General features: G+C 42.7%; 1 pseudogene; it reads left to right on the top strand.

Annotated features, from left to right (window-relative positions):
• The first annotated feature begins 58576 nt into the window (after positions 1-58576).
• Positions 58577-133800, top strand: LOC147707379 (uncharacterized; annotated as a pseudogene).
• Positions 133801-144179: the final 10379 nt, after the last annotated feature.

Below are 144179 nucleotides of genomic sequence, written 5' to 3'. Positions count from 1 at the left end.
CTGGTCAGCCCCTAGTAATGTGCATTACGTGTGCCAGGGCCTGCAAATCAAATGCTACTAGTTGGCCTACTGCACTAATTGCCCTACCCACATGAATAGCCCTGAAAAGGTATCTCAGGCCTGCCACTGCAGTGCCTGCACACAGTTTTCAACTGCCATGTCGACCTGGGAAGAGCACCAACATGCCAGGCCTTAGCCTTCCCTTTTCTGACATGTTTGTCACCCCTTAAGGTAGAGCCAAGGTACCCCTGTAGGCCAGTGTATGTGTACAGTAGGAAATGCCCAGTGTGTGTGGCATATCCTGATCGTGAAATACTGCAATTTCGATTTTTCACTATTGCAAAGCTATCTGTTCACATATGATAGAATGTAGAGTTTGTTATAACATCTTCTAAGCATAACTACCCCAGGGAACAAGGTAGGAAAATAAAGTTTAGTATGAATGCATGTTAATATGCATCTTTTAGTAATGGTGATTTTTACATGCTGTGTTTGAAAATGAAAGTAGGTGTTTTCTTGCTTAGGCATCCAGTGTGACTCTGCTAGGATTAGTATTGACTGCCTGGCTTTGGAATAACAGGTTCTGGGAATGTGCAGTGGCTTCAGAGAGTCTGGCTGAGTCAGGGCTGGGCTTTATCGACCAGGGCCACATTTAAAGTAGTGGGAGGAGATTTCCTTTCACCTGAATGAACCTGGTCTGCCTTCTACGATGCAGTAGCGGTGGGTTTAAAATACATGTTTTGTAAATAATGAAAAACTGTCTTATGTGCCCACTTTTTCTTACTTTGGAATTCTCTTTGACTAAAATAGTTCTTGGTCCCATTTAGTAGAGGCAATGACCAGGGATTCAATCAAATATGAAGGCTATCTTCAGATTTACTAAAAAATAAGTTTCTCGGCCCATAAAAGTCATCATAGATATCTACATTGCCCGCACGTGTGCTGTTACTTTGTATGGTGCTGGAGTCTGGGGCTCGTGAACATCATGGGCTTACAGAGAGCTGAGAACACGTTTATGAAAGGATTGCTAACAGTCCCGAAAAGCATTGCTGCTACCATAATAGTGAACTTTGTGTTATCCCGCTGTCTTTTTGTATACAATTGGCACCTTTATCACTATGGAACAACATTTGGATAAAAGGAGAAGCAGTTCTGAATGGTGCTGTAGTTTTAGATTGTTTGAAATTGGACTGTTGAATAAAAATCTCCTGGATTACCTATATAAATGATCAGCTGGAGAAACTGGGATTGTCGGATTGTCTCCACAGCCCTGGAAACATAGCTAACATATCAAGAGTAAAGTTGAAAACAGAATTTTTAACACATTCCTATTTGATTAGAGACAATCAAGAGTTGGTAAAAAAAAAGGGTTGTTGACCATTCCTTGATAGTTTGCTCTCTAGGCACTGAGTCTTATCTTGCTTCTTTTTACCCATGTCAAAGTGTTCTAACTTATAAGGTTCAGGATGGGCATCTCCCACCTACTGGTTTCATATACTCGAGATGTGCACTGTAATGCCAAATTGAATTTGTGCCCATGTTATTCAGAGGCAGTCCAGAGCACCTTGCATTTTATGTTTTTTTGTTATCTTTATATTAACCCAAGATGTGCTTTTTTAAATATTTGTATTATATATATATATATATATATATATATATATATATATATATATATATATATATATATATATATATATATATATATATATATATATATATATATATATATATTCACGCTCCTGTTCGCACCAAATCGACGGGGCTCTGGCGGTGGGTGCCACAAACACGGTTGGTGCACCGTGAATTATTCCTGCTCCAAGTATCCTCTCCCAGCCGGGAAAGAAGTAGCAGCACTTGCGGGGTAATGTACAGTATTTCCTTTATTGTTCCTTTACAGACGCGTTTTGGGTCAAGCCCTTTTTCAATGTGACAACCAGCGTGTTGCACAGGAACCATTTTTAAATGCAGTACGTGATTTCAAGAGGAAACTGAAGAAGGACTACCCGTTCACAATCTACGGGCGCCGTATTGGAATGTGCAAAAACAAGCAAAACATTTCAAACTTATTCAGCAAGCAAGATTACATTGCATTTGTAGTTTTAAACTTAATAAAGTTTGTACATTTAGCCGTGAATCGGCTGGCTAAGAGCATGGTATTGCTTAAAGAGCAAAGCGTATGTAACTTTAATGACATTCATATTATCCTGTCAAAATTCCAATTGCCGTCTATCACATACTGAGTATACATGCTTAAACTCCTTGCTGTACCATTACCGTAATAATGTAATGTTGCCTGAAACATGTAACATTCCTTTAGGATCTTGCCGTGGATCGGCTTGGGCGGCTCCTATCACTAGAAACCGCCAGGTTATAACAGATTCCTCAAGAGTTCATCAGGTTGGCCTTGGCATGTATGTAGTCAGTTTATTTGCCCAGGTGGATAGCCAATTCTTCACCACCGGGATCGGTACTCCAAGTTAAAAGAAGTTATGTTTCATAATGCAGCACGTTAAGAGGCGGCCGCTGGCATGTTTAACAAAAAAACGGGTGGACAGACACGCATCGCTGCAGCAAGCAGCGCTAAAAATGCGGACCCACTAAGCCAGAAATATACAAAGACTGTTCGAAAGAGAAACGCGAAAGTGGTGGGAAGCGACCTCTCTCGAAAACTACATCAAGGTAGAGAGGGTCCCACGTGGCTTGCGTGTGTACACTATCCCAGCATATGAGAATCCAGATCCCCAGCTTCTTGAAGAATGGCATGTACACACGGCACAATTCTGTAAAGGCAGTCTACAGCTGCTGGTGAAATTTGCTTGGAGTGATAGGGCGAAGGCCCTGGAGGAAATAAAATCACTCAAGGAAGAACTCGAGAATTCTCCGGATAATAAACAACACCAAGAAATGATGGCCAAAAGGAAGAAAAGACTGGCCAGATACGAAACCAAGATTAGACTGAGGAAAGAAGAAAAATTTGACAGGGATGAAAGGGACTACTCAATGGGGAGAGTCCTCACCTTTGCAAAGAAATTCGATGGCCCCAGGAAAGATCTAATCCGACAAAAACAAAACCCTAGCCATCCTCCTGAAAGATTTGAAACCTCTGAATCTGAAATTACTGGATCTGAGGAAGAGGAACTAGCAGGTCCTTCGAGATCATCTAAGAAAACTCCTTTTCACGAGGAATTCGACGTAATGGCTCAGGGGGGGAAAGTAAAGCCCCCGGAACAGGACATAGAAAAACCAGGAGAGGTGGCCGGAAGAGGATGAGGAAGAGGCAGAGGCAACAATCAAACACGCGGGAAAGCCAAGAGGGGGGGCACCCGTTGAACACAGCCGAAACCTTAACCATTGTGAATTTGAGCCCTAAACAGCTAACTAAAGATGAGGAAACTGTACTAAAACTAGGCCTCTCTTACTGTCCGCAAAGTAATCTGGAATACCCTCAAACCAGAATTGACCTCTTTAAATTCACCAGGAAACTAAAACTGCACAAGTACTACAAAACTAAGCCAATGATACATGAAACTAGACGTCTACATAATAAAATCTCAGAGACTGACATTATCCAGCTGGGTGATTTGGAAACACTTGAAATCTTGGAAGAGATCAGATCTGAAACCACAGGAAGTGATTCTGATGGAAACAGTCTGACACAGAGAAGTAGAAAGGTCGGCATAGATCAAGAAGCCCCCTACAGTCCTTTAAGCCTATTTCCCACTTTTTTCCACAAATGGCGCAAGATGCCATTGACACTTTCTCTGAGACCGTGCTCAAGGATTTGGTACAATTTCGTACATCAAAGAAAAACTACAAACGAACAGCAACAAATCCATTAACAAAAGGCCACAGAAAAGCCTTGAAAAATCTTCAAGACGACGCATCGGTAATCTATAAACCATCTGATAAAGGTGGAAATGTGGTGATAATGACAAAGGACATGTATGTTGGGGAAGCCAAAAGACAGCTTTTGAATCGTGAACATTATGAACTTACCACTATGAATAAATAAGACAGCGTACAAGAGTACGATAGATTGATTCAAAAATGGCACAAGAAAGATATACTGAATACTGAAGAGAATCTTTTTTTTACAATCAAACTATCCAGTGATCCCCACGTTCTACCATCTGCCTAAGATCCATAAAGATCTTAGGGCATCACCAGGCCACCCAATAATATCATCAATGGGCAGTCTAACGGAGAATCTGTCAGTCTTCATCGATCACTTCCTCTTCCAATCTGTGCTTAATTTGTCCTCATATATCAGGGACACTAAGGATTTTATTGTACAACTGCAAGACTTGTTTTGGGACTCTACTTATGTTTTGATTGTGATGGATATCACAAGTTTATATACGTGCATTGAGCATGTGCAAGGCTTGAAAGCAATTGAATATTTCATGTTGAAAAGACCTTTGAAATATGCAGGTCATAGCACAATGTTATTGGAACTAACGGAATTCTGTCTGCTGAATAACTTTTTTCTTTTCCAGGGAGACCTCTTTAGACAGATCTCGGGGACCGCGATGGGCACCTGCTTCGCTCCCAGCTATGCGAATTTATTTGTAGGCTGGTGGGAGGAGCAGGTGGCCTGGTCCGAGGGGAACAGGGCCTGGACTGACAATGTGGTCAAATGGCACAGATATATAGACGACCTCTTCCTGGTGTGGAGGGGGTCAGAACAGAGTGCCAAAGATTACATTTCACTCATACAAAACCATTGAAATTGCTCATATATAGTATTTCGCGCACCCGCAATCCACTGCCGATGATGTCACATATTACATCATTCATGACATGGTCAGTGACATCACTGATGACATCTCAAATGACATCACTGATGACATCACTGATGACATCATCCACGTGACATTCACATACACCTTTTCACACACTAGTAAAATCTTTCATCACTCTTTGTAAAATACAGAGTATCATATTTGAATCCATTGTTACAGCAAAACAAGTATCTAATAACCCAGTCAGTGATTCATAGATGTATACACACATCTAATCACTTACCTGTAGATTTACTCATACATGCTATTAATGAACAATAGAACACTATCAAAAATACTTATACACCTAAATCGACATTACACATCAGCACACATCCAATTCACATATGAAGTCATCCTACTCACTTATGCAAACAATGGATCATACTTACATATTTACTTAGCTACACACTTATAAAAACACAACTTCATCTTTTCATTTAGATAGTAAGTCATACTTAGTGAATTATAAAATCATTATTACAAGCATAAAGATATCCATACAGTCACTCACACAATCATTGAGTCTTATGTATACTTATTTATATACAACAACTGACACATACACTGCCTTTTATTTTTCTAGTTTGTTGGACATGTACCATTGAGAAATATATTTGCTCATCACCACACCCATAAAGATATTAACTCACCCAAACAACTGTAGTTTTAACTTTATATATCTAGTGAATCAACTATTCACACATCTTTGGGCAGTCACACCCCCCCACCGAACCACACACACATTCACTCTCCCATACAAATACTCAGTTAACTAATCAATAACTAATATAGACTTTCACATAGCTAGTAACCAACTGGAGAACCAGTTTACACAACAACTGACAAAGTGATACAGATATTCAAACAGTTTAGTCACTATCTACTATATTTAGTGAGACACTATAAATTGGTCAAGTAAACAGTCCATTACACTGCTACTAAATCCTCCATCCAAATATTCATTTTTATATATCCACTCATTCTTCAATGCAAATTGCTATATATATATAATGCATATTTGTAAATAAATGTTAGCACTCTAGTTGCTCATTAGATCACTGTAGTAAACTACTGCTCACCAGGGAAGTCTGCTGCTGGTGTTCAAAGTGCATGTTTCAGTCTGCATGTCATCAGTGATGTCACTGACCATGTTATGAATGATGTAATATGTGACATCATTAGCAGTGGATTGCAGGTGCGCGATATATAGTTAGTGCAACTAACTATATATGCGAATTTCAATGGTTTTGTGCGAGTAAAATAAGGTTTTGTAAATGCTAATCCCTAACTATATATGGTCTATAACCTATGGTTTTTTCAGTGAATTTTTAAGGTTTTGTAAATGCTAATTACTAACTATATATGGTCTATAACCTATGGTTTTTTCAGTGAATTTCAATGGTTTTTTAATAGAAAATATCAAAAGCTGTAAAATGTATTCTTATTCTAATTCAAAAATATATTTTATATTTTTGTAATATCATTTTTTTATTTATATATATATTTTTTTTTCGCTGCCGGTCTGCGAAGCGGGCAGCTTCCCGTTAGCTTAATTTTGTTCCGCGACACGGTCCGCGAACCGGTAAACGTTCCGTTAGCGCAACTACCGCGTTAGAAAGCAACATCGTGACGCGTCGCGTAAGCGCGACGTATCGCATTACCGCGTAATGCGTCTTATGACGCGCCGCGCTAGCGCACCCGGAAGCGCTCCAGAACGCGAACCGAGGCGCGAAGTGCAGCGCCCCGGAAGCGATCCGGGGCGCGGCGCCGAGCGCGTAACGTAAGCATAACAGGTCATGTGACTTGTTTATAAAACCTTTCATTGGTTCATTTTACTTTTGGTTTCCTAATGATGGAATTCTTGGTCATATGACCTAAAAATAACACTTTTCATTGGTTTAGAACATTTTTTTTCCCAAATGATGAAATCCCCACCTTTTTTCCTCACTCTGACTTTCATTTTAATGAGAGAAAGACCTTTTTTGAATACCATAGAAATGGCTTCATTGATTGCTGCAGCTGGTGGACCCCCACCACCACCACAACCTCCTAGGAAGAGAGGACCACCTCCTCAGGTCATCCTACAACAAAAGGAGGAAGAAGAGGAAGAAGAGGAAGAGGAGCAAGGGACAGGGAGGTTTTTACGTGAAACAGCCAAGGAGGTCCCATGTTAAAGAAAGTTATATTTGGCAATTTTTTTCAATACCCCGGAAAAAAAAGGTAAATGCCCGGTATGTTACCTGCCTGATATGTAAAAATGAACTGTCCAGAGGAACAGAAAAGAAATACAGTTATGGTAATTATATCATGCGTCGCCATATGGAAAGGTGGCACCCTATAAATTACAGTGCTGCACAAGTACGTGATCTGGTGGATAACCCCCGACCTGTGGCCAGTACATCCACCAATGAAGAGGCAGTGACGGGACCAGAGGCGAGGGAGATGGTCCCAAATATCTAAATGAAATTTGGCAATGTGAAGCACGTATGCATTTTTTGTGGCCAACTGATTTGCTTCAGAGAGAGCAGCATAAATTTAATTAATAAAGCAATTGACAATCACAAATGTGCAAAACGCCCCAGAAAATAAATTATCTTTTTTTTGTTGCTCCTGTTGAGCCCTTCATAATGAATCATTTTTGTTTCTCCCCCATCAAAAAAAAATAAATATATAAAACCGTACAAAAAAAGTTCAGAAAAAAAATAAAAAAAATATAAAACAACAAAAATAATTAAAAAAAAGTTCTTTTCAGAACTACCTCCCCTTTATAAGAATTTGCTAGAATGTTTAGCACTCTGAAAACCTCTATTTCTTTTGGTTCGCGCGCCGGTTCGCGCGCCGGTATGCGAACCGGAAGCAAACTCAATTTAAAAAAAAAAAAAAAAAGAAGAGTAAGTAAACTGAGAGTAATGTTAAAAGAAAGACAGTTAGAGGGAGTAACACAGAGATACTGTTTAAAGAGGGACTGAGAACAGGAGTGGAAAGAGTAGAGTAAAAAAAGTAATAGAAAAAGGAATGAGAGAAGTAGCAAAGGCAGGAAACTGAGGGTTAAAGAAATGAAGCAGTGGAACTAATAAAAGTTAAATGTAAAAGAGATGTAACAGAATGAGTACTAAACACTTACCTTATAATTATCGTTAACTTAGTCACGTGTTATTTTTATACTTTCAATCTGTGAATGAGAGAATAAAAATTTTAAATTGATAGAAAGTAGTAAAAGATGAGTGAGCATGAGACAAGATGAGTACATATTAAAAATCACAATTCAAAGTACAGAATTAATTATACATATTAAATGGTCTATTTTTGCTGTTCTCAGAATATATCAAAGTTCACTGAAAACAGTGAGTTGAAGGTATTCATCATATAACAGCGGGGAAAAAAGAAACACAATCAAAATGATTGTATTTAAAAAACCCATATAATATAATCAATCAGAAATCAGAACTCCTCAAAAGTAACTTACTTTCCATGACGTCAAAGGATGTCCTATGAACAGCTTATACTCTGTTGTGCTGTTATTATTTTCTGCCCGCTTCTTTCTGAAAGATAAGCTCTATCGTTTTAAGAAAAATGAGACATACAAAGCAATTTAAAACAGCACACTAAATTACAACAACACCTAGAATCATTATAATCCAGTTACCTACCCTAAATTCTCACTTCTGAAAACAAGTCAAAAGGCAACATTGCTTCATAGTCAAATTCTAATCATTGCCGAAAAACCAGCCTTTTTTAAATTTCGAATAAGCTGTGTAATATCTTGAAGTTGTTAAAGGACCATCATGTCATATAATAGCTGCAGTTACAAATGTTCTTCCTGAAATCGACGACTGTGCAGCCAAAACATTTTTAATTAGACTTGACAACTTATTTACATCAGGTTTATATAGTTGGAATTGTAAAATGACATTTCACCGATAAGTTTCTATAAATAATGTAGACAGCATTACAGACTTACATCACCTCTACTCCTTCTTTTGATCTGCTGCTTGAATTAGCTTATAAACACAAACTTCATCTTTTCATTTAGATAGTAAGTCATACTTAGTGAATTATAAAATCATTATTACAAGCATAAAGATATCCATACAGTCACTCACACAATCATTGAGTCTTATGTATACTTATTTATATACAACAACTGACACATACACTGCCTTTTATTTTTCTAGTTTGTTGGACATGTACCATTGAGAAATATATTTGCTCATCACCACACCCATAAAGATATTAACTCACCCAAACAACTGTAGTTTTAACTTTATATATCTAGTGAATCAACTATTCACACATCTTTGGGCAGTCACACCCCCCCACCGAACCACACATACATTCACTCTCCCATACAAATACTCAGTTAACTAATCAATAACTAATATAGACTTTCACATAGCTAGTAACCAACTGGAGAACCAGTTTACACAACAACTGACAAAGTGATACAGATATTCAAACAGTTTAGTCACTATCTACTATATTTAGTGAGACACTATAAATTGGTCAAGTAAACAGTCCATTACACTGCTACTAAATACTCCATCCAAATATTCATTTTTATATATCCACTCATTCTTCAATGCAAATTGCTATATATATAATGCATATTTGTAAATAAATGTTAGCACTCTAGTTGCTCATTAGATCACTGTAGTAAACTACTGCTCACCAGGGAAGTCTGCTGCTGGTGTTCAAAGTGCATGTTTCAGTCTGCATGTCATCAGTGATGTCACTGACCATGTTATGAATGATGTAATATGTGACATCATTAGCAGTGGATTGCAGGTGCGCGATATATAGTTAGTGCAACTAACTATATATGCGAATTTCAATGGTTTTGTGCGAGTAAAATAAGGTTTTGTAAATGCTAATCCCTAACTATATATGGTCTATAACCTATGGTTTTTTCAGTGAATTTTTAAGGTTTTGTAAATGCTAATTACTAACTATATATGGTCTATAACCTATGGTTTTTTTCAGTGAATTTCAATGGTTTTTTAATAGAAAATATCAAAAGCTGTAAAATGTATTCTTATTCTAATTCAAAAATATATTTTATATTTTTGTAATATCATTTTTTTATTTATATATATATATTTTTTTTTCGCTGCCGGTCTGCGAACCGGGCAGCTTCCTGTTAGCTTAATTTTGTTCCGCGACCCGGTCCGCGAACCGGTAAACGTTCCGTTAGCGCAACTACAGCGTTAGAAAGCAACATCGTGACGCGTCACGTAAGCGCCACGTATCGCATTACTGCGTAATGCGTCTTATGACGCGCCGCGTTATCGCACCCGGAAGCGCTCCAGAACGTGAACCGAGGCGCGAAGTGCAGCGCCCCGGAAGCGATCCGGGGCGCGGCGCCGAGCGCGTAACGTAAGCATAACAGGTCATGTGACTTGTTTATAAAACCTTTCATTGGTTCATTTTACTTTTGGTTTCCTAATGATGGAAGGCTTGGTCATATGACCTAAAAATAACACTTTTCATTGGTTTAGAACATTTTTTTTTCCCAAATGATGAAATCCCCACCTTTTTTCCTCACTCTGACTTTCATTTTTATGAGAGAAAGACCTTTTTTGAATACCATAGAAATGGCTTCATTGATTGCTGCAGCTGGTGGACCCCCACCACCACCACAACCTCCTAGGAAGAGAGGACCACCTCCTCAGGTCATCCTACAACAAAAGGAGGAAGAAGAGGAAGAAGAGGAAGAGGAGCAAGGGACAGGGAGGTTTTTACGTGAAACAGCCAAGGAGGTCCCATGTTAAAGAAAGTTATATTTGGCAATTTTTTTCAATACCCCGGAAAAAAAAGGTAAATGCCCGGTATGTTACCTGCCTGATATGTAAAAATGAACTGTCCAGAGGAACAGAAAAGAAATACAGTTATGGTAATTATATCATGCGTCGCCATATGGAAAGGTGGCACCCTATAAATTACAGTGCTGCACAAGTACGTGATCTGGTGGATAACCCCCGACCTGTGGCCAGTACATCCACCAATGAAGAGGCAGTGACGGGACCAGAGGCGAGGGAGATGGTCCCAAATATCCAAATGAAATTTGGCAATGTGAAGCACGTATGCATTTTTTGTGGCCAACTGATTTGCTTCAGAGAGAGCAGCATAAATTTAATTAATAAAGCAATTGACAATCACAAATGTGCAAAACGCCCCAGAAAATAAATTATCTTTTTTTTGTTGCTCCTGTTGAGCCCTTCATAATGAATCATTTTTGTTTCTCCCCCATCAAAAAAAATAAATATATAAAACCGTTCAAACAATACAAAAAAAAAGTTCAGAAAAATAATAAAATAAATATAAAACAACAAAAATAATTTTAAAAAAGTTCTTTTCAGAACTACCTCCCCTTTATAAGAATTTGCTAGAATGTTTAGCACTCTGAAAACCTCTATTTCTTTTGGTTCGCTTCCCGGTTCGCGCGCCGGTACGCGAACCGGAAGCAAACTCAATTTTTTTAAAAAAAAGAAGAGTAAGTAAACTGAGAGTAATGTTAAAAGAAAGACAGTTAGAGGGAGTAACACAGAGATACTGTTTAAAGAGGGACTGAGAACAGGAGTGGAAAGAGTAGAGTAAAAAAGTAATAGAAAAAGGAATGAGAGAAGTAGCAAAGGCAGGAAACTGAGGGTTAAAGAAATGAAGTAGTGGAACTAATAAAAGTTAAATGTAAAAGAGATGTAACAGAATGAGTACTAAACACTTACCTTATAATTATCATTAACTTAGTCACGTGTTATTTTTATACTTTCAATCTGTGAATGAGAGAATAAAAATTTAAAATTGATAGAAAGTAGTAAAAGATGAGTGAGCATGAGACAAGATGAGTACATATTAAAAATCACAATTCAAAGTACAGAATTAATTATACATATTAAATGGTTTATTTTTGCTGTTCTCAGAATATATCAAAGTTCACTGAAAACAGTGAGTTGAAGGTATTCATCATATAACAGCGGGGAAAAAAAAACACAATCAAAATGATTGTATTTAAAAAACCCATATAATATAATCAATCAGAAATCAGAACTCCTCAAAAGTAACTTACTTTCCATGACGTCAAAGCATGTCCTATGAACAGCTTATACTCTGTTGTGCTGTTATTATTTTCTGCCCGCTTCTTTCTGAAAGATAAGCTCTATCGTTTTAAGAAAAATGAGACATACAAAGCAATTTAAAACAGCACACTAAATTACAACAACACCTAGAATCATTATAATCCAGTTACCTACCCTAAATTCTCACTTCTGAAAACAAGTCAAAAGGCAACATTGCTTCATAGTCAAATTCTAAGCATTGCCGAAAGACCAGCCTTTTTTAAATTTCGAATAAGCTGTGTAATATTTTGAAGTTGTTAATGGACCATCATGTCATATAATAGCTGCAGTTACAAATGTTCTTCCTGAAATCGACGACTGTGCAGCCAAAACATTTTTAATTAGACTTGACAACTTATTTACATCAGGTTTATATTGTTGTAATTGTAAAATGACATTTCACCGATAAGTTTCTATAAATAATGTAGACAGCATTACAGACTTACATCACCTCTACTCCTTCTTTTGATCTGCTGCTTGAATTAGCTTATAAACACAAACTTCATCTTTTCATTTAGATAGTAAGTCATACTTAGTGAATTATAAAATCATTATTACAAGCATAAAGATATCCATACAGTCACTCACACAATCATTGAGTCTTATGTATACTTATTTATATACAACAACTGACACATACACTGCCTTTTATTTTTCTAGTTTGTTGGACATGTACCATTGAGAAATATATTTGCTCATCACCATACCCATAAAGATATTAACTCACCCAAACAACTGTAGTTTTAACTTTATATATCTAGTGAATCAACTATTCACACATCTTTGGGCAGTCACACCCCCCCCACCGAACCACACACACATTCACTCTCCCATACAAATACTCAGTTAACTAATCAATAACTAATATAGACTTTCACATAGCTAGTAACCAACTGGAGAACCAGTTTACACAACAACTGACAAAGTGATACAGATATTCAAACAGTTTAGTCACTATCTACTATATTTAGTGAGACACTATAAATTGGTCAAGTAAACAGTCCATTACACTGCTACTAAATCCTCCATCCAAATATTCATTTTTATATATCCACTCATTCTTCAATGCAAATTGCTATATATATAATGCATATTTGTAAATAAATGTTAGCACTCTAGTTGCTCATTAGATCACTGTAGTAAACTACTGCTCACCAGGGAAGTCTGCTGCTGGTGTTCAAAGTGCATGTTTCAGTCTGCATGTCATCAGTGATGTCACTGACCATGTTATGAATGATGTAATATGTGACATCATTAGCAGTGGATTGCAGGTGCGCGATATATAGTTAGTGCAACTAACTATATATGCGAATTTCAATGGTTTTGTGCGAGTAAAATAAGGTTTTGTAAATGCTAATCCCTAACTATATGTGGTCTATAACCTATGGTTTTTTCAGTGAATTTTTAAGGTTTTGTAAATGCTAATTACTAACTATATATGGTCTATAACCTATGGTTTTTTCAGTGAATTTCAATGGTTTTTAATAGAAAATATCAAAAGCTGTAAAATGTATTCTTATTCTAAATCAAAAATATATTTTATATTTTTGTAATATAATTTTTTTATTTATATATATATATTTTTTTTTCGCTGCCGGTCTGCGAACCGGGCAACTTCCCGTTAACTTAATTTTGTTCCGCGACCCGGTCCGCGAACCGGTAAACGTTCCGTTAGCGCAACTACCGCGTTAGAAAGCAACATCGTGACGCGTCGCGTAAGCGCGACGTATCGCATTACCGCGTAATGCGTCTTATGACGCGCCGCGTTAGCGCACCCGGAAGCGCTCCAGAACGCGAACCGAGGCGCGAAGTGCAGCGCCCCGGAAGCGATCCGGGGCGCGGCGCCGAGCATGTAACGTAAGCATAACAGGTCATGTGACTTGTTTATAAAACCTTTCATTGGTTCATTTTACTTTTGGTTTCCTAATGATGGAAGGCTTGGTCATATGACCTAAAAATAACACTTTTCATTGGTTTAGAACATTTTTTTTTCCCAAATGATGAAATCCCCACCTTTTTTCCTCACTCTGACTTTCATTTTTATGAGAGAAAGACCTTTTTTGAATACCATAGAAATGGCTTCATTGATTGCTGCAGCTGGTGGACCCCCACCACCACCACAACCTCCTAGGAAGAGAGGACCACCTCCTCAGGTCATCCTACAACAAAAGGAGGAAGAAGAGGAAGAAGAGGAGCAAGGGACAGGGAGGTTTTTACGTGAAACAGCCAAGGAGGTCCCATGTTAAAGAAAGTTATATTTGGCAATTTTTTTCAATACCCCGGAAAAAAAGGTAAATGCCCGGTATGTTACCTGCCTGATATGTAAAAATGAACTGTCCAGAGGAACAGAAAAGAAATACAGTTATGGTAATTATATCATGCATCGCCATATGGAAAGGTGGCACCCTATAAATTACAGTGCTGCACAAGTACGTGATCTGGTGGATAACCCCCGACCTGTGGCCAGTACATCCACCAATGAAGAGGCAGTGACGGGACCAGAGGCGAGGGAGATGGTCCCAAATATCCAAATGAAATTTGGCAATGTGAAGCACGTATGCATTTTTTGTGGCCAACTGATTTGCTTCAGAGAGAGCAGCATAAATTTAATTAATAAAGCAATTGACAATCACAAATGTGCAAAACGCCCCAGAAAATAAATTATCTTTTTTTTGTTGCTCCTGTTGAGCCCTTCATAATGAATAATTTTTGTTTCTCCCCCATCAAAAAAAAAAATATATATAAAACCGTTCAAAAAAAAAAAAAAAAAGTTCAGAAAAATAATTAAAAAAATGTAAAACAACAAAAATAATTAAAAAAAAGTTCTTTTCAGAACTACCTCCCCTTTATAAGAATTTGCTAGAATGTTTAGCACTCTGAAAACCTCTATTTCTTTTGGTTCGCTTCCCGGTTCGCGCGCCGGTACGCGAACCGGAAGCAAACTCAATTTAAAAAAAAAAAAAAAAAAAGAAGAGTAAGTAAACTGAGAGTAATGTTAAAAGAAAGACAGTTAGAGGGAGTAACACAGAGATACTGTTTAAAGAGGGACTGAGAACAGGAGTGGAAAGAGTAGAGTAAAAAAAGTAATAGAAAAAGGAATGAGAGAAGTAGCAAAGGCAGGAAACTGAGGGTTAAAGAAATGAAGCAGTGGAACTAATAAAAGTTAAATGTAAAAGAGATGTAACAGAATGAGTACTAAACACTTACCTTATAATTATCGTTAACTTAGTCACGTGTTATTTTTATACTTTCAATCTGTGAATGAGAGAATAAAAATTTTAAATTGATAGAAAGTAGTAAAAGATGAGTGAGCATGAGACAAGATGAGTACATATTAAAAATCACAATTCAAAGTACAGAATTAATTATACATATTAAATGGTTTATTTTTGCTGTTCTCAGAATATATCAAAGTTCACTGAAAACAGTGAGTTGAAGGTATTCATCATATAACAGCGGGGAAAAAAGAAACACAATCAAAATGATTGTATTTAAAAAACCCATATAATATAATCAATCAGAAATCAGAACTCCTCAAAAGTAACTTACTTTCCATGACGTCAAAGGATGTCCTATGAACAGCTTATACTCTGTTGTGCTGTTATTATTTTCTGCCCGCTTCTTTCTGAAAGATAAGCTCTATCGTTTTAAGAAAAATGAGACATACAAAGCAATTTAAAACAGCACACTAAATTACAACAACACCTAGAATCATTATAATCCAGTTACCTACCCTAAATTCTCACTTCTGAAAACAAGTCAAAAGACAACATTGCTTCATCGTCAAATTCTAATCATTGCCGAAAAACCAGCCTTTTTTAAATTTCGAATAAGCTGTGTAATATCTTGAAGTTGTTAAAGGACCATCATGTCATATAATAGCTGCAGTTACAAATGTTCTTCCTGAAATCGATGACTGTGCAGCCAAAACATTTGTAATTAGACTTGACAACTTATTTACATCAGGTTTATATAGTTGGAATTGTAAAATGACATTTCACCGATAAGTTTCTATAAATAATGTAGACAGCATTACAGACTTACATAACCTCTACTCCTTCTTTTGATCTGCTGCTTGAATTAGCTTATAAACACAAACTTCATCTTTTCATTTAGATAGTAAGTCATACTTAGTGAATTATAAAATCATTATTACAAGCATAAAGATATCCATACAGTCACTCACACAATCATTGAGTCTTATGTATACTTATTTATATACAACAACTGACACATACACTGCCTTTTATTTTTCTAGTTTGTTGGACATGTACCATTGAGAAATATATTTGCTCATCACCACACCCATAAAGATATTAACTCACCCAAACAACTGTAGTTTTAACTTTATATATCTAGTGAATCAACTATTCACACATCTTTGGGCAGTCACACCCCCCCACCGAACCACACACACATTCACTCTCCCATACAAATACTCAGTTAACTAATCAATAACTAATATAGACTTTCACATAGCTAGTAACCAACTGGAGAACCAGTTTACACAACAACTGACAAAGTGATACAGATATTCAAACAGTTTAGTCACTATCTACTATATTTAGTGAGACACTATAAATTGGTCAAGTAAACAGTCCATTACACTGCTACTAAATCCTCCATCCAAATATTCATTTTTATATATCCACTCATTCTTCAATGCAAATTGCTATATATATAATGCATATTTGTAAATAAATGTTAGCACTCTAGTTGCTCATTAGATCACTGTAGTAAACTACTGCTCACCAGGGAAGTCTGCTGCTGGTGTTCAAAGTGCATGTTTCAGTCTGCATGTCATCAGTGATGTCACTGACCATGTTATGAATGATGTAATATGTGACATCATTAGCAGTGGATTGCAGGTGCGCGATATATAGTTAGTGCAACTAACTATATATGCGAATTTCAATGGTTTTGTGCGAGTAAAATAAGGTTTTGTAAATGCTAATCCCTAACTATATATGGTCTATAACCTATGGTTTTTTCAGTGAATTTTTAAGGTTTTGTAAATGCTAATTACTAACTATATATGGTCTATAACCTATGGTTTTTTCAGTGAATTTCAATGGTTTTTTAATAGAAAATATCAAAAGCTGTAAAATGTATTCTTATTCTAATTCAAAAATATATTTTATATTTTTGTAATATCATTTTTTTATTTATATATATATATTTTTTTTCGCTGCCGGTCTGCGAACCGGGCAGCTTCCTGTTAGCTTAATTTTGTTCCGCGACCCGGTCCGCGAACCGGTAAACGTTCCGTTAGCGCAACTACCGCGTTAGAAAGCAACATCGTGACGCGTCACGTAAGCGCGACGTATCGCATTACCGCGTAATGCGTCTTATGACGCGCCGCGTTATCGCACCCGGAAGCGCTCCAGAACGCGAACCGAGGCGCGAAGTGCAGCGCCCCGGTAGCGATCCGGGGCGCGGCGCCGAGCGCGTAACGTAAGCATAACAGGTCATGTGACTTGTTTATAAAACCTTTCATTGGTTCATTTTACTTTTGGTTTCCTAATGATGGAAGGCTTGGTCATATGACCTAAAAATAACACTTTTCATTGGTTTAGAAATTTTTTTTTTCCCAAATGATGAAATCCCCACCTTTTTTCCTCACTCTGACTTTCATTTTTATGAGAGAAAGACCTTTTTTGAATACCATAGAAATGGCTTCATTGATTGCTGCAGCTGGTGGACCCCCACTACCACCACAACCTCCTAGGAAGAGAGGACCACCTCCTCAGGTCATCCTACAACAAAAGGAGGAAGAAGAGGAAGAAGAGGAAGAGGAGCAAGGGACAGGGAGGTTTTTACGTGAAACAGCCAAGGAGGTCCCATGTTAAAGAAAGTTATATTTGGCAATTTTTTTCAATACCCCAGAAAAAAAAGGTAAATGCCCGGTATGTTACCTGCCTGATATGTAAAAATGAACTGTCCAGAGGAACAGAAAAGAAATACAGTTATGGTAATTATATCATGCGTTGCCATATGGAAAGGTGGCACCCTTTAAATTACAGTGCTGCACAAGTACGTGATCTGGTGGATAACCCCCGACCTGTGGCCAGTACATCCACCAATGAAGAGGCAGTGACGGGACCAGAGGCGAGGGAGATGGTCCCAAATATCCAAATGAAATTTGGCAATGTGAAGCACGTATGCATTTTTTGTGGCCAACTGATTTGCTTCAGAGAGAGCAGCATAAATTTAATTAATAAAGCAATTGACAATCACAAATGTGCAAAACGCCCCAGAAAATAAATTATCTTTTTTTTGTTGCTCCTGTTGAGCCCTTCATAATGAATCATTTTTGTTTCTCCCCCATCAAAAAAAAAAATATATAAAACCGTTCAAAAAATACAAAAAAAAGTTCAGAAAAATAATAAAAAAAATATAAAACAACAAAAATAATTTTAAAAAAGTTCTTTTCAGAACTACCTCCCCTTTATAAGAATTTGCTAGAATGTTTAGCACTCTGAAAACCTCTATTTCTTTTGGTTCGCTTCCCGGTTCGCGCGCCGGTACGCGAACCGGAAGCAAACTCAATTTTTAAAAAAAAAAGAAGAGTAAGTAAACTGAGAGTAATGTTAAAAGAAAGACAGTTAGAGGGAGTAACACTAAGATACTGTTTAAAGAGGGACTGAGAACAGGAGTGGAAAGAGTAGAGTAAAAAAGTAATAGAAAAAGGAATGAGAGAAGTAGCAAAGGCAGGAAACTGAGGGTTAAAGAAATGAAGTAGTGGAACTAATAAAAGTTAAATGTAAAAGAGATGTAACAGAATGAGTACTAAACACTTACCTTATAATTATCGTTAACTTAGTCACGTGTTATTTTTATACTTTCAATCTGTGAATGAGAGAATAAAAATTTAAAATTGATAGAAAGTAGTAAAAGATGAGTGAGCATGAGACAAGATGAGTACATATTAAAAATCACAATTCAAAGTACAGAATTAATTATACATATTAAATGGTTTATTTTTGCTGTTCTCAGAATATATCAAAGTTCACTGAAAACAGTGAGTTGAAGGTATTCATCATATAACAGCGGGGAAAAAAAAACACAATCAAAATGATTGTATTTAATAAACCCATATAATATAATCAATCAGAAATCAGAACTCCTCAAAAGTAACTTACTTTCCATGACGTCAAAGGATGTCCTATGAACAGCTTATACTCTGTTGTGCTGTTATTATTTTCTGCCCGCTTCTTTCTGAAAGATAAGCTCTATCGTTTTAAGAAAAATGAGACATACAAAGCAATTTAAAACAGCACACTAAATTACAACAACACCTAGAATCATTATAATCCAGTTACCTACCCTAAATTCTCACTTCTGAAAACAAGTCAAAAGGCAACATTGCTTCATAGTCAAATTCTAATCATTGCCGAAAGACCAGCCTTTTTTAAATTTCGAATAAGCTGTGTAATATCTTGAAGTTGTTAATGGACCATCATGTCATATAATAGCTGCAGTTACAAATGTTCTTCCTGAAATCGACGACTGTGCAGCCAAAACCTTTTTAATTAGACTTGACAACTTATTTACATCCGGTTTATATAGTTGGAATTGTAAAATGACATTTCACCGATAAGTTTCTATAAAAAATGTAGACAGCATTACAGACTTACATCACCTCTACTCCTTCTTTTGATCTGCTGCTTGAATTAGCTTATAAACACAAAGAGTTTTCGCTCTGTACTACACTTATCCACAAGGCCATATAGAGTAGGAGCTATTAGAACCTCTTGAAATTCCTCTGAACAAATCCCGAGATTCCTTCCCTAAAACTTTGGTTGTAAGAAGACCAGGTAAGAATTTTGAAGGTGAAAAGGCAATCTTTTTTTGAAAGTTAAAACAGAATTGCAGAATGACCAGCCGTTTCCAGATTTTAAATAAGCTGTGTAATGTCCTGAAGTTGTTGAAGGACCGTCATGATATATAATTGCTGTAGTTACAAAAGTCCTTCCTGATATTGACAACTGCGAAGCCACAAAATTTTTAATTAAAGTTGTCAATTTAGTTCCATCAGACCTACATCATTGGAACATTAAAATGACATGCAGGCCATAACTTCGTATAATTAACGTGGACAGCATTGCAGACTTACATTGGCTACACTCCATGTTTTGATCGGCTGCTTTTACTAGCTTATTGAAGGATACTGATTTACTGTCAGGCAAAGTTAAATATAGAAATCTTTCTGAGTCTACACTAGTAGTACTTGATAGCCTACAGTTCTCGCAATCATTCTGCCATTGATGTGAAAGGCCAAACTGATAATCTACATCTACACTTTCATCTTGCAATACATCAAGCATATACATTAAAAACTCCTGACAATCCTGCTGAATATTTTGAGAGAATTGTGTTTGACCTGAACATTTGTCTAACAGATTACGAATTTCAGACACACTTTCTACTCTTGTTCTATCAGCGCTACATTTCTCTAACACAGAATTCAACAAACAGCATAAACTTTTTTCCGAATTGATCACAATCTGTTCTTTTAAAGTGTCTAGTGAAAAGACAACATTAACCACTACATTAGCATAGCAGTTGACACCAGAACTATTTTCAAATTGAAAACCAACAACATCTTCAACATCATTCATTTTCTTTCTGCTTACAATTTTTGGTTCATCGACTTTTGGTCTTTTTGCTACAACCTCCCTACTATTACTGATATTTCTTCGTTTCCAGCTTACCACACATTTCTCAAACAAAGGATATTGAGGCAAATGTGGCGCATACTCTCTTCTTAACCTATTGTATTCCTTAACACAATTTAGATCCGTACAAATGTTTGTGACATCACAGTCAATCAAGTACAATCCCGATAAAGTTCTGACTCGTGACAATGCTACATAAGCCATACCCTCTTTGAACACAGAACTGCCAATATTCACTAAAGCAGTGTCTACACTTAAACCTTGCGATTTATGGATTGTCACCACATATGTCAAGCAAACAGGAAACTGCTTACGGCGAGCATATAAGTCTTTTACAAGCAAAAACCTAGCTGTGCAATGACCAATTAGCTGTACTTCCTCAATGCCATAAAATTTAATTTAATTTTTAAAAATTCAATTCCATCTCTATTTCTGTATTTCTCAAAATCAACAACATTACCCATTGATCCATTTACCAGACCTCTTTCAACATGTAAATTCCTTCTCAAAATGATACAGCAATTTAAGCACACATTCAGAGTCTTTTCAAAACCAGCAGTTTTAGATATAGTCTTCTCTAATGAATCCAATTTAGATTTCAAATTCTCAGACAAAATAATTGTTGCTCCCATATGCTCTATTCTGTCAATAGCTTCCAGTTTCACAATCTCTTGGTTTTCTAAATTCATCATTTTGTTGTTGAAGATGGAACATTCTGCAAGAGTTGGCATCAAACATATTCCAGATTTCTTCTCAGTAATTTTCTGAAAAATATCCTCTGGCAGAACGTCTTCTTATGGATACAAATTTGACAGTAATCGTGCATTTAAAGCTTCTTTCCCACGCTCGGTCACTTTCCCAATTCTAACATCTTGTAGAATATTCTTGTAATCTTCATCCTTCGCCTGACGCATATTTTCACGCAGCTCAGCATAATTGAACTTTAACCATATGTTAACATTGCCAATGCTCCCTAGGCACTTCCTGGTATCTTCATGCGTAAGCAGTTTAAACACTGGTTGTCCTTTCACTGGTGTCAGCTGCAGAAGATCACCGAAAACAATGATGTGTTTGCCACCAAATAAGAACTTCCTGCATTCTCAAATGCACAAAGGCAAGCATGACATTGGAAACCATGCTTACTTCGTCAATGATAAGAAGTTTCATCTTCTTCAGGACTCTAGATACTTCACAACAAGCATCTCCAGATAACTTGTGGTATTGTAATTTGTTATCATGCTCCACTGGCAGCATCGGTAGCCGATGCAAAGTAATACCTTTAATATTATGTGCTGCCAGTCCAGTTGGAGCGGTGACAACACAAGACAGCGATGACTCAGTCCTTTTCTGCAGATAACATGAAATTGTTTTAATGAGGAAACTTTTTCCAGTTCCTGCTTCTCCACTCACGTACAGTCTGACAGGCTTCAATGACGTACATGAGCACTCTTTCTTCTCATGACTTAATCCATGCTCAATTTGTTTGGTAACTTCATCATATGTTTTCCTCTGCTCAACGTTGAGTTGTCTTTCCAAATCTTCTAAGTTAACCGCATCCTCCTGAGCATGTGCCATAGCTCTTTCCACTTCAATCATGGCAGTGGCAGCTTCATTTTCGATAACTGGTTCTCCTAGTGGATCCTGACTCAATGAAACAGAACTCTGACTGTCCTGAGAACTGTCTCTAGCAATCTCAGCTGCAATTGTTGCTTCCTGCTCGATTTCTGCATTCAACATTTCTAGATATCTTGGAAAAACAGGACATTCAATAGACTCCTTGGCTGCATTGAAAGAGTCTTTGTAACAGAGGAAATCTCCAAGCAGTTCCTCTTCTGCACGCCAAGGCTTGAAAAGTTGCAAAAGAGCTAAATAGAAAAAACTCTTTTCTTTCTGGAGATTCGCAATTCAATTTTCGATGATTTACCAATTGATATTTTCTTTGCTTGACCAGACATCCCTCACTTCCAATTACAGCATACACTCCTTTATCAATATCTTCTTTGATGTTCCTCTTGAAAATGTAATTTTGTGGAACCTCATGCAGACAAACATTCTCCAGGTGACTGCTTCTATTTGGATAATATGTATCCAACATGTTGGTCATCAAAATATCTGTACTGCTTGGCTCCTTCTCCGCCAAATACTCAATTTCCCGTACGGGTTTCAGAACTCGATTACGCGTTGCAGCAAGACCAAGACTCGCCCAAATGATACTCCTAGATTTGGCATAGAGACTTGCTGAAGATAACCAGTCAGAACATTCGTAAGCTCCGATTTCTCGATGCGACAACATCTTCAGACTGAAACTGTACAACTTCTTACTGAGGCTCTTTTCATGGGAAATATCCTCCCACATATCCTTCAGTTCTGTCTTTTCTTTTTTTGTGATGTAAGACATCACATACCGAGCCACAGCCATACAGTCTTCAGCCACAAACTGTATATCCATGTTAGCATTCCACATGGACAAAATCACTGAGTTGTAGTCGTTAATGTACTTAGACTCTTCGTTTCTTTTCAAATTGTATGTGTTTTGGGGTGATTTCCTCGTCACATTATGTCGCAGCGAAGACATCAAATTGTTAACTCTTCCTTTAGATATCACCAATCGTGGAAATGCAAAACGACATTTGGTGTAGTACTTGTCCTTGTTTCTGAATTTACGACGACAATACTTTCCACAACGATGGCTTTGAAACCGTAAAACTTGTTCTCTTAGACTTTTATCTTCCTTTGTCTTTCGAACAGCACATGTAGTATACTGTTCTATGAAACTCATCACTAAGTCATCCGGATCTGTTCCAAATTTGGGTGCATCTTTGATCCATAGCAGCATATGTATATGAGGAGCACCTCTTGCTTGATAATCCTTTCTCCAGAAGAAATCCAACACCTCTCCAAGAGGTGGATTTTTCTTGTTCGTGATGAAAGACATCATAGCTTCAAATCTATGATTGAAGTACCTGCATACATTCACTGAATCCAAAGAGCACAGTTCTCCGGGTGTCTTGAATTCAATATTTTCAATGTTTCCATTTGCCTCTCGTAGAAATTCAAGTAAGTCTTCCCAGCCATACTAAGCACAGCTGTGAGTAAGAAACCAAGTAGGAGTTCCTAAGTTCCTCAGCATACATTTTAAGTCACCATGACGACGATACCAATACTCATTAGTACCACGCTGACATGCCATGAGATTAATCAGGTGAGAATCCAAAATACTGTCTTGCACATTGACTTTATCCATAAAGTCCCTTGCCGAGATATTTCGCAGTTGTACACCACTTTTCAAGATGTGGTTCACTGCATAAGACAGTCCAGACAGATCACTTTCAAACAGTAGATGAAATAAATAGGGAATGCATTGACGAAACCTAGGATCTTCTGCATACAATCGTAAAGTCCGGTATTCTGAAGCAGGAATTTGATCAGGTCGCTCATCATATCGTCCTCCTCGACCTGTGGGAAATAACTGTGGAAAACACCGAGCTTCCAAACTTTCCTCCCAAACACTAATGGAACTCCCTTTGGCTTGTTTCATTTGAAACAACTCAATAGCACTCCCCATGACTTCCTTGGAATGCAAAGGATGAACACTATAATGTTCATATATTTCTTCATTTTTAGAGGCTTCTACTTTCTCAATTTGCCCAGCACACAATTCGCTGTCCTCTTCTTCACTTACTTCCTCTTCTGCAGCACATACATTCTTGTAGTACTCATTATTTTTTATCAAATACAATGTTGCCTTTTTTGACTTTCCTAACATCCACTAAATCTTGCCAGATTTTTTTACTCTTTGTCGGAACCCCATTAACTAGGCTAACTAGAGGTTCCTCTTCCACTTTCTCTACTCCAATTGTATTAATGTTTTTCTTTAAATCTAAAGGCAAATAAACAACGCTTCCCTTTAATCCTCTCTGTAAATCTGATGGAGGCAATTTCCCTGTCTTTGGCTCCATTCGTACAATAGCCTGAAAGGGATGGACACTTTGAATCAAAATAGATTCATAATTATTTAAATCCTTCAATTCAGAAGGAATGTCAACCAATTCCAGATTATTATGAATCGCTCTAGCAGGCATCCGGTTTTGGTTTAATTTCTTAAAACAATAAGTACACATACGTTGGTCCGATCCCAAATCAAAACGATTTTCTACCATCAAGTATGTGGCAAAATCCTTCCATTCACTATTGTTTTCCATTTCACTTTTTGCATATAAATCCACTAACTTAGTCAGATTCTTATAATAAGTCCGTCGACAACACACACAAGTAAAATTAGGCCTCTCACTTGATTTCACCTGAAAGTTGAAAATTTCCTTGTGAAACTTATCTATATTAGAAATCAGTACACTCTCTTCCACATTACCTTCTTCTACTGGGTAACTTTCAACATTGTTCTCTTCACCAGCAAAGTAACAGAACTCAATTTCTTCACAAATATTCTTCACATCTACTTCAGAACCATGCAAAAGAGCAGTGCTTAATTGTTTAAGCATAATTGCCAGACTCTTAGCATAATACAACATTCTAACTAATTTCCTCACTTTATTATGATGCACTGCTAGCATCCTGAAATGATGAAAAACACTCTGGCATACTCTCCTGGAAAGACAAGCCAGTAAATGACCACGCAAACCTGTCACTTGTCTCACTCTGCAAGGATCTAATTCTTGCAACAACTTTATTTTTTGTTTTAAACTTTTCTTATGAAATGTCCGTACAAAATCACAAAGCAAATTGATGGAATCCTGTCGCACACTGCAAATAGAACTACACTTCCAGGTGTACACTGGTCCCTTAGGACGTCTCCCTAAAACCTCATCACCTAACACCTCTTCTGCATCTGCAGACACAAGTTTTTCTTTTTCAACCGGACAACCATCTTTTACCTCATATGCTCGACCACTGGTGTCAACTGCATGCACCAAATCATTGTCCTGGAAGTAACTCTCCTCATTGAAAAATGCCTCACAACTTGAACTATGCATCCATTCTCCTGAGAAAACATCACAAAAATTACTACGATTAACTACTCTCTTCCATCTACTATTTGATTTGAAATCATAAATTACCTTGTTTAGTTTCCTAATTCTATTGATTACCAAAATAAATAACTTTCGCTTAATTTCGAAAGCCTGATCAATAATTTTCTCTACATTTTTCTTTCTCTTATAAAAAGCCACTTTCTGTTGACCTTTCTTAAAATTTTTTAACAAATTGCCAATTATCCTGTTGCGGAACATTCGTCTATGAATGTCTCTAAACAGATTTTTCCTTCTACTACCATGCACAGAGTTATCTCCTGCTCTAGCAGTTACATTTTTGAGGGACCTTTCCTTCCCGTTTAAATTGGCTCTCTTCTTCTGAACTAAAACATGTTCTCTAGTGATACTTTTTCGTCGGCAAATGTTTCTTAAAAAAGATTTTGTTGTCTTACCCGGAATTTTTTTGGTGACTTCACAGCTTTTAATTCTAGAGGACTGCTGCAAAGGTCCATTATCTCCATTTTTACCAAGGTGCGGTGTAAGTCGCTTTGCTTCTTTTTTTTTTCTTTGCCTTGAGGGCATGTTTGAATTTTTAAGAATATCTTGAGTTGAATCTGTGGAAAATTTATTTAAAAAATGTTATTAAATACTATTACCAAACAGTAAATCAATAACAGTAAGCAAACAATTGAATGGAAGGATTTTGCAACATACTTGATGGTAGAAAATAGCAATGGAATGGAATGCTTCTACATATGACCTGTGCTCTGTTATATGTTAATCTCAACTAATTTCGAGACTCTATTTCTATTTAGAGATTGTTCCAGAACAGACATTGTTGATGTTATTGTTATTGACTTAAAATTGCCAAGCACACATGAAGGCATATTTACTAGACCCTTGCACCAGGGGGGAGTGACTTAAAATTACCAAGCACACATGAGGGCGTATTTACAAGGCCCTTGCACCAGGGGGAAGTGACTTGAAATAGCCAAGCACACATGGGGGCGTATTTACAAGGCCCTTGCACCAGGGGGAAGTGCCTTAAAATTGCCAAGCACACATGAGGGCGTATTTACAAGGCCCTTGCACCAGGGGGAAGTGACTTGAAATGGCCAAGCACACATGGGGGCGTATTTACAAGGCCCTTGCACCAGGGGGAAGTCACTTAAAATGGCCAAGCACACATGGGGGCATATTTACAAGGCCCTTGCACCAGGGGGAAGTGACTTGAAATGGCCAAGCACACATGGGGGGGTATTTACAAGGAACTTGCACCAGGGGGAAATTACTTAAAATTGCAAGCACACATGGAGGCGTATTTAGAAGGCCCTTGCATCACTTATGCATCGCTTTTGACATTGACACTGTGGAGCACCATGGGGCATAAACAGCACAGATGCATCATGCATCTATTCCACAAAAGCAACGCATTGCAGGAGTCACATCGCAAGTAAATAAATTCTTATAAATTTAGAAAGCATTCCTTTTCCTTAAAAACGATTTTCTGATCATAATTTGAAAACACAGCAAAGCTCCTATGTACAACCACACCTTGTCAGTACTAATCACATTATCTACAATTGCAATTTGTAAAAGAATGCAAAATCTTCTTGGAAAACATAATGCAAACACTTGACACAAAACAACATTTTAAATGCTCAGCTCAGCATACTAGTCTCTTTCTAAAATAAAGGAACCATATCTCAACTTAGCAAATGCTTTTTGAATTTCAAAACAGTCTCAGAAACACACCAATTTTTCTTTAGCAGATCAAAAGGTATGCACTCCAGAGGCTGCAACCAAGAAAGGCACAGAAATGCTGATATTCATCACACATATCTCTCATGTCACCCAATCAAAACTCTTCCCTCACTTTTTTCAAATCAACACCCTTCCCCCCTCTGCCCTTTCTGCCCTTTTTCCATAGCAACTACCTCCTGACAGACCTCTCATGTTTACAAGTTCACACAACAATGTTTCAAATGAACTCTGAACTCTCAGTACACCTGCTAATCCACTGCAATCTTTCATAAAATAATTTTTTCTTAACCATTCAAATTACATCTTTCAAATAACACATCCATGCACCCTAACCTTCTGTTTTCAGCAATGGAAATCCACCAATCACTGCTAATGAACCATTAGCACTGAAACTCCACAGTTTTTTTTCTTTACAAACTCCTACTGTTTCAACTGCCATTTCATTCCCACACTTCATCTGACTGCAACAGAACCTCCTCTCACCATGTTTTCTGTCTGGATTCTTGGACAAAGCTACATCCACTGGGCTCACAGGTATGCTGATAACAGAAATTTACACAACCTCAATTTACAAAATGTGGATATCAAATGGATTGGAAAAAGAGGATTGAGATGTCACCAATTGATACCATTGGTGAAAACCTTTTTGCATTTGCCAAACCCTGACCTCATAATAGTGCACTGTGGAGGAAATGATGTGGGCACTTTGACTGGGGTAGATCTGGAAATGCTCTTAAAGGACACCTTTGAGCAATTAATGGCACTTTTTCCTCAAACTGCCTTGGTATATTCCAATATATGCCAAAGACAAAAATGGAGGTGGTCCAATCAATTTTGTCCACAAATTGAGAAAGCGAGGAAGCATGTAAATAAGTCTGTTTCAGCTTATATGAGAGACCATGGAATGGGCGCCATCTACAACAATAACTTGCGTTACTACATGCAAGATATCTACAGAGGAGATGGTGTGCACTTCTCAGATGAGGGAAACAGAGTTTTCATACAAAATTTAAGACTGTGTATTGGTACCTACTTATAAGTACCTAGAACTTACACAGAACACAAAAGCTCTTTTCAGAGCTACCTTAACTTTAATTAGTCTTTCCAAATTTCGAATGTACCTTTTTTCACTAATTTTCACTTATGTTTTTCACTTATGTTCGCTTCCCGGTTCGCTACCCGGTTCGCGTACCGGCAGCTAACGGCGCAAAAAATTAAATTTTTTTTTTATTCCAACATTCCGTTACGCATCAGGTACGCGAATCGGAGCGCTAACCGGAGCGCTGTCACCGATATATCTGTTTTTTAAAACGTTAATTTCTCAAAATCCACTGGAGCACATATATTGAGACATAGCAAAGGCACGTCGGGCAAACCATATCTACAATTTTGCCAAGTTTCATGTAAATCCATTCAGCCGTTCGAGCTAAAAGTGAGTCCAACCGCCCTATGGAAAACTCAATGTTAAAAATGCGTTTTGGGAACCCCCTTTTTTCTTGGCCCCCCCTTGACGAAACCCCCCCAAATTTTCAGGGGCTGCTCGGAAACAAAATGTGCCATTTTCCTGTGCCAAAGTTATTCGACATAGAATTTTCAGAAATCCCATAGGAAAAAAATCCTAACTATATATACCTACTGGCGACCGCCAGTAGGTAATATATCTATATATATACATATATATATATATATATATATATATATATATATATATATATATAGATATATTACCTACTGGCGGTCGCCAGTAGGTAGTTATAGTTAGGATTTTTTTTGATACAAAATCTCAAAATTCTATTGCCGATTGACGAATCTGCCTGAAAATTTCCTCAAATTTGCCTCGCGGAGCTCTGGTCCTTCCTTGAAAGTATGGGGGGGATTCATCAAGCCTGGGCCGAGATAAAAGGGGGGTCCCGAAACGTGTTTTCTCCATGTTAATTTCAATATGGCCGCAGGGCTCTGTGCTGAGCCCGACTCTATTTAACATCTTCATGACCCCTCTGGCGGCATTGGCTGAGTCTTATGGGGCCCGGATCATATCCTATGCCGACGATACCCAGCTCCTCTTTACCTGTGGGAAAGGAGAGGATTTTGATGGAGAGAGTATCCGTGAGTGCCTTGGGGATGTCTTTAAATGGCTCCAGCTGAACAGCCTCAGGTGCAACTCAGATAAATCTGAGGTACTCTTCTTCGGCTGCCAATCTGACCCAGATTGGCAGGACTGGTGGCCCGCTGATATGTCCCCTCCAGTGCGATCGTCACAGGTGGCTAAGAACCTGGGATTAAGATTGACAACGGTCTGACCTTAAGATCTCAGATCCTTGCCCTGACTGGCACCTGTTTTGGCCTCCTCAGGATGCTTCGGAAGTTTCTTCCTCTGCTATCTGAGGATCATAGGAGGACTACGGTACAAGCCTTAATTGGCTCAAGATTGGACTACTCAAACTTCCTATACCTTGGCCTGCCAGAGTATCTCTTACAACGGATGCAGGTGGTCCAGAACACGGCCGCACGAGCCATTTTCGGCCGTCACAGACGAGCCAGAGTCTCCGGCCTTTTGCAGGCTCTCCATTGGCTGCCTATCCGGACGCTGATAGTTTTTAAGGCCCTGACTCTGGCACACAAGGCTCTTTACGCCTCGGGGGCTAAATATCTTCTTAGGAGGCTTGCCTTTTACCAGCCGGCGCGATTTCTGAGATCAGAATCGATGTTCCAGGCCACGGTCCCTCGTGTGAAGAAGGCCCGCATCGGAGGCCGTTCTTTTAGGTTGCGGGCTCCACATCTTTGGAACACTCTGCCTCTGGCATTGCGCAGTACCTCGAACTTGCTGGCCTTCAGGAAGGGCCTTAAAACCTGGCTTTTTGCCCTTTAGATTCCCTCTTCTATTCTGCTGACTTTGTTTTCTTTATCTTTGTGTTGTGTGTTTGCTCAGGATGTCAATAGTACCGGGACACTCTTGCCGAGTAGCCGTGCGCTATATAAGACAAAATTAACATAACATAACATAACATAGGGCGGTCGAACTCACTTTTAGCCCGAACGGCTGAATGGATTTCCACCAAACTTGGCAAAATTGTAGGGACTGGTAGCCCGATGTGCCTTTGCTATGTCTCAAGATATGTGCTCCAGTGGATTTTGAGTAATTTAGGTTCAAAAAAATCTAAATATCTATGGCCGCGCCCCAGTACACGCACCGGGGAGCGCAGCGGGCGCGACACGCGAGGTGCGCACAGAAAGCTGATTGGCTCTCGGGTGTCTGTAAACATTCGAAACAGTCCGGACCAGCCGCCATCTTGTGTCTCGGTAGGATAGAGACACAAGAGGTGAGAAAAAAGGGGGAAATGACCATAAGGGGGCAGGGTAGACCCCCCCTGACCCCCTAGGTTTGATGTGGGGGCTATAAAAGGGCCCCGCGGTGCAAAATATATATTTTTTTATTTGAACGCCCAGTACGCGCACCAGGGAGCGGACCGGGGAGCGACCCATGGGGAAAGAAGAATGACAGTTTTTAAAAAATGTAGCCTTTTTTTATAAATTGGAGGTAGTTCTAAAAAGAACTGGTTTTTTTCTTCTTTTTGGTGTTTTATATTTTTTTAGTGTTTTTGGAACATTTTGGCTTTTATGAACTATTTCATATTTTTTTGATATTTTTATGGGAACGAAAAAACAGGGAATTGAAAATGGCTCAACTGGAGCAAAAAAAAAAATAAGAAAAAATTAGGGTTTTTTGGGGCATTTGTGGTTGTCCCCAGCAAGGACGATGAGCTTTATGCTCAGTTCACCATAGGAGATGGTCTTACCACCATGAATACATGTTATTCGGAAATCCGCAAACCGTGGCTGAATGCAAGGGATCGTCTCCCTTGCCTCTGGTCCTGATGGAGTGGGTTGCTTCCTTTTGGAGGTGGTGCTTGAAGATTGGGGATGGTTACTGGCCAGTTCCCTCATCTCTGCAGCAGAATAGTTGACCGGATGCCTGCGCTGCATGTGGCAAATCATGTTGTTGTTTCCAAAAGAGTATTTTTTATTAGGGTTCCCCCTTGAAAGTTCCATGCCACAGATTAGGCAAGTCACCTTGGCAGCATTGACTTTTTTCTTGCCCTCTGGGATCGAAAAAAACTCACATACAATGTGTGGTCTTGGCTGGTATGGGGTATTGTGTTCTTGCAGCCACCTTCTCTTCCCCTCCTCCTCCTCCTCCTCCTCCTCTTCCTCCTCCTCTTGTTGACCACCAATGTAATCTTGTGGTGGTCCTCTTGGTGGTTGTGGTGGTGGTGGTGGTGCAGATGGTCCAGCTGCTGCTGCTACTGAAGCCATTTCAAAGTACAAAATATACCTCAAAGATTGCAAAACAGGTCTCCCTAAGTCAAAGGACAAAGTCAGAATAAGGAAAAAAGGTGGGGTCTTTCATCATTTCGAAAAAAAAAGGCCTGAACCAATGAGAAGTGTTATTTTCAGGTCACAAGACCAGAGATTTCATCATTATGAAACCAAAACTGTTCTCCACCAACAAAAAGTGTCACATGACCGACGCGCTTATGCGGTGCCCCCCCGGGCGGGTCGCGTAAGCGCGTCGGATGTTTACCTTGCGCGATCGTATTCGCTCGAGTGCTTCCGGGTGCGCTTACACCGTGCGTATCACGTGGACGCGGCTACGCGATACGTCACAATTATGTTTTCGTTCGCGGCAATAGTGCTAACGGGACGCTCTCCGGAGCGCGCCCTGGGGCACTTCAAAAGACTACGCTTTCCGGGGTGCTCACCAGGGCGCGCCCCGGGAGCGCCCCAGGGTAAAAAAAAATGTAAAAAAAAATATACATAAAAAAATTGTTTTAAATAGAAATAAAAAATAGGATTCATTCATTTTCAAAAATATTACATTTCATAGCTATGGACATTTGCTATTAACAAAATTTTGAAATTCAAAGAAAAAAACATAGGTTTGGGGCCTTATATATAGTTAGGAATTAGCATTTAAAAAACCTTGCAAATTCACTGAAAAAACCATAGGTTTCAGGCCTTATAAAGTTAGGAATTAGCATTTAAAAAAACATGCAAATTCACTTAAAAAACCATAGGTTTCAGGCCTTACATAGTTAGGAATTAGCATTTAAAAAACCTTGCAAATTCACTGAAAAAATCATAGGTTTCAGGCCTTATATAGTTAGGAATTAGTAATTAAAAAAACCTTTGAAATTTACTCAAAAACTATAAGTTTTAGGGGTGTTATAGTTAGCTGGACATTTCACTCATACAAAACCATTGAAATTGCTCCTTTATAGTTAGTTGTACTAACTATATTTCGCGCACTGCAATCCACTGCTGATGATGTCACATATTAAATTATTCATGACATGGCCAGTGACATCACTGATGACATCTCAAATGACATCAATGATGACATCACTGATGACATCATCCATGTGACAATCACATACACCTTTTCATACACTAGTAAAATCTTTCAACACTCTTTGTAAAATACAGAGTATCATATTTGAATCTATTGACACAGCAATACAAGTATCTAAAAACCCACTCATTGATTCCTAGATGTATACACACATCTGATCACTTACCTGTAGATTCACTCATACATGCTGTCAATGAACTATATATATATATTGCATATTTAAATAATGAAGCAAACCACATTCACTGGATGACCGAAGATCCAGAGAAAATGTTGGAAATATTATATCAATTTTATACTGAATTATATACTTGTCAATCTAATCCCTCTCCTGAAGCATTTTTGCATGAGGCTATATTTAGTAAATTAAGAGATCTTGAGAAAGAAATATTAGATCAGCCCTTTTCAATGGAAGAACTGGAAAGAGTAGTAAAAAACATTCCGAATGGAAAAGCAGCCGGCCCTGACTTTTTGAGCCAGCATGGGTTTATCCCAAATAGAGGGATTATATCACATATTAATAAAGTGATCACCTTGATAGACATAGCAGAAATTGAGAGAAGAGACTTGGCGTTGATTTTACTCGACACTGAGAAAGCGTTTGATCACATAGAGTGGGCATATTTGTGGGCAGTAATGAATAGAATGGGATTTGGCAAACATTTTTTGAGCGCTATTAAAATACTGTATCGCTCACCTAATGCGAGAGTTGTAGCTATGGGCAGAAAATCGGAAAAGATAATTATTACAAGAGGTACACGTCAGGGGTGTCCCTGCTCTCCACTTCTCTCTGCGCTATTTATTAACCAATTTTTATTAAAATTATTAGAGTCACCACATATTAAACCATTCATTGTCTCATCTATACCCCATTCAGTATTCGCATATGCGGATGATATCGCTATCATCAACACGGACCCAAGACAGGCAATGATAGAGATTGAACGTTTGGCTATAGACTTTAGAAACAGCTCTGGCTATAAATTAAAAGCTGCGAAAATGCAGGTGCTTTGTTCAGATACTGTTCAGTTTAACAATTACAGGGTTACTCACAAAGTGATATATTTAGGAATTATAATTAAATCCCATACACAAGAGATAGTGGATGCTACTTGGGGTAAAATAATGCTACAAATTAAGCAATCCTTAAATAGATGGGGGAGACTTCAGCTGTCTATAATAGGGAGAGGCAATATGATCAAGATGAATGTATTAGCTAAGATCTTATATCAATATCGCAGTATTCCCTTAGAGATACCCTTAAACCATATTTATAAATTGCAAACTTTATGTACAAAATTTTTTGGGGCACCTGGAAAAACTAGACGAGCAATGAAATGGCTGACCCTGCCTATAGAGAGAGGAGGGCGTGGGATCCCGGATTTTGTGTTTTATTATTATGTTTGTTTTTTACAAAGAATGAGAATATTGTTGAGGGGAGAACAAATTGAGGATCCGGCAGAATCCCCGTAGATATTCTATCTATTATTAGGGGAACATGCGAAGGGATGTTTGTTAAAAGAGTTGGAGGGGAATTACTACAAACACACCCGGTTTAAGGTGGTCGAGTCTGCATATAAAGTCTGGAGAAGGGTTGCAAGGATAATGAAGCTAGAGAGAATTGTGTATTATACCCCCCTTTTGGCAGAAAAAAATACTTCCATCAATATTCTGGGATAATGTAGCGCAGGAATGGAGCAAGAAAGCGGTGGGCAGAATCGGAGATCTATATGATACAGATGGAATATTTAAATCTTTTTCTAATATGAGTAGCAAATTCCATTTACCTCAGTCTTCTTTTTTTAAATATCTCCAAATTAGAGACTTTTGTTCAAAGAAATTAAATAGACCCTGCCCCAATAAAATAATAGAGGCAGATCAAACAAAAAAAAGGATAGGTATGATATATCGATTGCTGATGGATTATAAACCAGATGATCTGAACAAATATAATGTATATTGGCAGAATCAATTGGAGGAAACTGATCTAAATATTGTGGATTATATTTTGATGGCTAAGGATATATGTTTATCGGACAATTTGAAAGCTCAGTTATATAAGACAATATTCAGATTATACTATACTCCCAAACGTATGGCAACATGGGGGCCTATTTACGATGGAAAATGTTTTTGGTGCAGAGGGGAAGATGCAGATATTGTCCATGTTTTTTACAACTGCTCGAAATTATCGTCTTTCATATCCAGTATAGAAAGGTTTATATCCTTAGTCATTCATCATCCGCTTAAAATATCCCCTGCACTTATGTTAGTAGGTGGAGGGCAAAGTGTTAATGAAAATGAGAATATATGTAAATGTAAGAATTTTTTATTTGTGGATATGACTATAGCTCGGCTATGTATTGCTACAGAATGTCTACAACCTGAAGCACCGATGATTGAATTTTGGAGAAGGAAATTGCTTAATATATACGAATTAGAATGGAATTTGTATGCTCTAAAGGGTGTTAGGAAAAAACGATTAGGTATACTGACTTGGGGAGTACCTAAAGAGTATTTAGAGGAATAATTTGTTATTTCTTTTTATTCTTATTCTTTTTATTATTGGGAACCTGCCCTACCCACCTACCGTTACCATCAAATATTATTGTAAAAGAAGATATTGAATGTCTATTTTTTTTATGTTGTGAATGTATTATTTGTATTATCAAATGACCCAATGATGGTAATAAAATAAATAAATTTTAAAAAAGGAGTAATAATGTTTTATTATTTTGTGATTGTTGGACATGTGCTAATTTTTACATTATTAATGAAAATGTTGAATGTTTTCTTTGAACACAATCTTATTGATTGTGGTTTTTTTTACCCCCTCTCATATGATGAGTAGTATTAAACTCACTGTTTTTAGTGAAATTCAATATATTCTGAGAACAGCAAAATAAAACTTATAACATATTGTGCAAATTATTTTGTATTTTGGATTATGAAATATATATTATAACTCAATTGTTTCTTCTCTTCCACAGATATTATATTCATAAGGTAAGTACGACAAACAAAAAATACTTTTTATCACTTTCTTAATTCTCTTTCATTCTATCCTTTCTTCACTCTCTCTCTTACTCCTTTACCTTTCCTCATGTTACTCCTCTTCCCTCATTCTACTTACCTTCTTTCCCCTCCCTGCCCCTCACTTCTCTTTCATATCTTACTCCATCACCACCCTTATCTTGCTGTATCGCGCAGTGTCTTCTCACTCTCCCCTTACTGTTTCTCTTTCACATCATCCCTCACTCTCTTTCACTCCCATTCCTTTAGTCCCACACTCACCTTCACTCCATTTCTCTTTCCCTCTCTCCCTCTGTCTCACTCATTCTAACCACCTCACTCCCTGTCAGTCACTTGCTCTCCATCTCTTCCTCTCTCACTCTTTCTCTCTGTCTCTGCCTTACCATTCCTGTCTTTCTGTTTCCTTCACTCCTACTTTATCCCTCAGTCCCCTTTCCTCTCTCCTAATCTCCTTCCTTCTCTCTCATTCCTCTTTTGTCACTCTTATACCCATTCTCTCACTGTTAGTGCCTTTCACTCACCCTCAGTACTTTTCCCTCACTCCCCTTACCTCACTCTCTTTCCTTCACTCCTGTTTCCTCACTCCCTCACTCAATCTCATTTACTCCCCTTCGTTTATTCCTTCCCTCACTTTTTTCTTCTATGTTTCTCTCCCTGTCTCCCTTTCTCTCACTCATTCTAACTGCCTCACTCCTTTTCAGTTGCTTGCTCTCCGTTTCTCTCATTGTGTCTAACTGTTACTGCCCTTCATTCACCGTCACTCCCCTTCTCCCACTCCACTTCATTGCGGGCGTGCGAGTTATAGGTAGCTGAACTAACTATAATGGGGGAATTTCAATGGTTTTGTATGAGTGAAATGTCCAGCTAAATATAACTAGTGTGAAACCTATGTTTTTTTTATTGAATATATATATATATGTATATATATCTTGCTTCGCCTCTCACACTCCTTTCATCCAAGAATAGACAATAGCGGACCCAAGTTGTGGTGCAATATTTTTTATTTATTTCATGCCCTGCACCACCGCCATAATGAGTTTCGGCCTTCAGGGATATATATATGGATTTTTTACATATATGTTTCTAGCTGTTCATGGAATGTTTTAGGGGCCAGGGCGGGGGGAAGGGGCTAAAAATTCTATGCATCAAATGTTATTTCCTCCAGAGATTTTAGGCCCTGACTGCTGAACAGCTTTACACCAAATTTTACAGAAAGCTAGATCTTGGTTTAAAACAGGTGTTTTTTCTCATTTGGGGGAAATCTATTCAGTAAGAATAAAGAAAAAACAAATGTGGTTCTCTAAGGATGCATAGACCATCGCTGATTCTTCTTTGTGCTCCAAAATCCTGGCAGGAAACAGAGAAAAAAAATATGGCCGCCATTTTAGATATTGGTGAATGGTCCTGGACTGTGAAAATGTAGATCTAATGTAATAGAAGGGGTCCAGGTAGAGGTATCCAGAACCCATGTGTGTAATATAGGGGTATGTGTGAAGATTCAGGCACCTCTCGTGATGCTCATTGCACCTCCGTGTAACGTCATGGTGGATCTACGAAATCAGCCATAAAATTAAAAGTATATATATGCACTCATTGTTAATAAACTACAAAAGAAGGCTCTCGCGTACAATATCTCACCTCAAGTCCTCCTCAGTCCAAGAAGATCACAGGAGGAGAGAACATCTCTAAAAGACACAGTCAATTAATCAGGCACCAATTATCACCTTTTTAAGCTCAAGAAAAGTAGAAATACCTAGTTTAATGAAAACATTGCAAAGATTCATTAAGGTAAAAAACACAGCAGTGTCTGACAAACATTGGATAGATGTTCATATTGCTGCCACTAAGAGGAACTCCAAGCAATTCTGGCACATGATTTCTAAAGGAATGGGTAATTTTCATTCTTTAAAGCAATGCCAATATCTGACACTGACTGGGAAAACTACCTTCTGGACCTTTATAAGTCAAACTCAGAGCATACAGGCGGCAGGTATGCATCACCCACCCGAGACCTTCGGGTGGGATTAAACAACTTTTATGCCCCCCTCAGAAAAACAAATCAAGTTCCATATTAGGAAGGCGAGAACCTCCGTAGCCATGGGTCCATATATGATACCAGTAAAAGTATTACAATGTGACCCTGCAAAGTGGAGTGTGTTCTTGGGGCTCCTTTTTCATAATTGCTGTGTTACTGCTCCAATTCCGTATTCATGGACTGCGAGTATCATTATTCCAATATTAAAAAAGGGCACTCGACTTAACCCTTTTAACTATAGACAAATTGCATCTTGGATACTTCAGGGAAAATATGTCCAGCAAGCATCCTCATGCATTTAAGGGAATGGGCTTTTTCTAAAGGTGTAATCCCAAAGTTTCAAGTGGGTTTTCGTCCCAATCACTTTGTGATTGACAACATAGGTATTTTAAACTCTATCATTGATTAGAATGTACTATGTAAATCATACATTTTATATAGCCTTTTTGTTGATTTCTTGACAGCTTTTGGTAGAGTGGATAGACCAACTCTTTGGGGGAAACTAAAGTAAATAGGGATCCGGATTCACTATTGAGGTTGATAGTAGCTCTTCACACCGCAACTTGGTGTAAAGTTCAGATGGGAGGAGAGAAAGGCCTGACCCACAAGATATCCATGCATAATGGCTTAAAGCAGGGCTGCCTTCTAGCCCCCTCCTGTTTTTGCTTTATACAAGAGATGTTCCAGAGATCTTTTTAAATGTAAGTAATTTATCTCCGTTAGATCTGGGGGTCTATAGTTGGCACGGGTTGGCACTTTTGACAAATAGGGACCCTTGCTTCTAGTCAGGGTAAGGGGGATACACTCCTTAGATAACCCCTGCTCACCCCCTTCGTTGCTTGGCACGAGCAGACAGGGTTATCAAAGGCAATGTGTAAAGTATTTGTACCAACACTCACAGTAACTCAGTGAAAACACCACAAATGGACTCCACCACAGTTTAGAAAAAGTAAACGATTTTAATCTAAACTAGACAAGACCAAAACAACAAAAATCTAACATACACAGTTCAAGAATATGGTTTCAAAAGTGTTCTTAAGGTTGCGGTAAAATAATCCACAGTTGCGTCACGTTTTAGCCAACAGTAACTTTAGATGCGACAAAAGTTCTGAGTGAAAGCTGCGATGGTGGAAAGCAAGCGAAGCGTCACTCCTGAGAACGTGTGGAGGTGATGGCAACAACCCCACTGGACGCAGAAGGCATGTTGTGATGACTCCGATCTGTATGGGGAGGGATGCGATACCTTGCGAGGATTCCGGTGTGCAGGTTTCGATGGAAGCGAGTGGCAAAAGGTACGATGCAATGATCTCTGGGGCTGCGACGATCTCCGGTGTGGCGATGATGTGCGGCTCAGCAGCGATTTTCTCCTCTTGCGGCCCCTTGATGCGATAGCTCTGCAACGACTCTCACAGTGAACGTGATGCGGTCCGCAAGCAGGCTGTGCGACAATTTCACCCAATGCTGACAGGCTCTGTGACGATACTCGCAGCAATGATACTCTTCCTGCACGGGACCAGTGCATCCAGCAAGGGAAGGATTAGATGACTCTGGCAGCGGCAACAGGCGCTGCTACGATCTCGGCCTTCGCGGCAGCGGGAATTTCCTTACACTGACCGGGATGCGTTCCGCAGCAAGCTATGCATGACACTTTGAAGGAAGTCTTTAATATCTTGGTTTCCAGCTTCCCAACACAGGTATAACTTCCAGAGGCACCACAGCTGGCACAAGCACTCTAGGAAGAACAGAACTCTCTCAATAGAGCTCAGGGAAGCTGGGGGTAATGTCCTTTTGTTCCTGCAACTTCTTAACAGGGAGCCAGCTCTTCTTCAGGCCCCTGGAGATCCCTTCAAGCAAGGGGACACAGCACAAAGCAAAGTCCTTCCCCTCTCCTTGGCAGCAAAGGAACAGCAGGTCAGTCACAGCCACCAACAGGACAGTCTTCCTTCTTCAGTCTTCCAGCTTTCTCCTTGGCAGAGGTTCCTTCTTGATTCCAGAATGATCTAATTTTCTGTTGTCAGGGGTCCTGTACTTACACCCCTAAAAGTCTTTGTTCTCTTTGTGCAAGTGGGCCCTGAGCCCGGTCTGAACCAGTTCTGGGTGTTCCTTTAGCAGTTTTTTCCTGGCTTCTCCTTGCCGAGTGAGGGGCACGGTCATCAGCTGCCCAGCAGGAGGTGGAGCTAGCAATGTGGAAGGAAGACACAGCCCTATTCAGGCCCAGGTGCTATCTCCTCCCACCACTCAAGTTGCAAATGCAGTCTTTCAGCCTAGGGCCGACTCAGCCAGCCTCCTGGGGAATCCCCAGCCTCTGTCACTCTCAAACCAGACAGTCACTTCACAAACAGGCCAAGGCACACACATAAAGGTTAGACAAGAGAACAGCAACTTTCTAAAAGTGCTGTTCTCAAACAAAGGATTTAAAAACAACCTTTCCTAAAAGATGTTTGATTACATTCTAAGTTCAGGGATACCAGACTTTTATGTCCTATCTTGTTCCTATGGGAAGATATGCTGGTATCCACTGTAGCCAGCATCCCCCATGATAGCCTATGGAGCAAGATAGCCTTGTAGCAAGTAAAAACAAAAATGGCTTTAATTCACTACCTGAGCATGTCACCTGCACAAGTACATGGTCTACCTTTCACATACACTGCACCCTGCCCAAAGGGGTACCTTGGGCCTTCCATAGAGGTGACTAATTTGCACAGAAAGGGAAGGGCTAGGCCTGGTCAGTGGGGACACTGACCAGGAGGACATGGCAGTTCACAGACTGCACACAGGCACTGTAGTGGCAGGTCTGAGACACCACTTTAGGGCTACTGATGTGGGTGGCACAATCAGTGCTGCAGGCCCAGTAGTAGCATTTGTCATCACCAGCCCTGGCACACCCAGTGCACTTCACTAGGGACTTCTTGGTGATGCAAATATGCCAATCATGAATATCTAAACATAATAATAATTTACACAGGGAGCATTTACACTCTGAACCAGCAAAAACAAAATCCTGCACAGCATCAAATATAAAGGAGGTAGAGGCAAAAAGATAGGGGGGAACCACACCATGGATGCCAGGTTTAACAATCTCCAAAAGTAACCTAAGAAAAAATATATGCATTAATGTAGGTTGATGATGTAGTCATTTTCGATCTTACCCCGCTGGGCTTAGAGAGAAATATAGACGGACTTACTAGATATACAGAAACACATTTCCTAAAGGTGAATATCTCTAAAACAAATGTAGTTCCCTTTAGGGGTTGAGAATGCCACCCCCACTATAATTGGCAACTAGATGGTAAAAAAATCAAGGTGGTAAAGTCCTACACCTATCTAAGGTGATTCTTTTCTCAAACCTTAGAAGTTCATTCTCATCTTCACCAGATGAACCAAAAAGCAGAAACACATTTACGCCATGAGGAAATTCTGCAACTATTCAGGCAAGAGGCATTTTCAAGCACCTTTTTCTAAACCTATAGGGCCAAATTGCACCAACAATAACCTACATCACAGAGTATATTCCTTTATCCAGATGGAACGTTTTGCTTATCAATGAAGGTACAATTTTATGCAAATTATTGTTATTAAGTCAAGCTGTCCCAGTATAGATCCTTAATTTGGAATTTGCCATCATAAGTACATTTTTCAATAGCCTTAGCAAATATAATTTGCATGCAGAAGAAGGCTCTATAAAGGGCCTTTTTCAGATACAAAAGCTTTAATTCTGGGAAAGAACAAGATACATTTCTAACAAATCTTAAGACTGCTCTATAATACTTCCAGTGCAAAGAAATCAATTCTTCAGTCCTGGTCTCCAGCATACCTGAAGGACTTTCTGAAAAATGGGACTCTAGATTTAAGTTTGAACAGGAAAATGCATATTCCCTGCAATTATCTTGTCACAACTCTATAACTTTGACAATTGAGTTTAAGTCCCCTCAACAATACACAAGTTTTACCTTGGATCATAATATTAGGAGCTGTATTACCATGTTGCATTTAGGACTACTTCCTTCAAAAAGGTTTTCCCAAGACACTGGAATAACCTTGATAACAATAGTGGGGTATGTGATCAATGCAATCACGGAAACCAGGACCTTGCACATATCTAATGGTTATGTTCAAAGAAGGAGGCAGTAGGGGGTCAAAACCTGTTTATAAAAACTATAGCTTTTGAACATAACCTTTCCTCCTCTACCGATTTAATCGCTTTTTTAAAAGTCCACCAAATGAATATCTTTACTATAAATTGTACACATTTATGAAATGTGTTTTATTTTTGTTTGAAATGTGTGTGATATTCATATTAAGCTTTAACATATTTTTGCAAGAATTTTATGTATACAAACAGAATTACGTACAATTGTTGATCTTGTAAGACATCTATATCAATAAAATTAAATTGAAAAATGTATTAATATATGCACTCAGACACTTATATACCCAATAACAAACCTGCTCAGACACTCTTGTATCTACTTACAGACCCACTCAGATATTCTCACACCCACTGAGACAATCATACATGCACTCACAGACCTGCTCAGATACTCTCATACCCACTCATAGACCCACTCAAATATATGTACTCATAGATGCACTCAGACACTCATACACCCACTCACAGACCTACTCAGACACTCTCACATGAACTCACAGACTCACTCAGACACTCATATAACCACTCAAAGACCCACTCAGAAAACTCTCCTACCCACTCACAGACCCACTCATTCGCCCATGTACCCACTAACAGTCCCACTCAGATACTCTCACACCAACTGACAGACCCACTCACACACTGACTTACAGACCCACTTGGACACACCAACAAACAGACTCATTCAGACACTCTCATACCTACTCTGCGACCCATTCAGATATGCATACACCTACTCACAGACCCACTGAGACACTCACACACCCACTCATAGACCCAATCAGGTGTGTGGCTTTCCTGAGCTAACTATAACATATGCCTCCACAATGCACTGCCTATAACCTCACATATTTTATCACTCATGACATGGTTAGTAACATAACTGATGAAAGCACTGATGACATCTCAAATGATATCACATAATCAAGTGAGTATAAGCATTTCATGAAGGTTTCAGAGAGTTAAAGATATATATTAAGCTATTGCATAAGTTAAACAAAACATTATAATATATTTGATGTAAGTACAATATATAAAATGAATATGATGAATCATTTTGTGGCATATATCCCATTGAAACTAATCTTCATATAAATAAAGTTATTATGTAATCGTTTACATATGTGAAATTAGTGAGATAAATAGAAATTGTTGCACAGCATATTGTCGTGTTCAGACCAGACCTATTAAACCTCAGTAGGTAACCATATCAATTCATGTGAAAATCTACATTGGACCAGAACCTTCCAACATTTTTTGTCTTGGTTCAATGAGATATCTAGTTATTTATCTACTGCCTCTTTAGTTATTTATTTTTTCTTTCATTGGCAAGATGTTTTCCATCACATCAACCATACATCACAAAGTTGCATTGTAGATTAAAAATCATATACAAAAACTACAACACAAAAGGGTTAAAAAAAATTAGAACATTTATAGCTGATACTCTTATTTCATCAACATTTAAACATGTTAATGTACTGTTAACTCCTCGCTGCTGTTTAGACAATCAAGTTTGCAAATTTCTAATGTTATAATATATCAAGATATTACTTTTCTAAGTATGTTTACATGGCCCTCCACACTCGAATTTTTGAGTCAAGACCAAAAACTGGTAATTTGATCCTGTCTCTGTCATGAACTAGTTTCAAATGTCTAGCTGCAGGGTAGTTCTTGTCTTTATTCTTATTGCTGGGGTATACCCAAGTAATCTTTTCTGTACTGTAAATGTTGTACTTTCAATATATGCTCAATTATGCTGTCAGGCAAACCATCACTGACAGGCTATCAGTGCCAGTGTGCTCAGCATCCAGTGTATTGGTCAACCACCAGATTACAAAACCAGCAGTCAGAGTGATTTGGGCAGGGGTAAAGATGCTGCCTCTTACCGGCTCAAATAGCCAGTCAGGGCAGCAGTCATAGCCTAATCCTTATAATAGAGAGACCCACCGTAGGTATTAGGATATCCCTTCCCCTCAGACTTTAAATTGCGGTCCCACTGCTATGTAAAGACAGATATAAATGGACTTTGAGGGCCCCTTAGCAGGCACTACTACTGAGCCAGAAGAGCACATGGAATGCCCCTCAAACAGCCATGCACCATGTGCCAGGTCGCACATGGTGCCTGGCAAATAGTGCATGGATCTTTAAGAACGTTCCATTTTTAATTGCAGCTTGTCCTGCAGCCGTTTTCCAGGTCGCAACACAATCGCGATTGAAAAAAAAGGGATGTTTCTGCCTGCCTACATGAAAGCTGCATCATAAACTGAAGGGTGGGACCGTGGACTACTTGTCAGGCAGTCCCAATCCCGATACAGTGGGGGTCGGACACTCATCCGACCAACATGATAGTGACCCTCATAGTCTTTTCTATAGGCATTCTATAGAGTGCACAGAATAGTTAGTGGTGCAATTAATGGATTTTGAGATTTACCTTGATTAAGTGATAAGTGTTGGTGTATTACAATCTGACCTGGCTGTATTTGAGGGTTTTCCAGTTTACACAAGTGTAGAAACCCGCCAGATGTCTAACCACAAAAAATCTTGCTGATTATCGAGAAAGTGGCTTTGTACTACCAAGTTTCTTATATTCCTTTTTCTTCTGAATATTATGATGGGTATCTACTAAGTATGACATCAGAGATGCAATCAATGACTTAATGGAACCAGTCAAGAGTGATGTAACTTGTGAGGTCATAAGGAGTGCATAGGGGCAAAACTTTAGTAAGCTAAATAAAATTACAACTTTTTTCAGTTAATTGATATTTTTTTTATAGAAAGTAAAATATTTGACCATACATGAATATAACGCCACTTTAAACTTTGTTTTTTTTAAATAAACTTCATTGATTTCTGTTTTTTTATGTACAGTAATAATTTGTTACCCTACCTATCTATAACATCACTGTAACCTTAACAAAGACATACAGAGTGCTATCTCACTAATATCACTATCTTGGCAGCAGGAGGACTGAGAAATCAGAAAAGGCTTCTTAAATAATCAAGCAAAAGCGAGTAACAACAAACATGTTTAGGTAGCGCTGAGCACCTGGCTTGCTCAAACTTGGTCACATAATATTCTTAACGTAACTTAACTTACCTCGGAGTGTGAGCAGCATGCTATTTGGGAAACATTTGTTAGCATAACACAAACACAACTAATAATTACTCACTGAGCCCTGAAATAGAAGGTTGAACACGTTCTGCTTGTGGTTTGATAACATCAGCCCAGATGACACTGAAACACCACTCTAATTGTCTGACCAAAAATGTGGTCTACTGTATACAGTGTCCTCGTGGCCTTAATTACCTAGGAAAAACAACACAAGAAATAAGGAAACGGATAACACAACACCAGTCCCGTATCAGATGCAAAATCCAAACTGCGCCACTGGTCGAGCACTACAGTAACATGTCTTATGCTCCCACCGATATGAAATGGTTTGTAATTGAGTCTGTAAAGGGTACAAGGAGAAGACCTGATGTGGAGAAACTACTTGACCAAAGAGAGAATAAACTGATTTGGTCGTGTGACACAGTAGGGAATGGGCTGAACACTCTGATTGAATGGCATTCATTGGCTACCCTGGTGTGAGTGTCTTCTGAGTCTGTACTGTCACATACGGCTGTATGTGATAATGATAAGTTTGAATTTTGGATGTAGTCAAATAAGTTGAAGGCTTCTGTGTTTTGTTTGTTTTGTTTTGTTTGAGTCTGTTTTTTAATGTTCTAATTTTTACACATTGGTCTGATATTGCTGTGGAATAGAAGGTAATCACGTTTCCGAAACCACTCTAAGATGGCCGCCGAGCTAGCATGCGTAATGACGTCATGGCGCCAAGCGATATTTACGGTGTATGCGGAAGTAGTTGGTTACCGCGATTACCCCTGGAGAAGATACACGGACTCGTTTGAGCCGGCGTTTAATGGCCATCTAAGTAAGTTGAAGGCGCGTTAATCTGGGCTGGTAGGAGTTCCAGCGCTTGGATAGACCTCTAATTATGATATTAAATCACTTTTTGTATGTGTGCCCATTATATACTGCCCCTAGAGCCAAATGGCTTAGGCCGGTATGTAGAAACCTAGGCAATAGATCGGCTGGTGAAGCAAGCAGAATTTTAAAAACCAACCTGGCCCCTGTAATTGTTGTGGGGGTTGCTAAATTTTTGTGGTGGGCCTGGCTGCTTAGAATTAGGTTTATTAAAAGCAATCAAACGGGGACTTAAGAGTAGTGATTGTTTATCAATTAGGCCCTGTTCTCTGATGAAACATGCATGGATTCGAGCGCTATTGTAAATTATGTAAATATGCAACAAGAAGCTGATTAGCCCGCTAATGATTTAATACTTGTTTTAGATGTTTTAAATGTATAAACTGTATTTTATGTCTTTTATGATGAACTAATCGAATAAAGACTTCTTGAATTGAATTGATTATTATGTCTTTTAGAGTTTTTGGCGGCTTGCCGGATTGTAAGTTAGTCTTACGTTTTTTCTCACGATTGGGTGTATAATGGAGGGAGTAATGATTGCGAGCTAACTTAGATTTATTGAATCTATTTAATTATAGAATGACCTGTGGGGCGTCTTGGTCCAATGTAAGTACATACTTGTACGCTACTATTGCATCTCGGGTGTAATGGGTGATTTGCACTCTCACAGATGCATGAGCTATGCCCCCACATTACAGAATATTGAACTTACCTCGAATTTTGGTAACTCAGTCGTGTTGGCACTTGCCACGTGGTCTTCTTGTTTCTGTTTGTGGCACAGATGTACAGTAGAGTCGTTTTCACGTACCTGGTGGTTTGGGTGTATGGTATGAGACACTTGGATTGGTTATGTTGGAGTATAATGTATTGTCACTTTATTCTCTATATTGAGCTGCGCACAATCTCCATGTACCCTAGGGTTTCACTTATGTTTTGTTATTATATTTGTATTAGATACCTCTGTGCAACTTTTTCTGTCCTGAAGATGGTCGTACGGATCTGTCTGACCACCATGGACCGAAACGTCGACGCCTAAACACCTTTTATACAAACACATTGTACAATTCACTTGAATTACTATTTGTGAATTAGGCTGCATATGTAACAATGTGCATGTGGTTCCTTTATTGTATCCACAGTATATGTTAAAGGTGTTTGTTTACCACCATATGATTTGTGATATATGGGTTGGTGGTTTTATGTTGCCAGATTTCTGATCTCTGGATAAACTAGATTAAAACAAATGACTCAAGTATTGAGAATCAAAAAATAAATATATATTTTTGATACTACTCATTACTGTTGTTTTTGAAACCCTTCGGTTGCTATTCCTAATTGAGTGATCATAGCTATGACACTGACAAATGTGAAAGAAATATTTTGAATGATTCCTACCTGGATATTTAGCTTATATGATCAGCCCAGAGGTGCATCAGGTGCTGTTGGGTGCGCTGGACATGAGTGATGTCGATCACACACCGACATGCCTTCTCCCAATGCAGCCTGCTGCCAGCATTGATAGGAGGTGGTGCTACACATAAAAAACGAGTGCTGCCACCTCTGCCTCACAAAAAATGGTGCAAAGCTGTACCCCTTGGTTGTGGGGATGACCGAAGGAGTTTGTCTAGCGCAGCCACTGGCGCACCATCTCCCTCTCTCACCCTGCTATGTCGTGGCACTGGGTAGGGAGAAAAACAGGAAGGAAAAAATAAAGAACTAAGGAAGTAATGTGAACATTAAATACAAAGTTCCTGAAAAACACAAAGAAATGACAAAAACATAAAATACCCAAACACAAAAAACTGGATACAATAAAAAAAAATGAGGGGTGTATACATTAGATTGGGGAGGATTGGCAAGTTAAGGGGATTAAAAAAATTGTCTGAGCACCATGCACAGCACTGAAAACAAAATGACCAATCCCATACCAACTGCAATGTGCCTTTATGGGGTCAGTTTCTGTTGTGGGAATGTGCTTTGCATTGTCCAGAATGCAAAAATGTCATAAAGATGGAAGTGCCTAGCAGCTCCACCCACTCGCAGAACTCTGGGAAGTAAAGTGGAGCTTTTGCGGCACTTTGCGGAGTTCTTCATGAGATCTGCCCAGGCCTAGTCTTAAACTGGTATCACAATATTTCTGTTGATGTGCTGCCAGCCATTCATAATCCTTGGTACCACAGGTCCAGGACAAGTACCACAGTAAGGATGGAGCAAATGGAGAAAAAAAACTCTCGGTCAATCTGAATGAATATTTAATTCTTTTCATTTGCCGTACCACAGAAGTACCAAGGTACTCCGGAGGGCCAAACACCCATCTATCACTATATTTTGAAGCTTAGTTTTTCTAAAACAGCTCAACAGATTTAAACTAAATATAAATTACACCATTTTTGAGTCTAGCTTTCTGCCAAATTTGGTGTAATTCTGCATTTCAAAATTGTGTTTTGAGACTCCACATTTTCTCAGCCCCTGCTTGAAGAATAACTGAAATTTTCCAGGAAGGTACTGAATTGCTTCAATTTATTTTTTAAGTTTAAGTTGGTTTGCTTCAACCTTGGGCACCGATTGACAAATCTTCATGAAACTTTCCAAAAAAAGCCACATCCACCTCAGGCCCTGCCTGAAAATTTCTGGGTGATCTGCCAAGCAGGAACCATAATAAGGTGCAGGAAGTATGCTATTTGTGATTTGGTGGAAATCTGTTTAGTAGGTTTTGAGAATTTTAGGCTCAAACAATTTGTATATTTCATACTGTGGAGGATCCCAAGAAGGGCTAGATCTAAGCAGTATCCTGGTGACCCCATTACTTAGGACACAGCTGTTTTGTGCATGAAAGAGTACAGGTATACACTGCCCACACTCTCCTGGGCAGAAAACACATATTTGTTCCCGCAAGGGCAGGATCAGTGAAATCATTTGCTCTCACCCGAACAGGAGCAAAGGGGAATTATGCTGGCTCTAGCCAGCAGCCCAATAGGTACTGGCAAGGGAGCCGGCTTCAACCATGGGGGCCTTGGGGATTCTCTTTTAGCCCCAATGATGCCTGTGTTGTGGGTGCCCTGGTTGGGCACCAGGTGGAACTCACAATAAAGTGAGTGGTCGGAGCAAACTAGTACACCTCTTTGGACAGGGTTTCCAAACGAGCAATTACGATGACCAATTCGGACAGTCGTTCCAATTCGGTCTACCCAACATGAAACTGCTATCAGAATTAGACTTTGTGAGCCTGTTGTAGGACCCCCTTCACCCTAAGGTCTACAGTTGAAATTGCTGGGTGTACCCAAGGGAACCCCCCAGAGAAACCATACACAATGTTACAGGCACCATGGGTACACATCTCAAGGTGCATGGTTTTCCCCAACCACCGCTTTTTTTGTTTGGAGCCTGTGCTCTTCTTTGGAACATAGGCTCCCATTGAAGTCAATGCAAGTCTGAATGAACGATGTTCAGAGGTATCATAATTGGTTGGTCAGACTCGCAGAACCCGAGTCGGTCAGATATGATTCCGAAACCGATTTGGTTGGAAGAGATTCCAAAAAACATCAGAATCAGCCCCTAAATGTGCTCTTGGGGTAGGATTTCTCCCAACTTACTCCTGGTATTAAACAGTGTTATGGAACATGTCCTGAGTGATGTAATATGTGGGGTAATTAGTGCTGCATGGTGAAGGGCAGAGTTATTGATACTCTGGAGCACAAGTTATATTTATTAGAGATAGTTATAAATGGCCTCGGCCGCGGAGCAGTGAAATCAGGGCTCCAGCCCAGGACTGGGCCACATTTGAATGATGCTCCCTCTTGCCAGCAGTACAATGGGTGTTGGCTGGTAAGCCAGCTAGTGCAGTGAGGGCTTGGGGTTTCTCCCATAGCCCCCAATGATGCTTGCATTGTGGGTACATCGGGAGGTCACAGGGTGGACCCCACCAATAAAGTGAGTGGCAGGCTCCTGGATTGGGATCCAGCCGTGGCTGCAGGTGCTGGGATGCTCCTCTTGCTACTCCAAACCTTGAAGGCATTTTGGTTGACCCAGATGGGCACGCTAAAATGTTTACAAACCAAGGGGCATATTATCAAGGGGGTTTATCTCCACTTTTTTGGCTTTAAAAGCCAAGAAAGCGGAGATAAAATTATCTCCCTATTACCAAGCTGTCGCTAACACCAGTTAGTGACAGCTAAAAGGAGATAGCGACCATCTTGGCCCCGCTTTGCATGTCAGTGATATTTATCACTAATGACATGCAAAGTGGGCGTGCCAAGATGTTAGCGACTGGAAACAGTCCCTAACATCGCTATCTCCTATTACAAAAGCTAACACCTGCCCTGAGCAGTTCTTAGCCATGTTATCCAATGGGAGGTGGATAACATGGCTAAGAGCATTTGCTCGATAATGCATGAATATCGCTGACTTTTCAGCGATATTCATGCATTGCGGCCGTTTTTTATCGCATTTGCGATAAACCTTGCTAATAGCAAGGTTTATCTGCGATAAAAATCGCCGATGTGCGGCGATAATTTTTGTCTCTAAACAAGTTAGAGACAAAAATTATCGCTAGTTGTTGGTAATATGCCCCCAAATTTTTAACAAAAAATGAATGATTAATGAGAAGCAGAAGCAGCTCATTTATTATTTAACTGCTGGGAGTGCCACATAATGTCCTAAAAGGGTTTTTTGATTAATATTTATTGGAGCTTGGTGGTGTTACTAGAATAGGCAGGGGAACCACCAAGCATTTTTAAATTTTGTGTGGGGCCTGCAATATTATAAAAAATATAGTAATTCAACTGGATCATTACATCGAAGACCCCAGAAAGACTACTATATTTTTTAAAGGTCCGTCATCAATGACGTCTTTGAGATGTCATCAGTGATGACATAAATGATATCATAGAACATGTGATGTATAATGTCATATGTGAGATCATAAGCAGTGGATGGCAGGGACCCAAATTATATTTACTTCTGCTAATATTACATAGTAAATAGCCTCGAGACAAGCTTTTGGAATTCTTGACTTCGTATCCCCTTAGGCTGGGAGTCGGATCGTGTTGTCGCCAAGCAACCTGCAGAAGAAGCTTTCCTGCACTACAAGACCCGGCTCCAAAAAAGGATTAAGGACGTTCATGAAGATAAGTCTGTTTATTGCTCGTGGCATTCTGGCTTTATTTGACTTTGCTGAACTTGCAGAGAAAGGCTCTTAGAACATATCTCTGTTAATTTTGGCATTCTTGAAAGTATTATTGCCGATTTACGTTGCGCTTTTCTGAAGACATTGAAAAGTGTTTGAATCTTTGTTGTGAACATTTATTGTGCAACACTCCTTTTAAAAGGTACATGTTTTATTCAAAGTGTATTTTGAAGGTTACAATTATAGTTTTGGATAAGGCATGTTTATAAGTATTGTGAAGAATTAAGCAGGCTTATCGTAGGAAACTGCTATGGACATTTAAATAGAAAGCAAATGCAATGAGAAAAGAAGTACTTAGAGGAATATAGAGAAGACAAGACACAAGTAAAACTAAGGTGAGGTACATTAGCCAATTTAGACGATTTGGTTTAACAAATCAAAAGGAAATAAGCAGATAGTAATCATATGTAACATTTGTTTCTTCTTACTAAGTTTGTTCCAAAGGAGCTGATTAAATATTACACCTATTTAAAACATCAGAACTCAAAGAAACTTAGTACCACACACGTGTGATTCTCGTGTCTTCAGAAACAGACACCTAACATTGTTAGAACAATAATTTAGTTGGTTTATTATTTTAGGTATAGTTTGAGCACATTGATGGTTGTTCTTCTTTTCTGACAGACAGAAGGTTACAATTCTCCATTTAAGACCCCGGCAGGTCTTGGTAGTAGAGTTGCGGCATCTCTTCTTTTTTCTATGTGTGTTTCTCTTCCCAAACCACTTCCCCATAACAATGAGTGTCTATATGGGATAATGATCGGAGTTGTCTGAGTACCTGTATGGGTGCCTGAGTGACTGTGTGGGTGGGTAGAGGAGTATGTTAGTCCCTGCATTGATGTGTGAGTGAGTGATACACTGGGTGTATGGTTTCCTGAGTGCATGTGCAAGGGGCTGTATGGGTGAGTGAGTGTGCATATGGCTGTGTTGATGAGTGAATAGTTGTATATGTGTGAATAACTACATATGTGAAAGGCAGGACATATGAGTGTTGGAGTATATAAGTGACTATATGAGATGAGTGTGTGATTGTGCCATTGATTTTAGAAGAGAGCAAGTATATGTTAGTATCTGTTTGAGGTGGTTTGTGTATAACTGTATAGGTGAGTAAATGGCAGTGTGATTGGTTCTTTGAGTGACTGGGTGCGTGAGTAACTCTAAGGGTGAGTGACAGTGTGTGAGTGTCTGTGTGAGTATTCAGTTCAATTCAAAGAATCTTTATTCGATGATTAAAAATCATCATAAAAGCACAAACATATTTACATAGATAAAAAGTCATTAAACATTTTCAAGATCCTGATGCTAAAATATTAATATTAACATGGGGCACATAACAAAGGAAAAAGTGCAATCACATTACCGGAAAGGAAATCAAGAACACATCATTCATCCCCCCTAGTTACCCTTAAACGGACCGCCACTTTGATAACGTTCATTATACAACACAGTGTAAAAGGGTCCGACGCTTTTTGTAGGAAAACTAGTGCCTCACTTGCATGTTCCAATTTGGCTTGTTTTAAAATATTTACTAGAAATCTGTGCCTGGGCATTATAAAAAAAGGGCAAAGTAAAACAAAATGAAGGGAATCCTGCGGAGACCTATTGTCGCAGCCGCAGGATCCCTTCTGTTCAATTGATGTTGAAAACCCTGCTGGTGATGCCAATATGAATGGAAGTAGGTTAAGTCTGAAACGGCACATCAAAAATCTGTCCTATGCGTTGTGCATAAGGTACAAATATGGCTCCATTCCATCAGTGCTCTTGACCAGGTTGTGGGCCCTCACTGTCTTTTTGAGCCCTTCAGCCTCAGCTCTTCGTTGACATTTCAATTCTATAAAAGCTTTTTTTACTTGCATCTTGTGCTGGGCTACAATTGTTGCAGGGTTAGTGAAGAGATTTCCATAGCCTAGTTCCTCTAGGGTATTCTTTACATAATTGAGCCATGGTATACGCATGCATTTGTCCCTCTCTAAACAATCCTTTAAGATTTCTCTGCTTAGGGACGCATCAGGATTAACCCAGATTTTTAACCAGGCCACAATTGGCCTGCGTTTTACCAAATAATCTAGGTGCGGCCTCCCTAGTTCCCTGTGTGCTATGAAGCCAGCAGTGCTTGGGGGTACCCTCAGGATGGTTTTTAGGTATTTGTTTTCCTCCCGTTGCATTCTTGTGGTATTTACAAAGCCCCAAACTTCTGCCCCATAAATTACTTTAGAGCAGGATATGGAGCTGTACAGGTTCATCACCTGTTCCGGACTCCATCTGCCTAACCTCCTGCCATAACTTGCTATGGCCCCATTAGAAGCGATCATTTTACAGCAACGCTCCTCAACCAGGGAATTAAACTGTAAGGCACCATCAAAAGTTACACCTAGGTAAGGAAGCGTTTTGACCTCTTCTACTATGTGACTTCCAATTGTATAAGTAAATTTAGTGGAGGGTTTTTTACCGGCCAGGAGCACATAGGATTTGCCCAGGTTGACAGAGAGATCTAGGGCACCCATGAACTTAACAAATCCGTCGATCAGAATTTGTAAGCTCCTCGGCGTGCGTGCAAGCAGGACCGCGTCGTCTGCGTAGAGCAGAATGGGAATGTGACCCGACCCCACCCTTGGGCAATCTGCCTTTAAATCTAACAGGGACTGCTCCAAATTATTTATATAAAGGGAGAACAAAAAAGGGGCAAGAATGCAGCCTTGCCGGACTCCGCTCCTACAGGGAAAGGAATTGGTCAGCCCCCCTCCCTGTTAAATCGAACCCTGGCCGAGGTATCACTATGAAGTTCTCTTAGTATATTAATTAAGCCACCCTCTATCCCCATACAAGACATCATGTCCCAAAGTGTCTCCCTGTTGACGTGATCAAATGCTGCTGCCAAATCCATAAATCCAATGTAGATGGATTCATCGCTGGCTATGGTGTATTTGGCAGTCAGCATGTAAAGGTTCAGGCAATGATCACTAGTGGACCTCCCCGTCCTAAATCCGTATTGAGTGTCCGAGAAGATGTTATTTTCTTCGGTCCACTCGGACAGTCTATTAAAGATCGCCCTACCCAGGAGTTTAGCCGATACATCAATCAGGGAGATAGGACGATAACACTCGGGGTCGTCCCTATTGCCCTTCTTAAAAATTGGCACAATTATGGCTTTAGACCAGGACGGTGGCAGGCCACAGGTGATGGCAGTGTTTAAGACCCTGGTCATTAAGGGGGCCCAGAGTTCTATGCAGCTCAGGAACAGATCAGGGGGGATTCCGTCAGGGCCAGGGGCTTTATTTTTAGTCAGGCCCTCTATCCCAGCAGTGATCTCATTAATAGTGAATACAACCGTGGAAACCTGAATTGGGGTTTCAGGTGGCTCTACGGAGGTACTGGACTCGTAATTATTAAGCATGGGCGGAAAATCCGTTTCGCTCGCGGATTTTGCGGATTTTTGGGAAATTCGCAATCCGCGAGATTTGCGAATTTCCCGCAAAATCCGCAAATTCGCACGCAGCGGATTTTTTTTGCGGCGCGTGGCGTTGGTGATACAATTTTTGCGGCGCGCTGCGTTTATCATCGTTTGCCGGGTTGTTTTTCTCGATAGTTTGCGAGTGCTGCGCCATTTTGGATCTTGATGTGTGATCCCGCGGGAATTGGCGAGCGCGCAACGTCATCGCGGATTGCCAGCGAGAGTTTGTCAACGCGAGTACGGCGAGATCACGTCTCGCGGTACTTCGCAATTGCGAGATTTGAGATGCGGCGAGCGAAAATATAAAATTTGCAATTCTGCACAAGAAATCCACCAGCAAGCAGCATAAACCTTCTAGAAATGATGATTTTTATCTGAATAACTCCTTAGGTTGACATTTGCCTGCACTTTTTTAGCGAGGAGTCCATTTTGGGGAGGGGGGGAGGGGGGTGGGAGGAAGGAAGTGCCCCACAGTCTTCAACTTCCTGTTCCTGTTCAGCAGGCTCCTCCCAGTGCTTTGTCCATCTCCTGGTCACTTTTCATTTGGATCTGGAGCTGGAAGGATTACTTTTTGTGGATGCTGCTGGATATTTGGATTTGAGGCCTTTTTGACTTTCTTTGGATCACTGTTGGATTAGAAATTTTACAAGTAAGTTTGTTTGGGGCATTACAGTTGCTGCAACTAAAATTTTTGAATTTTCGATTTTGGGCTGTTTTGGGGCCTTTTGCCCAGGGGTACTCAGTGGTGGGTGGACTGAGTCTTTCTGTGGGTTGTCTTGAACTTAAACATCATGGAGGCCATGGATGGATTGGGATTGTGCTGATTTTTCAGTGATTTTCGTTTTTTGGGGCTGTACTTGTGGCCTTTTCACCAGGGGTATTTGAGTCTAGCATGGGCCTAGTCTTTCTGTGGGTTGTCTTGAATTTAAACATCATGGAGGCCATGGATGGAATGGGATTGTGCTGATTTTTCAGTGATTTTCGTTTTTTGGGCCTGTACTTGTGGCCTTTTCACCAGGGGTATTGAGTCTTGCATGGGCCTAGTCTTTCTGTGGGGTGTCTTGAACTTAAACATCATGGAGGGCATGGATGGAATGGGATTGTGCTGATTTTGCCGTGTTTTTCGATTTTTGGGGGTGTTCATGGGGAGGGACAGGCCATGTGGCTGGTGGCCATTTTGAGTGCAGCTACAGGCACTGGCCATGTGCTGGCAGGCAAGTGGCCATTTTGAATGCAGGCTTTGTTGTTAGGCCTGCAACCATTTTGCCTACTTTTCAACCTTTATTTATGCCCAGGGGTAGTGAGTCTTGCATGGGCCTAGTCTTTCTGTGGGTTGTCTTGAATTTAAACATCATGGAGGCCATGGATGGAATGGGATTGTGCTGATTTTTCAGTGATTTTCGTTTTTTGGGCCTGTACTTGTGGCCTTTTCACCAGGGGTATTTGAGTCTAGCATGGGCCTAGTCTTTCTGTGGGCTGTCTTGAACTTAAACATCATGGAGGCCATGGATGGAATGGGATTGTGCTGATTTTGCAGTGTTTTTCGATTTTTGGGGGTGTTCATAGGGAGGGACAGGCCATGTGGCAGGTGGCCATTTTGAGTGCAGCTACAGGCACTGGCCATGTGCTGGCAGGCAAGTGGCCATTTTGAATGCAGGCTTTGTTGTTAGGCCTGCAACCATTTTGCCTACTTTTCAACCTTTATTTATGCCCAGGGGTAGTGAGTCTTGCATGGGCCTAGTCTTTCTGTGGGTTGTCTTGAATTTAAACATCATGGAGGCCATGGATGGAATGGGATTGTGCTGATTTTTCAGTGATTTTCGTTTTTTGGGCCTGTACTTGTGGCCTTTTCACCAGGGGTATTTGAGTCTAGCATGGGCCTAGTCTTTCTGTGGGCTGTCTTGAACTTAAACATCATGGAGGCCATGGATGGAATGGGATTCTGCTGATTTTGCAGTGTTTTTCGATTTTTGGGGGTGTTCATGGGGAGGGACAGGCCATGTGGCTGGTGGCCATTTTGAGTGCAGCTACAGGCACTGGCCATGTGCTGGCAGGCAAGTGGCCATTTTGAATGCAGGCTTTGTTGTTAGGCCTGCAACCATTTTGCCTACTTTTCAACCTTTATTTATGCCCAGGGGTAGTGAGTCTTGCATGGGCCTAGTCTTTCTGTGGGTTGTCTTGAATTTAAACATCATGGAGGCCATGGATGGAATGGGATTGTGCTGATTTTTCAGTGATTTTCGTTTTTTGGGCCTGTACTTGTGGCCTTTTCACCAGGGGTATTTGAGTCTAGCATGGGCCTAGTCTTTCTGTGGGCTGTCTTGAACTTAAACATCATGGAGGCCATGGATGGAATGGGATTGTGCTGATTTTGCAGTGTTTTTCGATTTTTGGGGGTGTTCATGGGGAGGGACAGGCCATGTGGCTGGTGGCCATTTTGAGTGCAGCTACAGGCACTGGCCATGTGCTGGCAGGCAAGTGGCCATTTTGAATGCAGGCTTTGTTGTTAGGCCTGCAACCATTTTGCCTACTTTTCAACCTTTATTTATGCCCAGGGGTAGTGAGTCTTGCATGGGCCTAGTCTTTCTGTGGGTTGTCTTGAATTTAAACATCATGGAGGCCATGGATGGAATGGGATTGTGCTGATTTTTCAGTGATTTTCGTTTTTTGGGCCTGTACTTGTGGCCTTTTCACCAGGGGTATTTGAGTCTAGCATGGGCCTAGTCTTTCTGTGGGCTGTCTTGAACTTAAACATCATGGAGGCCATGGATGGAATGGGATTGTGCTGATTTTGCAGTGTTTTTCGATTTTTGGGGGTGTTCATGGGGAGGGACAGGCCATGTGGCTGGTGGCCATTTTGAGTGCAGCTACAGGCACTGGCCATGTGCTGGCAGGCAAGTGGCCATTTTGAATGCAGGCTTTGTTGTTAGGCCTGCAACCATTTTGCCTACTTTTCAACCTTTATTTATGCCCAGGGGTAGTGAGTCTTGCATGGGCCTAGTCTTTCTGTGGGTTGTCTTGAATTTAAACATCATGGAGGCCATGGATGGAATGGGATTGTGCTGATTTTTCAGTGATTTTCGTTTTTTGGGCCTGTACTTGTGGCCTTTTCACCAGGGGTATTTGAGTCTAGCATGAGCCTAGTCTTTCTGTGGGCTGTCTTGAACTTAAACATCATGGAGGCCATGGATGGAATTGGATTGTGCTGATTTTGCAGTGTTTTTCGATTTTTGGGGGTGTTCATGGGGAGGGACAGGCCATGTGGCTGGTGGCCATTTTGAGTGCAGCTACAGGCACTGGCCATGTGCTGGCAGGCAAGTGGCCATTTTGAATGCAGGCTTTGTTGTTAGGCCTGCAACCATTTTGCCTACTTTTCAACCTTTATTTATGCCCAGGGGTAGTGAGTCTTGCATGGGCCTAGTCTTTCTGTGGGTTGTCTTGAATTTAAACATCATGGAGGGCATGGATGGATTGGGATTGTGCTGATTTTGCAGTGTTTTTCGATTTTTGGGGGTGTTCATGGGGAGGGACAGGCCATGTGGCTGGTGGCCATTTTGAGTGCAGCTACAGGCACTGGCCATGTGCTGGCAGGCAAGTGGCCATTTTGAATGCAGGCTTTGTTGTTAGGCCTGCAAGGCTGCAACCATTTTGCCTACTTTTCAACCTTTATTAATGCCCAGGCGTAGTGAGTCTTGCATGGGCCTAGTCTTTCTGTGGGTTGTCTTGAATTTAAACATCATGGAGGGCATGGATGGAATGGGATTGTGCTGATTTTGCAGTGTTTTTCGATTTTTTTTGTGGTGTATAACTGAACTGATGTTCCTCTCTCTTCCATTGTTTTTAGGTGCACAAGACTCAAGAGAACCACCAGTGCCAGGAAGAAGTCCTGCAGCGGTGTGTGTGTGCAGCATAACGTCACGTGACGTCACGTCTGGCCTCAGACAACTCTACAATTCGTGCAACTGCGGCCTGCTGTCTGACCTGCTCTGAAGAAGATGGCCCCCAAAAAATTTCTCCGTAGCTCCTCTAGCAAGAAAGTTGCTAGTAAGGAGCAGAAGAAGCAAGTTACCAAGGAGGCTGGTGTGCCACCCGCCACGTTTTTTGGGAGCAAAAAAAAAAGTACGCCTGCAGCAGCAGGATCTGCTGGGGACCAAGCTGGGAGCAGCACCCCTGCTCCATTGGGTTCAGTGCCTCCACCACCACGCCAACTTAAGTCAAAGCCCTTGAGTGCTTCAGAGGCAGTCAGTGTACTTCTCCAATCACCATCGACCAGTGATGTTGGCTCATCGCAAGAAAGTAGCAGCAATGTCCCTGAATCAACACAGGTTGTTGTAACTCATCTGACAAGTGTTGAACAACCACAGCCGCAACAACAACACCATGTGCAAGTACACGCCCAAGTACATGTGGAAGGAGAGGCAGCAAAAGGAGATGCGCAAGCAGAGGTGCGTGGAGGGTCACAAGTGCCCACAATAGTTGTTCCTCCCGAAGTAGGGGCACATCAGGAAATCGACAATGAAGCCGAGGTATCATTGGAAGCCACTCCTCCTGATGATCATTCATTGTCTTCCACATCCCTAGCAAGGAAAAGATCAAGGGGGGTGTCTACATCTTCTTCAAGCCCACCTCCTTCTGATGATACGGATCCAGCTTGGAAACCACCACTGCGGTCTGAGAGTGAGGCACACCATGATCTGACAAAGGTACCTAAGCGTAAAAGGAAGGTCGTCCAAAAACTCATACCTATGGAGCGTGATAAGGCTCAACAAGAAGTGACAGATACTGCTGGTGATGAAGCCTCTCACGATGACGACGAGCCAGTCATCACAAAGGTCACTGCAGCCCCACTGGGCATGCAGCAAAGAGACATTTTGACCCTATCCCGAGAAGCTGCTGAGCGTGATGATGATGTCGACGAGGAGGCAATGGAAATGGAAACACAACAATCATTAGATTTAGAGTTAAGTAGTACTCCAACACCTACCGCTCCCATATTTCTAACTCGCAAGAAGGGACCTACATCCACCTCGACCTCAATTCGTGGTGGTGAAAGTGCAAAACGTACTGAAGTTCGGCAATCCACATCCTCCACTTCATCTGGCATTAGCAGCAGGACCACCACCACCAGTATCGCCGCCTCCTCCGGCCCCCAAAGACATTTCAAGTCTGCAGTTTGGGACTTCTTTAGTGTTTGCCCAAAAAATGAAACCGTAGCCATTTGTAGCATGTGTAAGCTTCGAGTTAGTTGTGGTAAGTTGGGTTCCAACTATGGTACCGGAGGCCAGAGAGGTCATCTTGAAAGAAAGCACGCTGTCAAATGGTTTGCGCACCTACAGGCGATCGAGGAAGCCGGAATTGCACGTAATGCTGTTTCATCTGATGATGACGAGGAGGAAGAAGACGATTCAAACACTTCACTTACACCCAGTACCCCTGTCAGCAGCACACCCCATGTGAGCCACACTAAGAGTGTGGGAGAGAGTGAGACATCAATGCGGAAAAGTTCATCAGCGAGCGTAACTGGGTCGAAGATATCATCATCATCCCGTAAATCCTTGGTCCAGGGCAACATTAAAAAGATGTTGTTTACAGAAGCGCAATATGAACGCAACCACCCAATGACGCGTCTGTATAACACTAAGCTGGCTAAAATGCTAGCTCTGGACCTTCTCCCTTTTTCTTTTGTAGAAGGGGTTGGTTTTCTAGAATTAGTGGCAGCGCTCTGCCCTAAATGGAAGGTTCCTAGCCGGTTCTATTTTGCCTGAGTTGCGGTTCCAGCACTACATGAAGATGTTCTGAAGGTGATTGGGGCAGCTTTGCAGAAGAGTGCTGTTCACACTATACATCTGACAACAGACATGTGGACCAGTGGCGCAGGCGCTGATTACATGTGCATCACTGCACACTGGGTCTCTTTTTCAGGGGCTAAAGCAAAGCTAAACACAGGTGTTGACACGAACATTGTTTTTAAAGCTGCTCTGAAACATGCAACACTAGCCATGTTTGGTTTGGAGAAACGTCACACAGCAGAAAACATTTTGGATGTCTTTAACACAAAGGTCCTTAACTGGCTGTCCCCACTAAAACGCCGGGTTGGTTATGTTTCCACGGACAATGGCGCCAATATAGTTAAGGCCATGAGGGACGGTTACTATTTCAGAGTGCCGTGTTTGGCGCACTGTATAAACCTGGTTGTCCAAAAATTCTTGGCTAATAAAGCCAGTGCAGCGTACAGTGTATTGGACACCTGCCGAAAAATGTGCAAGCATTTCAGCCATTCTTTTAAGGCCCGGAAGCAGCTGAGGAGCCTGCTACATCAACGTAAAATGCCAGTGAAAGCACTCATCCAGGAGGTGGTAACACGTTGGAACTCAACCTTCTACATGCTTGAGCGTCTGTATGAGCAGTATACGGAACTCGATCAATATTTCCTTACAGAGGGTACAGAGGAGCTGAGGATGGGTGGGCCGCAATGGAACATAGTTCAAAGCCTGACACGCATGCTTCGTCCTTTTGAGTTCTTCACGCGTGCAGTCACCAAGGAGGACTCTAATTTGGGAAAAGCTATCCCATTGTTGTACATGCTGGAGGACCAACTGAAGGAGGTGTGTTCTGTGTTTGAAAAAGATGACAAAAACCAAGACTCTTTGCTTCTGGCTGAGCAATTATTAGAGCTCCTACAAGGTGATGAACGTCTTAAAAAGATCCACTCAGAACAGCATTACATTTGTGCTACTATTCTGGATCCACGCTACAAATAGGCGCTGGCAGGCCAAGCATTCTTTCCTTTTAATGATGAACATGTTCCAAAGTACAAACGTTGGCTAGCCTTGTCAGCCAAGAGGTTTGAAACAGAACGGCTGGAAATTGAAGGAAATGGCAGTACATCAGCAGGCCATCCCCAGTCAAAACAATCCACTTCTGCACCTGTGGCTGTGGCACAAGTGACCTCTCAGCCGTTAAAGACACCGGCAACCGGATCATCTGCACGAAACACAACAGAAACATTGGAGGCTGAAGAGGATTGGCTAGCTCTGCGTGGGTTTGGTTCTCAAAAGGTCAGAGGAACAGCAAGAGCTAAGCAAAGTGGAGGAACCTTGGAAGAGGACCTTGAGTCGATGGTGAAGGACTATCTGAATGACTCAACAGAGGTCTATGTTAATTCTAACCCATTGGCGTATTGGCATGGGAAAAAAAATTGTGGCCACAGCTCACCAACCTGGCTTTAAACTACTTGTCTTGCCCACTCGCAAGTGTGTCTTCTGAACGGGTTTTCAGTGCTGCTGGTGGCATTGTAACTCCCAAACGGAGCCGCCTCTCGCCCAAAAATGTGGAGAGGTTAACAATGATCAAGATGAATCAGCACCTCATACCACCAGATTTCAGAGTACGAGAAAGCATGCCGGATGAAGAGGAGGTGGCCAGCAACATAGATGAGGGAATTTCTACTCTGTCAGGTGACACTGAGCTCACCCTGCCTGAATTCGCAGAGTATGATGACGAAGCCTTATTCTTATTCCTGGACCGTGATACCGAGCCCTGAAAATGAGACAACGAATCAATAACTTTCTTTTTCGTCCCTATTCACTTTTATTCCTGTCTGTCTGTCTTTCTTTGTTGTGCACAGTTAATATATTTCAAACTTAATCAGATAATCACAAAATCAAGCCCATCAGCAGAACTGTCTTCACTGGTTTGCTAATTGATTTGAAGTTGCCGCAGTCTGCATTCCTCAGGTTCACAATTTCAGAAGAACATGCTCCTCTATCCTCCTCCTCCAGACTCCTATTTCCATCAAACCAGAGGGCTGGTTTACGCCCAATGAAGAAAGACTCAGCACTTGTGGGGGTGTTGTTGTACCTCTTTGCAGGTGAGTTGACGGCTCTGGGGCCATTGCTGGGAAGCTCTAATACCGGATAAAAGTGTTTTGGACCAAATCCCAGGCGGAAAATTATTTGTGTTTTTGATGACTTGCTTGCCTTTGAGGTGCTCTTAGGGGGGCTTCCTGGTGTTTGCGGGTGAGTTTCGTGGTCTGGGAGCACTGCTGGGACACTCTAATCTTGATTGCATTTGCTTTTCAGGAAATCCGTCGTGGCAACCCCGACTTATGGCCTAGCTACGCAGCGCGTTTGGACCGAAGGCCGAGAAATATTGCAAGTATGAGATTTTGCTTTTGGCCTGTTTGGGGGTGTTATGCTTCTTGGCGGGTGGGTTGGCGGGTCTTGGGGCATTCCTGGGAAGGTCTAATACCGGGTAGAAGTGGTTGGGACAAAATCCAGGCCGATTTTTTTTTTGGCTATTTCTGACATTTTGCTCAATGTAGCGTTTTCGTTGGCCTGTTCTGGGGCTTCCTGGTGTTTGTGGGTGGGTTTCGGGGTCTGGGCGCAATGCTGGCTATATATACTTTACTTTGCAAGAGGTTTGAAGCAAATCCATGGTGGCAGAGGGGAGTTAGGGCCTAGCTGCAGAGCGCGCGCGGAGTGATTTGGGAAATTTGTGAAAAATTGACTAAGTCCCCATTTTTGTACTTTTGCTCTTTGGCTGTTTGGGGGTCTTCTACTCGTTTTCTCCTGGGTTGACGGCTCTGGGGCCATTGCTGGGAAGCTCTAATACCGGATAAAAGTGGTTTGGACCAAATCTCAGGCGGAATTTTTTGTGTGTTTTTGATGACTTGCTTGCCTTTGAGGTGCTCTTAGGGGGGTTCCGTCTGTTTGTGGGTGAGTTTCGTGGTCTGGGAGCACTGCTGGGACACTCTAATCTTGATTGCATTTGCTTTTCAGGAAATCCGTCGTGGCAACTCCGACTTATGGCCTAGCTACGCAGCGCGTTTGGACCGAAGGCCGAGAAATATTGCAAGTATGAGATTTTGCTTTAGGCCTGTTTGGGGGTGTTATGCTTCTTGGCGGGTGGGTTGGCGTGTCTTGGGGCATTCCTGGGAAGGTTTAATACCGGGTAGAAGTGGTTGGGACAAAATCCAGGCCGATTTTTTTTTGGCTATTTCTGACATTTTGCTCAATGTAGCGTTTTCGGGGGCCTGTTTGGGGGGCTTCCCGGTGTTTGTGGGTGAGTTTCGTGGTCTGGGAGCACTGCTGGGACACTCTAATCTTGATTGCATTTGCTTTTCAGGAAATCCGTCGTGGCAACCCCGACTTATGGCCTAGCTACGCAGCGCGTTTGGACCGAAGGCCGAGAAATATTGCAAGTATGAGATTTTGCTTTTGGCCTGTTTGTGGGTGTTATGCTTCTTGGCGGCTGGGTTGGGTTGGCGTGTCTTGGGGCATTCCTGGGAAGGTCTAATACCGGGTAGAAGTGGTTGGGACAAAATCCAGGCCGATTTTTTTTGGGCTATTTCTGACATTTTGCTCAATGTAGCGTTTTCGGGGGCCTGTTTGGGGGGCTTCCCGGTGTTTGTGGGTGAGTTTCGTGGTCTGGGAGCACTGCTGGGACACTCTAATCTTGATTGCATTTGCTTTTCAGGAAATCCGTTGTGGCAACCCCGACTTATGGCCTAGCTACGCAGCGCGTTTGGACCGAAGGCCGAGAAATATTGCAAGTATGCGATTTTGCTTTTTGCCTGTTTGGGGGTGTTATGCTTCTTGGCGGGTGGGTTGGGTTGGCGGGTCCTGGGGCATTCCTGGGAAGGTCTAATACCGGGTAGAAGTGGTTGGGACAAAATCCTCGCGGAAAAGCCTTTTGGCACTTTTTGTAACTTAGGGTTCGTAAGGGTTAGCCCTAGCAGCAGGATTGCATGTGTTTCGGGGTGTTCTCTCTTAGAGCACTCGTGAGAATGTGTAATTTTGGTTGCAAGTCATTTGAAGAAAATCCATGGTGAGAAAGGGGGGATTTGGCATAGTTAAAGAAAGCCTTTGCCACTATTCTTAACTTAGGGTTCATTAGGGTTAGCAGTATTTCTATTGCATGTGTTTGAGTGGGGGGATTTCGAGTCTTGGAGCGATGCTGGCTATGGCTAATTTTGCTTGGTTGCTTGCAAGTGGTTTGACTGCAATCCACGGTGGGTAAGGGGTAATTAGGAAGGGGGTACTTCGGCCTACTTTTACTTTCAAAGTAAGTTTTGTCACCAGTTTTCTGCTAGGCCTCGTTTTTTGAGATTTGATTGGGGGTCTTCTACATTTTTCCGACTGGCTTTAGTAAGGGTCTGGGTGGGAGCACTGCTAGGAAGATCTAATTTTGTTCTAAAACACAGTTTACAGTACACCTAGCTTGAGGGGAAAGATCCGCTACATTAATTTGCCCATACTTATTTATCCTTCAAAAGGTGACTCAGACAGAGTACGCACTTTCAAAAATATTGTACTGTCTACTAGGAAAATCAAATTGTGACTTTTTGCACTCCACAGCCTACATACCTAATATTTATTTATCAGTGGTGTTGTAATATTATATCACTTCCTGTTGTTCGTTGAATAATTACAGGCCGGGTTTCAGTCTCTGCAATGGGGAAAAAAGGATGGAGTCAGGCTTCACAGTAGCGAGCCACAATTCAGCATCAGGCAGGCAGTGGACAGGGTGTCTTCTGGTGACCAACATCGATGGACGAAGCGTCGGCTGCAATGGAGGAGTGCCGCTAATAAGAGGATTTTTTTTCTGCAGGCAACTTACTTACCACTTCCAACAGGACCACTACAACCACATAGATACAGTATCCCTTGCCTTTTTCTCTGACTGTGACTGCATTTCTTGGATCTCTCTCTGCTTCTAAATTGATCCCTTAACACATCACTTACTCCACTCCACTATCACATCTGCACCACACATAGTCATTTGTAAGTGCTCCTACGTAATTCGCAAGTCGCAGCACGCCCCAGGCCGTAGAGGACTGGGATGGCCCCAATGATGAAGCATGTCACCAAGGGGCAACCCTGGTGAGTGAGGGGACACCTAGAAAAAAAGCAATTTCTCCTTTTCTATCTACTAAACCTTCCAGACCTACCCCACTGAGTGTTGTTGTGAATGGATTTATAGTGACCAGCAAGGCTCTCGGGTATCTGGCTACAGAGACCTTATGTTGAATATCGTTATCAATAATTCCACACAGGCCCTGTACTGTCGCATTCTTTCTTCCACAGTTGTCGAAAGTACTACTTACTTTTCACTGACATGCATGCAGTAGTGCATGCACTTTCAAAGATTGATGGATAGGTTTGTACCCAAAGATTTGTTTATGTTCACAATTGTTTGTCTATGCTGTGCTATTTTTTCTTGTCTCCCAAAACCTTTCCCAAAAACCCCAGTACCCATCCATTTTTCAAACCCTAACCCTCTTCCCCCGGGCTGTGTGGTTTTGATTGATGTGTGACTAAATTACAGCAATAAATCCACACACTTGCTGGGGAGGATAAGGTGATAGCAACAGGCTGGTGAAGAAATCCGAGGATATATTCTTACTCTGCTTGACAAAGAACCATTGCTAATGTGAAAGAACTTCAACCGAATTAGTAGTTATACTTTACCATTTGTTAGGCTACAATGTGGCACTGTTCTACTGTACTTCTGTTACCTGCTATATTCTCAGTTGTACCGTTGAATTGGTCAGGAGGACAAACCAGATTTCATTTTCTTTTTTTTCATAGGCATGCAACTGCCACTGTGTCACACCACTAGTACCACCGCTATGAGGAAATTTTATCGGACCAAGATTGCCAACCTTATTCGCTGTTTCCCGTGGAGCCAGCCCTGGGTCTAGCCCTACTTTCAAACACAAATTACAGGTAAGATAAGCGTTTGGTGGTTTGGGGGTATAATGGAGTATTAGTAGGAGAGACGAGAGACTGAAGGTAGTACTACTAAAGTCCTAGGACTCTTGGATTCACTTCACTTAGTCTGTGAGAGGCACTTAGTGTTGAAAACATTTGGGCATTTACACTTAAAGGAAGAAAATGGAACTAAACTTTCAGGAAAACAAAGTCACTGTTAAACCCCCACCCACCAGGCAAGCAGTAAGAAACGGGTATGCTCAGATAAAGTTTGAAAAAGTATATTTATATCCCTAACAAAATAATCTCCCGCAAGACCCTCCCTAACCCCAACGATTGTCCTTCAAAAGTCCCCAAAAACCCAACTCCCAATTCCCACCCCCCAAAAGTCTCTAAAAAAGGGGCAAGGGACACTATGGGTGGATTCTGTCAACTTTTTGGGCCAGGGCATCATGCTCCTGGCGGAGCAAGGCGTGCTCTACGCGGAGCCCCTCCAACTGGTTGGAAAAGTGGTGGAGCTCCTGCTGGAGGCGGGACACCATCAGGGTACTGCGGCGCAGGCGTGCCTTCAAAACCTTGTAGGTGCAACGGCTGTGAGAGGAAGTTGTAGCTGTTGTCCTTGCTACTCGGCAGTGGCGTTTGGCTTTGGCAGCCCGGCTCAGCCTGGGTGGACCACTGTGCTGGGTGGCACTGGCAGCCCGTGGGGGAACGGAGGCCGATGCAGACGACGTAGTTGTTGTGGTCGACTGCACACTTTCTTCGTCCTCCAGGGCCACCAGCCGCCGATATTCGGCCACAGTGGCATCAATCCTCCGTTGCTGGGCCGCTCTAGCCAGCTCCTTCCTCCTTGTTCGTTTGGAAGGAGAACCTATATGAAGAAAGAAAGACATAGTCTGTAACCAATGCTCTTTAAGATTAACTCAATCATTCAGCAGAAATTTGTGTTGCACTACAACTAGCAACTTGCAAACGCATTACATAACTATTGAGGCCAGTATCTATCTAACCTCACACTTCTTCATCCTTGCTCTAACATTAGTGGGAGTTTAAGGAACAAATTCTACGAGCACTATGGACTTCCATTGGAGTCGACTATGAAAGTACACCAGTCTTATTCTTCTTCTTGTCTCTTGTTTTGGAAAATTGGTACGTTATCTTCTGCAAGCCGGCATAATGCCAGCGCAGTAAACTTGCACCCGAGAAAAAGAGACGCACGCCATGAGGAGTGACCTAGACTTGCGTTGCGTTACTGTACCCGTCCAGTAAATGCAGGTGGTGAAGCTCTTACTTTTCTATTACGGGTGGCACTGAGAATACTCTGTTACAACTCAAGGGCTACTGCTTAATTAATTTAACTTTCACCCTACAGTGGAAATGAGTACTAGAAATGGAAAATTGAAGAAGATAAATACTCTGATTATCTATCACTTCACATGGGATGTTTTTGCTTATATATGGGATGACTTTAGGTGCTTTGCTTTTTATTGAGTGACCAGTGATACATCCACACATGAATGACTGAGTATTACTAAACTTATTAAGAGAGGTAGGGAGTGGCCACCGTAATAACCGGATCTATGCAGTGCTTGCAATACAAACTACTGCTACTATTGATGGTAGTATTTGGACAAAATTAAAAGTTCTTTTCCTTGCCTTTCCTACACTGGAACGGACGTGCGGGTGCAGTGTTACATGCTCTTCAAAGTTACACTTAGTTCATCCACTGACCGTCTACTCTCTCTAGATCATGGGTACTCACAAACTTTCTCTCAGGGGCTACATTTACAGTGTAGTTTGGGGCCGAGGGCCGCACTGGTGGGGGTGGAGTCAGAGGGGGCGGGGCTAAAGCAAAACGATAACTTGTGACCATGAGGTTGCACACAGGTCCCTGCAGCAGATGCCCTCATCCACTGAGCCACCAGACCCAGCATTTACATACATCTCTCTCCCTCCTGCTCTCCCTCTTGCCCTCCCTCTCCATCTCTCTCTCCCTCCTGCCCTCTCTCTCCCTCCCCCTCTGTCATCTCACTGTGTGTGTGTCTATCTGTGTCAGCCTTCAGCCCGGGTTGAGACCGCTTCCTCAACGCGCACACACAGACAACAACACCAAAGTAATTAACAGGTCTTTAAAAGACCATTAACATATTATTGAGGCTTTGTTTGTTGTAGCGCCCCTGCTTCTCCACCCTGACAATCACTGCTTGCCCGGCCCCACAGAGCAGAGGCTTTGTTCTATTTCACCTCTTTGTGGCCTTGCATCTCCACTCTGCTCTGTGGGGGCCGGGGGAGCAGTGATTGTCAGAGTGGAGATGCAGGGGCGCTAACAGGTGAAATACAAAAAAGCCTCTGCTCTGTGGGGGCCGGGGGAGCAGTGATTGTCTGCAAGGTCTGCGCACCGCCAAGGAAGGCTTGCCGGGCCACCACCGGCCCGCGGGCCGTACTATGAGTACCCCTGCTCTAGATACACATATGCTATCTAAGAGTCAGATAGTAGCATGATCCAGGTATATGGACACATACAGTTTCTGTGTCACCCACCCAGGCTGTTGTCCTTCCACCCATCATTGCTTCATCATTCACCCAGCCATGCATCTCATATTCTTGCCTTCCCAGCTAGTCTTCAATCTCAATAAGTAAGGAATATATAAGAGCTTACCTCTGTCCGCCACCATCACCGTCTCAACTCGCACAGCCGCCGCCTCCTCCCCTGAAGAATCGCCCTCCGCCTCCGTGTCGAGCACCACCACCTCCACACTGGCCCCGCCACCAGATGTTCCACCTACATTTAAGAATGTTAGAATAAAGCACTTACTAGTCTTTGGTCTAGGAATGAAGACATGTGAAAACAATGTAATTTGTGACTGTCTACGTTAAAGTTAAAAAAAATGTCCCTTTTTCCAGGGAAGGTTGTCTTGCTGCACTTTTTGGCACAACTGATGAAGGCTGTTTTTTTAACACGCACCATTTTTCTCCACACAGACAGAAGATGGACTTCTAACAACAAGATCAAGTTGAAACCAGGTGAGAGCTCAGCTCGACCACAAGAAATGTCTTCAATTAATCGTCAGCACTAACCACTTTTCCATTATCAGTTAAACGTTTAGTTTTATTATGACTTCATTTTAATAAATGTGTTTACTTTTAATAAAGCTTTTAAACTTAAATACAATCTGTGTTTTTTGGTCCAGACTAGAGTGACTGAGCGAAAGGTTTTGCAATTTTTGCAAGCATGAGTCCAGATAGAACACTTCAAAAGACATTATGGACAATCCCAGAGGACTGCACTAAGTTGATAGAGCTATTGTTGACTAGAATCATGGGAGTTTCGCCAACCGTGCAATCTTAGTTAGCTACACAGACAGACTAATAAGAATAATCTAGTAATACCACAGGGAGTCATAGTAGAGGCAGGATAAGAATTTAGATACAGTCTACAAGAAGAGCAAAGACAATTTTGAAAAAAGTCAAATGAGGAACGCTAGGAAAAATAGGTACTAGTCTAAAATGAAAACTTACTGGGGCCAGCAGAGGAGCCCTCGCCTGCCCGATCATGGCCCTGTTGAACAGCATCCGCCGCCTGCTGCTCCTGTGTCCTCCTCTCGCCCCTGGGGGGAGCTGACGTACAACATGAAAGAAAGAACGGAAAACATGGATGATTGTTGCTTGTCAATGTCAACCAAATCAAACATTTCAAAAGAACAATAACAAAATATTTCCGCGAAATTATATTGATTAGGGTTAGTTTTCATTTATTTGCGGACCTGTGACTTCGAAAGTCACGTAACTCACTAAACAAAGTACTGAAACGTTCACCTAGGACTGGCAGGCAGCAGTCCGCAGGCAAGACGCAAAGTGACAGACAAACTCCATTGTGATTTCAGTCAGATCAGTGACAACACTAACAGTTGCCTGCTACATTACCAGTCATTTAAATAGTCAAACTATCAATCCACCGCCACTATTTTTCTTATTGTCAGGGGTACAAAGGAAGGGGCAGATTTAAGCCCCTTGCGGCTCTTTTGCGCCGTTCTTGCGTGACTTTTGTGACACAGCGGCTAAACAAAAAAGGGCGCCATGGTGCGGCGTATAATATTATAACAACGTGACGCATTTGGGAGATGCGTCCCGTTATAAAGCCCTGCGCCATCAGGGGGCGTTCCGGCGCAAGGGAGGGCATTCCTGCGCTGGAACACATCCTAAAAGTGGCTGAGGGAAATCTACAAAATTTCAATCAGTCACCTTTAGGACAATGATGCGTCACACAAACCCTGCACCTGCTTGAAGCAGACGTACGGCTTGACCCAGCATTGGGGAGATAGGGTACCCCAGAGCATTGCTGGAGCTGCGCCATCGTTGCGACGCAACTCCAGCAGTAAAGCTTCGGTGACGTTTTGGGCCCATGGTGCGCCGCATTGCAAATACGGCGCACCATGTTTGGTGGTGGTAGCGGGCCGCACAATTAATGGCGCATCCCTGCTACTTTGCAGGGATGCGACGGTAATTGCAATTCTGCCCCTTAGGGGCATACTTACTTACGCGTTCTGGCGCCTCTCCAGAGATGCGCCAGATCAAATGCGTCACGCAAAACTACCCTTGCGACACGGCAGATGCGCCTCATTTACAATGCGGCGCGCCCTGGCGCAAGGGTAGGCACTTGCGTGACGCATCTCGTCACGTAAGAGCGGCGCATCGCTGGAGTCACGTCGCCAACGCAATGCAACTCCAGTAATGCTCATGGCCACCCAATACTTAACATGCTGTGTCAGTCCTTTCGCCTGCTTCGAGCAGACATAAGGAATTGAATTGACGTAGCAGCGTCGCAGAAGTGCCTGCGTTAAATCTTGTAGATTTCACGCAGGCAATTTTGCGAGGCGCACAGCTGCCGGACCGCCCACCCTGCGTACTAGGAACGCACCCATTGTGGTGCAGGCCCATGGCTTTATAATATAACGTGACGCATCTCCCTAGATGCGTCATGCTGTAAATGACTCGCAGGGATGCGGCACGTTTACGCCGCTGTTGCGTCACGCAAGGCAACGTAAACGTGGCGCAAGGGGCTTGTAAATGTAATCTGCCCCCTAGTGTCTAGCATTACGCAGTTCTGTAAAGTACACTCATACATAATAGTTACTCAGGCCAATGAGACCACGAAATAGAAAACAAATAAGCATAGTAGCAACGCCACTGAGAAGGAGAGCAGTGCACCTGAAATGCACAGAAGATATTGAGATATAAGTTAACTACAATGTAATAGTCATCAGCGGCATTATTGGCTTGCTCCATGTAAAAAACAAATATTTGCAATACAACAACACAGAGCAGGAGAAAACATCATAGTAGTGAGTGATTAAATGGCTACTACTACTCACCAAGCCCGGGGATCTCCAAGCCGAGCTGGTCCAGCAGGTCGCGCTCGCGGTCCAGGAGGTCCGTCCAGCGATGGGTGACCTGGCTGTAGGTGCGCTGGACCCCGTAGAGGTGGGATATGGCCCATCACACCTTCTCCCACCGCTTCCGGTGCTCCCGCATGTTGTAGCCGCCGGCCGCGATCCTGCCGCCTCCCGCGATGGTCCTGGGCAGGCGGCGCTGGACGAAGTAGACCAGCGCGCCCACTTCCTCCGGGATGAATATCTCCCGTTGCGTCACCTGCTTCCCACTCAATCTCCCGCATGCTGTCCTGGCACTGGGTCCAGCACTACTCCCCGCCGCCGCTGTGGCCCTCAAGTGCCTGGGCAGCTTCACAGCGCCTGGCTTGACCATGATCTGGGCAGGTAAGGTAGGAAGAAGTAGGAAGAAGTAGAAAATTAAGAAAGAATAGTATAGGGAAGAAGAAAAGAAAAGAGTTTAAAAAAGTAGTTTAAAAGTAAAGAAAAATAGCAGAAAAGACAAAAATATACAGCTAGGAAAAGAGAGGGATAGCAAAATCGAAAAAAAAAAAACTGAAAACAAGCAAAGGATGGCAAAGATACCAAGAGGATTAAACACCATGCCCAGACACAGGAAATGAATGAAAAACAAGATGGCCGGCGCCCGTTCACGAGCGCGAAAGTAAGTTCGCGCGAGATTTTCCTCGCGATCTCGTGCGAACCTCTAGATTTCCCGCGCGATCTCGTGCGAACCTCTACTCGCAATGCGCTTACTGCGCGAGATTATACATAGCGGGCGGAAACGGAAATACGTCACGCAAACAAAATGGCCGCGCCCGTACTCGACCTTGGGGTAAATTCGCGTGTTGCACTGCAAGCGGCTCGCAAATACTGCAAAAAAACTCGCGAAACAACAAGCCGCAAAAAAATAAAATGCTCATTCGCACGAATTGGCGGCTTCCGCGGTCGGTTTCGCACGACGCCGCGCCCCGCGAATAGCGCGAAAAAACCGAAAAACGATTTCAGCAAAAGCAAAAGCAATGAGCAGGTGCAAAAGGTCAACCTCATGATTTGTAACGATTCCTTGTAGTGCTTCCTGAGGGGGCCCTCCAGAATTCGGTTGCCTGCTTGCAACTATTGTGTGACCCTGCTCTGACCTTAACTGTATGCCACAAAGGTCCTGATTTACAGCTAAAGGAGCAGACAAGCAGGTGCCAGGCTGGAACTTGAAATTCTTTCAGTGACACATTAATTAGCCCCTAATTCATTATTGTCAGTTGGGGCAGGGCAGGTGTTGTTAATAAACTAACCCCAAATTAATTCATGTCAGTTCAAGCAGGGCAGGTGGGCTTGCTTTCCCCCCCCCCATCTTCTACAGTGATGATGAACCAGAGGGTGGCATTGATGTAACAGAGGGTGGCATGGGTCAAAGAGAGGGTGCCAGTGGTGAAACAGAGGGTGCTGGGAGGCTGTGATGATGAACCAGACGTAGAAACAACATAGTCGCGACCGTTGCGAGCCGACAAGTAAGTTCGCAATTGCGAACTAGTACCAAATCCTCGCGAACTGGTAGAAACACTTGCGAACACAAAAAAAAAAAAATCCGCAAATTCGCGAGAATTTGCCGATTTTGCGGATTGCGAATTCGCAAATCCGCAAAATTCACGAACGCGAGATTCGCAAAATTCGCCCATGTCTGGTAATTATACAAGCCCCTATAGTGAGTGACCCACTGTTCTGGGAGGATGTTAGACCCTATCTCCGGGGTGTCGTTTTCCTGGAAAGTAGGTTTGTTAATTATTCTCCAGAATCCGGCTATATCCCTTTTTCCCCCTGCTTCTCTTAAGTCTGCCCACGCTTCTCCCTGCAGGGCAAGTTTCCTCCTCTTGGTCTCTTTCTTATATTTCTCTCTACACACCCTAATTTTTTGGGGATCCCTGGGTTTGGATTTAAGGCTGCTTTTGAGCTCCCTCAATGCTTTTGAGCAATCTCTGTCGAACCATCGAGGATTACCATGGTTCCTTGTGGGCGCACTAGTTTTTAATAAGCCATCAATCAGATTAGCAATCTGATCGAATGCTTCAAGTAGCCTTGAGCCTTGAACTTCTGTGTCTAAACAGTCATTAATAGCGGATTTACCAGCGTCCGCAAGGGCCTTATAGAACCTTGCCCCGTCTATTTTGGACCACCTTAACCTCCTGCCCTGATCTGTTACCTTCTCCGTGGTTGTACGAAGGTCTCTGCTTTTTAAGCCCACCCGGTACATCAGCTCCAATACAAGTGGGTTATGGTCGCTGAAACTGCTCCAATCAGTCCCTACACGGACAATTCTATTTAGCAGGGATCTTGAGACCAGAATGTAATCTATTACAGATGAGCATCCTCTGCCCTTGAAGGTGGGTGGGAGTGTGCCATCCTTCTGTGTGCCCATCATGTTGATAGTATGCTCGAGGCCATACTTAAGCCGGAGCATGCTAAAAGCTAACCCTGTCGGCGTGTGGGAGAAAAGCGGCCCCTTCTCCACGGGACATTGAGACCAGTCTGTGTTTGTTTTGACCAATGCCGGACAAAGGTGGCAATTGAAGTCACCCATGACCAGCAGCGCATATGACTGCCCCTTTTTCTGGACTGTTATTTCCCTGGCCCAGCCTATATTCCAGTTCTGCTACAAGTGATGTATGGTCTCCCTTAACCTCGTTGTTATAAATATTCAGAACAGTGAATCTTAACCCCTTCCCGGTGAACCGTACTGCTTGAATCACTTGGGAATTCCAATCTGGGGTAGATCAACTACCCGGGAGGTCTAAATCTACATAAATGGATAGTCCTCCCATGGCTCTCCCTGATCTAGATTTTTGCGCAGGTACAAAAAAGCACTTATACCCCTGCAAGTGGAAATTGTTCTCCGGGGCTCATGTCTCCTGCAGGCAGATTACATGGAAGTTTCTAATGTAATCAAGCCACTCTTTGTTATTAAATTTAGCTGCCAAGCCTGCTATATTCCAGGAAATAATTTTCAATGCCTCATAGCTCTGCTCTGTTCCCCCTTGGGACCCCATTTGTGTCTCTGTCACTAATCCTTGTGTATCCAGCCCATGTCTTCCTCCTATTCTTTCAATTTCTATGACCGTGGACACATCTGACTCAAACCTCCCAACCCAGCTAGGTGAAGTTTGCTGTGCAAGGGGGCTTAGCTGCACCATCTCCCCTGCTAAGGCCCTTTTTTCCCCGTCTCCTAGGGGGACAGTATCCGCAGGGTTGGAAAGCCTGCCCGTTTGTCAATCAACCCCCTCGAGGCCATTCAGGCAACTGAACCAGTTGAAAGTATGAAAGGGTAGCTCAGGGCGGCTGGGTAGTGACCAGGGGTTAAATTCATGATGTCTTCCCCTCCTACCAACCCTCATCCAGTTGTCATGGGTTTGAGTCGGGTGCACAGGGGTAGGAATAGGTGGAAAAAAGAAAGACACATAGAGGGTTTAAATGGTTGATTCCCGTGATCTATTCTTTCCTTGACATATATGGGAAACGGTTCCAGCATCCCTGAAACTCACCAATATGCAATCCCCTATTATGGATTTGTATGATTTGCCCACCCAAGGCACCCTTCTGACCATTATGATTTCATTGTTTAGATGTACCGGGAGGGGTCTATTCACGTTCAGCCACTTGATTACCCTACTTTTTAGTGAGCAAAAGTCCTCAGCTTCACCCGCTTCAAGTGGGGGGACGCCCGCCATGACTACCGTGTAATCATTTGCCTCTGGAGGTAGATTAGGCCTACGGGGCCTGGGGGGAAGCTTCATTAAAGGTGTTGGGGCAATGCTATCTGCGGGTTGTAATAAAGGGCCTAAGGCTTCAGTGGGAGATGACCTAGTGGAATTGAGTGACTTGGCTGGTACAGGGTTAGTCCTGGGAGGTTGTGGGGGGCCTCGGCATTTACAGCCTGTGGGGGGGCAGAGGTCACTGCTCTATTTGGGGGTTGCTGGGAAGCCGTAGAAGTGGGAATGAGCTCAGGAGATCTTCCCTGGAGACCAGCCGAAGTTTTCAAGCTGTTTAATGTAGCCTCCAGGAGAGTAAGTCTGATCTCGACCTTTTTGATGCTCTCGCTGATTGGTAATAATAGTGACCTGAGCAAAAATTCCAAATTACCTAACGGGACGACAGAAAGGGGGACACTAGCTATATTATTTCCTGTATCGTTTAACAAAGCGGGAGCAATGGCAACCTGTGCAGTGGGTTTAGGGTGTAATTTGTCCGTTAATCTCTCAGTAGGTAGGGAGAGTTTTGATGTCTTCCCAAACTCGGAGTGAGGGATTTTTGATTTGTTTTTACCCTGAGCACCCCTCGACTTCCTCCTACGTTTGTTTGGAGGGGGCCCAAGTGCTCCTTGCACCGAGGCTAGCTTGGGTTTGGCTTTCCTAGCTTTAGGGGCTGGGAGGGCTTGGGAAATTAAGTCAATGGTCACCCTACTTGGGGTTGGGCTCTTGGCGGGGGTTGAACCCGTGCTTGGGACTGGTGTGATATTAGTACAATCCCTCAGCAGGAGGGGGATATCATCTATAGAAGTTGGCTCCTCGCTAAGTGAGGTAGAGTTTCCACCAAGGGGTCTGTGTTTCAGGTTATCTATAGAGCGTCTCCGCTCCGCCCTGAGCCTGATCAGGGTGCTCTCCTTATCTCCATCTCCCGCAGCCCGGGGGAAATAGTTGTCTAGGGTCCTATTTTTTGCCCCTCGCTGCTTCATGGGGGTGCCCTCCCTTGCCAGTGAAGGCATTTGTGCTTAAGATGACTAATGGGCTATGGAGAGCTATATCACATATTGAGACCAAAAACTCAGGTATCTAACGCAAGAGGGTAGGCCCAGCCTAGCCTATTCCGGCCTATGACGGCCTTAGACGGCTCCGCCCTTGTCCCGGGCTTCTCCTGGCGCGCTCCCGCGCTGCGGGTACACAGCAAACTTATATGACAAGGGGCGTGGCTGGCAGGAAGAGCAGCCCAGCTGATGGCGATTGGGCGCGCAGGGACTCCTGGTCCACGGAGTCCCTGCCTGTGCTCGCAGCCCTGCCGGTCGTAAGACACCAGCCCCTTGCAGAAAGGACAACAGCCCCCTCCTAAGCAGCTGCGCTGCGGGACCCGCGAAGCGGGTCTGGCGAGTTGCAGGCGCTGTCTCCGGTTTCCGCTGAGAAGGGCTCCGGCTGCTAGAGTCCGTCAGTTGCAGGCGTTTGGTGAAAGGTCCCACCGGGTAGGAGGCAGAAAACACCTTTATCCGTGGGCGGGTGGGCGTGGCCGGCAGGGAGAGCAGCCCAGCTGATGGCGATTGGGCGCGCAGGGACTCCTGGTCCACGGAGTCCCTGCCTGTGCTCGCAGCCCTGCCGGTCGTAAGACACCAGCCCCTTGCAGAAAGAACTACAGCCCCCTCCTAGGCAGCCGCGCTGCGGGACCCGCGAAGCGGGTCCGGCGAGTTGCAGGCGCTGTCTCCGGTTTCCGCTGAGAAGGGCTCCCGCTGCTAGAATCCGTCAGTTGCAGGCGTTTGGTGAAAGGTCCCACCAGGTAGGAGGCAGAAAACACCTTTATCCGTGGGCGGGTGGGCGTGGCCGGCAGGGAGAGCAGCCCAGCTGATGGCGATTGGGCGCGCAGGGACTCCTGGTCCACGGAGTCCCTGCCTGTGCTCGCAGCCCTGCCGGTCGTAAGACACCAGCCCCTTGCAGAAAGAACAACAGCCCCCTCCTAGGCAGCCGCGCTGCGGGACCCGCGAAGCGGGTCCGGCGAGTTGCAGGCGCTGTCTCCGGTTTCCGCTGAGTAGGGCTCCCGCTGCTAGAGTCCGTCAGTTGCAGGCGTTTGGTGAAAGGTCTGTGTGAGTATATAAGTGCATATATCAGTGACTATATTTATGAGTGACTGCATGAATGACTGACTGTAGGGGCGAGTGAGTGGATGAGTGTGTAAACTTATAAATCAGTGAGTGTATGTGTACGAACTGGTATTGGTTTGTATATGATTCTGAAAATGGTAATCTGTAGTTTAAAGTTGGTGCATGAAAGGTTACATTAGAGTGTGAGGAGGTGCATCAGCTATTAAGTGGATGATGTCATCAGTGATATCATCAGTGATGTCATTTGAGATGTCATCAGTGATGTCACTGACCATGTCATGAGTGATATACTATGTGACGTCATCAGCAGTGCATTGTGGGGCGCATGTTATAGTTAGCTCAACTAACTATAATGGCGAATTTCTCTGGTTTTGTATGAGTGAAATGTCAGCCTAACTATAAAATCCCTCAAACCTATGTTTTGTTCAGTGAATTTCTATGGTTTTTTAAATGTTAATTACTAAATATAATTTACATGAAAGCTGTGTTTTTTCAGTGAATTTCAAAGGTTTTTAAGGGCTAATTTCTAAGTTTAAAATCCCTAAAACCTGTGTTTTTTTCAGTAAAAATTTAAGGTTTTGTAACTTATTTTAAAATTTTAACAGCGGAACAATAATGGCACTATATGTCCAACATGTTCTGTAGAATTGCAGTGCATGCAAGTTACAATATGTATTAAAAACGCTTGCTCTTTTTTTTTGCATTCATAAAGGTAATATAATGTTTTATCCTTTTAAAAAACGTATTTGTACAATTTATTTTTAAAGTGTGAAATCTGCGTACATATCGTGTGGCAGTCACGTTGGCTGCACGAATCCAAGCATCCTGCTGCCATATTTATCAAGTCTTGTAGGATGCGCATACGGTTTGTGATTTCCCCATTTTTCATTTGTTTTAAATTCAAATACATGTTATAAACTATATTTTTAAAGCAATCATACATGCTTTATTAAAAGACTTATAAAATTATATTAACATAAATAATTTGAATATTTGAATTCTTATAATGAAGTTATGAAAGCTGTGACGGTCCTGCGGAACCTCAATCACGTATTTCCGGGTAGGCATCAGGTTATGCGAATCCAGCGCAAGTTATTTCGTTTTAAAAGTATATATATATATATATATTCAATGAAAAAACCATTGGTTTTAGGCCATATATAGTTAGGGATTTGCATTTACAAAACCTTATTTTACTCGCATAAAACCATTAAAATTCCATATATAGTTATAAGCGCTAACTATATATCGCGCACCCGCAATCCACTGCTGATGATGTCACATATTACATCATTCATGACATGGTTAGTGACATCACTGATGACATCACTGATGACATCTCAAATGACATCACTGATGACATCACTGATGACAACATCCAGTGACTGTATGTTTCTGTAAAGTTAAAATATGTTTTACATATTGAAGAATGAGTGGATATATAAGTGTCTGGTTGAAGGATTTACTAGGTGCATGACTGACTGATTGAGTGAGTGATTAAATGTGTCTCACTGAGTGCATGGGTTAGTGACTAAACTGTTTTAATTTGTGCATCATTATATCTGTTGTTCTACAAACTGCTGCATATGTTGATCAGTAGCTATATGAGTAACTGTATGGGTTATTGATTGGTTGTCCAAGTATTTGTATGGGAAACTGAGTGTGTGTGTATGGGTGGCTGGGAGGTGTGTGACTCTGTACATAGATGTGTGAGTAGTTGATTCACTATATGTATAGATTCAAAAGTGCATGTGCAAACAGCTGTATGGGCGGTTGACTGTGCATGAGTGTATTAGTGAGTGAATGGATATCTCAGTGCTACATGTCAAATTAAGTACATATGTAAAACACAGTACATGTGAGAGTTGACATCTATAAATAACTGTGCATAAGAGCCAGTAAATGTGTGAGTGGCTGTATGGATCATTGTGAACATGTATCAGAGATTGTATAAGAGAGTAAAGTAAATATGTGTTAGTATATGTTTGAATAAGTAAGGTGTGTATAACTGTATAGTTGAGAAAATGGAGGTGTGATTGATTTTTGGCATAACTGACTAGGTGTGTGAGTAACTCCATGGATGAGTGACAGTCTGTGACTGTCTGTTTACACTGATTGTATCTAAGGTTATATTAGAGTCTGAAGAGGTTCATGGTATTATCACATGAATGATATCATCAGTGATGTTATCAGTCATGTCAAATGAGATGTTTTCAGTGATGTCATCAGTGATGTCATTTGAGATGTCATCAGTGATGTCATCAGTGATGTCACTAACCATGTCATGAATGATGTAATATGTGACATCATCAGCAGTGGATTGCGGGTGCGCGATATATAGTTAGCGCTTATAACTATATATGGAATTTCAATGGTTTTATGCGAGTAAAATAAGGTTTTGTAAATGCAAATCCCTAACTATATATGGCCTAAAACCAATGGTTTTTTCATTGAATTTTCAAGGTTTTGTAAATGCAAATTCCTAACTATATATCCACTATAACCTATGGTTTTTTCTGTGAATTTCATTGGTTTTTTAATAGCAAATATGAAAAGCTTTAAAATGTCAAGTACGTGATAGATAAAAACATTTTCGTATTTATGCACGCTGATGTGCTTTGAACGCTGCCCCCCCCTCCCCTCTTTTCTCTTAGTAGTACTCTCTCTTTGCAGATAGTGAACGGTAGTTAACGCAGGCCTTTGCCCCCGTTGTAATCCGTCGTGCCTGCTTGTCTCTCCATTTGATTGATTATTATCCAAGCATTTACTGTTTTACAATTGATTCTCTTTGGTTCATTCTCTATTTACAAACAAGCACAAAGTCGCAATACTCTGTTTAGTCTTTGCAGATCGGGAAAAATCATGTAAAAAAATAAAAGTAATCGAGCAAAATCAGTACGCCACTAATTGGATCTTTTTTTGACCTCGCTGAAATAGAAATATTATAAACAACCCTTCATGAGAAATACGAAAATAGTGAGATGAACTGAGCTCCACACCATGAGGGCTGCAAGACAGCTCGGCTCCATCACCCATCCCGCACAAAATAACGACAAACCCTATGCAAATATTAAAAATATAGACAACACACCAGCAAAGAAACAGGGTAAAACATTTTATTAAAAAACTATTTACATAACGTTGGTTTATAAGATGATGTCAGTAGTGGACCGATGTGTGAATAGGTCGAAAGCAGCACAAGGCTCCAAGATCCGGATGGCAAGCTCCTGGATGTTGGGTGCCATAGTTCAGAGTTCTGAGTTTGAGCCTTTTTCAATGCCTGTGCTTTGTTGTTTCCCCTCCATCAAAAACAAAAAAAATATATAAAACTGTGCAAAAATACAAAAAAAACAAAAAATGTTTACAAAAGCAGTGCTTGTAAGACTGTCTGAAGCTTATTTCCACCTACTGCAGCTTCACTATTCTCAAAGTAAGTGAGGGTCGTTTGTGGACCTGACTGCATTTGAAAACAATGTTATATGGTACCTCCCTAAACCGCTTGACGGAGGCCCCCGAGGGACGGTGTGATGGCACGGACTCGGAGAAGACGCTTGGCTCCGACACCCTCCCCAAGTCTTATAGCACTGGTATAGCCTGAGATCGCCCCCGACATAGGCGGCCGGCTCCCGGGGTCCGGCGGAACTTTTTGCCTTTTGATGACTCTTCAATTCTGGACCTTGTCCCACAATCCGTTTGACCTGAAGACAAGCTGTAGTGGGGCGCCCCTTTACCGATTCAGTTCCCATTCCGCCCGCTTTTGCCACAATGTGCCTCTTCCGCCATTCAGCTGTTTACCGCCCGCTCTTGCGACTACAGCGTCTCGCTCATCATGTAGTTGAGTTGCTCCCACTCTTGCGGTGCAGCGATAGGCGGCTGCCACAGGACTCTCAAAATGGCGGCCGGCTCTTCGGTTTTGGGCCTGGTCCACTGAAATGGCCCTGGGACACCTTTGAACTCGGACGCTTGTCTGCTAGGGCTTGGGTCCCATTCTCGAAAGCGTCCCCTCAGCCGTGAAGATTCTACAAAAGTCTTGGGGGCCTCCGACTCCCGCAGGCTTCTGGTGGGGAGCGGCTGCCATGTCTGCTCGTGGAATGGCCACGACGGAGCTACGAGATGGAAGTGCTCTCATGCTGACGCCAGCTTTAGTCTGAAACTTCCAGAAACACCCCCTCCTAGGCAGCCGCGCTGCGGGACCCGCGAAGCGGGTCCGGCGAGTTGCAGGCGCTGTCTCCGGTTTCCGCTGAGAAGGGCTCCCGCTGCTAGAATCCGTCAGTTGCAGGCGTTTGGTGAAAGGTCCCACCAGGTAGGAGGCAGAAAACACCTTTATCCGTGGGCGGGTGGGCGTGGCCGGCAGGGAGAGCAGCCCAGCTGATGGCGATTGGGCGCGCAGGGACTCCTGGTCCACGGAGTCCCTGCCTGTGCTCGCAGCCCTGCCGGTCGTAAGACACCAGCCCCTTGCAGAAAGAACAACAGCCCCCTCCTAGGCAGCCACGCTGCGGGACCCGCGAAGCGGGTCCGGCGAGTTGCAGGCGCTGTCTCCGGTTTCCGCTGAGTAGGGCTCCCGCTGCTAGAGTCCGTCAGTTGCAAGCGTTTGGTGAAAGGTCTGTGTGAGTATATAAGTGCATATATCAGTGACTATATTTATGAGTGACTGCATGAATGACTGACTGTAGGGGCGAGTGAGTGGATGAGTGTGTAAACTTATAAATCAGTGAGTGTATGTGTACGAACTGGTATTGGTTTGTATATGATTTTGAAAATGGTAATCTGTAGTTTAAAGTTGGTGCATGAAAGGTTACATTAGAGTGTGAGGAGGTGCATCAGATATTAAGTGGATGATGTCATCAGTGATATCATCAGTGATGTCATTTGAGATGTCATCAGTGATGTCACTGACCATGTCATGAGTGATATACTATGTGACGTCATCAGCAGTGCATTGTGGGGCGCCTGTTATAGTTAGCTCAACTAACTATAATGGCGAATTTCTCTGGTTTTGTATGAGTGAAATGTCAGCCTAACTATAAAATCCCTCAAACTTATGTTTTGTTCAGTGAATTTCTATGGTTTTTTAAATGTTAATTACTAAATATAATTTACATGAAAGCTGTGTTTTTTCAGTGAATTTCAAAGGTTTTTAAGGGCTAATTTCTAAGTTTAAAATCCCTAAAACCTGTGTTTTTTTCAGTAAAAATTTAAGGTTTTGTAACTTATTTTAAAATTTTAACAGCGGAACAATAATGGCACTATATGTCCAACATGTTCTGTAGAATTGCAGTGCATGCAAGTTACAATATGTATTAAAAACGCTTGCTCTTTTTTTTTGCATTCATAAAGGTAATATAATGTTTTATCCTTTTAAAAAACGTATTTGTACAATTTATTTTTAAAGTGTGAAATCTGCGTACATATCGTGTGGCAGTCACGTTGGCTGCACGAATCCAAGCATCCTGCTGCCATATTTATCAAGTCTTGTAGGATGCGCATACGGTTTGTGATTTCCCCATTTTTCATTTGTTTTAAATTCAAATACATGTTATAAACTATATTTTTAAAGCAATCATACATGCTTTATTAAAAGACTTATAAAATTATATTAACATAAATAATTTGAATATTTGAATTCTTATAATGAAGTTATGAAAGCTGAGACGGTCCTGCGGAACCTCAATCACGTATTTCCGGGTAGGCATCAGGTTATGCGAATCCAGCGCAAGTTATTTCGTTTTAAAAGTATATATATATATATATTCAATGAAAAAACCATTGGTTTTAGGCCATATATAGTTAGGGATTTGCATTTACAAAACCTTATTTTACTCGCATAAAACCATTAAAATTCCATATATAGTTATAAGCGCTAACTATATATCGCGCACCCGCAATCCACTGCTGATGATGTCACATATTACATCATTCATGACATGGTTAGTGACATCACTGATGACATCACTGATGACATCTCAAATGACATCACTGATGACATCACTGATGACAACATCCAGTGACTGTATGTTTCTGTAAAGTTAAAATATGTTTTACATATTGAAGAATGAGTGGATATATAAGTGTCTGGATGAAGGATTTACTAGGTGCATGACTGACTGATTGAGTGAGTGATTAAATGTGTCTCACTGAGTGCATGGGTTAGTGACTAAACTGTTTTAATTTGTGCATCATTATATCTGTTGTTCTACAAACTGCTGCATATGTTGATCAGTAGCTATATGAGTAACTGTATGGGTTATTGATTGGTTGTCCAAGTATTTGTATGGGAAACTGAGTGTGTGTGTATGGGTGGCTGGGAGGTGTGTGACTCTGTACATAGATGTGTGAGTAGTTGATTCACTATATGTATAGATTCAAAAGTGCATGTGCAAACAGCTGTATGGGCGGTTGACTGTGCATGAGTGTATTAGTGAGTGAATGGATATCTCAGTGCTACATGTCAAATTAAGTACATATGTAAAACACAGTACATGTGAGAGTTGACATCTATAAATAACTGTGCATAAGAGCCAGTAAATGTGTGAGTGGCTGTATGGATCATTGTGAACATGTATCAGAGATTGTATAAGAGAGTAAAGTAAATATGTGTTAGTATATGTTTGAATAAGTAAGGTGTGTATAACTGTATAGTTGAGAAAATGGAGGTGTGATTGATTTTTGGCATAACTGACTAGGTGTGTGAGTAACTCCATGGATGAGTGACAGTCTGTGACTGTCTGTTTACACTGATTGTATCTAAGGTTATATTAGAGTCTGAAGAGGTTCATGGTATTATCACATGAATGATATCATCAGTGATGTTATCAGTCATGTCAAATGAGATGTTTTCAGTGATGTCATCAGTGATGTCATTTGAGATGTCATCAGTGATGTCATCAGTGATGTCACTAACCATGTCATGAATGATGTAATATGTGACATCATCAGCAGTGGATTGCGGGTGCGCGATATATAGTTAGCGCTTATAACTATATATGGAATTTCAATGGTTTTATGCGAGTAAAATAAGGTTTTGTAAATGCAAATCCCTAACTATATATGGCCTAAAACCAATGGTTTTTTCATTGAATTTTCAAGGTTTTGTAAATGCAAATTCCTAACTATATATCCACTATAACCTATGGTTTTTTCTGTGAATTTCATTGGTTTTTTAATAGCAAATATGAAAAGCTTTAAAATGTCAAGTACGTGATAGATAAAAACATTTTCGTATTTATGCACGCTGATGTGCTTTGAACGCTGCCCCCCCCTCCCCTCTTTTCTCTTAGTAGTACTCTCTCTTTGCAGATAGTGAACGGTAGTTAACGCAGGCCTTTGCCCCCGTTGTAATCCGTCGTGCCTGCTTGTCTCTCCATTTGATTGATTATTATCCAAGCATTTACTGTTTTACAATTGTTTCTCTTTGGTTCATTCTCTATTTACAAACAAGCACAAAGTCGCAATACTCTGTTTAGTCTTTGCAGATCGGGAAAAATCGTGTAAAAAAATAAAAGTAATCGAGCAAAATCAGTACGCCACTAATTGGATCTTTTTTTGACCTCGCTGAAATAGAAATATTATAAACAACCCTTCATGAGAAATACGAAAATAGTGAGATGAACTGAGCTCCACACCATGAGGGCTGCAAGACAGCTCGGCTCCATCACCCATCCCGCACAAAATAACGACAAACCCTATGCAAATATTAAAAATATAGACAACACACCAGCAAAGAAACAGGGTAAAACATTGTATTAAAAAACTATTTACATAACGTTGGTTTATAAGATGATGTCAGTAGTGGACCGATGTGTGAATAGGTCGAAAGCAGCACAAGGCTCCAAGATCCGGATGGCAAGCTCCTGGATGTTGGGTGCCATAGTTCAGAGTTCTGAGTTTGAGCCTTTTTCAATGCCTGTGCTTTGTTGTTTCCCCTCCATCAAAAACAAAAAAAATATATAAAACTGTGCAAAAATACAAAAAAACCAAAAAATGTTTACAAAAGCAGTGCTTGTAAGACTGTCTGAAGCTTATTTCCACCTACTGCAGCTTCACTATTCTCAAAGTAAGTGAGGGTCGTTTGTGGACCTGACTGCATTTGAAAACAATGTTATATGGTACCTCCCTAAACCGCTTGACGGAGGCCCCCGAGGGACGGTGTGATGGCACGGACTCGGAGAAGACGCTTGGCTCCGACACCCTCCCCAAGTCTTATAGCACTGCTATAGCCTGAGATCGCCCCCGACATAGGCGGCCGGCTCCCGGGGTCCGGCGGAACTTTTTGCCTTTTGATGACTCTTCAATTCTGGACCTTGTCTCACAATCCGTTTGACCTGAAGACAAGCTGTAGTGGGGCGCCCCTTTACCGTTTCAGTTGCCATTCCGCCCGCTTTTGCTACACTGTGCCTCTTCCGCCATTCAGCTGTTTACCGCCCGCTCTTGCGACTACAGCGTCTCGCTCATCATGTAGTTGAGTTGCTCCCACTCTTGCGGTGCAGCGATAGGCGGCTGCCACAGGACTCTCAAAATGGCGGCCGGCTCTTCGGTTTTGGGCCTGGTCCACTGAAATGGCCCTGGGACACCTTTGAACTCGGACGCTTGTCTGCTAGGGCTTGGGTCCCATTCTCGAAAGCGTCCCCTCAGCCGTGAAGATTCTACAAAAGTCTTGGGGGCCTCCGACTCCCGCAGGCTTCTGGTGGGGAGCGGCTGCCATGTCTGCTCGTGGAATGGCCACGACGGAGCTACGAGATGGAAGTGCTCTCATGCTGACGCCAGCTTTAGTCTGAAACATCCAGAAACACTGTAGACTACCAATTCGATCAGTTCCGGTAGCGCCCCAACATGACCCGGAAGAGAAGAACTTGCCCTCCCCTCTTTGAATGATGGTTCTTGTTGCCTGTCCCCTCTGTTGTCATTTAACAGAACTTTTTGGACTACTGAAAGGGGTTGTGTTCCGAACGCTGGTTGGTGGAGACATTTTGACTATATTCTTGACCTACGTTGTCGCGTAATGCGTTATATGACACGCCGCGTTAGCGCACCCGGAAGTGATCCGAGGCGCGGCGCGCAGCGCGTAACGTAAGCATAACAGGTCATGTGACTTGTTAATAAAACTTTTCATTGGTTCATTTTACTTTTGTTATTTTAATGATGAAAAGCTTGGTCATATGACCTAAAAATTACGCTTTTTATTGTTTTCGAACATTATTTTTTTTAAAACATATGTTATAATATTCCAGGCTAATGTACTTTCCCGGAAAATGTACAACTGTCCTGCAAGTAAAATATATTCCTTTTTCGAGAAAAAGGGCGTTTCTTCGTTCCATGACGGAGCCGTTGAGTAAAAGATACTCGGCCTGCTGTCTTAGTCGCCGATACGCCTGATTATCAGATTCTTATCGATCACTTTATGTTGCAGGAGTGGAAAACACAACTGCCCTTGACCATTTATCTTTACTGCGTTCCTACATATTATACCTTTTATCCGTCATGTAATTGGACTGCTTTATTTCACTTGCCTTTTACTGATTCGAAAACAGTGACTAAAAGTAAAAACTTTACCAATGTAAATACTACTACCGTGTTTTGTTTTAAAAACCTTTTTTGTGAAAATGTCAGTATACAAATACGGGCCTATAACCACGTGGGCCGGCCACGGAGCAAACTGAAATCGTATATGATGAGGAGACATTTACACTGTAGAGGAACGTAACGAGCGGGCCATTAGGTTGCAAGAACTAAGGTGTCTAACAGTTGCGGAATCGGTGGACGTACATTTTGTAATTAAAATAAGACAGGGCCACTTACAATAACATTTTCTAGATATACATTTGCGGGCAAGGAGTTACGAGTCCCATTTATACCGGCGCCAATTTGGGCGAGTCCGGGCAGGTCCAAGATATAGTCAAAATGTCTCCACCAACCATCGGCCAGCCCAGAACCCCTTTCGGCCCTTTATGCTACAAGATGGTGTCTTCCATTCAGAAAATATTGTTGGCAGCATTTTGAAAGGAAACAGAAACAGCCGTTCTCCTAGTGAGTTTCACATTGTTACATTTAGGAAGAATGTTGAAGAGTAGTATGTGGAAAATCTGAAGCCATTTTTCTACAAACTCTCAATCAGACTTGGATGGAAAAAAAATCCTGAAGAATGTACAAACTGAAAACCAATTTTTGTCTGTATAGCATCAACAGCAACGCTTGAGTCAGCTTTGTGTCAAGCCGCCATTTTCATTCAATCAATAGCGTCCCCCTGCACACATTCAGGGACCTGGTCATGTCTTCAGATGAAACGGATTGTAGGAAAAGAAGCAGAAAGGAAAAGGCAAAAAGTTCCGCCGGACCTCGGGAGCCGGCCGCCTATGTCATGTGCGACCTTTGGCCACACCAGGGCAATAGTGAAGCTACAGCAGGTGCAAATAAGCTTCAGACAGTCTTACAAGCACTGCTCAGAACTCTCAACTATGGCACTCAACATCCAGGACTTGCCATTCGGATCTTGGCGCCTTGTGCTGGTTCCGACCTATTCACACATCGGTCCACTACTGACATCACCTCATAAGCCAACGGGGCACCCCACGCCGACTTTCGGCGCAGCATTGTAGGATGGCCACACCAGTGCGGCAACTTGCTGGACACCACCTCGGTGCCATCCGGATCTCGGCGCGTTCGAGTCACTGTACCGCAAGAGTGACCGCAACTCAGCTGGACACGCCGTCTTTCGGCGCAGCATTGTAGGATGGCCACACCAGTGCGGCAATTTGCTGGACACCACCTCGGTGCCATCCGGATCTCGGCGCGTTCGAGTCACTGTACCGCAAGAGTGACCGCAACTCAGCTGGACACGCCGTCTTTCGGCGCAGCATTGTAGGATGGCCACACCAGTGCGGCAATTTGCTGGACACCACCTCGGTGCCATCCGGATCTCGACGCGTCGTGCTGCCTTCGGCCTATTCGCACATCGGTCCGCTACTGACGCCGCCTCACGTGCCAACGGATTTTCTACGCTTTTTGTAGCCCTATGCCGCAGAACAGGTCATGTGACTTGTTTGTAAAACTTTTCATTGGTTCATTTTACTTTTGGTTTCCTAAAGATGGAAGGCTTGGTCATATGACCTAAAAAATAACACTTTTCATTGGTTTAGAATTTTTTTTTTTTCCAAACGATGAAAGCCCCACCTTGTTTCTGGATCATTCAGACTGAAGCTGGCGTCAGCATGAGAGCACCACCATCTCGTGGCTCCGTCGTGGTCATTCCACGAGCAATCATGGCAGCCGGTCCACACCGGAAGCCTGCGGGAGTCGGGGGCCCCCAAGACTTTTGTAGAATCTTCACGGCTGAGGGGACGCTTTTCGAGAATGGAGCCCAAGCCCTAGCAGGCAAGCGTCCGAGTTCCAAGGTGTCCCAGGGCCATTTCAGTGGACCAGGCCCAAAACCGAAGAGCCGTCCGCCATTTTAAGAGTCATGTGGCAGCCGCCTATCGCTGCACTGCAAGAGTGGGAGCAACTCAACAACATGGTGAGCGAGACGCTGTAGCCGCAAGAGCGGGCGCAACTCAGCTGGATGGCCGCCACCTGGGGAGGCCCGTTCACGCCGCCTCCCCCACACCCCCCCTCCGGGCCGCCGCACGCCAATTTTCGGAGCAGCATTGTAGGATACCAAAACCAGTGCGGCAGTTTACTGGACATCACCTGGGTGCCATCAACATCTCAGCGCGTTCTGCTGCCTTGGGACTATTCGCACAACAGACCGCTACTGACGAGGCCTCCCCCCGCACCACCCGGGACGCCCCACGCCAATTTTCGGAGCAGCATTGTAGGATTCCAAAACCAGTGCGGCACCCAGGCGACATCACCTGGGTGCCGTCCAGAACTCTGCACGTTGTGCTGCCTTGGGACTATTCGCACAAAAGACAGCTTCTGACCATTGTTGCTTTTTTGGGTGAAAAATGTTTAAATGTTTTTACAGTTTTTGTTCCGTTCATTATAGTTAAATGTTAATAAAGTTTTAAAATCTAACTTTGTTGGAGTGCTATATATGTTTAAAAAATCGGGTGAATGGGGCCTTGAATCGGGTTATTGTCATGTGTGGGCTTTGCAAGTGTACTGCTACAAGATCGGACATTTCAAACTCAAATGCACGTTCTTTTTCTTACCTTTCCGAAGCATGGAGCGCAATAGCAGGCAGAGAAAGGGTGATGCACGTGTTGAACACTGCCTGGCCTGGCAAGTTGCTGGCAGTGCCCCCACCGCCCGCTCCTGAAAGAGGGCACACACACACCGCCGCCCGAGTACTTCACAAATCTTTAAAAGACCATGCGCTTGTTCATGAGGCTTAAATGGTTTATCACCCCTTCTAGAACCCCTGCATCGACCCTCTGACGTTTCCTGGAAAAATTAGCACGTAACACAATACCAAGCCCTGTCAGCTGAAACCCCCGAGAAATCATGGGGCATATTATCAAGGGGGTTTATTTCCGCTTTTTGGGCTTTAAAAGCCCAAAAAAAAAGAGATAAAATTAATAACACCAGTTAGTGACAGCTAAAAGGAGATAGCGACCATCTTGGGCCCCGCTTTGCATATCAGTGATATTTATCACTAATGACATGCAAAGTGGGCGTGCCAAGATTTTAGCGACTGGAAACAGTCCCTAACCATCGCTATCTCCTATTACCAACTTTTGGAGATATTCGTGCTAAGCGCGAATATCTCCAAAACCTAACACCTGCCCTAAGCAGTTTTAGCCATGTTATCCAATGGGAAGTGGATAACATGGCTAAGAGCATTTGCTGGATAATGCATGAATATCGCTGACTTTTCAACGATATTCATGCATTGCGGCCGTTTTTTATCGCATTTGCGATAAACCTTGCTAATAGCAAGGTTTATGTGCGATAAAATTCGCCGATGTGCGGCGATAATTTTTGTCTCTAAACAAGTTAGAGACAAAAATTATCGCTAGTTGTTGGTAATATGCCCCCGGGTTTTTGCTTGCAGGAATCGGGAGGCGGGAGACTAGCACTGAAATCAGTAGTCTCACGCCTGAATCGGGAGGGTTGTCATGTCTGGATACTCTACAGCTGGGGCCATAAACTACATCCGCAGGGCTAGGTGATAGCCTAGGTCCGGCCTGGACAATCGGACACAGAGGAAGAGGAGTGTCAAAGGGTGCGGTAGTGAATAGGGTGAAAGGGAGGTGTCGGGCGGGCACAGGGTGTGATTCTCAGAGAAGAGCAGCGCAGATGGGGGGAAGTATATGGCCCATGCATGAGAGAAAGAGCGGGGGTGACCAGTGCGTGGGGGAGATGCTTGCGAGGGTGGGGAGCCATGCTGAGGATCTGCGGCGTGCAGAGAGTGGCCCTGGTCAAGGCATCTAAAATGGCTGCCGTGCACGACAAAATTGTGGCATTGGACAAAAACGCAAGATGGCGCAGACAATGTTTATCAATAAGGATTTATTTATAACAAAATATTTACTCGCAGTGACAAAATGGTGGTCAACACTTCCTGATTTCCATCGAATCGAACGTTAACACACGTCACGCAGCAAAAAAAAAAAAAAAAAAGCTCACGCACAGAGCAGTTTTTAGCCATGTTATCCAATGGAAGGTGGATAACATGGCTAAGAGCATTTGCTGGATAATGCATGAATATCGCTGACTTTTCAGCGATATTCATGCATTGTGGCCGATGTGCGGCGATAATTTTTGTCTCTAAACAATTAAAACGAAGCACAAAATGGCGAATTCTCGTTTCGCTACCAGTTTGCGACCCAGTTTGCGGCCCGTGAAGCGCTTCTACCGTGAAAAATCATTTTTTTTTTATTTTCCCCACGGGACCCTTTAATAACCCCAACAACATTCCTAGGGGGTCAAGAGGGGTATACCTTGCCCCCTTTCAATAAATTCCCCCTTCGTTTTTCACCTCTTCTTCTCTCTCGATCCTACCGAGAGATAAGATGGCGGCCGCTCCGGACTGTTTAGAATGTTGACAGACACCGGAGAGCCAATCAGCTTTCTGCGCGCAAAGTTCCGTTTCGCGAAAAGTAAGCGGACCGGATCGCTGTTACAGATATATATCTTGTTTTGAACGTTAATTTCTCAAAAACTACTGGAGCACATATATTGAGACCTAGCAAAGGCACATCGGGCTAACAGTCCCTACAATTTTGCCAAGTTTCGTGCAAATCCATTCAGCCGTTCGAGCTAAAAGTGAGTCCAACCGCCCTATGGAAAAATGAATGAGAAAAACGCGTTTTGGGACCCCCCTTTTTTCTCGGCCCCCCCTTGACGAAACCCCACCATATTTTCAGGAGCTGCTCAGAAACGAAATGTGCCATTTTTCTGAAAATTTCAGCCGATTCCGTCCACAAACGCCAAAGTTATTAGACATAGAATTTTCAAAAATCCCATAGGGAAAAAATCCTAACTATATATACCTACTGGCGAACGCCAGTAGGTAATACATATATATATATCAATGCTCAAAGGTGTCCACCTTTGAGTAGAACGCGAACAGCAGCTTGGTTTATGTATAGGTGAGGGCGGGGATCCACTCGTAGACGCCGCTCCGTAAGGGATCTGCCCGACGCGTTTCGAAGCTCCATTTGCTTCTCTTCAGGGGCTTTAACGAAAGCGGTGTGTGCAACCGCCGACCCACTTCCCCATTTTATATATAACACACCCACCAATGGGAGGCTCAAATGAGACTGTGCATACTGGGAAGTGTGGTCCGGGAAGCACACAATCAAGTCCTGTATGGACTCCACAAGTGGGCCCGTCCTCGATTCCAAGTACGACTGCTGCTTCACTGTAGTGACCCCCAGGGTACCGGGGTGGTGCATACTCCGCGGCTGGACGGCCACGTATAAATCAATGCTCGAAGGTGTCCACCTTTGAGTAGCACGCGAACAGCAGCTTGGTTTATGTATAGGTGAGGGCGGGGATTCACTCGTAGACGCCGCTCCGTACGGGATCTTCCTGACGCGTTTCGAAGCTCCATTTGCTTCTCTTCAGGGGCTTTAACGGAAGCGGTGTGCGCAACCGCCGACCCACTTCCCCATTTTATATATAACACACCCACCGATGGGAGGCTCAAATGAGACTGTGCATACTGGGAAGTGTGGTCCGGGAAGCACACAATCAAGTCCTGTATGGACTCCACAAGTGGACCTGTCCTCGATTCCAAGTACGACTGCTGCTTCACTGTAGTGACCCCCAGGGTACCGGGGTGGGCATACTCCGCAGCTGGACGGCCGCGTATAAATCAATGCTCGAAGGTGTCCACCTTTGAGTAGCACGCGAACAGCAGCTCGGTTTATGTATAGGTGAGGGAGGGGATCCACTCATAGACGCCGCTCAGTACAGGATCTGCCCGATGCGTTTCGAAGCTCCATTTGCTTCTCTTCAGGGGCTTTAACGGAAGCGGTGTGCGCAACCGCCGACCCACTTCCCCATTTTATATATAACACACCCACCGATGGGAGGCTCCTATGAGACTGTGCATTATGGGAAGTGTGGTGCGGAAAGCACACAATCAAGTCCTGTATGGACTCCACAAGTGGATCCATCCTCGATTCCTAGTACGACTGCTGCTTCACTGCCGTGACCCCCAGGGTAACGGGGTGGTGCATACTCCGCGGGTGGACTGCGGTGTGTAAATTATCGCTCCAGGTTGTCCACCTCTTGAGTAGCACATGAGCAGCAGCTTAATTTATGTGTAGGTGAGGACGGGGATCCGCTTGTAGATGCCGCTCCGTAATGGATCTGCCCGGCGCATTTTGAAGCTCCATCTGCTTCTCTTCAGGGGCTTTAACGGAAGCGGTGTGCGCACCCGCTGTCACACTTCTCCAATTTCCATATGACACACCCACCGATGGGAGGCTCCGATGAGACTGTGCATTATGGGAAGTGTGGTGCGGAATGGATTTATTATTGTTGAAGAAGCACCCAGATATAAATTTGCTGCATTTGAAAAATAAATTCAATTGGAATGCGCAAAGAGTAATTGGAGTGATCGTTTTCTATCGACGAGAGTGCATTTGCATAGCGGTGACTACACACTGTGGACAATAATATATATATATATATATATATATATATATATATATATATATATATATATATATTGTGCTAGAGCTCGACATATTAACTGTGAGTGTGACAGATCCTGCACTACAGGTCCCAAGATGCAATGTGCCACGCCCACTTCGGGGCAGGACCTTTAAAGTGAATGGGTGGGAACACAAACTCTAGTCAGCACAAACGCCATTGAGAAAGAGAACGAGGAGTTCTTGAAACGCGTCTGGACATTGTGCCTTAGAACCTTTTATGAAGTGCTTACATGGCAGACCAAAGCCCAAATGAGTGGATTTGACATTTGCATACAGTGCTGCCACTTTGCCTGAATAAACCAGTACCTTGAATCCTGATGCCTGGTCGGCGTGCTTCTTTCCATCTGGTAAAGAAGGAGTGTGTGTATGTTCCTTGGAGGTGTTCGTCCCCAGCGCCTTGACCGCCCTCACCTGTGTCCTGCTCTGCGAACAAACGTGTGGCAAAATTTCTTTGAGAACAGGACCCGCCTGCACTTGCCTGGTAAGCGGTACGGAGTTTACCAGCAAGCACGGAGTTTTCCAGCAATCACTGCGCCCCAGTGCAAGTTGTGGGCGTGGGAAGGTGGAGCACAAGCGTGCGACACGTTCAGCATCAATTCAAAGGCACAGGTTCACACTTGGCTGAAGGCAGACGAGCGTTTTTCCAAAAAGGATGCAAGCGTGAAATGGATGCAAATTTCAGAACATTGGTCGACATGCTGCAAGACAAGCTTTAACTTGGAACCACTGGGTGTTAAAATGAGACATTGTGCTAGAGTTTGACATATTAACTGTGAGTGTGACCGATCCTGCACTACAGGTCCCAAGATGCAATGTGCCACCCCCACTTCGGGGCAGGACCTTTAAAGTGAATGGGTGGGAACATGAACTCTAGTCAGCACAAACGCCATTGAGAAAGAGAACGAGGAGTTCTTGAAACACGCGTGGACATTGTGCCTTAGAACCATTTATGAAGTGCTTACATGGCAGACCAAAGCCCAAATGAGTGGATTTGACATTTGCATACAGTGCTGCCACTTTGCCTGAATAAACCAGTACCTTGAATCCTGATGCCTGGTCGGCGTGCTTCTTTCCATCTGGTAAAGAAGGAGTGTGTGTATGTTCCTTGGAGGTGTTTGCCCCCTGCGCCTTGACCGCCCTCACCTGTGTCCTGCTCTGCGAACAAACGTGTGGCAAAATTTCTTTGAGAACAGGACCCGCCTGCACTTGCCTGGTAAGCGGCACGGAGTTTACCAGCAAGCACGGAGTTTTCCAGCAATCACTGTGCCCCAGTGCAAGTTGTGGGCGTGGGAAGGTGGAGCACAAGCGTGCGACACGTTCAGCATCAATTCAAAGGCACAGGTTCACACTTGGCTGAAGGCAGACGAGCGTTTTTCCAAAAAGGATGCAAGCGTGAAATGGATGCAAATTTCAGAACATTGGTCGACATGCTGCAAGACAAGCTTTAACTTGGAACCACTGGGTGTTGAAATGAGACATTGTGCTAGAGTTCGACATATTAACTGTGAGTGTGACAGATCCTGCACTACAGGTCCCAAGATGCAATGTGCCACGCCCACTTCAGGGCAGGACCTTTAAAGTGAATGGGTGGGAACACGAACTCTAGTCAGCACAAACGCCATTGAGAAAGAGAACGAGGAGTTCTTGAAACGCATCTGGACATTGTGCCTTAGAACCTTTTATGAAGTGCTTACATGGCAGACCAAAGCCCAAATGAGTGGATTTGACATTTGCATACAGTGCTGCCACTTTGCCTGAATAAACCAGTACCTTGAATCCTGATGCCTGGTCGGCGTGCTTCTTTCCATCTGGTAAAGAAGGAGTGTGTGTATATATATATATATATATATATATATATATATATATATATATATATATATATATATATATATATATATATATATATATATATATATATATATATATATATATATATATATAATTCCACAAACGATGCGGCACTCCAGATTAGGTTACTCAATGGTATTATTTATTCATACCACACACCAACTCGACCAACGCGTTTCAGCCTGAATGGCCTTTGTCACGGACAGTGAGTCCCTATTTTCTTTCATTATATATACCCCTCTCTGCCACAATGAGGCATTCTGGTATTTTTTATTTTTTATTTGTATTTATTTATGCAGAAACACATGAGTCGGTTGATACAGAAACACAAAAAAATAAACAGCGAAAGAGGAAGACAATGTTTTCGATCAAGTTCATCTCCAACTCATGACATTTTGAAGCAAAAAAATGTAAATGAACAGAATTATATAGGAGAACAGAAATAGGAAAAAAAAACTATTGCTAAATATAGTTTTCAAGGAGGCAAACTTAATTAAATCCAACAGGAAATTATACAAAATCTAGATAAGTACCCCCGTTTACATCTCGAGATAGTTTGTAACTAACCCCCAAATCTGTTCCCCGATCTTCTTTCTGTGGGAGCTCTTTAAGGCATAGAGACTATGCTCCATATTGTGTATCGAAAAAAAGCGAGCCCGCCAGGCTTCAAAAGCGGGCGGTTCTTGTTGCAACCATGCAGATGCAATACATAGCCTGTACACTGCAGTTACTAAAAAAATAAGTTTAACATGTTTCTTCGGGATGCTAGTATTCACTGTGCCCATTTCAACACCAAATAATATCTGCGTTGCTGATAATTGTATCTGACTACCCACAATTGCAGAGACACATTTTTCTATCTGAGACAACAAGGGAGCTAACACAGTACATGTACAGAAGATGTGAACATCATCCGCTGAGGTGAACCCACACCGAAAGCATTTACCTATTGCATCTCCCGACCATTTAGACACCTTATCTGGGGTATAGTATAGATTATAGATTGATTTGAAATGTTGAGCCACCAACTTTGCCGACAAGAATAAATCTTTAGCCATAACTAATGAAATTTCTATTTGAATGTCCTGTCTGCCTAGTTTAGCACACCATTTACTGTTCTGTTGCTCTAGATAATTTTCTTTAGTGTCTAGCAAATGTTTATATAATGCTTGTTAGAACTGGGGGTCTCTAGTTGGCAGAGGTAGGTACCACTGTCCAAATAGGGACCCTTGCTTCTAGTCAGGGCAAGGAGATAGCCCTCTCAGATAACCCCTGCTCACCCTCTAGGTAGCTTGGCCTGACTAGTCTAGGCTAACCAGAGGCAATGCATTAAGTATTTGTACCAACACTCACAGTAACACAGTGAAAACACCACAAACTGATTCCACAACAGTTTAGGAAAATAAAGATATTTATTCTAAACTACACAAGACCAAAACGACAAAAATCCAACATACACAGTTCAAGGATATGGGTTCAAAAGAGTCCTTAAGGTTGTAATCAAAGTTCTTTAAGTTGCGATAAAATAATCCACAGATGCGTGAAAAGTTCACAGTTGCGTCACGTTTACCCACAGTACCTTTTAGTTGCAACAAAGTTCCAAAAGCAGAAGCTGGTGCGGTGGAAAACAAGCGATGCGTTGCTCCTGAGACCCTGGGGAGGCGATGCGACAGCCCCGCTGCAGCAGCGGGCGTGTTGCGACGAATCCGGTCTGTATGGGGAGGAAGGCCACAAGTATGGATTCCGGTGCGTAGGTTCCGTAGGAAGTTTGTTCTCGCAAAGGCACGATGCGACGATCTCGTAGGTGCTGCGACGATCTCCAGGGCGACGATGCGCGTTCCAGCGGTGATCCTCTCTTTCGCAGCTCCTCGATGCGATGGTTCTGCAACGATGCTCGCAGCGACGTGATGCGGTCCGCAAGCAAGCGGTGTGACGATCTCACCCAGCGACGACAGCGATGTTCGATTCTCCCGCACCGGTCTGGTGCGTCCCGCAAATGAAGGATGCGATGGTTCTGGCAGCGGCGTCAGGCGCTGCGACAATCTCTACCTTCGTAGCGGCGGGAAACTTCTCGCACTGCCGGGTATGCGCTCCGCAAGCGAGCGATGCAACACTTTTCAATTGCAAAAGTCTCTCAAGCTTAGTTTTGTCATATGGTTACTACGTTTTTATATATTGTGTTAAGTTAGCATGTGCTTATTAAATGTTTAAACGCCATATTTTCTTTCTGCTTCGGTTTGCACACGACACCTAATTGTTATTGTAGCTTTTAACCTAGATGAAAGATGTGATTTATTTGAGAATAATATGTTATTGCACTGGTATCAGTCGTGCTTGGTACACTTGGTACAACTGTCTGCACACTGAGAACTGCACACTCTCAGAATAACCTAACACAAGGTTGCTGCAGGCCTGATCCTCGCACCACGTTAGTCATAACACAAATAATGTTTGTGCCAACATTTGGCTCTACGTGGGTTTAAGATACAGTTACAGGGAATGAATCAACACACTTGATGCTGAGCATGCTGAGAGCTGGTAGCTGTTGATGTGATCTCCTCCTACTGAGAATTAGAGGTATGGGTCCGCCCTGCTAAGAACCCAGATGAGACCTTCTTAGATATAATATAATATGCTAATTAGGGTGCGCGAAATATAGGTCATACAGAATTCTATAGATTTTGCATCATAAAATGCTATCACCTTTTGCTTACTATGGATTAGTGATTATGCTGCTGACTCTGATTTTCATAATATGTGTATTGATATTATACAAGATACTGCGTTTGAGAATGCTGCATTGAAAAATAAACATTTCAAACTTGCACGTGTTTTCTTTGCCTCCCAGTTACGGTTTGGAATGATAATATAACGAAAGAGTGTTCATGTGTTCCACGATACCTGAAGTACTCTAAGTTCATGTTCTGGATTGTCTAAGTCATTGGTAAGTTATTACTGCCGATGAGACACTGTAGCTAGCTTGGTAAGGGGGTTTTCTGAAACAAAGGTGAGTTGTGGGTCACCCTAACTCACCCAGGTTCTAGATCTCTGTGCACAGTTCTGTGAGAGAACGGAAACCCTGCGACATGGCGCCCAACGTTGATTGGCCTTATTTCATGACACTCGAGTAGTATATCATTCAAACCTTAACGCCTACATTCCCGTTTCCGGAAAACGGCAGTGTCGGAAAAACCGACCTATTTTTGAAATAGGTCTTTTTCAAGCTTGAATCTATCTAAAACGGTTTCTTTGAATTACTACCCAGTTGTGCTACAAAGTATTCTTTGTATTTTCACTTTCCTGTGCTGTCATGGCTCAAGCCGTGGACATCCCGCAGCATAGTCGCATTGCGGTGCGTGACCATTTGCGGATGTATGATGTTCCTTTGGAAGGCTTGGCTGTGGTTCTGGTGGTGAGTGCGGAACATGCTTACCCGTACGAACTGTTTTATTCGTGGGTGACATTTCCGGCAGTGGACGCTAATTCTGGTGTGTTCCAATCATACACTGCTTCGGATGTACCAGTTGCGTACGCTCCGTACAGGGCTCTGGAAGTTCCTATTGATGCTTGGCAGCATGGAGTTTGGTTTGGTGGTGCCCTACCGCACGCTTTAACCGCTCCAAAGTTAGGTCCATTGTCCATTCCGGGCACTCCTTGGCCCGCTTTGGCTGGATTTACTCCTCACCCCCGACGTGCCACTTGTAACGTGGCTGATCTGAGGCGGCTTCATGAAGTCGCGGTGGAAGTGATTAGAGCGCTTGTTCATTACACTAGCCGTAATGTTCAGGACGCAGCCCCTAGGGGCGCACAGCTTCGTGCAGAACATGCTGATCTGAAAATCTATCCGGTCATGGTTAATTCCGTGATGGGTAAAAAGCCCCAGGACAAGGATGATTTTCCGTTCTGGCTTGCTGAGAAATTCGGCCAGCTGGAAGCTGTGTTTCCCAACACGAGTCCGGGTGATAAGCACCGGATTCTTACACTAAGTTTGCCGAAAGATTTGGCTCCTGAACTTGTTGACTGTGAGACCTGGGGCAAGACTTTTGCAGGGGTCTATGCGAGGTGCTATGGCTCCCCGTCTGTGACCAATCTAGGTGGGGTCATTAAACGTGTTCAAGACGAACACGGACCGGAGTCGGCTGTTGAATTGGGTATGCGCCTGTGTGGCTCCTTTGATGTGGTTTGCGATCTGATCCTTGCGAATGTCAAGGGGGATGCAGTGAACTTTCAAGTTGCTAACGCATTAGCGTTGGTTCCCGAGGCCGAACGACCCCGACGGTTAGCAAGGATAATTGTAGCTGCGTACAAAATGGTTGGCCGCAATGCAATGGGGGTTAAAGCTTTTCCTGATAAGGAGAAGAAACAGCCCCAGGGTCAGACATCGGACACTAGTGGTCAACAAAAGTCCAAGAATCAAAATTGGCCTAAAAAGCAGAATCAGGGTAAGCAACAACAACAACAAACACAGGTTTCTGCTCCTGCTTCTCCATTGCCTGCGCAGTCAGACCGAGTTTATGATTTGCGCGACCGCGCGATGATTAAATCGCCTGAGAGATTTCAGGCTTCTGACCAACGCTCTCCTCGTTCCTTTCAGGACTCATCGGCTCCGTCAACCGGTGGTGGAGGGAGCGGCAGGGGCCGGGGTGGCCAGCAAGGACGTGGTCAGCCCCGCCCGCGTGCCGGTGGAGATCAGCAGGAAGGCTCTACGCCCAAGAGACCACAGTTTGCTACGAAGAAAGTCGCTGCCCTGACCGCGCATCGTTATGCCCCAGATAGTGAGAACGCGGCTTCGGAATCTGACGTGGGCTCTGACCTTGCTGGACAGCGCAGCAGAGATTACCATAGTGATAGAGGCCCTCCGTCCACTGTTGAAGGTGACAGCGACTGATTCTTATGTTATGATTGAAACTGCTGATACGCATGTTGCTCCCCCTGAACGTCTTTTTGAAATTGTCCTGTTAATTGAAGGTGACATGCAGCGAACTGTAAAAGGGGTATTTTGGGAAAATCTCTCGTCTACGTATGAAATTTTGCTTTCGGAGGCTGACTGGCCCCCACCTTTTGTTCTCGCAGCTCCACGAGGGGAGGAGGTAATCCTACCCAGCTTCGCGCACACTGTGCCGAGAGTGGAAGACCTGCATTTTGCAGAAGAGTGGGCTCTGGCGCTTGCGCCGGCTGTGTACCGCAATCAATGTGGCTGGGATAAATTGTCACCAAGCCACGAGATTCCTTTACGGTCTCAGCCACAGCCTCAACCTCAATATCCCATACGGCGTGAAGCAAAAGCTTCAGTCGCGGCTATCCTTGAACAATTGGAATATCAAGGTGTAATTGAAACGTGTGTGTCACCGATGAATAACCCCCTTTTTACTGTGAACAAGCCGGACGGCTCATATCGTTTGGTTTTGGATTATAGGCATTTGAACTCGCATTGCCGTAACTGCGCAGTACAGAATACTCATGGCTCTGCGTTAGTGAATAGTCTTGAGCGTAAACGGTTCAAAACCACGCTTGACATTTCCAATGGTTTTTATGCCCATAGATTAGACGGTCTAAGTTCCCAATGGACCAGTTTTACATGCGGCGGTGTGCAAAAAATGTTTAGGCGACTCCCAATGGGCTACAAGAACAGTCCTGGAGTATTTTCCGCACGCATTGTCTCTCTGCTGGAGAGCTTCGACCCAGTTGCTTGTTCGTATGTGGATGACATTGGGAGCATCTGTGTCGGGTAAATAGCATAATTTGTAACTTTGCTGACATAGGTTACAAGTTTAACTTTGCAAAATCGCACATTGCAGAGTACACAGTGTTGTTTCTAGGTTACGAGCTTACCAACGAAGGGAAGGGTTTGGCACCCCACTTCCTGGAGAAATGCGCACAGTTGCGCTCTCCGACAACACTGAAAAAATTACAATCTCTACTGGGCTTTCTGAATTTCGGGAGGACATACATTCCGGAATATGCCCAGCGTATCAAGCCTTTGTATGCTCTGATACAACCATCTTTTCCAAATCATGCTGGCTGCCTGAGCATTCGGCCATTCTGCAGTCTTTGCAGGCTGATTTGCTCGCTTCTGAATACTTACAGACTCGTGATAACCAAACCAACCTGGTGATAAGAATTATCCCTGGGGCGGTGGGTTTCACGTACCTGACTTTTAATGAAGGAGACACAGTACCTATTGCTTACGAGTCACACTTGTACACTTTGGCTGAATTGCGGTTTTCCACTGTAGAGAAAGTTTTAACGGCTGTGCAGGTGGCAATTCTTAAGGAACGTGCCCTGTCACAAGGAAAGCGCATGTTGGTTGTTACCCCGTGTCCTGCCTTAGAGGCGGTTACGAAAGCCAGTATACCTAATTCCAAAGCTTTGCACCCTCGGTGGATTCAATGGGCTGCATCCTTGACGTCCCAGGATGTCACGTTTATTTTTGACGCCACTTTACGGTCGCAGGAGTATTTACAGTATGAATTTGTTCATCCTGCTCCATTAGCAATGCGGCCGTTGGAGGATTTCCATTGCATCATTTACACTGATGGTTCGGCGCAGGTTGCGCATGGCTCTAAACATGCCTACGTTTCCGCTTGCGCCATTGTGGTCGGGGCCATGGTGAACGATGAGTTCAAGTCCAGTGTCGTGCACACGCAGACGCTTGGGGACTGCACCGCACAATTGGCAGAGCTTCGTGCACTGATGCTTGCATTGGAGTGCGCTGATCATAGTGTGACGACTTTGATCGTAAGTGATTCTTACTACTGTGTCCAGTCTTACAATGAGAACTTGTTCTTTTGGATTCAAAATGAATTTCGCGATTCCAAAGGTAGCACAATAAAACATAAAATGATCTGGGTCCGAGTGGCAGAACTGAAAGAGAAGCTGCCACTCGTGTTTGTGATTCATACTCTCGGTCATCAGCGCGTGGGGGTCCACGCTGTTGGCAACTCGCTTGCTGATAAAGCAGCGAAGTCCGCGGTATCAAAATACTTAGTTGCAGCGGTCACGAGGTCCAAAAGCAAAATAGATGATGACATCTTGGCAGCAGTTGCTGCAACGGAGAAGGGAAGTAAATATCCTGCGGGGTTCCCTTCTAAATACACATACCACGTAAGTCCCGATAAGGTTCCTTATGTGAAAATCCCTGAAGTTGGCGAACGTCTAGTTCCCAACTCGGATCGCAGAGCTGCTTTGATTACAGCGGCGCATGAAGGTGTGGCGTCTGCGCATGCGGGCGTCTCAGCCACTGTAACTCAGCTACAACAGAGGTTCTGGTGGCGGGGACTGTATAAACAGACAGGCTATTATGTCCTTCAATGTGACATTTGCCAGCAGATTAAGCCTTCAACTGCTGCGCATCCGCCTCAGACACAGTTGTACATCTCGAATAAACCACTTGGATGCGTTTATTTGGATCACTGCGGTCCATTTTCTTCTGATACTGTGTATAAGTACATCTTAGTAGCAGTTGATTCATGCACACGCTTTGTGTGGGTATGGCCACATCGAAGCGCTGATTCACGTACTGTCATTAAGGATTTGCGAGTCTTTGTGGGAATTTTTGCCTGTGGTACCTTCCATTCGGATCAGGGTCCGGCTTTTGCCTCTAAGGCGTATAAGGATGCTATGGTTTCGATGGGGGTCCAAGTCAAATTTTCGAGTCCCTACAGACCTGAGGGTAATAGTGTAGTTGAACGAATGAACCGCGACTTAAAGCAATCTTTGACAGCTCGAGTTATAAGCACTGGCAGAAACTGGTTAGCCCACCTCATAGGCGTGCAGCGTGCGCTTAATATTCTCCCTAGAAGGTCTCTGGGTGGGCGGACCCCATACGAAATGCTCTTTGGTATCAAGATGTATGTACCTGACCTCGATGGGCTAGACAGCAAGGCCCAAGCCACGTCCTTTGACGTAGATGAACATTGCAATGTTTTACAGAATCTACAAAAGACCAGAGACAGTCTTGCAAAGGAACATTTGCCCTCCACATCGGATGATGCGCTGCAGATCCCGGTAGTTGGCTGGCTACCCCAAGTTGGAGAACTGGTTCGAGAGAAGATCGATAACAAGAAAGAGTTTGGTCCCTCATATCGAGCACAGGTTCGAGTTCTTGGAGTGAAGGGCACAAGAACAGTCATTTTACCACCACTTCCAGGTCGTAAGGAAAACAGATTTATTTCTATTGACAATGTCAAGACACACAGGGTGGCTGATTCTTCATAGCATGACACCGGCTGTATCCTGTCCTTCCATGGTGAGGCACTCTGTGCTGGCTATTACATCTGGTGCAGAACAGGAGGTGTCCCTCGAGATGCCTGCCATATCCAGTCCTTTATTAAATACTATTCCTGATACTAACATTGATGAGCTAAACTACACTTATCCTGCTGATTTATCGATGCCCGATTTGCAGACCCGTTTGGCAGGCCAGTCCAGATTCTCTTTTGACTCTGTTTCGGAAACTTCAAAGAAACCCACAAACATTGCAAGATATGCCACGTTGTTTAAAAAACATTTTTTAATTCCGCCTTGGACATACATTTGGTTGATCCTATTTTCATTCTATCTTTTTATGTCAATTGGTTTTGTGTTTTATTTTTTCCGCCTGATTGATGGTCACTACGTTAAAGAAAGAACAGGAATTCGGTACCTTAATGGAACATTGGCCCCTCTTTCCTCTTCACATTCGGCGCACAGACTGAAACGAAACTTAAATACAGTTAACATTACTGCTTGGCCTGTCCTTGATGGGATTGTGTGGGATGCGGTTAGGTTTCAGATACATGGGCCTACTGAAGTGATTAATGTTCCAAATGTGCTTAGAGTAAACATGGGAGATGTAATTAAACTAAATATACATTCTGATGATTGGGATATTCAGGCCGTAGAAGCATTATTCTCTGATTTAAAGTATTATGCTGCCTTCGATGCTGAGGATCTGTACACAGATTCTATTAATTATGGTGATTTGTTTTGTTTTCAACACTATGGTAATCATTTTTTACATAAGACAAATTCCAGGAGGGTTGCTGTAAATTATACACAATGGGAACATTGCCCTACTCCATTTGGGGGCAGTTCCAATACGTTTCTGAAAAAATACACCTATTTTACAGACTTTAATCAATCTAATCCCGAGTCATTTTATTTTAAAATGACACAAAAGTCCATGTCCAAAGTTAGACTTACCGATACGAAATTGCTGTATTCGAAGTCCTTTCTAGACAGGTTGGCTGTAGATAGCTACGAGTTTTGGAAAGGAACAATTGACCTTAAATCGGTTTGGGGTACCAAAGATTGGCAGGTACAAGGCACCGAGGCTTTGCACCGTGCATGTCTCATCCCGAATCACATGTTGTTTTTAAATTCATCCATTTTCCAAACAACATGCTTTGGATTGGCTACTTCTAAAAAATTGAATACACCGACCATCCCAGATTTAGAGGAATATACAGGTTGGGGTAATTTTACTGATTTGTCCATTCAGGAGTTGCAAACTCTTTTACACAATTCGTCCTTTAACATTTCCAGTTTGGATTCCAAGGGTTGGCTGGTATGGCATAGGAGTGCTGGTTCTTGCCAACACCGTTTTCTGGGTTTGGCTAAGGGGTTCACAAAAGTCAGACTAGATCCCCGTTTTGAAGAAGACTATACTGTCACGACTTATTCTGTGGGGAAGCTGTGTCAGAATTGGTTACAACATTCCACATTAGCTGCAGTTAAACTACATCTATCTCTGTTAAATGATGATGTGGATTTGAACGATTTTATAAAAGGCCCAGCTAAAGGTAGATCTAAACGATGGCTATATGCGATTTACAATGAGATTTGGAAAGTTACCCAGGTTGAGGCTGCTAAACGCCTGAGAGCTGTTGATCAAGCAAATTTAGAGAAGGTCCTTGCAGTTGTTGATAACAGCATTAACACGCTTTCTTCCCGAATTTACACGTTAAACAATATTGTGTCTTCTGTTGTTGACAAATGTTTAAACGCCATATTTTTTTTCTGCTTCGGTTTGCACACGACACCTAATTGTTATTGTAGCTTTTAACCTAGACGAAAGATGTGATTTATTTGAGAATAATATGTTATTGCACTGGTATCAGTCGTGCTTGGTACACTTGGTACAACTGTCTGCACACTGAGAACTGCACACTCTCAGAATAACCTAACACAAGGTTGCTGCAGGCCTGATCCTCGCACCACGTTAGTCATAACACAAATAATGTTTGTGCCAACATTTGGCTCTACGTGGGTTTAAGATACAGTTACAGGGAATGAATCAACACACTTGATGCTGAGCATGCTGAGAGCTGGTAGCTGTTGATGTGATCTCCTCCTACTGAGAATTAGAGGTATGGGTCCGCCCTGCTAAGAACCCAGATGAGACCTTCTTAGATATAATATAATATGCTAATTAGGGTGCGCGAAATATAGGTGATACAGAATTCTATAGATTTTGCATCATAAAATGCTATCACCTTTTGCTTACTATGGATTAGTGACTATGCTGCTGACTCTGATTTTCATAATATGTGTATTGATATTATACAAGATACTGCGTTTGAGAATGCTGCATTGAAAAATAAACATTTCAAACTTGCACGTGTTTTCTTTGCCTCCCAGTTTCGGTTTGGAATGATAATATAACGAAAGAGTGTTCATGTGTTCCACGATACCTGAGGTACTCTAAGTTCATGTTCTGGATTGTCTAAGTCATTGGTAAGTTATTACTGCCGATGAGACACTGTAGCTAGCTTGGTAAGGGGATTTCTGAAACAAAGGTGAGTTGTGGGTCACCCTAACTCACGCAGGTTCTAGATCTCTGTGCACAGTTCAGTGAGAGAACGGAAACCCTGCGACAGTTTCAAGCTTCCCAGCTCAGGTACAACTTCCAGAAGCCCCACAACTGGATCAAGCACTCTAGGAAGGACAGAACCCTCTCAGCAGAGTTCAGGGAAACTGGGGGTAAAGTCCTTTTGTTCCTGGGACTTCAGAACAGGGAGCCAGCTCTTCTCAGGCCCTTGGAGATTCCTTCAAGACAGAGGACACAGCTCACAGTAAAGTCCTTCCCCTCTCCTTGGCAGCAAAGCAACAGCAGGTCAGTCCAGCAGAGCAACAGCAGGACAGTCTTCCTTCTTCAGTTTCAGCTTTCTCCTTGGCAGAAGTTCCTTCTTGATTCCAGGATGATCTAATTTTCTGTTGTCAGGGGTCCTGTACTTATACCCCTAAAGTCTTTGTTCTCTCTGTGCATGTGGGCCCTGAGCCCGGTCTGAACCAGTTCTGGGTGGATCCTGAGCACTTTGTTGTGCTGGCTGCATCTTTCCTTTCAGAGTGAGGGGCAGGGTCCTCAGCCGCCCAGCAGGAGGTGGAGCCAAAATTGTGGCAGGCAGGCACAGCCCTTTCAGGCCCAGGTACTAACTCCTCCCACCACTCAGGTTGCAATTGCATTCATTCAGCCTAGTGCTGACTCATCTAGCCTCTGGGGGAATTCCCCAGCCCCTGTCACTCACAAACCAGACAGTCAATACACAAACAGGCCCAGGCACACAGAAGGGTCATACAAGAGAACAGCAACTTTCTAAAAGTGCTGTTCTCAAACACAGGATTTAAAAACCACCTTTCCTAAAAGATGTGTTATTAAATTCTGAGTTCAAAGATACTAGATACTTATTTCCTATCTTGTTCCTATGGGAAGAAATGCTGTTAACCACTGTAGCCAGCATCCCCCATGTTAACCTATGAAGCAAGATAGCCTTACAATAGTGAAAAACGAAAATGGCTGTAATTCACTACCAGAGCATGGCACCTGCACTAGTACATGCTCTACCTTTCACATACACTGCACCCTGCCCAGGGGGGTACCTTGGTCCTCCCATAGGGGTGACTGATGTGCACAAAAAGGCAAGGGTTAGGCCTGGTCAGTGGGGGCACTGGCCAGGCGGACAAGGCAGTTTCTAAACTGCCCATAGGCACTGCAGTGGCAGGCCTGAGACACCATTTTAGAGCTACTCCTGTGGGTGGCACAATCAGTGCTGCATGCCCACTAGTAGCATTTGCCATCACCAGCCCTGGCACACCCAGTGCACTTTACTAGGGACTTCATGGTGATGCAAATATGCCAAACATGTATATCCAATCAGAATTACACTTTACCTAGGGAGCACTTACACTCTGGCACTGATCAGCAGTGGCAGAGTGTCCAAAGCATCTAAACCAGCAAAAACAAATCCAGCACAGCATCAAAAATACAGGAGGCAGAGGCAAAAAGATAGGGGTAATCACGCCAAAGATGCGAGGTCTAACAATGCTCCAATTCTTACCCCTTTCATAATGTCTTCAATCAGAGAATTCGGTTTAAAGTTGCCTCCCAAACCCAGTAGGTATTTTGCGAAATGGCCTCTAGGGAGAAAATATTGTTCTCGTAATTGTTCAAAAGATTTACAATAACTAGCGTCATACAAATCCCCCACCACTCTAATTCCTTTCTCCCTCCAATTAAGTACAATTCTATCCCAGACATCTAAAGGTAGGAAAAACGACGATGAGAATGGAGTATACCACGTTATTTTCCCAAGGCCCAGTAGCCTCCTAACTGTATGCCAGACTATATATGCAGCTGTCATTGTCTTAAAAAGTGTACCTTTGTAGTAGCTTTGTTCAAGATACTTAAATAAACAGTTTTTAACTTTTACCCCCAGCAACATTTGATATATCGATGGAGAATCTGCAGGTCTTGCTAGATCTTCGCCGGTTAATAGAATTCCCATTCCTTGCAACATACACGCATAATAATAAAGTGTGAAATCCGGAACCGACCAACCTCCCACATTTCTTGGCAGAATCATGAAACGCCTATCCCTTCTAGCCTTCCCTCCAGACTACATAAAACGCATACATACTGTCTGCAGTTGTTCCAAACTGGTCTTCGGGACTTCTAGGGGTATATATCGAAAAAATTTAAAATTTGAGGCAGAATCAGCATTTTTAATAGGTTACAATGACCTACTAATGAAAGATGTAAACATTCTGCCTGATCTACTTTTTTCCGAACACTGACTAAGAGCTGATCCCAATTACCTTTAACTAAAGCAGTTGTACTAGCTTGCAACGTGACTCCCAGATATACCACCTCCTGACATAGTCTAACATCGGTGTAGCTTGGTATATTTATACTAAGTAGCTGGGTTTTTGCTGAATTTAATTTGTATCCCGATGATTTCCCAAATTCTAGGGCCAGATGCTCTATAGCCTGCATTGCCATGATGGGTTTAGACGTGACCACTGCCACGTCGTCAGCATATGCTAGCACCTTAACATGATATATATGTACCTTTAGTGGAGTAATATTAGCATTGGAGTCCAGCATTCTTAAATAAGGGTCAATGTATAGAGCAAATAGTAAGGGGGAACAGGGACACCCCTGTCTGGTCCCCTACCTATTTGTACTACCGCCGATTCCAGGCCCATGGTGCTGATCCGGGCTACCGGTTGCTGATACAAAACCTGTACTGATTTGATAAATTCTGAACCGAAACAGTGACTTTTCAAGTTATCCCACAGAAAAGACCAAGCCACACCATGTTGTATCAGTTGTTTCACTTGTTGATATATTTCTTTTTTTAGATGTTTAGTTGTTCGTCTAACTTTTGTAACTGGATAATATCATGTTGTACTTGATGAGTTGCAGTTTCAACTTAATTCATAGAAATTGCTGCTTAATTTTTGATAATTGGTTGTTTTAGTGGATCTTGGCTCAGTGCAGCCAAACTTTGACTATCTTGAGAACTGTCTCTGGCTATTTCACCTGCAATAGTAGTTTCTTGTTCAGTCTCATCAGTTAACATTTGTAGATAAATTGGGAAATTAAAATTGTGCATTGAATTCTATCTTTATAGCCACTGAAATAATCTTCATAGCAGTCAAAATCTCCAAGTAATTTTGTTTCACTACGCCAATGCTTGAACAGTTGCAGAAATGCTAAACAGAAAAATTCCCTCTTATCTGAAATTTCACAACTGAGTTTTCTGAGGCTAAAGCTGTACAATTTCTCACTAAGACTCTTTTCCCATGAAATATCGTCCCAAATTTCTTTCATCTCTGTCTTTTCAGATTTGGTTATATATGAAATAACATAGCGACAAACAGCAAATGAATTATCTGCAACACTTTAAATATCCATGTTTGCATTCCACATTGTCAAAATCACTGGATTGTAGTCATTAATATACTTTGAATCTCCGTTTATTTTTAAGTTGTATTTATTCTTCGGAGATTTCTGAGTTATTGTATGCCTTACTGCTGACAAAAACTATTTACTCTTCCTATTGAAATTATTGGACGTGGGAATTAAAAATGACATTTTGCATAAAATATCAGTTTAGACTTGTATTTTCGTGAACAGTATTTTCTACATCAATCACTTTAAAACTGTATAGCTTGTTGTCTCAAGCTGTTTTGTCCTAATTTTTTGGATTGGCATAGGTAACATACTTTTCAATGAAAAACAAAACACTTTCATCACTGTCAGTTCCAAATTGTGGAGCATTCTTGATCAATAATAGCATGTGTATATGTGTATATGAGGAGCACCTCTGGCTTGATACTCTTTTGGCCAAAAGAAATCAGTAACTTCTCCAAGAGAAGGAATACTTTTATTGATTATAAATGACATCTTACTTTGAAATCTGTGGTTAAAATATCTGCACACATTTACAGGATCCCAGGAACAGAGTTCTCCAGGTGTTTTCAATTCATTATATTTAACATTTAAATTTGATTCTTGTAGAAATTCAAGTAAATTGTCCCATGCATATTTAGCACAGCTAAATGTTACACACCACGTAGGGGCACCTAGGTTTCTTAACATACATTTTAGTTCTCTGTGACGACAATACCAATACTCATTAGTACCACGTTGACACACCATCAAATTAATTAACTGAGATTCTAAATGATCATCTCTTTGTTGAACTTTATGCATGAATAACTTTGCAGAAACATGTGTAAGATGAACTCTGTTTTTAATGTGTGGTTCACTGCATATGAAAGTGCAGAAAAATAACTTTAAACAAATGTTGAAATATGTAAAGAAAGCACTGTCGAAATCTTGGTTCTTCTGAGGACAAACTTGTCGAACGGTATTCTAAAGCTGGAACCTGTACTGCTTGTTTATCATATCATCCACCTTCTCCAGTGGGAAACAGCTGTGGAAAACAATGAGCTTGTAAACTTTTTTCCCATGCACTCATGGGAGTTCCCTTTGATTTCATCATTTGAAATACTTCATTACTGTTTCCTATCACCACTAACTCTTGCCATATTTTACGACTCTTTTTTGGTACACCATTAACTAGAATAACTACAGGCTCACTTTCCTTTCTGTCTATACCAACAGTTTCAATATTTTTCTTAAAATCTATCGGGAAAGTACACAACTCTTTCTTTCAGAACTATGGCCTGAAACGGATGCACAGATTTAATAAGAATGGACTCAGATGCATTCAAATCTGCCAGTTCTGGAGGTATAGCTACAGCCTCTAAGCTGTTAGTCTAGCTGGCACTTTGTTCTCTTCTTATTTCTTGTAACAATATTTACAAATACAATGTTCATTACCCAACTCAAAAAAACCTTCCTCCAACAAGTAAGCACTAAATTGTTGCCACTTATCATTGTTTCTCTTTTCACTTTTTAAGTCTACATCAACATTCCTAGTGTGACTTCAATACTGAGTACGTCGACAACAAAATACAAACAAAGGGGCCGAATACAATGGCGGGCGGAGCAAAAGGGATCTTCCGCCATAGGTGCAGGATGCGCCCGCCACTGTGGCGGGCGCATCCTGCATGTTTAGCATTGTGTCGGGCAGTGCTCTCAGCACCGCCCACCACAATGCTAAAAATGCACAAATGCATTTGCATTAACAAAGTGGCAGGCACCGCGCGGGGCCTACCGCTTTGTTAATGCAATTGCAGGGGGGTACCACAGGTACCCCCTGTGTGCACCCCTCACCTCACCTTCACTCCAGGGGCCCGCAGGGGCCATAAAAGTGAAGACTGCATGCCTTTCCGTGGTGGCGAAGGCATCATATTATGGCTGGCAGTATCTAAAAGACACCAACATCATATTAATCCTTTTCCATCCAGGCCGCAAGGCGACCGGGGCAGAAAAGCGGCAGACGGTCTTTCCGTCCACCGCGGACCCTCCAGCAATCCTAATGTGGCGGGTGGTCATTTCAGTGCAGATGGCGGGCAGATTGCCCCCGCCAGGCCGGCGGTGGCTACCGCCAGCCTGGCGGGGACAATCCACCTGCCATCCTAATGGGCCCCATAGTTTGCTTTTTTAGATGCAGCTATCTTAAACTTCATAATTTCTCCTGCAAACTTTTCAGTACTAACATCTCCACTTGTTCTTTAATACCTACACTTCTCAAGCTGTCACTTTCTCTGCACTCCTCCTGTGAACCAAAGAGACAAAACTCCATATCATCACAAACTTGTTTTGCAGCCGATACTGAACCATGCAAAAGAGCTGCGTTTATTTCACTTGAAGATAATAAAGGGCTTTTTATGTAGTACAATCTCCTTACTAACTTCCACATTTCTGAGTGGTGTATAGCTAACATTCTTAAAGGATGAAGTGTACTTTTACACACTTTTCTAGAAAGACAAGCCAGAAAATGACCCTGCAACCTAGTAGATTTTCTTTCTTTACATGGATTTAATCCTTGTAAGATCTTAATCTTCCGTTTAAGACTTTTTTGCATATTCTTGTAAGAAAACTCATGGTATGTCAATAGATTCCTGTAGAATACTCCAAATACTACTACAATATCACTTATATACTGGAGTTTGTGTATGCTTCCCTTGAACTTCTTCAGCTATTACTTCTTCCACATTCCTAGGCACCGTCTTTTCTCTTGGAATGGGACAACCATCTTTCATCTCATAGCATCGACCACTAGTATCAATTGCATGAAGTAATGTATTCTGTTGAAAATAGCTTTCTTCATTAAAGAAAGGCTCAGCACTAGAATAATGCTTCCATTCACCATTAAAAGTTTTGTAAAAGTTACTTCTATAAACCAGTCTTTATCTTTTGCTTTTTTCCTTTATAAAGTGCATTGTTTTATTCAATCTTTTCATTCTCTTCAATACCAATATTCATAATTTTTGTTTCAATTCAAATGCAGTATCTACTACATTTCAATGTGTTGCTTCTTCTTATATGCTGCTGATTATTTTTGTAATACTTTCAATTACTCTATTCTGAAACATAAGTACACATATGTCTTTAAGTTATTTCTGTCTGTTTGTGACATGTGTTTTCCCCCCCAAAATTAAATGTTTTATTTCATTGCATCTCTTTATTTGCTTGTGCTATGTTGTAAAAAAAAAATTCCTTTGATTAGTATTTTCAATGTTTAATCTATCTACAAATGTTTTAATAAATTGTTTAGTTCTCCTACCAGAAGAGACTTTACTCTCAGCAACCTTTTGGTGTTATTCTAGTCCACTCTTTTTAGTTTTCATTAAGTACTTCAGTTTTCTTTGTTTCCTACTCTTTTCATGTTTTCGTGCCATCTTCTACTTATAATCCAATCAGAATATCTTTCTAAAAACAAAGAATAGTTTGGTTAGTTTGTTACATCAATTAAACATTTAAAATTAATAACATCTCAATATTGAAAAAACACATACATAAAATTCCTATGCATTTATAAAAAAATAAAAAGAGAAAAGTGTAAAAACAAGCAAAACAACTGCAAAAATAGAAGAAAAGGTGCTCAGAGAGAAAGAAAGAGACAGAAGAAAAGAAAGGTTTAGAAACATTAAAATGAAATACTCAAAGAACACAGCTACAGAAAAATGTAAGAAAGGCAGAAAGAAGCAACAGATGTGCAGAAAGAGTGTCGGAAAAACAAAGAAAATGGGTGCTGAAAAAATGCGAGAGGTGCAGAAAGAGGCTAGAGAAGTGCAGATAGATGAAGGAAGGTGTAGAAAGAGGCAAGTGAGGTAGAGAAATGGGTTAAAGGGGTATAAAAAAGGCAAGAGGAGTGGAAAAAAAGCAATAGTTGTACAGAAAGAAGGAAGATAAGTGCAGAAAGAAACAACAGAAATGTAGAAAGAGGCAACAGCAGTACAGAAAGGAGTAACAGAGGTGAAGAAAGACGCAAGAGAAGTGCAGAAAGATGCAATACTGTTTTCAATGATTGCATGAGTACAAGGCAAATGTCTGGGTGTTTGAAAGAGTACATAAGTAGTGTCTGAGTGAAGGGTTGAGTTTAAGAATACTGCCAAGGTGATTACATGAACACATGGGTAGTGCCTGAGTGAATGCATAACTGGAGAAGTACTGTTTAGGTGATTAAATCCATGTATAAGTACTGTGTGAGTGAGTTTGTGACTTAAAGAATAATGTCTGGGTGATTAGATCAGTGCATGGGTAGTGCCTGAGTAAAACTATCACTGTAGGAATAATGCCTGGGTAATCGGATGACTGCATGGGTTTTGCCTAAGAGAATGGATTAGCGTATTAGTAGTGCTTGAGTTATTGTATAACATTGATTTCATAAGTACAGGAGTAGTACCTAGGTGATTCCGTGAGTGCAAGGGCACTGACTGGATGAGAGGGTAAGTGAATTTGTAGTGCGTATGTGAATTAATGAGTGCAAGACTAATATCTGCCTCCTTAAATAATTCCATAGCTAGTAATTGAGTACAAGGTTGACTGAAAACATAATATGTAGTTCATTATATGTGAGCAATAGTAGTTCCCGAGGGAATTGATGAGTGCATAGATATTGTCTGAGCAAATCCTTGAGTGCAAAAGTATTGCCTGGGGGATTGCAGAATTATAAAGGTAATACCTGATTGACTGCCTGAGTGCTTGAGAGAATGGATGACTGTAGTGCCCAAATCATTGCATAACTGCATGAATACTGCTTGGGAAAACTGAAAAGTGAATGGATAGTGCCTGAGTGAATTGATTAGTCTAACTCTACTACCTTGGTCATTGGATGAGTGCATGGCTACTGTCTGAGTGAATGGATGAGTACATGAGTAGCACCAGAATAAATGAATCCATAAAAGCTTTGTTTTATGTGTCATTACATGAGAGAATCTGTAGTGCCTGAGTGCTTACATGACTGCAGGAGTAGTAACTGGATGATTGTATGAGTGAATGGGAAATACCTGAGAAAATTATGAGTATTAGGGTAATGTTTGGGCCATTGCATGAGTGCATCAGTAATGCCTGTGTGAATACATGAGTGCATAGGTACTGCCTGAGTGAATGTTAGAGTGGAATAGTAGTGTCTGGGTGATTCTATGAATGTATGGTTAATGTCTGAGTGATCAGAAGTGTGTATAGGTATTGCCTCCTTGATTGTTTGCCTCATTGTTTTTGGAGATCTACTGCAGCTAACTCCAGTGAAAGGAAACACCAGTGTTTAAAATGCTTACGCATGAAGATACCAGGAAGTGCCTAGGAAGCATTGGAAATGTTAATATATGGTTAAATTCCACATATGCAGAACTGCTTCAAAATATGCGACAGGCAAAGGATGAAGATTATAAAAATATTCTACAAGATGTAAGAATTGGAAAAGTAAGTGAGCATGGCAAAGAAACTTTACAGGCACGATTAATTTCAAATGGAAAATATTGTCCCAGAGAACATTTTTAAGAAAATTGCTGAAAACAAATCTGTGATCTGCTTGATGCCAACTCTGCAAGAATGTTCAACAACAAAATGTTAAAGTTTGAAAATCAAGAGATTGTGAAACTGGAAGCTATTGATAAAATAGAGCATGAAGGAGCAACTATTATTTTGTCAGAAAAGTTGAAATCAAAATTGGATTCTTTAGAAAAGACAATATCTAAAACTGCTGGTTTGGAAAAGACTCTGTATGCATGTTTAACTTGTCGTATAACTTTACGACAGACTTTACATGTGGAAAGAGGTTTGTAATGGAGCAATGGGTCATGTTGATTTTGTGAATTATCGAAATTAAATTTGATGGAATTGAAGAAATACAAGAATTCAGTCGTTGTTCTGCTCGATTTTTGCTTGTGAAAGATTTATATGTCGCCGAAAAAAGTTTCCTGTTTCTTTGGCATATGCGGTGACTATTCATAAATCTCAAGGTTTAAGGGTAGATAGTGCTTTGGTGAATATTGGAAGTTCGGTGTTCAAGGAGATATGGCATATGTTGCTTTATCTCAAGTCAGAACTTGTACTTGATTGATTTTGATGAGACGAAGATTAGTGCAGATCTAAATTGTGTAAAAGAATATAATAGGTTAAGAAGAGAGTATGCTCCAAATTAACCTCAATATCCTCTATTTGAAAAGCGTGTGGTAGGCTGAAAAAGAAGAAATGAGAAAAATTGTAGTGAAGTTGTAGCAAAAAGAAAAAAAGTAGATGAACCAGTAATTGTAAGCAGAAAGGAAAAGGATTCAGTTAAAGATGTTTTTGGATTTCAGTTTGAAAACAGTTCTGGTGTCAACTGCTATGCTAATGTAGTGGTTAATGTTGTTTTTTCTCCAAACTTTACAAGAACAGATTGTTGAAAATCAGGATCAGATGTTGTTGTTTGTTGAATTCTGTGTTTGAGAAATGTAGCAGTGATAGAACACAAATAGAAAGTGTTTCTGAAATTTGAAATGTTTTAGACATATGTTCTGGTCTAAATCAATTTTCACAGAATATTAAGCAAGATTGTCAGGAATTTCTAATGTATATGCTTGTTGTATTGCAAGATGAAGGTATAGATGTAGAAAATATTTTTGGCCTTTCTTATAAATGGCAGCATAACTGTGACAATTGTTCCTTTTCAAGTACTACTACAATAGACACTGAAAGATTTATATTGTTTGACTTTACCAGACTGCATATCAGTGTCTTTTAATAATCTAGTTAGAGAAGCAAATAAAAACATGGTCTGTACTCAATGTAAATCTGCAATGCTATCAACATTATTTATAGTATGTTTTGGAACTCGTGAGAGGTCCACATAAAATGTACATCTACCACAACAATCCAATATTACTCAAAAAAACAGCAAACATATTAATACAGATTCAAAAAGCATTTAAAAAAGTTAAGAACAAAACATTTCATTAGGGGGCTTAACGATAGCTTCATAAAAGGCACTGGCAGATAAAATACCAAGTTTTAGACAAATTGGTCTCACCCACTTACGACGAGAATTTGTCAAGGCCGGACATATGAATAAGACATGAGTGAGATCTTGAATCGAGTTGTTACACAAGGTGCACTTGTTAGAGGAACCATTCCACTTAGATAAAAGGTTATTCAATGGTAACATATCTTGCCTTAATAAAAACCAAAAACGACGAATGCCGTGAGGAAGATTCCAAGTAGCGTAGAGTTGCATGGTTTTGAGATCATAAGAATTGATCACCGGCAGATCACCTTTCTTTGTCCTTATCTGGTCCCTATCCAACGAGAAGCTTAACTCCCACGTTGCTAATTTTAAGGAAGCTTTTAACTGATATAGGGACAAAGAAAAAAGGGTAGATTCCTCCAGTTGCAATAGCGTGACCGCCTTTCTGAAGTTTTTTACAATTGGGGAAAACTCCTTTAAAGGGCCCAATAATTCCTTTTGGATAAGGTGTCTTAATGTGGCTGGTTCACATTTAGCTCGGTAGAAAATCCATCTAACTATCCCGGCCAAGCCCTGAACCCAACTACTTCTCATGCCATACTCAAGCCTAAGAGAGGCCGCTGAGCAGGCAGAATTAACAGAGGTTAGTTGTCGCAGGAGTCTGCCTTCAATAGTGTGGAGAAATCCCCAGCTACTCACATCGATAAGTTCAGTGCCATAGAGCAAGGAAGCCGGGATTTTTGCGCGGAAAGCTTCAAGCAAATAGGGAAAATGTAGTTTTCCTGTGGCTTTGTAAAGTGCATTTAGGCCCTTACCCTGCATCAGGGCCTTGCGCATGTTATTCTCAATATGGGCCTTATTGCTCATGTTACCACAAATTATTTTCCCTAAAAATGTATAGGATTTCACAATTTCTAACTTTTGGCCGCCTATTGACCATGCGAAATTCTCAAGAGAGTATCTTTTCTTTCCGGTCAAAAACATAACCTTGCTTTTAGAGATGTTTATCTTTAATGCAACTCTGCGGAGACATGTAATGCATGAAGACGATTGTTCAGGCCTTTCGTTGTCAGATCTAACAACAGTATGTCATCAGCATACATTAAACATGCAATAGCTTTATCTCCCAATACAGGGGCAATACCACTACTCAGAGACAAAACTTGAGGGAGATCATAAACATAAGGGGAGAATAATAAGGGAGCCAACAAACATCCTTTTTTAAGACCATTTGCAGAGGGGATGGTATGTGACAGGCCTCTTTCCCCTCCCATAATTATTCGGCACCAGGTATCCGTATGGAGGTCCTTTATTAAATCTAACAGTAAAGGTGACATGCCTAAGGACGATAGTTTTCCCCACAGCAGGGGTCGGTCAACTTTATCGGAAGCTGTGGAGAAATCTATGAAGGCTGCATATACTTTTCCACCTCAGACCATGATATATTTATCCATTATCACTTGTAAAGCTGTTAGATTATCCATGGTGCCATGGCCTTTGCGGAAACCAGTTTGCTCAAATGGAAGAATGTTACTCTGATCCACCCATTCAGTTAACAATTTCAACAGGCATTTAGCAAAAACTTTTCAGATGGCATCCAGGAGGGCAATCTGGCGGTAGTTTTGAGGATAAAGACGATCGCCCTTCTTGAAAAGGGGGACCAAAATACTCCCCTTCCAAGAAGGAAGGACCGACCTGCTTAGAAAGCAGTGGGCAAATACAGGAAAGATTATTTTACTCCATTTTAAACTACTCTGCTTTAAGGCAGAAATAGGCAGCTCGTCTGGACTCTGGACCCATAGCCCCAGACGAACGCATTTCCATTATTGCCTGTTCAATAGACTTTTCAGACGGAGATTCCTCTTGGGCCGAATGAACCACCCTAAAACTTCCAGCGGGAAAAGATTCGCCATTACTTGCATAAAGGTTTTTTATATGATCAACCCAGATTCGTTCCTCAATAGGGATGGGGGAGGGACTCGTCCTTGCACCACAACCCCTACCTATTCAAGACCAAAACGTTCTTGCTTGACCATGAAAGGTTGCCTCCCTCAATTGTATCCAGAGTTGGTCCTCCCTATCTTTACGTTATCTGAGCTTCAACCTTTTCCTTTTTAAAAGGGCTATACAATGAGATCTTTCGGGGAGAATATTCAAATATTGGTCCCATTTCTTTATTCAACAAGCGAAGGGAGCTGGGAGAAGGGTTCGGGAGCCTATCTCTTTTAGTTTGTCTGGCTAGAGAAGTCACTTCCACCAATAGGTCGGAGAAACGTTCAATTTCAACACCTGCCCAATTGACCAAATCAGAGATTGCAACATCAAGAATGCTCTCCAGCCCACTAAGGGCCTTTATATCCCAATAACATCTCCCTGATAAACCACCGAAGCTGACCAAGTCCCTATTTAGCGACCAACGGTCAGACTTAGGAGGTAAAATGTTTAAAGTGATGGCCAAAGTAGAATGGTCGCTAAAACACGTTTTAGAAATCACAAGATCATTCAATAAATCAAAAGCAGAATTATCCACTATTACATAGTCCAATATTGATTCTCCCTGGTATGATTCATGTGTGAAGTTTGCCGGAGAATCAGAAGGGAGTCTTCAATTGACCACAATACCATCCAACTCAAATACCTCTTCCAAAAGCATTTTCCCTCTTTTATTTGTTTTAATGTTCCCAGGCAGAACAGCTTGGGGAATGTGCAGAGATTCTTCCCTATATTTATTTCTAAATAAAGACAGGCTTGAGTTAGAAGTTTTACATTAAAATCGCCAACCAAGATTATGTGGGAGGATGGAGTTTTCTCTCGCACTTTCTTGGCATAGGAAAACACTTTCTTCAAAATTGGATTAAAATATTCACCGGGAGGAATATACACATTAATCAAAACGAGCGGAGAAGGAATTTCCACATTATCAAGACAGAATAATGTTACTGCCTGGAACAAGTTGCAGGGATCCAGAAAATGTGAAAAGTTCCATTTTATCCGGTTTGATAAACAACAGGCAATGCCCCCTCTTGCGTGGCCTCTAGGTGAAGAGGAGGCTTTACCCTCCAAAACAATGTAATCAATACCCAGAATAAGAACAACATTATTTATACAAAGATATGGACAGTATGTAATTTTAATGTTCCAACGATAAAGACCTGATGGAACTAAATTGACAACTTTAATAAAAAAAATTGTGGCTTCTCAATTATCAATTTCAGGAAGAACCTTTGTAACTGCAGCAATTATTTTCCATGATGGTCCTTCAACAACATCAGGACATTACACAGCTTATTTAAAATGTCAAAAAGGCTGGACTAATTGTAATGATACTCAATTAACTTTCAAACAACTTTTGCCATTTGACTTACGAATTCTTACCTAGTGTTTTTACAAACGAAATTTTAGGAAGGTAATTGGCCGATGAAGATTGGAGCAGTTAATAAAACTTAGCCTGCTGTTCAAAATTACTTTGTGAGTGAGAGTGATCAAGATAATAAAAAACTTGTAGTTGTCATAGAGGTAGTGTAAGTGTATCACATAGTGAGTGATATCAGTATTATAGGAAATGTTGATCATGAATGAGCCATAACTATTGTTACATGATCAAAAAGATGTTGGAGCTTTTCATTCAGAAAGTCGGGTAAATGGAAGATTAAGAGTACTATTGAGTAATTTCCAAAGAAAAGGACTTTCCCGCTGTCATATGATGAGTAGTATTGAACTCACTGTTTTTAGTGAAATTCAATATATTCTGAGAACAGCGAAAAATAAACCATATAACATGTTGTACAAGTTATTTTGTATTTCTTATTGTGAAATATATATTATACTCCCCTTGTCTCACGCTCACTCACCTTTTTCCACCCTCTATCACCCTCTTTACTCACCCTCACTGCCCTTCTCTCACACTCCTTCACCCCCGTTCCCTTACTCCACTTCCCTCACTACCCCTCATTCCCCATTCCTTCACTCCCCTTCCCCTCTCTCCCCTCATCCGCTTTCCAGCTCTCAGTCCCTCTGCTTCACTCCTCTTCCCCTTCTTTCCTTCCTTTGCTCCCTCAATAATTCCCCTTCCCTCACTCACTTTACTCCACTTCACTCACTCCTTCTCTCACTCCCTCTGTCCTCTCACATCCTCAATCCCCTTCCCTCACTCCCTCTCTCTTACCCTCACTCCCTCCATCCCCTCACTTTGTCACTCCGCCTTCCCTCACACTCACTCCCATTAACTCACCAACACTCCCGCATTTACCTTGCTATGCTCCCTCACTTAGTCCCCTTCTCTCACTCCTTCCTTCACTACCTTTATGTCCTCACTCCCTCACTCCCCTTGTCTTATGCTCACTCGCCTTTATCCACCCTCTATCACCCCTCTTTCCTCAACCTCACTGCCCTTCTCTCACCCTCCCTCACCCCGTTCCCTTACTCCACTTCCTTCACTTATCCTCATTCCCCATCCTTAACTCCCCTTCCCCTCACTCTCCCCCACACTCACCTTTTCCCAGTCCCTTTGCTTCACCCCTTCCCCTTCTTTCTTTCCTTTGCTCCATCAGTAATTCCCCTTCCCTCACTCACCTTACTCCACTTTACTCACTCCTTCTCTCACTCCCTCTGTCTTCTCACTTCCTCACTCCTCTTCCCTCACTCCCTCTCTGTTACCCTCACTCCCTCTGTCCCCTCACGCTCTCACGTCCCTTCACTCACCCTCACTCACCTTCCATCCCTCATTGTTGTGAATGCACCCTCACTCACTCCCCCTTCCCTCTCACTCACTCCCCTTTCCTTACTCCCCTTTCCTCATTTAGTTTTGCTAACTCACATTCCTTTAGTTTCTTACTCACCTTCAGTTCATTTCTATCTCCCTCTCTTCCTCTCTGTTACTGAATCTATCCGCCTCATTATCCTCTTAGTAATTTGCTCTCCCTCTACTTCTTTTTTCCTCTCTCTGTCCTTCACCGGTACTTTATTTCCCTTTCTGTGTCCTTCACTCCTACTTTATCTCTTAGTACCCTTTTATAACTTTTAATCTCCTGCCTTGTCTCTTGTATTTTGAAATATATATTATAAAAATTATAACTTATTTTTTTTCCTCTTCCACAGATATTACATTTAGTAAAAATATGTAATTAAGTTTACATTACTTATAAGGTAAGTTAGACGAACAACATTTTGTTTCTCATCACTCTTTTCCTTAACCTCACTACTGTTCTCTCACCTTCCCTCTCCCCCGTTCCCTTACTCCGCTTCCCTCACTTATTGTTATTCCCCATGTTTACTCCTCTTTCCCTCACTCCCCTCTCACACTCAACTTCTTTCAGTCCCCCTGCTTTGCTTCCCTTTTCTCTCCTCCCTTCCTTCGCTCCATCACTCATTCCCCTTCCCTCACTCACCTTACTCCACTTCACTCACTCCTTCTCTCACTCCCTCTGTCCTCTCACTTCCTCACTCCCCTTCCCTCACTCCCTCTCTCTTAGCCTCCCTCTCTCCGTCCCATCACTCTCTCCGTCCCCTCACTCTCTCACTCCTCTTCCGTCACATTCACTCCCTATAACTCACCCACACTCCCTCACTTACCTTTCCTTGGTCCCTGACTAAGTCCCCTTCTGTCACTCCTTCTTTTACTCCCTCTGTCCCCTCACTCGCTGACTCCCCCTGTCTTACCCTTACTTGCTTTTATCTACCCTCTTTCACTTCTCTTTATTTACGCTCACTGCCCTTCTGTCACCGTCCCTCACCCCTGTTCCCTTACTCCACTTCCCTCACTTATCCTCATTCCCCAGGTTCACTACCCTTCCTCTCACTCCACTCCCACACTAACCTTCTTTCAGTCCCCCTGCTTTACTTCCCTTCCCCTCTCTTTCCTTCATTCACTCCCTCTGTAATTTCCCTTCTCTCACTCACCTTACTCCATTTCACTCACTCCTTCTCTCATTCCCTCTGTCCTCTCACTTCCTCATTCCTCTTCCCTCATTCCTTCTGTCTCACCCTCACTCCCTCCATCCTCTCACTCTGTCACTCCCCCTTCACTCACCCTCACTCACCTTGCATTCCTCACTGTCATCAACTCACCTTTACTCACTCCCCTTCTGTCATTTGTTCCATCAGTCACTTTCTCCTCTTCATTCAGTCATTTCATCCAAACAGTTATGCAGTACACATTCATTGAAAAAAAGAACGACACAATATGTAAGGAATATAGCTCTTTTTGGAGAATTGAAGGTAGTTCTAAAAAGAACTCATTTTTTTCTTCATTTTTAGTTTTTAATTTTTTTTTACTTTTTCCGAATGTTTTTTTAAAAAAATTGTATTTTTTTAAGAACAAAAACAAAACTAGGGAATGCAAAACTGCTCAACAGGAGCAAGAAAAAGGGGAAAAATTAGGGCTGAGGGGCGCAGCGGAGTTCCTCCCTCTTTCTAACAATTAGTTCAATGCTCTGCTCCCCATAACAGAGCAGTTAGTCACACTGCTTATAATGAATTGTAATATCTCCAAAAACAGGCTGAATATTTGGGATCATCACTGCTGGTCTTCCTCTCACCGATGATGTTGAAGCTCCGGTGGAAGTGGGGGAGCCATCTTGCGGTGGATTGCGAGCCAGGGCCCTGGTGCTCTCCCGTGCATAATTATTCCGGTGCCTCCTCTCAACATGCCTGATTAAAGTAGCATTTCCGAAACTAAACTTTTGGGTGGGATCCCCACATGATAGGACAGTGTCACAAATCTTACAGGTGACTTTGGCAGCATCGCATTTTTCTCCTCCTCTGGAAAAGAGAAAAACTTCCATATGAAGTGGTCCTTCACTTTTCTCTGTGGGGGGGGCCTCAAGCAGGAATCCATCCGAAGAGTCTGAGGACTGGTCCTGGGAAGGGTTCTGGGAACCAGACATAGTTGAATACGATTTTTTTTGCTGGAACAGACAAGAGGTGTTGTCTCAGCAAAAGCAAAGAGGTTGTGAGGGAAATGGGTGCGGTGTTTCCCTACTTGTGAAAAAAACTGTTATTAATCAATCAAAAGTGTTGTTTTAAGGTCACATGGCTTGACGCATGCTTACGCTCCGCGCTCCGGGTCGCTCACTTGGCACGTACGTAGGTGCTTCCGGGAACGCTTCCAGGGGCGCTTATGAGGCGTGTCAGAATGACAATTTGCTAGATTTTCCTAAATGCGTTTAAAGGTGAAATACGGTTATTAAAATGAAAATTAGTACTTTTATGAGTATGCCACTGAATGTCTTGCATTATTATTTATTTTAAATACATAATTATATTATTTTTCGCACGCAGGAATAGCGCTCTCTTAAAAAAATAATATTACAAAAATTTAGAATATTTGATTAATTAAAAAAATATATTAAATAAAATCCTTTAAAAAATAACTATTACAAAAACTTAATAGTTCACTAAAAAAATGTAGGTTTCAAACTCGTTATAGTTAGGAATTAGCATTTAAAAAACCCTTAAAATTCACTGAAAAAATCATAGGTTTAAGATTCGTTATTGTTAGGAATTAGCATTTAAAAAACCTTTGAAATTCACTGAAAAAAACATAGGGTTAACACTCGTTATAGTTAGGAATTAGCTTTAAAAAAAGCTTTGAAATTCACTGAAAAAAACATAGGTTTAACACTCATTATAGTTATGAATTAGCATTTAAAAATCATTTGAAATTCACTGAAAAAACCATAGATTTCATATCTGTTATACTTAGCTGAACATTTTACTCATACAAAACTATTGAAATTCCCCGGTTATAGTTAGTTGGACTCACTATAACTCGCGCGCCCGCAATCCACTGCTGATGATGTCACATATTACATCATTAATGACATGGTCAGTGACATCACTGATGACATCTCATATGACATCACTGATGACATCACTGATGACATCATACAGTGACTGTGTGTTTCTGTAAATTTAAATATGTTTTACATATTGAAGAATGAGTGGATATATAAGTGTCTGTATGAAGGATTTAGTAGGTGCGTGACTGACTGTATGAGTGACTGATGTTTCTTACTGAATGCATGGGTTAGTGACTAAACTGTCTGAATGTGTGCATCAATATGTCTATTGTTGTGTAAGCTGCTGCATTTGTTGATCAGTAGCTAAATGAGTGGCTATATGGGTTATTGATCGGTTGCCCAAGTATTTGTATATGAGGCTGAGTATTTGTATGTGGGTGGCTGGGAGGTGTGTGACTCTGTGCATAGATGTGTGAGCAGTTGATTCACTAGATGTATGGGTTCAAGAGTGCATATGAAAACAGCTGTATGGGCGGTTGACTGTGTGCATGGGTGTATTGGTGAGTGAATGGATATCTCAGTGCTACATGTCCAAGTATGTACATATGTAAAACACAGATAAATTACTATACATGAGAGCCAGTGATTGTGCGAGTGGCTGTATGGATCAATTTGTACTTGTATCAGTGATTGTATAAGAGAGTAAGTATGTGTTAGTATATGTTTGAATAAGTAAGGTGTTGTGTGTATAACTATATAGATGAGGAAATGGGAGTGTGATTGATTCTTTGCATGACTGACTAGTTGTGTGAGTAACTCATGGATGAGTGGCAGTGTGTGAGTGTCTGTATAGGTGTATGAGTGCATATGATAGTGTTGTATTGATGAGTGACTGCATGTATGAGTGATTGTATGGGTGAATGAGTGGATGTGTGTGTAGACCTAGGAATCAGTGACTGTGTATGTGGTAACTGGTATTGGTGTGTCAATGGTCTCAAGAATGGTAGTCTGTATTTAACACTGGGTGTATCAAAGGTTATATTAGAGTTTGAAGAGGTGCATTGTATTATCACATCAATGAGGTCATCAGTGTTGTGATCAGTGCTGTCAGTTGATGATGTCATCAGTGATGTCATTTGAGATATCATCAGTGTTGTCACTGACCATGTCATGAATGATGTAATATGTGACATCATCAGCAGTGGATTGCGGGCGCGCGAGTTATAGTGAGTCCAACTAACTATTACTGGGGTATTTCAATGGTTTTTTATGAGTAAAATGTTCAGCTAACTATAACTGGTGTGAAACCTATGTTTTTTTCAGTGAATTTCAATGGTTTTTTAAATGCTAATTCCTAACTATAACGATTGTGAAACCTCTGGTTTTTTCACTGAATTTGAAAGGTTTTTTAAAAGCTAATTCCTTTCTATATCAAGTTTGTAACCTGTGATTTTTTATTTTTTTATTTGCTGTTTTGTATTTTTTTATTTTTGTTATAATAATATTTTTTAAATGTTTTTTTTTAATCATTTTTTCCTGGGGCTCTCTGGGTGTGCGCACCGGTAAGCTCTCCGGAGAGCGCACCCAGAGTGCCACTTTTGCGTTCGTGTAAAAAAATATGAATGAAAAGTAAATAATAACGCAAGACATTTAGTACCATACATATAAAAGCAGTACTATTGATTTACGAAATGAAAATGATTTTGCATTTCCATGAAACTATCGAAACGTCACTTAGGCATGCCGTGTAAGCACCCACGGAAGCGCCTACGTTCGTGCCGCGTAAACGCCCCCGGAAGCGCTTCGGTGCGTGCAGCATAAGCGCGTCAAGTCATGTGACCTTAAAATAACACTTTTCATTGGTTGCTAACAGTTTTTTTTACAAAGAATGAAATCCCCACCCATTTCCTTCACTTCTTCTTTCACTTTTGTGACTGCAAGACCTGCCTTTTTGCACTCGGTTCTTTGTTGGATATCTTGGATTATCATAGCTGCCAGACCATCCAGCAGTGAAGATGACAACAATGATTTCATCGATGAAGAGCCTCCTCAGCCGAAGGTGAAAGAACATTTCATCTGGAAGTTTTTTCAATTCCAGATGACCAGAAGAAGGTAAATGCTCCAAAAGTGGAGTGCAGGATCTGTCACACAGTCCTGTCACGGGGTGACCCCACTAAAAAATATTCTATTGGGAACTCCACAATGATTCGCCATGTGGAGAGGAGGCACCCCCAGAATTTTGCCCGGGAAATTGTCAGGGCTCTGGCACAAGAGGTTCCCAGTGATGGGAACTCTATATCAACTGGAGGACCAACAACATCGATGAGGGGGAGATCGCAAGAGCTGGCTCCGAACATTCAGCCTGCATTTAACAAAGGCGTCCTGAAATGTAATTGAGAAAGTGCTGACGTTTACAATTGGAGGCATACAAAAGCAATAGACATAAAAAAGACGGTTCCTGTGTTTGCAAAGTAGCAAGTTTTTCTTTCCACTTTTGTTTTTTACATCATTACATGTGCAAAAATGCAAATATGTAGTCCATATAAGACATGATTTGATATTTAAAGAATATAAATTGCATCACAACTTTTTTTTAAAACATTAGAAGTCCTCAATTATGAAATTTATCAAAGAATGTCTCCCATGTTAAAACCAATGTGCAAATAACGTGATTGAAGTGCAAAACTAATGCAAAAAAGTGCAATAAAATAATTTAGGACATATTTATAGCAATGTTCACGGGCAGCTAGTGTCCCAACATGAAAAAATATATTCAGTGTCAACATGACCAGTTATCTCTGTATAAATACATTTTAGTTATTGTTTTTTCAAAGGGGACATTGAATAAAAACACCATACTGGAGCCCCAGTACCAGTTATAACGTGCAAGTGCAGGACAGAATTTTGTAAGTGATGGAGCTTGGTTGAAGTAACAGTATAAAAACCTTTGAATTGAATAAGAGGTAAAAACTATAATTCAAACATTGTCGTTTGTTAAGGATGGTTAGGCGAAACAGATTATCCTTATGTTAGCCTTTAGAAAATCCAAGGAAACCTTCCCATATACACAACTATACAACCTAATTGATGCATAATAAATATTTCATGAGCATAAAAATTACAATCCAAAATGGATAAGAATAAGCTTAAAATATTATTTGCATAAATAATTGTGTAAAATGTGTATATATAAACAAGGGGTTTCTTAAATACTCATACAAATTCAATAAATATAGCGTAAAACCTCAGAATATTTAAATTACATTGTGGGTACAACCAATATATTGTAAAATCAAATAATGGAAGCTGTCAACAGATCATACTTGTATAGATTAAAAGCATGTAAACAAGTCTTCAGTGATAATGAGACCCGACGGCTGCTTAGTGTTTAATCCCAGAATATATCTGGTCTCAAGTTGTCGTAGTTTTTCTTCTCTGTTCCTGCCACTTCTACTAGCCGGGACAGAGTCAATATATAAATATTAAGAGTGTTAAATATTTATACCAATGTGTATAGGTAAATCAGAGGGTGTACCAGTCTCTGTGTAGATGATTTAGTGGGTGTGTGCATGGAGAACATGCCCAGGCCCCCATTGTAGCATTGTGATTGATCAGGGGAGACTGGATGTGCTTCCTGGTTGCTGTTCGGCCCGAGTTCCACAGAGCAGAGGGGAACTTGTTTTTTTAACATTACCCTTCCTCCTCCTCTCTGCCTCTCACCCCTGATCCATGCCAGCCATGCCGGCCCCTACTGAATTTAGTAAAGCAGCACTGCTGGGCCTGAATTCTGTATGTGTCCTAGCAGACACAGTCTAGTTGTTGTAAGTGCAATCCTACACTTAACACCCACCCACCACTGATGTCACGAAACCACATGACACAGGTAATAAAGAGAGCCGAGCACACATGCTCGAGGCTCACTAACCCAGTAACCATCCAGTGTCTGTGTCGCAATTATTACTGGCATGTGGGCCTAGGGCCCAGAACACAACATTGGCGACGAAGAGTGGCAGATCCCCGGCGTGCATCTGCTAAAAGAAAAGGGGGAGTGAATGTAGCCCGCCTATGGGCACCCCTACGAGGAAGCAGCACCGGCCGCCGAGAGGCCCACGGGGCGAGTGCCGTGCCCTGGGCCTAGTACTTGCTGAGGAGGTGACCGGGAGCCCACCCCACACCTCTCTAGCTCTGCCGAGGGCTGCTGTGCCGCAGGAGTGCCCACGGAGAATAAACGGACTGACCGGAGCCCACCCGTATCGGCCACGACTGTGCCCCGCAAGGAAGTTGAGGCCCGTAGGCCGGAGGTGAGCCCGGGTGCTGTGAATGGCCCCGGGGGGTCGCGCATGCCAGAAGCGACCCCCCTTATGTCAGCACACTAAGCAGAGCCCACCCGCATGACTTCGGCGCTGACCGGGCACGATGTGGCCGGAAATGGACTATACAACAAAGCGGAGCCCACCCGCATGACCAGCACGCCTAGCCAGGCGTGATTGCAACTACCATAAACTTTAGATTAAGCAGCGCCTGCGGAGCCCACCCGCGGCCTGCCTGCAGCGTTCCCCGCCACGCAGTGTGTGAGAAGTGCGGCGGCGGGGTGACTGAACTAAGGGGCGAAATGCCCGCAGCGTGTGGGGAGCTGCCGGGCGAGAGAGCATGGCCAGCGGAGCCCACCCGCTGTACGGAGTGACCGCGAGCTGCATGCGGCCAGTGGGCATCCACCCCGCAACTGAAGAACCGGCCTGTCACGGGGCCGAGGCATGAGGTGAGCTTGTGTGAGGGCAGCGGCCCCAGGCAAAGCAAAGCCGACAGCGGAGCCCACCTGCGGCAGCCAGAGCCGAAGTAATGAGTGAGGGGAGCTAACCACCTTCCGACCCCCTCTTACAAAAGTGCCCCCAAAGGAAAGTGAAAGCAAGTGGGGCCGGACTGCAACGACGCCGGCCGCCGCTGCCTAGCCCAGGGAGAAAGTGCGTGGAGCCAAGCCCGACTCTCGAAGGACAAAAGGAGCAAGCGGAGCCCACCCGCATTGCTCGAGACACAGCCAGACATGAAAGAGACTGATGCGGGGCCGGACTGCAACAAGGCCGGCCACCGCTGCAAAGTGCCGTAAGGTGAAGGAGGCAATAAAAGATCCCATAGCGTATGACCATGAAGCTGCTGCGGCGGTGGGTGGACTGAGCACAATGCCCTGCAGCAGCCAGTAAAGCGGTGGGGACAATGCGGAGAGACTGCCTTCTCCCCGTCCACAACAAAGCCCCAATGTGAACAAAAAGAAAGGAAATGGGACTTACCTGCAGTCAGCAGTGACTCCTGCCCCCTCCTCTCCTGCACACTCCAGGTAAGACTTTTTCAACAGAACAAGGGAACCCTTAAGGTATAGCATAGGGACCTTGGGCATTATCATATACTATAAGACAGTGGTCCCGATATGTAAATGGTATACACAAGAACATTAATCATACACTTGATAAGTGGTATGTCTTCTGTCCGTCCGGACAGGAATTTTATTTTCCAATAAATACAATTTTAAAGTTTTTTTTAAAACAATTAGATGTCAAGCGGGCACAGCTGTGACCCTCAATATACAAGACACAACAACGAAGTAGGTGGCCAAAAAGGGCAAAGCAAGAAGTATGTCTGTGTACTTGTACTCAGTATAACAGACTTAAAATATTCAAAAACCACACCATTGCATTTTTCTCATCATTACATAAATGTTTTGCATATGGGGTTTGTTATAGTCAACGACGTTTCGATGCCTTTTTATAATTGGGGCATCATCATCAGGACAAGGAATATCAACATTGTTGTCTTGAACGAGAATAATAGGCACTAAGCCTTTTTGTTACATTTACTTTACATATATATTTACATAGGAAGAAAAAAAGGGGGGAAAGAAACAAAAGATATGACATAAGTATCAGGCATGTAATAAAGAACCTCATGGTTATACTTAAAGTGATTTCAAGTGACGCATTCTGTGTCTTATCTGGAGCTGCGTGATAAGTGATTGACCTTTCGGTTTTCGGCGAGTGCATAACAACAAGCAATCAGTGAAAGGAGTGAAACTTGCAACAATTGTAGGGGTGTGCGTTTATTTTGGGGGGAAAAATGTCTATGACACTGGATGAGGACGGTATTGGAGCAATGGCTCTGCCCTGGTGAGAAGACACGAGAATAAAAAACGGCGACTTTATGCTGCGACTTCATGCTCAGTGGATCTTATCGTGATGTGCACATGGATGGTCATAGGTGCAGTATACCGATAAACACTGCTGGCGTGACGGCTCTAAAATGGAAGTGAAGACACACTGGTGTGTGAATGATCCGAGAAGAAAAATAAATAAGGGCACGTACGTTGTTACTGTATGGCCAAGGATAGGTTGTTCCATACGCGTAGTGGAAAAAATGTGTTGCCGATTAAAATACTGAAATTACGTCGGCGGCAGCACTTGCTAGGGGTGAGCGTAATAACGTTTACCTGCCGTGCAGGGTTTGAACCTGGATCGATGGACCTTGGGTTCCTTTAGCCCGGAAATAATTATAAGAGACTCGGTCGTTCAGGATGTGCCGCGAGAAGCACAATGGCAATCTGAAAAAGGGGAAAATAGCCGGGTTATGCTAATCTTAAACAGCCTGCTAACATTAGCATGATCTTGGCGCTATGTGGGGGTAACTTACTTGATGGGTGAAGCAGCACTACCGCGGGTGTGACGATCCGGTAGGGAGTGAACCTGGCTTCCGGAGGTTATCTCAGAGTGGTAGACAGTGTGGACGGACTTAATTACGTGTCTATGGTGGAGGGAGTGCACGCGGCGGCCATTTTTTGAAGTGTTGACTTATATTATAGTGAGCGTACAAGTTTTATGTGACATTAAAAGAATACATTATCTGCATATTCAGAAAAACAGTTACATGTAAGGATTTACTGAAACGTTACAGCAAGGAGGTCCAGTCCTCAAGTCCGTTTAACCCATTCCGAATACTTTTGGTTCTCAGGATCCAGTGGAGTTCTTCTTTGTTAAGCAATTGTGAAATGTCTGCTCCCCTGGGGGGCGGTTTGATAATGGTAACCACTGTCCAGAGAAGATATTTCTCGCTGTGTCCTTTGGCTGAGAAATGTTCCACAAGTGGCGCGTTTGCCGTTTTACATTTGATCCGACTCCGGTGCTGCCCAATTCGGAGTTTTACTTTTTGACTGGTTTGCCCTATATAGATAAGCATACATGGACAGAAAATGGCATACACTAGATACGCAGAATTGCAATTGGAGAAATATTTTCGTTCAAATTTAATGTTACCATATTCAAACATTTTACCTTCAATTGTGGTGTCACAACATATACAATTTCCACATTTAGTATGGCCTGTGAGTGGTGGGAGACCCCATGCATCATTTATAGTGGTTTTCAATGTTTTTGGCGGGAGGGCTGCCCTAACTAGGTGGTCTTTAATATTCTTTGCTCTCTTAAAAGCAAACATAGGCTTGTCTAGTGTTAATTGGCCAGCGTTAAGGACTGGCCAATGCTTCAGTACACTTTTTCTGATGGCATTGGATACAGGTGAGAATGTGGTGACACAGATGAGTCCGTCCAGTTCACTCATTTGTTTCGGCTCAAGAAGGGTTTCTCTTGGGCAGTACCATGCTCTTTTGAGAGATCGGCGTACCAATTTACGTGGGTAACCTCTGCTTCTAAGTTTTTTGCTAAGGGTTTTCGCCTCAGTAAAGTAATCATCCCTAAAATAGCAGTTACGCCGTAGGAATTGAGAAAAAGGTAATGAATCACGTAGGGCCCGGGGGTTGTGGCTGGTGTATTCTAACAGAGTATTACGCTCTGTAGGCTTACGGTGCAGTGTGGTGGTTAAACGGCCTTCAGTATGCTTTATTTCCAAGTCAAGGAAAGGAATAGAATCCTTACTGGTGGACAAAGTGTAGCTGAGGCCACCACTGTTATTGTTCAGCCAGTGTTGAAAATATGTAAGGTTATCAAGAGAGTCATTCCAATGTAAAAAGATATCAGCAATGTCTCTTTTCCACAAGGCGATACCATTGTGGAAAGGATTAGACGTGTCTAGGATGCTGCTAGTCTCCAAGTGGTCCATGTACAGGATAGCTAGGTTGGGAGCAAAAATTGCTCCCATGGAAGTTCCCCTGACTTGGCCATAAAACTGTCTCTCAAATAGAAAAAAGTTTTTGGTCAAGCAAATTTCAAGTAGCTGGAGGATGAATATAGAGGGCATGTTATGTGGATGCACTCTTGTTTCAAGGACCTTCTCAATCACATGAGAGATTCATAGTGCGGGATATTTTTGTACAGTGATTCCACATCCAGCGTACACATGGTGCTGGATGTGGGATGTAAGGGGTAGTCTTCAATTAAGTTTATCATAGCCATACTGTCCCTGATATAACAGATGGTATCCGGGACGAACGGCTTGATAAAGAAATCTGTATAGTGACCTAGCGGTTCAAGGATAGACCCACACCCTGAAACTATGGGGCGGCCGGGTGGTGATTGTGGGTTTTTGTGGATCTTGGGTAGGCAGTAGATCACGGGGGTCCGTGGAGATTTGGTATTGAGAAAATCAAACTCCTTTTTGGACAGGAAACCTGTGTCAAGTGCCTCTGTAGTGACCTTTCTAATCAGATCTTGGATTTCACTAGTGGGATTACGTGGGAGTTTGCAATAGTGCTCGCTGTTGTTAAGTTGGCGAAGCACTTCATTTTTGTAGAGTTCAATATCTTGGATTACTATACCTCCCCCTTTGTCTGCAGGTTTTATAGTCAAGGACTGATTATTTTTAAGGGAGGAGATAGCATTTTTCTCGCCAAGAGTAATGTTATACGGAATGAAAGACCTTTTGTTTTCAAGACTTGATAGGTCTTTGAGAACCAGTTTCTCAAATGTGGGGATTTTGGGTGGGATCATACCAGCTGTGGGAGAGAATTTAGAGGGAAGTCTGAACGGGGTATTCCAGGGAAGACAGCAGATTCTACAAGCCCGGGACTTCAGGAGGAAAACAGAACACATGGGAAGAAAGCACCAAGAAGAAATAGGCTACTGCTGCAGGGAATCTAAATCCTACAGTGCCATCTAGTGGACATTGGGGGATACTGCACCCAAAAAAAAGCACAAAGAAGGAAACAAGCACAAGACAGCACAAGGGAAAGCCTACAGAACGAGAACAAGCCTGCAGCGACGCAGACGTAGACTGAGACCCATCACACTGCAGTAGTGACGCCTGTGGCCACAGGTGCTCACAGCAAAAACAGGAGAGAAAACAACCTCACGCTGGACGGCGAGGGAGAGTCAAGACGTCCACCGCAAACAGCAAGATTCAAGGATGACCTACTGGAAGTGTGCAAGTGTACCCCAGACGCGGATGGTACAGGACAGCGCCTAACAGAGAGGAAGCCACACCCAGAGTACCAGAAGACGTGCGAGGCAAGTACCCAAGCGTGAAGAAGAACAGTGCGATACGCACGTGGAAGAGCGACGACGCCAAAGAATCTAAAGAAGAGCAAGGAACAAAGCGACACTGAAGATGTACCACAACGGTACGAAGTAAAGCAAGAACTTGTAACTGCAATGCACACTGACGTGCAATGGGAGAGTGGCGCAAAGTTACCCCGCAGCCAAAAGGAGGCGAAGAAACCACGCGCGGTTAATGCCCCGCGAAGTTGAAGAGTCTCACCGGCATCGCGTGCGAGAAGTGTGCCCACCGGAGAAGATTCAAGGAGAGGTGACGTAACCCTCCGGTACCTGCAAAGCATAAGAAGAGCGCAGAAGAAAGTGCCCCAACGCACAGACAAAAGTGAGCCAATGCAAAAGCCGTTCACCCAGATGATCGCCCGTGAAGGAAAAAGAAGATAACCGACCTGCCCACAGGTCGCCGGAATGCTGACCCGCCATAAAGGCGCAGCAAAGTTATTCTGCCAAGAAGTCAGGATGAAGATGTCCTGCCGTAAGACGTCTGTGAACTGAGAGATCAGGAGAGTGTCCGAAAGAAGACCCGGAGAGACGGACTCAACACTTACAAGAAAAGAAGTAATAGGAGGCAAGAGAGAAGATCGCATGGACCGGTCCAGTCACCAAAGAGTGGAGAGAAGACAGTGTCCTAATGACAGGACAAGACCAGACAGAAACAGGCGGAGTGCACGCTGCTTGAAGAAGCCTGGTCAGCAAGACAAAGGAAGAAAGGTGACCGCACCGTGGTCGCGAAAAGGAGAAGAAAGAAAGAATGAAGCAAGAAGTCATGTGGCACGACGCAATCAAGTACACCATCTGAAAAAGGTGAGGAGAGTTGTGATTAGTCTACACACTTAAAAGAAGAAGAGGTGACACACCACAACATTGTGTACAGTGACCCACACATCCAGGAGAACACTGGGAGCACCAAGAACAGAACAGGCACCCATTCACAAGACCCGATGACTCGTGGACGGTAGGAGAGCACAGGCCGGACCAGTGGCAACACCCACTTTTGGGATCGAGCGGAAACCTGGATGCGGAGGGAGTTCAGACGGCCTGAACAAGGAGAACTGACCAATCCACACCAGCCCATGGAGATCCGAGGGGCAAAGGCCTCAGGGACACCGGTGGCAGAGGGTCCCGACACGAGAGTTGGATCCATCGCCGTCTCACCTGCCCGTCCCAGGAAGAAGAGGAACTTGTGCACAAAGGCAGGAGTCAAAACTACCCTTCAGGTGGAGCTACAGACTTTGTGAGGTAGTACCTTCATTGTCTCCTCCATTCACACGCAGAATGTGGAGTTGGAGCAACACTGTGGAATAATACCCAGTGGAAACCTGATGAAAAGGGCCTACGGGACATCTCGTGGCAGGAGAACACCCGAGGGAGGGGCATCCTAGTTAGAAGAATGTCCTTCAAACACTCCATCCTATGCAATGTGAAGCCAAGCTGCCGACAGTGAAGAAATCGACGGACCTGCGGAAGACAACATCATCCTAGTCTAACATCTGGTCATCCTGTTTGGCGTCACCCTCAAAAGCAAGATCTCAGTGGACTGACCAACACACTTCCGCGGCGTAAGTCCACAAGTGCACACCCACCAAGAACCAAGACGCCAAGCCAAGAAGAGTTTCAGCAGCAATTTCCACCGTCGTCATCAAGCAAGCAGCTGAAGAGCCGAGTGCACGTGCTCGAGGCTCACTAACCCAGTAACCATCCAGTGTCCGTGTCGCAATTATTACTGGCATGTGGGCCTAGGGCCCAGAACACAACAGTCATCCATTCTGGTGCAGCATTGACAACAAGACGTGAAGTGACAGACATTAGTATGCAATGATAAAGGAGATGGACACAGTGTTATTGAGCTGTGCATACTCTTTGCTTTGTTAAACCCTTGTAGGGGCAGATTTACAATAACTGGCGCATCCCCAGGGATGCGCCAGTTATTGTGCGCCGCAGCTCCGCCACCCATGGTGCGCGGCATTTACCATGGGGCAAAAACGGCACAGATGCGTGACGCATCTGTGCCGTAAAGGTGGCGCATTGCTGGAGTTGCGTCGCAAGCGCGACGCAGCTCCAGCAAGGCTCGGGGGTGCCCTATCTGTCCAATGCTGTGTCAAGCATTACGCCTGCTTCAAGCAGGCGCAGGGTTTTGACTCAGCATTGGCCTAAAAGTGACTGAGTGAAATTTTGTAGATTTCACTCAGCCACTTTTGCGAGGGGCACCTGCCCCAGAACGCCCACCCTGCGCCAGAACGCCCACATGTGGCACATGGCCTTACAACGTGACGCATCTGCCTAGATGCATCACGTTGTAAATGGGTCGCAGGGATGTGCCACGTTTACGCCGCCTTTGCATGAGGCAAACATGGCGCAAGTTTAACATAAATCTGCCCCTTGTAGTCTTTAATAATCGTTGGTTTATTTGTGCTACACCGAGTCGGACAATGAAAACTCTACATTAACGATACTGCAAAATATAGGCGAGCAAATCACATGCATTTGTTCCTAATTTTGGCACCTCTTTCAATAAGCAAGTATTAAGCCAATGTCTTGCTTTGCTTTTTAAGCAGAAATTTAATTGCAGTCTGCTAGCGATTGGTATCTGAATCTAAGCTGTTTACACGAAACTGTTTGCGTAATAATAAAGCAGCCCATTAGTAAGAACAAAATGCAATTACTGCTTAGATATAGGTTGTCCATTTCAAATGATATTTTAGTAGGCGACTATTTTCTGTAATTATGAACTAATTTATGCATACTGTCTCCATGGTTGGATAGGAAGACACATGTGAGTGACCAAATCTGCTTCCAACAGTGCACAACGTGCGTATGCCTAAATGAATTCCCATATTGTGCTAACTCAAGTAAGCATGACTGTTATACCACTGCTGCTGCAATTATTTGATGATTACTTGGGAATTACAGCACTGATTATTTCTTCCATTTTAATTGCTGTATTTTTTTTAACTAAGAATCATACTTTACTCAGTTGTAGATTGATACCCTCCTGCATTTAACCGGAAACATGGGGCTGCTTAAGTAATCGCAGCTGGAATACACACATTATTTATTTTACAAACCAATCAGCGCTTAAAACTGTAAAATAAAATTGAATGGGCACTCCTTCTCAAGCTCATGTGCCTATAGAAATTAAAGTGTGAACGATTATAAACTGCCCAGCCTTTAACGTGCAGAAGAATTCGTCGAATCGTCTGAAAAATATCTTCCTTTTCACAAATATTTATAAATAAGGGTAAATTACGATTTCTTCGAATCGTACCATATTAACATATGCTTCTATGAAACCAAAAACACAAGTATAATTATAGAACACCCTAAAACACATTCAAAGTTAAGTCCTGGTTACAAATGAAAAGTGAAACAACTCTGCAAGTGTAGAGTTATGGTTACCTGCACAAACTGTAACATCCACCCACACCATAAAAAAGATAACTCATCCACCAACTGCACTGCTGTTGCATGACTTCACACATGGAATTTGAATTAGATTGAAGGCGTCAATGGTGACATTACATTAACACTTTATCATCGAAATTATAGATGAAATCATTACATATACAGAACAAATTATGTGTTTGAATGTGTGCTGTAATTAATGATGGACGGTTGGTAATTTCCCTTATTGTTTTCAAATATTATTATTAACCCATAAGATGTGCATTTGTTGGGCTAGTTATTGTTTTTATGGCAGGTTCGCCAGCTTACGATTTGTGTAGTGAACCATAATTTGCCAATTTCAGGGCTGTTTATTTCATATATTTTTTATTGAGATCCAAAATATTATATACCATGACATCAAATACATTTGTAAATATTGTTCATGCTCCACACAACAGTAAATATATATTACATGTTCAAATAGATCAAAAATAGGTTAGGAGAGCAATACTAGCTAAAAACTCCACTTCATATAAAAGATCAGTCTAAATATTTTAAGCAGCATGCTGAATAAACACTTATAAGTACATACAATACATCTAAAACTGAATGTGCAAGCAAAAAGCAATAGAACGATCAGCTCATCTGCTCAAACCCCTGTTTCCAATCAAACAGCTGCCCCCATATTTTATCAAATTTCTTGGTGCCCCCACGTTCAATCTTTCTAACTTGCTTATTTTTTCGTGAACAATCACCTGTAGCGTTCTAGTTGTTTTACGTCACGTTGACGTAACGCACGGCGGCCATGTTGGCGTCGGGGATGCGCGCGCATCATTAGCGCGCCGAGCATTCAACGGAGCAGAGCGCCGGCCGGCGCTCCTCGGACAAATACATGTAATGAGTAAATAAACAAGCATAGCGCCTCAACCACTGCCTACGAGTCTTTATTACATAACTTTACAGTGGCGACGAGGTCGGGACGACGACCAGACCGACGCTAGGAGCACAGAAGGGAGCAGCACCCCACGTGGCTCCCACGAGGCACAGGAAGACTCAGGCACAAGGTCACCAGGCCCATCCAGACACCAGGAAGGTCCACCTGGATCAGCAAGGTCGGAGATACATCACAGACAGCCACATTGAACGACCTGAGGCATTGGGGAACCCGAGGAGCGTGGCAGTGCCACAGCACAGCATTGAAGCGGCAAACAGGCCAGAGAGGCAGCACGACCACAGTGTAGCCAAGAGCACACGGGCCACCTTCCTGCACACCCACGCACAGGGAGCGCTGCGCTGGCTACCAAAGAGGAGGAAGTGGGGTCTAGCGACAAGAGCCCCCAGAGGAACAAGCACACAGGGAACGAAAACAGTACCCCAGGCAGCCCCCCAGGAAAACCCACCGACGGGACAGGCGTCAAGGAAGTGAAGATGAGTACCCCGGCGGGATATGCAATTGCACCGGTACAATTCCTACCGAAGCCCGGAGAGCCTTTGATGAAGTGGGAGGACTGGAAGGAGTATATAGATAACTTCATAGGGGTGCTAGAAGATGAAAATGAAGAAAAATTCACTCCTCAGAGAAAGAAACGAATCCTACTACTAAATCTAGGACCAGAAGGACTGAGAATATACAAGAGTCTAGTACCGAAGAAGAGAGAAGACACAGACGACGATGTGTATGCACATGCAGTGGAGGACCTAGATGAACGATATCGCCCCACCATCTGCGTGTCAGTGGATAGATATAACTTCCAGCAAAGGAAACAAAAGGCGGGAGAAACTATCTAAGAGTACGTAGCAGCGTTGAGAAAACTGGCAGCCACGTGTAAGTACGCGCTGTGGGAAGATGAATTCATAAAAGACCAAGTGGTCATGCATACCACGAGCGCAAATGTACAAGACAAACTATGGGCGAGCGGTGACACCACGCTCAAAGAAGTGTTGGTCATAGTGAAGAGGGCAGAACTCGCAAAGAGGTGCGCAAATGCAACCAAGAAAGAGGTGGCCGCTCCCTCCCTGGTGAACAGAATACAGGAAGAAGATCACCGTAAAGACCAAAGAAACAAGCAACCAGTAACCAAAGGAACCAGCAGATGGCAAGGGAGACAGGCGAGCAGTGAGAACAAGAAAACGTGCTACAGGTGCGGAAGCTGGTCCCATGAAGCCCACGACAGGAAATGTCCGGCGTTCCGGGCCAAATGCCTACACTGCGGCATCGTAGGTCACTACGAGAAGGTATGTCGAAAGAAACAGCAGAAGGGAATGGTAAAATACGTTGACCAAAGCGAAGAAGACCTTGAGGAAGTCACGGAGGAAGAAGTGGTCACCGTCTTATGCATATACGACCAAGTGTTGAGCGTGGATGGCAAGAGATCAACCAAACCAGTCCTAGACATGTCCATGGGTGGCATCACCATCACGGTTGTGGCAGACACCGGATCTCCTTTTACCATCGTGCAGAGAGCAGTGTGGGAAGAAGAGTTCCAACCCAAGTTCGGCCCAGAGCTGGAGAAACTAGACATATGGCCAGTCACCTACAACGGGGATCGCATTCCCATGTTAGGCTTCCGACACCTATTGTTTGAATTCAGAGGCCGATCGGCGTGGTGCAAACTATATGTCGCGGAGAAAGGACCCTCCGTCCTAGGATGGTTAGACCAGGGTGATCTCGGCATAAAACTCGACCCAGGAGGGAAGGAACAAATTCTCCTCACTGAACAGGAGGAATGGCCGGACATGAACAGATGGAAGAAGAACTACCCGAAGGTGTTCGGGGGTACGGTAGGAAAAATGGAGAAATTTCAACATAGAATAGTGCTTAAGGAAGGAGCCATTCCAGTGGCACACAAGGTGAGAAATGTGCCCATCGCAGTGAGGGAAGCGGTCCAGACGGAACTCCAAGACCTGGAAAGGAAGGGCATCATAGAGCCAATCACATGCGCAGAATGGCTGGCGCCCTTGGTAGTGGTAATGAAACCCAACGGAAAGTTCAGGCTCAGCGTGGACCTGAGAGAACTCAATAAAAACATAGTGGTGGAGAAATTTCCCCTTTCCAGGATAGAGGAGATGTTGGCCAAAACCAGAGGGGTTAAGTGGTACTCCACCATTGACCTCACATCGGCCTACCACCAGGTAGCACTGCACCCGGACAGCAAAAGCCTAACGTCGTTCATAACCCCGTTTGGGTGCTACAGATTCTGTCGCATGCCGTTTGGGCTGGCCTCGGCAGCAGCCGTCTTTCAAAAAATGATGCACCAACTATTCAGAGGCTGTGAAGACGTCCAGTATTTCCAGGATGATATTTTGGTGATGGGGAGAGACAGGAGAGATCATGACCGTAAACTAGAGAAAGTACTACAAACACTAGAAGCCAAAGGTCTCACGGCAGAATGGTCGAAATGTCGGTTGGGCCTGCAATCAGTGACATACTTAGGCCATGAAATTGGACAACAGGGGATCACGCCAAAGGCGGAGAACGTGAAGGCCATTGCTGAAGCACCACCCCCCAAGAACAAGGAGGAAGTCAGGTCGTTCCTGGGAATGGCGGAGTACTATAGCAAGTTTGTGGTACATTTCGCCTCAAAGACCTACAACATGAGGTTGCTGACCAGAGAGAGCACGGCGTTTCAGTGGACACCGGAATCCCAAGCAGAATTTGAAGTCATCAAAAAGGAGATCTCGGGAGCCATACCGCTCAAGGGGTACGACCCACAAGGCACCACCGTGCTCATCACCGACGCCAGCGACAAAGGGCTAGGCGCGGTACTTATGAAAGACCGAGGAAGAGGAGACATGGAGACAATCAGCTTCGCCTCCAGAGCAGTGACAGAGACCGAAGGCAAGTACAGCGTCATCGAAAAGGAGATGCTAGCGGTAGTGTGGGCCACAACGAGGTTCCGGCAATTCTTATGGGGCACCCGATTCCTGCTAAAGACGGACCACAAGCCGTTAGTGAAGGTACTAACATCGTGCGGACATGCCAGTGCCACACCCAGGATATCGAAAATGTCCTTAAAGTTACTGGAATTCAGATATGATGTAGAGTACATCCCTGGAAACAAGAATCGAGTGGCGGACTACTTGAGTCGAGCAGCGGCCATGGAGCCTGGAGAAGAAGATCCAGCAGACGGAGGTGAGATGGTGGCTCTCATAGAAGACCAAGAGAAGGTAATTAGCATACAAGAATGGACCGAAGCGTATGAAGAAGATACCGACATCAAGGATGTGAGGGCGCACATCATACAAGGTTGGCCAGAGAAGAGAAAGGTGAAGACAAACCTTAAACCATTTTATGAGGTGAAAGAGGAACTGTCAGTAGGAGACAAGGGCATATTCATCTACCGGGGAGACAAGGTAGTTCCCCCAAGGAACCTCATCAGCAAGTTGCTGGACTTATTACATGAAGGCCATCTTGGCATAGGGACGCTCAAGGCCAGAGCGAAACAAAATTACTGGTGGCCAGGTATGGACGTAAGAGCAGAGAGGCATGTCAGGGAGTGTCCCCAATGCCAAGGGGCCGACAAAACATTGAGACCACTACGTCCAGCTCTTGGAAAGTTCGACAATCCCTTAAACCCATGGGAAGAGTTATCCATAGACATTTTAGGACCGGTGCTGGATGACCAGAGCACACAGAAATATGTCTGCGTCCTCATAGACCGTTACTCCAAATGGCCAGAGATAAAAGTGAGTGAATCTATGGACACTGAGAACATTCTAGAGTTTCTTTCTGAAACGTTCACCAGAGAAGGAATTCCCAAGTCCATCCTAAGTGACAATGGACCTCAGTTCACGTCGGAAAGATGGAAACAATTCATGGAAAGGAATGGCATCTCCCTAAAGCACACAGCCATTTACCATCCAGCGGGAAATGGCCTAGTCGAACGATTTAACAGAGTAGTGATGGGAGCCATACAAGCGGCCATCTCTAACAATAAAGACTGGAAGAGAGCGCTGGAGAATATGGTGTGGGCCTACAGAATAACCCCCACAGGCACGGGGTACAGCCCGTTTCAAATATTGAGGGGACGTGAACCCTTCACGCATGACAACAGGATTTGGAAGGAGAAGGTGATAACCAGTGAGTGGTCTCCTGCCGTAGTAAGGGCCAATCTGGAAAGGGCACAAGCCATCTACATCAATAACTACAACAAACGTAGGAATGTGAAGGACACTCACTTGGAAAGAGGAGAGTGGGTAAGAGTAAGGCTAGCCACCTTACAAAGGAAAGGAGGCAGCAAGTATAGCAAGCCGATGCAAGTCAAGGAAGTATACGATCGAGCGGCTCTGCTCAGCGATGGAAACGTGTGGTCGCAGGACCGCATGGCCAGGTGCAACAAGATCGTGAGGTGGGGACGGCGGTCCTCGGAAGGTGTAGACATGGATGATGTGATCTGGGAAGATAGGTTCAGCGGAAGTGAGCAAGAAGATGGAGCAAGTGCGAGGGAAGTGCAAGAAGGTGAAGAAGGGAGCGAGACTCCGAGAGCGGAGATGGATGTGTCGGGAGGTAATATGAACGATGAAGGAGCGATGAGCGGAGGAGCAGAAGATACGGAAACGCAGGGTCAAGGGGCCCGAGAGAACATTGGTAAGGTGACCAGGAGGGGAAGACAAATTGTAAGGCCTGCCCGATTTCGAGACTTTGAACTAGACAGCGAACTGTAAGTGACTGATCTTGGGTTTGGTAAAAGGGGGAGATATGTAGCGTTCTAGTTGTTTTACGTCACGTTGACGTAACGCACGGCTGCCATGTTGGCGTCGGGGATGCGCGCGCATCATTAGCGCGCCGAGCATTCAACGGAGCAGAGCGCCGGCCGGCGCTCCTCGGACAAATACATGTAATGAGTAAATAAACAAGCATAGCGCCTCAACCACTGCCTACGAGTCTTTATTACATAACTTTACATCACCTATTGTTGGAACCTGCCGTGTCTGCCACTTATGAAGCAAGAGGGATCTGGCCCCAGCCAGTGCAACATATAATAATAATGTCTATTTATTACTCAGGCTAAGTGAAGGGTCATACCCTAACACTTTCAACCTGGTGCTGGAGGCTAGTTTAACTTTCCATTCGGTCTCCAAATACTTGAAAATGTCATTCCAAAATCCGTGGAAAAAAGAACACTGACCAATCATATGTGTCCGGGTGCCAACAAACCCATCAAAGCCACGAAAACAGTGGCTTGGGAAGTTAGGGTTTACTTGAGCAATAAACTGCAGGGTTCTGTATCGGAGTGATTTACTGAAAAATAAAGTTCAACGCCTTAATACACTACATTTTAGTTTATTGACTTCCATTTCCATCCCTTCATATTTTTCCATTTTCTGATTACTCTTTGGGTGAGATCCGGGCTTACAGAAGAGAGCATCATTTTCCATTTTACAGGACTTTTATCTTGATCTTTTTCAAATAGTGCGCAAACCATGTTTTTCCTACAATGTATCTGCCACAGGTTCAGATTGCTAGATATTTATACAATATTCTATAGGAATCTAAGAGCAGAAAATCGTGTTGTATTAACTCATACATTTCTGCACTATTACGCCATTTCTCTGCCAGGAGGAAATCCGACACATTCCTAAACCCTACATTTGCATACTTGTGGACAATTGTAGGTGTCAAGCTTATACCTGGCTCCATGGTGGGTTCTGATAGGGCTGTTGCAGCATTAATATTGGGAATAGCATCTCCTAAACAGATCCCTATGTTTTCAAAGAAACCAATTCAAACTCCTGTACCAAACTTTTTTTAGGACACTTCACAATTTTTTGCACATTATCTTTATGATATTCTCTATGTAAATCAACTGCATAAAATAGTTCACAAATAATCCCATGGGGTGTTTTGCATTAAACATAGACATGTACTCTGCAAAATAAGCAAAATAATAATCTCTAAGATTGGGAAGCGCCAGCCCAACTTTTTCCAGTCCTCCATATAACGAGCTTGGGGGCATATTATCAAGAAC

The sequence above is a fragment of the Lissotriton vulgaris genome, chromosome 6, assembly GCF_964263255.1.
Source record: "Lissotriton vulgaris chromosome 6, aLisVul1.2, whole genome shotgun sequence".
Taxonomy (NCBI): domain Eukaryota; kingdom Metazoa; phylum Chordata; class Amphibia; order Caudata; family Salamandridae; genus Lissotriton; species Lissotriton vulgaris.
Note: the sequence above shows the minus strand (reverse complement) of the source record. Positions and strands in the feature narration are given on the sequence as shown.